Raw genomic sequence first — 144,179 nt, 5'->3', positions numbered from 1 at the left:
CTTGGGAGGACAGTCTCACATAAACCTATTCTCTACCTAATGTGAGAGGGTTTGATCTCTCACATTTCCAGTCGTTGGCTCAGTTATCCCTGTCTCCCCTTCATCTTCCTTTTATCACCTGTAAACTCTTTGTCTTCTCCATCCCTTCTTTTCACTAAAGCTTTCTATCCGTCCCATGCTCTGTTTCTGCTTTGTTTCCTCTGTCAAACACAGTCTCCATGTCAGTGATAGTCATCTTCACCTGTGATCTCACCACCCTTCCATGGAGCAACCCTGTTCCTGCACTTCCCTGCGTGTAACCTTGCTGCTGTGCATCCCATATGACCGCTTTGCTTTACGCCTTGGGGTGAAGAGATGCAGGGGGCGAGGGGAAGGTGTGGTGAGAGGTCTGCGACCCCTCAGCATGCACAACCCTACACCCCCCTCCCGCACACTCACCTCAGCTTTCTAGCCTTTTCTCTTGGTTGTGTTGCTGTAGTAGAGAACACCGCAGGGCGGGGGAGGGGAGCCACTCAAGCCAAATCTCTTCATCTCTCTTTGTTTTGCAATTACGAAGCAAAAGGGTAGGCCAAGGAAAATAAGTCCCCTTGTTATTGCACTTTAATTTTGTTATTGCACTTTAGTGTGCGTCAGTTTTGCTGTGTAGGGGTGGTGGAGGGATGGCAATGCCTTGTACGGTACTGTGAGAAAATTCACAGGGGTTAAGCTCACAAGACTTTCAAGGATTGAGGAAGAGCGCTGACAGTATTAAGTAGTATGGAGTAAAAAAAGAAAACCGCAAATGTGACAGGCTGTTTGGGGGACTGCACCACAGATTTAATTAATAGGTAGACTAGAGTTATTGTTTCAGTCGTCTGAGAAAGAAAATGCCACTTTCAGTGCCAGCTTGAAAGTTATTTTAATTTCCAAACATGGCAGAGTAAAAAGGTCCTTTCCCCCACTGGCACTGTGCCCCTAATTGTGATGCACATTTGTGTTTGTTGATAAGGTCACAAAAGAACTTGACATTGTTTGTGCCTGGTTTTGTGGGCAAACATAAACTTTTTGGGGAATGGAACAATCCTCAGTTGACAGAGAGCTGGCCCGGTGTCAGTGTGAGTGAGTCGTGTGCGAGGCTGCGAGCGTGCAGCCACAGAGATAAAATGGAAATTGAATGGGGTAGAAAAAACACAAGACATGACAGAAAGTTCAAGTTCATAATTAAATTGTTCGGTAATAAAAATAAAATGACACAGATGAGTTGGCACACATGTTGACACAGTAGGGAAAGGAACAGACTTCAGTCCCCAAGATGGATTGCTTAATGCTTAATCAGCTGTCTGAGCAATTTGTATGTAATGTGAGGTACTTCAGGGAGAAAATGTGCCTTCACTTTTCTTTGCTATTCATTCACATTATGCATGATTGCAGATGAGGTTAGGAACAACCTGAGTAAGGTGAAGAGATTTATTTAAGATTAATACTGCTTCATAAGGACAATACTATAATAATGGTGGAGACACCAGGAGAATTACAACCAGTTGTAGTATTTGTGTAGGCCTATTGTTATTGTAAATTGTAGTTAAGTGTTAAAACAAAAGTAGTAATTTTTTTTTCATGTCTTTTTTTTTTATTAGTATTAATTGCAGGACAAAAGACAGAACATTGACAAGACAGTACAGACAAGACAAAAATTGGATACAGGACACGGCAATTGACCATAGAGCAAGAAAGCAAAACGTAATTTCTTGTCTGGTGTTGTGTTTTATATGTATATCGACTTTTGGTCATGGACTTTCCACTTCGACATATGATGTGCAAGATACCCCTGGTGCGCTGGTTGTTGACGTCCTGGGACGTCGTGCCAACTTAAGCCTGTTACAACATTGTCTGATTTTTTAAAAAAAACTTCACTTTTCACAGAAAATGTACAGTTTTCATACAGTGTCTTTCAAAATAAATGCACTACGTTGGTACACCACTGCAAATTTAGTTTTTTTCCTTCAACAACAAATGCACATGGTTCCGTTTAGTTAAACACGCACATGGTTGGGTTTTGGCAACAAAAGCACATGGTTGGGTTCAGAAAAAAAAGAATGGAGTTTGGCTTTACAATCACGTGGGAAGCAAACACCGGCCTCCTGTGTGAAAGTCAGTGGTTGGACCCATAAACCACCCCTCCCACCTGCCCTACTCGAACTTAAGCCCCCTTGAGCTAGTTTTGTTTTCGCAAGCTGCATAGCACAGAAACTGCACTCCATAGAGTTTCAAATGAGTTACTGATGGCTGCAGACTCCTGTGCATGTTCTGTGTTAATGTTGCTTGACCTCAGTGCAGCTTTTAATACTGTTGATCATTCCATTCTTATAGACAGACTGATACAGTGGGCAGGTATTACAGGAACCGCTCTGGACTGGTTTTCTTCATATATAAGCAACAGGAAACTTTTGGCACTGTTGGGGAATATTCCTCAAGAACTGCTCAGTTAAAACATGGAATACCACAAGGACCAGTTTTGAGACCGGTTCTTTTCACCCTTTACATGCTACCCCTTGGCCAGATAAAACGGCATCACAACATCTCTTTCCATAGCTATGCATATAACATACAGCTCTACCTGTCTTTTAAATGCTCTGACACCAGTAAATTAGCATCTCTTCATTCTTCATAGTTTCCTATATAATATAAAAAGCTGGATGTCCCAAAACTTCTTAAAATTCAACTCTGAAAAGAGTTGTTCTCATCATTGACACGAAACATATCTCAAAACAAATTCAACCTCTCATCAGCCCCCTCCCTCTGATCATAATATCAGGTGTAAAAAATCTGGGTGTTATTCTGGACAGTATTTTGACCCTGAAGCAACATGTAAAAAACATGGTCCAGTCTTGTTTTCACCAGCTGAGGAACATCTCCAAATGTAGGTCATTTCTGTCCTTCAATAACACAGAGAAAATCAGCAATCAAAAGCCCCGTTTCCATCAAGCAGTACGGTACAGTATGGTTCAGTTTGGTACGCTTTTTTTCCCATTTCCGCTGCGAAAAGTTGTAGATAGTACCAATGGAACCGTTCCTAACCGTTACCTTTTTTGGTACCCCTTCTGTTGGGGTACCTAGCACACAGATCTGGTACTAAAAGGTGGAGATGTGAACACTGCAGTCCATTGATTGGTCAACAGAGAACTGTCACTTTTGCTCGACAAAGGACTCGGCGATTGATCGTGTGCCTTGCAGCTCGTCTGTTTTTATTATGTCAGCGTGAAGCAACATCTCCTGGACGGCCACAGAGGTGCGGACACTCCTCTCCATCATTGGAGAAAAGGAAATCCAATGGGGACTGGACAGCACTGTGAGAAATTAAAAGGTTTTCCAGGTCGTATGCCAGCAAATGGCAGAGCGCAGTTTCCAACAGACGGCCGAACAGTGTTACAATAAGCTCAAAAAACTCAAAAGCGACTGCAGGAGGATTAAGGACCACAATGGCTGGAGTGGCAGCGACGGTGTTGCTAGAGTTCCTACTGGAGGCCGACAGTGAGTATTGTTGCATTAAGCTAACGTGTAAGCCGTGTACTTTACTTGCAATCTCAGTTCATTTTTAGCCTTTACTGTTACCACTGTTACGGTTTACTGTGCAAACGTGTTTGGAATCTTTACTGTTTTGGCTTGCGTGCTAACCATTTCCACCTGCTAGTGAGCTATTGTTAGCCCTCAGCTAGCCACTAGTGACCCACTGTGTGTGACTGTTTACATCGTACTTTGTGTTTGCTATTTTGTATAGTGTTTAAGTGTTGCATTCTACTTATGTCTACTTGGGTTGTAAAAGTAAAAGTAATTTAGAAATTAATCATTTGTTTGAGCGATAAGCAGGAAAGATTAGAGTAATAGGGAGATAATAGACTGTATCATTACACACTAATATAACGTTAGCATACGTTACGTGTGCTGACATTAGCAAGCTAGCAGCGTGACATTTAATCATTTTGGACAGGCTACGTGACTAAAAACAACAACAACACGTGTTTGTGTTTTGTTTTAGGTATTCAAGAATATTTTATTGATCGCCTGGCCTCCGATGACCAAAAAAAAAATTACAGGTCTCTGATTGAGGGTCAAAATTACCTGAGCTCCGGATGGGTCTGGCAAATTTTACACCGCCTTTTAGACGACCATCACATCATAGTGAAGGCGATCAATATTGATCACCTTCAATATGATGTGATGGTCACGTAGCCTGTCCATAATGATTAAATGTCACGCTGCTAGCTTGCTAACATCAGCACACGTAACGTATGCTAACGTTATATTACACAGTGTTTAATGATACAGTCCGTTATCTCCCTATTACTCTAATCTTTCCTGCTTATCGCTCAAACAAATGATTAATCTCTATATTAATATCGATACTCATTTAAGATACCTTCATCAGTTACCGGAGGCCACTGTCTAACATCATCAATCCAGCTATTCATGATGCTGTCATTGTAGAGAGTCAGTTCACAATGACAGCATAATGAATTGATGACTGACACATGTCACCGCAGCAATGGCGCCGCCACAAGATGGCGGCATACACAAGTGGCTCACCGAATTTGTCTATACCTGATAACCACACTATGAAATTGCTTTACCACGTTTGCCTCTCTGTGCACCACGTTCACATATGCACGCTGTGACTGTGAGACCGTGAGTCATGTGTGTTTGCGTGCTTTCGTTGGTCTCACGCGCAAGTGCACGCACATGAACGCAAGGCACAGAGAGGCAGTTGGAGCTACAGGCTACAATGAGGCTAAAAACAGCGTTCAAATGACATTTTTCCAAACAACTTTTTATGTCAAGGCTTCAGGACACAGGACAGAACAGCCTGTGTTTGCGCAGTTTGCACTGTTAGATGTTAGGCCCTGGCTAAGATACCTTCATGCTGACAGCCGTGTGCAGGCAATCCCAGTCTGGAATCATACTTATGCACTGATTGCCATATAAAACTCTTTTAAGTTATTATTTGTAAGTTCTCTAGAGGTTAGATTGGAATAAAGACGAGTCTCCTCATCATCAAAACTGTTTCTCAGCCAGATATACACAAATGTATTTGTGTATTTGGTGTATTTGTCCTGTTTTCGCAGTCTTATCAAGCATTCAGTCAGGACCTCAGCTGAACCTCTGATCCAGGGAGCTGTTGTAATGACCCCTGCCCTCTTACACATGTACATACACACACACACACACACACACACACACACACACATGCACAGATAACTCCTGCAGTTCACCTCTGTTTGGTTCCTGCTTGCTCCATCAACACAGTCACACTCTTACACCCTTTCCCTTTAGGCATCAGTGACACTGGCAAAGGCAGTGTGTGTATGCAGGAGTGGTGTTTGTGTGTGTGTGTGTGTGTGTGTGTGTGTTATAGGTTAATGTCCCTGAAGGCGAGCAGGGGAGGAAAGGGAGTGGTGGTCAGATGAAAAGTGTTCTCTTTGGCCTAAGGAAACTACAAACACACACACACACACACACACACACACACAACCTGTGAAAGGCAGCACAGCCTCTTGGCTTTTGTTATGCAAAGTGCACCCTGGAAATGCCGACAGTGAGGTCATCTCCATCATACCCAGGGGAGTTTTCACAATTAGAAGGTAAAATACAGCCAAAGATGAAGCATGGCTGTCTTGTAACAGAGTCCACATGTACACCTGATCAAACCAAATGCTTCCTGTCACTTCTTTTCACATGTAACTCCCCTGATGGATCCCATTGGTTGTTAGGTATCTAAATCTAAAAGATATCTACACACACTCTGTCATCTCTGCCTTTGTTCCCTGGCAGCAGCCTGCGCCCGGGCAGGATTGAGGTTGTAAATGACGAGTACCTTCTTCATCTCCGTGGCTTTCCACCGAGTGGTGAAGGCAGAGTGCCGATGCCTCTGCAGCGCAACTCTTGTTGATCCAAACATTTCTCATCTTCATCTGGAGACAGGCAGGATATGAGGAAAAGAGTGCAAGTAGGCTTTACATCTTTGATCAAAAGGCTGCTGGAGAAAAATATTACAGATGAGAGGGAGAGAGACTTTAAGGAGTAGCAGCATGTCGAAACAAGTGAAGAAGTCAGCAGGAGTTGTCAGAAAGATGGAAAGAGAGATGCAGAGGAGAGATTACAAGAAATGGAAGGAAGGGGGAAAGGGGCTAGAAGTATAAGAAGAAACACATGAGAGCTTGATAGTGAAAAGCAGATGAGAGAAAAGAAGTGTGCAGGCAGAGAGGAGCTGACAGCATTCCACAGTTTTATTGGAAAAAGTATTGCAGTATTTCAGCTCCCGGCCCAGCGTCGCCAAATTGTTGATTTTTTTGTAGCTACAGGTCTCCACATTGGCCTTTTGTGTTGTTTAAAGATAGATAACAACGATGGCTACAAGAGCCCAAAGCAACCGTCTAGATATTGACGCCATTGCCGAGTCTATATTGCAGAAGCAGCGTGACTATTTTGAACCGCTCCTCTCCCAGATTCAACAGGTGGGGAAAGACACAGACGAGAAGCTAAGTGCTATCCAGGCTGAGCTAGCCACGCTAACGGCTGGCCTCGGCACCATTAGATCTGACGTAGATGCACTAAAAACCACTGTCGGAAGTAACTCCAGTACATTGAATAGGCACGGCCAGACTCTTCAGGCTACGGAGCTCAAGCTAGCCGACATGGAGGACAGGAACAGAAGGTGCAATATTCGCATCACTGGCCTTGAGGAGGGGCTCGAGGGCTCCAATGCTACTCAGTTTCTCTCACACTCTCTACCCAAATGGTTCCCCACTCTCGGTGACATCCAGATTGAGATTATGAGAGCACATTGAATCTACAACGACAACGCCTGTAACCGAGGAGCTAACCGCACCCTGATTTTCAACGTGCTTCGCTACCCGACCCGCCAGGCCATTCTTCGTGCTGCCAGGAAAGACCCTCTCGCAATCAACGGTCGGAGGATTCGCTTTTCTCCAGATTACAGCAACTTCACTGTCAAACGCCGCCAAGGTTTTCACCAGGCTATAGATACAGCTTGAGCTAGAGGTCTGGACTTTTTTCTACTTTATCCGGCCACCTTGAAAATTGCTCAATACAAGGCCTATACCTCACCTAAAGAAGCTGAGGATTTTCTGGCGTCAGTCCCGGCTCCTTGCCCGGAGACTTTAGCGCGGGATGACGACGCTTCCTCGCCTTGACCACGGTCTCACCTCGGCCATTACTGCTGCAGAACTCAGTCCTAGTTTGACGCCTAGCGGACCGACTCCCTGTCGAATTGAAGACTTTGTACGCGTGGGCTGTTGCTTGTTATTCTCACACTGCTTCTTCACAGGACAGATGTTTATCCTGTTGTCACCGAAAACTGAGGACGGACATAGAGTCACAGGCTTACTAACCACCTGATTCTCTTTAGTTGGTAAGCTGCCAGTGAGCCTGATATGACGATATTTAATATGGGTTATTAGTTTGTTTTAGTATGGCAGTAGGCCTATTTGAGTTGCCACATCTGAAATTGTCTGTTCTTCAGAGAAGGAGGGAGGATGGCAGCCTGGCCGTTCCTAATTTTGAACTTTATTCTTGGTCGTTCGTGCTCAGGCCCCTGCTCTCCTGGTTTGATTCTCATTCCTCTGTCTCTTGGCGCATGTTAGAGAGCAATATAGTTCAGCCATGGACACTTTAAGATGTTCTCTTTAGCAACATTTCTAAAAAACAGTGCCAACTACGCTTTGGCCCCATTATCTCTCATCTTGTGCTGGTATGGAGGTTAGTTGAAACACACTGTCATCTTTCCTGCAAGTGGCACACCTTTTCTCCAGTATTCAATAATAAGGCACTTCTGATTGGTGGAAGACCTATCTCTGCTCCCCAGTGGGAACAGAGGGGTGTTCACTATATAAAAGACATTTATAATGATTTTGGATTACTCTCTTTTGTTGCTATTAAGGATGCATTCGATCTTCCAGGTTCCACTTTTTTCTTTTATTTACAGCTAAGGTCTGCACTTAGAGCACATGGCGTACCCTGGAATTGTTCTTTACCTACCCACCCACTCCGAGATCTTTTTACTAAACAAAACAGAGCTAAGGGTATGGTATCCAAATTGTACCATTTTTTGCAGGTAACAGACCTTGTCTCACTCCCTGTGGAGAGGATCTGGAGGAGAGATTGCCCAGACCTGGCTCAGGATTTTGATTGGGATGCGGTGTGGTCCAGCATTCATGAAGCATCTCGTAATCCAGACCATCAGCAAATTCACTTTAATTTCTTACACAGAACATACCTCACCCCTGTTAAACTCCATCATATGATAATTATTAATGAGCCGTGTTGTAATCTGTGCTCATTGAAAGCTCAGGGCACATTTATTCACATGTTCTGGGACTGTCCTCCTGTTAGACAATTCTGGGGCAATGTTGCATCCAAACTATCTGATTTGATACATGAGTCAGTGCCTGTAACTACATGTGTGTTGATTCTAAATGATCTGTCAATCCTCAATATTTCTAAACTCAAAAAGCGAGTCATCTTTGCTGGACTGACAGCAGCCAAGAAAATGACTGCAACTCGATGGAAGCCACCTCATTCTCTAACTATTCAATCTTGGATTCTCTCCCTTTTGGACATCATATACATGGAGCTTTCAACAGCTCGGATTAATGGTGCTAATGAAAGCACCCTTAACACCTGGTGTTGCACCGCTGACTCTTTGTATATTGTATCCCCTGAAATATTTCTGTTTGAACTTAATGAAAATGAAAATAATAAAAAAAATTTGATCACAAAAAACAATGTTTTTGTTTGTTTTTTAATTTTCACCCAATTAGCCCTTCTTATACTCTCCAGGGGTCCGTTTCACAAAGCAGGTTCAACAAACTCTGAGTCTAATTCTGAACTCTGAGTTGATCTACTCTGAGATAGGAAACTCTGAGTTTCCGGTTCCAGAACAGCTGATTTGAATCAGTTTAATCAACTCGGAGTAGTTTCACCTGGAGTTATGCGCATGCACCACAATTATAAAAAGCCAGCATCAATGGAGCCCTGATTCGACGAGTCACCATGGCAACGGGGAAGAGGAGGGCAGCGTTTTTCACCCCACTGGAATTAGAGATATTAATGCGGTCATACGGCGACTTTGAACATGTTTTCAGGAGGAAGTGCAACACCGCTGTAGCTGCTAGAGAGAGGGAGACGGTGTGGGAGAACATTGCTGCTCGGGTCAGTGCGTAAGTTTAAATGTAGTCCTTTGCAATCACAATAATATTACAGGGGAAAACTGCTTGAATGGTAGCCTATTAATTTATTTCATTTAGGTGCAATCCCGCGGGGGAGAAGCGCACTTGGCAGCAGCTTAGGATGAAGTATAAAAACATTGTTCAAACAGGTAAGACCTCGGCATAATCTCATGGGGGTACCTCATTTAGATCATGTTTTACATTGTAAAGTAAATATTAAGTGGCTGTTTGACTGTGCAGTTGTTTTATCCCCAACATAATGCTGTCTTCACACACATAAATGTCTTCTCATCTATATCATGTTCTGTTAAATAATTAAGCCTATTTAAACTAACACAGACTTCTACTCAGTGAACAGAAAGAAGGCAGATGCCCGCAAAACGGGTGGTGGCCCAGCACCGCCACCTCTAACGGAGGCAGAGGAGCTGGCCCTAAGCCAGAATGTAGGAAGGCCAGTGGCTGAGGGAATCCCTGGAGGGAGCTCATCCTCTGAGCCCACCCCCAAGACACAAGTGCCTTTATAAAATGTAATATGCCTAGGCCTATATATCTTTTTTTGTTGAGCCTATTCATACAAATATTTATTTCCCTTTCATGTCTTTTTTTTTCTTTTGTCCCAACAGATTCTGATGGTGCCATCTGCCTGGTGGAGCCCCCTCACGCCACAACAGACCTTGTAAATGTAAGTAGGCAATACTCCAAAGATGTTGCCAAATGGTAGTTTAAGTATACTGAAACATATCACTCATCTAGGATGAAGAGGATGAGGAAACTATGTCTGCTGCCTTTACAGAGGGGGATCCAGAAAGGCCTATAGAGGTAACATCTTGATATGTTACTGATAGTTCTCTTCCCATTCACATTTCTTACCATTCTGGTGGAATATGGAGTGTGACATTTAGCCTACACTGAAGTATTAACACATTCTCATCCTTTTTAACAGAGCATGGCTGGGCAGCAGCAGGAGGGTCCCTCAATTTCCAATGCACAGATTGACACAGTGAGATAGATGTTCAGTAAACACCAGAGGTTCATTCTGTGGAATTTATGTGCAACTGTATAATTTAATGTCCTCCTTATGTATTCCCAGTTACCAGTAAAATAAGTGTACAAGATTCACCTGCTGAAAAAAATACAAAAAACAGACAAAGAAATGCTATACTTGGACCGCCAGATTAGGAGGGCAGATCTGGAAATTGAAATACTGGAGCACAAGTTAGAGGTAGGTGCATGGTCACAGATGAATTATGTTAATTATGTTAACTATTGGAACGTTAACTAAACTAGCTTTTGTATTTTTAGGCAATAAAGAAGACCAAATGAAATGTGTATTATGTCTTTATTTGACTGCTGTGGTGGTGGTGATGATGGTGACTTAAACTCTAAAGTGATTATGGCATATGGTGTCTCTGACTGCTCTGCCGTCCTGGATAGCTGGCAGGTGGATGGGGTCATCATCAGGGTCTTCAATTTGTAGGGCAGGGTGTTGCTCTCCTCTAATAGTGGCAATATTATGAAGAACAACACATGCCACAATAATATCACAGGCCCTCTCAGGGGTCACCCTGAGGTGACGTAGGCACTGGAAACGGGCTTTCAGTAGGCCTATGGTCATCTCCATCCGGGCTCTCGTCCTGCAGTGAGCCCGGTTGAAGTTCTGTTGGGAGCCTGGTTCAGGGTCAGGGTAAGGGGTCAGCAGCCTAGGTTGGCATGGGTAACCCCTGTCACCCAGCAGAAGGCCATCAAACTCTCCTGTAATGTATAGTGGTTACATTAGAGTGTATTAAAGGAGGGGGACAAGTGAATTATATTGTGCAAATCTTTAGGCTGCTTGCCACGTTGCAGTCTGTTGCTCAGATTAGACTCGCGATATATCCTCGAGTCATGAACAGACCCAGGCCACTTGGCCTCCACATTGGAAATGATGTGGGCTGCATCACATATGATCTTGACAGTGCAGAGAATGCCGGATGTTAGTTGAACTATGATGCAGGCTTTAACATTTTGAAACCGTAGTCAATCTAGCCTACCTGTACCTGCACATTTATGCTGTGAATGGACTTCCTATTCACATAATCGGCTTCATTATGTGAGGGAGCCGTGATGGGAATGTGTGTGCCATCTATGCAGCCAATCACACTGGGAAATCCTAAAAGAAATTAAAATTAATAATCCCAGTCTGAGGTTGCAGCACTGTCATTATGTCATTAACAGAATAAATTTAAAATTAATGTAACTCCTCCTTGATGGCTCTGACAGGTTTATGTCCAGGGAAAACGACAAAGATGGGTAAAAGCCGTTTCAGGGCGAGGCACACTTTTCTGACCGCCCTGCATACAGTTGCCTTACTCAAGTGCTCTGCATCTCCGACATTGTACAAAAAACTTCCATTTGCAAAGAAACGCAGGGCAACACACAATATCTGCTGGGATGTGAGAGCATGACTACGACTGGTAATATTGCAAATGTAAGGACGGATTAGGTTGTGTATGTAGATGATGGACTGTGACGTGAAACGGTACCGCTCAAAACAATAATTGTCTGGAAATGCTAGAACATCTATGCGCGGTCTGATAACCATCTCCCGACGAATATTTAATTCTCTGCGCAGTAATGCTGCACCTTCATCCACTGGATCGTTATCAAAAGGGCATGCCATGGTCGTTTTTTTAATGATTTTTTTAAAGGACAGACGGCAGAACTAGGCTACGCCAAAACTCGCCTGCTGACTGACTGAATGAATGAGGAAATCAAATGGAGTGTGTGGTTCTGAAAGAGGGCGGAGACAGAGAGAAACTCGAGGTTCATTGAGAAAAACCTGGTCCCGACCAGGTTAGGTTCATAGAGTCTGTTACTACGGTAACTGACCGAGAGCTTAAGTTACCTCTCTCTCTGAAACAGGCTAGAGTTACCCCTCTTTCTCTGGTTTGAGTTACCTCCCTTTTTGAAACGGAAAACTCAGAGTTTCCCTCATTTCAGGGTTAACAGACTCTGAGTTTTCACTAAACCTGCTTTGTGAAACGGACCCCAGTACTGAAAGCAAGACTGCCCCTAAACCAGGTCTCACTGCTCTCGTCTGACTGTGTGGAAATCTGATGTCTTCACATCACAGACAACCCTTCCCAGTGTTAGCAAAGGCATTTGAATGTGAGTCAGGAGGTGTGTACAGACAGAAAGTAAAGCAAATTTGAACCTTGTGTCATTTGCTCAACATTGACTGTTGTGATTATTTACCTCAGACAGCCAGGATTACAGACATTAGTTTTAAGATAGCAACAGACACAGATTTTATCTGTGGGAGTGTGCTTGTATGTTTGTGTTCAGTTCAGCCTCCACCTGATCTCAGAACTCAGCAGAAACTCCAGTTCTTTCTGTTATTTCCCTCCAGTCTCTCTCCTTTTTCTCATTTAAAATAAGAATTTTGCACTGCAGTCAAAATATTTTCAGCTCGTGTGAAGCCATCATTGCATGAATTTGCACAGCCCTAATTGTGTTTTTCCTTATGTGCAATCCCAATTTAAAACAAGTTACAGAAATAAAAACAGAATGCAATGATTTGCAAATCCATTTTGACCTGTATTCAATCGAATACAGTCCAAAGACAAGATATTTGATGTTCAAACTGATAAACATTGTTTTTTTGTAAATATACACTCATTCTTAATTTGGTGTCTCTAACACATTTTAAAAAAAAAAGTTGGGACAGGGACAACAAAAGACTGGGAAAGTTTGCTCAAAAAACACCTGTTTGGTAACAGATGAAAGTATAATGACTGGGTATGAAAGGGGCATCCTAAAAAAGCTTAACTGTTCACAAGCAAGGATGGTGTGAGGTCCACCACTTTGTGAAAAACGATGTTGGCAAACAACATTTCTCAAAGCACAATTGAAAAGAATTTCTGCGTTTCACCATCCACAATCCATAATATCATCAAAAAATTCAGAGAATCAAGTGAAATCTCTGCACGAAAGGGGAAAGACTGAAAACCAACATTGAATGTCTATGATCTTTGACCCCTCAGACTGCAATGCATTACAAAAACAACATTACTATATAAAGAATATTGCAACATGGGCTCAGGAACACTGGAAAACCATTGACAGTAAACACAGTTCATCGCTTCATCTACAAATGCAAGTTAAAGGGATAGTTCGACATTTTGGCAAATTTGCCTAATGCCATAATCCCTATAGTCATATGAGTAGGTACATTACCTTTAATTGTCAGTGCCTGCTGTTCTGAGATTGGTGGGGCAGAGCTGCCTGCTGAAATGGAGGTGAACGGTACAGCCCCCTCTCTCCCTCAAAACTAATCAAATACACCATCAAATGACTCCAAAACGCTCTAGTGGAAAACACATGACTTGCGCATTCCCCACGCTATGAAATAATAATGTATAATTAAGTAACATTACAACACATGAAGCAAATACTCAGAACTACTTTCTTGAGTAAACCACTGGGCGGAGTGACACAGTGCGCACCTGAGACAGTGCCGTTGTTATAGTCTCGCCACCAGACAATCAGAGATCTCTGCCTTCTGATAGTCTGGGGACACTCCTTTCTAAAGTGTGTTTAACACACCGGCGAAAACAGCCAGCAACAAAGCAACGCCTCTTGCATTTTTGAAAAGGACACGCCTTCTCGGAAATGTGCGCTCCCCCTTTTCTTGCCCGCAAGGAAACAAACACGCAGAGAGCTTGAAAATGGATGCCGAGAGATTTAACTCCGTTTTATCAAACGTGTGCTCATCCGTGAAAAATATATTTTTTCCAGCGGATGTCTTAGTTACAACATTATTGAGCTAACTGGAGTAGTTTCATGTCATATCCGACAACGGGAGGCTTTTAACAGATGACGTCCTGATGTTAGCTTTGCTGCTGCTTTTAGCTGTCCCTGTCAGCTGCAGCCACTGATGCTTTCTAGACATCGTGATTTCCCAAAACTGAATAAATACTACACATAGCAACACAAAACTGCTTTGCTAGCGCAAACATGTTGTAACTAAGATATCTGTTGGAAAAAATATTTTTTTCACGGACCGTTTAATGAGTTATTACCTATTACAGACACCGCTAACGGCTAACAGGGCTAACAGCTAACGGTTAGCCCAGCTAAACGTGCACACAGAAATAGTAATGTTTGTTCAATCTTTGTGTTTATAGACTTTACAAACATCGGATTAGTCTAAACGGTGATACAGTGATGTGAAAAATGTGATGTATAGGCTATATATATAGCTAAAAGCTCTGCTGGTTTTCTACCCGGAAGTATTTGTAAACAACAAGGCGATTCCCTCTATAGTCCGGCCAGACGGATGAGTCATGGCCTTGTAAAAGATTATGTTTGTTTCTTTTAGTTGGCGAGAATGTGTCGCCGCAAACGCGACAAACATCCACTAACTTTGACGGCGTTTTCTGCAAGCACGGCTGAGCCATTTTGTACCACTACACGTGTTTCTAGTGGGACTATGTTTACAAGCACAAGAGTTCAGTGAGCCACCGAAGGACCGCCCTGCAGATTTACTATTGGTTCTGCAACGTAGGGAGTTTTTTTAAACTCTGAAATTGTATCCGCCCATCTAAACACAAAATCTGGGAGAAAGTCATCAGTCTTTAGTTAAGCAAAGCGTCTAAAGACTGACTTGTGAGTCTACCGTTGTTATTGCTTGCAGACTTGCATTTGCATATCGTCAGCTGGACGCACCAGAAAGTTTGAGAAAAGTTTACAGAGTGTTGTTTCACATAGTACCAACCAAAAATACGGACAGGATGAAACAATGGCTATTTGTGCTGGACATCGATCCCAACACGCCTGTGGAAATGGTTCGGAAAATGTTTGTTTGCTCCAACCATTTTTTACCGAAGGACTACAGTGAAAGAATGGAGCGCAGAAGCTCAGGAATGGTTCAAAAGCTTTTCTTGAAAGATACTGTCATACCATCTGTCGGCATCACAAAACGAGCAGACGTGGTAAGTGATCGTTGTGTATTTTGCTCAGCAATCTTTCTGCTGTAACGTTACCTCCATGTTGAGTAACATTAGCCTACAACCCAAGCATGGTAAATAAGGCTAAAATGCAAATGTTGTTGTGGTTATGTTATGGATAAGTGCTTGCCCAGAGCATATAGTGAAGTGACTGGCATTACTTCTCATTGTTGGGAATAAACAGACTGCTAGGGAACATTTTATGTTGTTGTTCCCTCAGGAATTGTGGTGATTTATGAGTGTGGAGTTAGCATGTTCTCCCCGTGTTCCGGTGATTATTTTGAGGCGTACTCTCGTCCCATCCCACCATCAACATATGTATGAAACATACAGTCACTGGCCACTTTGTTAGGTACACCTCTGTAATCTAATGCAATCCAGAAGAATGGCTATACCATGATTTTTTCCCCGAAGCTTATACATTTTCAGTTATTGTTGACATTGTATAGAAAGTGATGATTCTACTTTGTTTATTATTGAGGTCATAGTGAATGGTGGTGGTGTACTGGGGTGGTCTCCTAATTTTGTCTAATTGAGGGGGACAAAATATTAGGAACACTTTTCAATATACTGCACTCCAGTACACCAACACCACCCACTACGACCTCAGTAATAAAGTAGAATAATCACCTTTCTGGCAATGTCAACATAAACTGAAAATGTAAAAGCTTTGTAAACGTAGAATGTGTGGCAGAGCTGTTGTATTGGATTGTATTAGATTGCACAGGTGTACCTAATAAAGTGGCCAGTAAGCCCCACATTTACACCACCAATCCATGCTGGCTCTGGGTCTCCCCTCAGCCCCTGGTTGCTCAGCAGCCTCAGCCTCTCTTCTTGCTCTCTCTTCTTCCAAAACCTGTAACTCTTCCTCTGTATATTCTGGCTTCTTCTCAACAAACTTGTTTTGATGACGGGAGTAACTGCACTAAACATACGCTGTTTGAAATCACTCCGTCCAGCAAGTACTGTATGTCTGGAATGTAGTTCCGGCTGTGCATTTGGCTTCAAAACAACTCTGTTTCGTAATATTACGTTATTATTTCATAGCGTGATGAATGTGTAAGCTACAAGTTGTCCACAAGAGCGTTTTGGAGTCATTTGATGGTGTATTTGATTAGTTTTGAGGGAGAGAGGGGGCTGTACCGTTCACCTCCATTTTGTGCGCTGAGCAACAGGCAGCTCTGCCCCACGATCTCAGAACAGCAGGCACTGACAATTAAAGGTAATGTACCTACTCATATGACTATAGGGATTACGGCAATTTGCCAAAATGTCTAACTATCCCTTTAAGACTCTACCATCCAAACAACATCCAGAAACACCACTGACTTCTCTGGACCCGAGCATATCTGAGATTAACTCACACAAAGTGGGAAACTGTGCTATGGTCTGACAAGTCCACATTTCTAATTGTTTTTGGAAATCATAGACATTGTGTCTACCAGGCTAAAGAGGACCATCCAGATCGTTACCAGCTCATAGTTCAAAGCCAGCATCTGTGATGGTGTGGGGGTGTGTTAGTCCCCCATTCCCCGCATCTGTGAAGGCACCATGAATGCTAAAAGTACATACAGGTTTTGGAGTAACATATGCTGCCATCTAGATGCCATCCAGGGACATCCCTACCTATTCCAGCAAGACAATGAGACACATTCTGCAAGTGTTCCAACAGCATGGCATCATAGCGAAAGAGTTCAGATACTAGACTTTCCTGCCTGCAGTCCAGACCTGTCTCCCACTGAATGTGTGTGGTGCATTATCAAGCACAAAATACGACAAGGGAGATCCCTGACTGTTAAGTATGGAGCTTTATCCCTATCTTTATTCAAGAGAGTGGTCTATCAGTTTGAGAGCATTATTTATTGATTTCACGTTCAAAAACCTTGCCCTCGCACTCAAATAGCCTCTGCTTGCACTTGGATCTACTCTGTTTCTGCTCAAACTGTGTGCTCGCACTCAGATACCATGTTGCACGCACTCAGATACCATGTTGCACGCACTCAGATACCATTTGCTCGCATAGATTTCCTGCTCGAGCTTCGGCTTTTCTCCTCGCGCTCAAACTGTTTCTGTGCGCTTGTGGAATTTCTGCTCTCAGATTTCTGCCCTGCGCTTGGATTTTTTTGTGTAACAACCCTATCAAAATCCCCCAACCAATAGAATGCCAGATTTACTGTTGACCAATGAAATGATCCCTGCCTCCTTGTGGGCGCGCTCGCCTTAGTTTTACAGCGTCCCGGCCGGGCGGGTACTCCTTAACCGGGTTCATCTACTCCCACCCTCTTCCCCTGTCAGGAGTTATTTTTCAACAGTCACCGGCATATATATATATATATATATATATATATATATACAGTACAGGCCAAAAGTTTGGACACACCTTCTCATTCAATGCGTTTTCTTTATTTTCATGACTATTTACATTGTAGATTCTCACTGAAGGCATCAAAACTATGAATGAACACATGTGGAGTTATGTACTTAACAAAAAAAGGTGAAATAACTGAAAACATGTTTTATATTCTAGTTTCTTCAAAATAGCCACCCTTTGCTGTGATTACTGCTTTGCACACTCTTGGCATTCTCTCAATGAGCTTCAAGAGGTAGTCACCTGAAATGGTTTTCCAACAGTCTTGAAGGAGTTCCCAGAGGTGTTTAGCACTTGTTGGCCCCTTTGCCTTCACTCTGCGGTCCAGCTCACCCCAAACCATCTCGATTGGGTTCAGGTCCGGTGACTGTGGAGGCCAGGTCATCTGCCGCAGCACTCCATCACTCTCCTTCTTGGTCAAATAGCCCTTACACAGCCTGGAGGTGTGTTTGGGGTCATTGTCCTGTTGAAAAATAAATGATCGTCCAACTAAACGCAAACCGGATGGGATGGCATGTCGCTGCAGGATGCTGTGGTAGCCATGCTGGTTCAGTGTGCCTTCAATTTTGAATAAATCCCCAACAGTGTCACCAGCAAAACACCCCCACACCATCACACCTCCTCCTCCATGCTTCACAGTGGGAACCAGGCATGTGGAATCCATCCGTTCACCTTTTCTGCGTCTCACAAAGACACGGCGGTTGGAACCAAAGATCTCAAATTTGGACTCATCAGACCAAAGCACAGATTTCCACTGGTCTAATGTCCATTCCTTGTGTTTCTTGGCCCAAACAAATCTCTTCTGCTTGTTGCCTCTCCTTAGCAGTGGTTTCCTAGCAGCTATTTGACCATGAAGGCCTGATTCGCGCAGTCTACTCTTAACAGTTGTTCTAGAGATGGGTCTGCTGCTAGAACTCTGTGTGGCATTCATCTGGTCTCTGATCTGAGCTGCTGTTAACTTGCGATTTCTGAGGCTGGTGACTCGGATGAACTTATCCTCAGAAGCAGAGGTGACTCTTAGTCTTCCTTTCCTGGGTCGGTCCTCATGTGTGCCAGTTTCGTTGTAGCGCTTGATGGTTTTTGCGACTCCACTTGGGGACACATTTAAAGTTTTTGCAATTTTCCGGACTGACTGACCTTCATTTCTTAAAGTAATGACGGCCACTCGTTTTTCTTTAGTTAGCTGATTGGTTCTTGCCATAATATGAATTTTAACAGTTGTCCAATAGGGCTGTCGGCTGTGTATTAACCTGACTTCTGCACAACACAACTGATGGTCCCAACCCCATTGAGAAAGCAAGAAATTCCACTAATTAACCCTGATAAGGCACACCTGTGAAGTGGAAACCATTTCAGGTGACTACCTCTTGAAGCTCATCAAGAGAATGCCAAGAGTGTGCAAAGCAAAGGGTGGCTATTTTGAAGAAACTAGAATATAAAACATGTTTTCAGTTATTTCACCTTTTTTGTTAAGTACATAACTCCACATGTGTTCATTCATAGTTTTGATGCCTTCAGTGAGAATCTACAATGTAAATAGTCATGAAAATAAAGAAAACGCATTGAATGAGAAGGTGTGTCCAAACTTTTGGCCTGTACTGTATATATATATATATATATTTAGAGTTTTAGACAATTACAGCCGTGTGACGATATACAGTACAACGTCACGACCTCAAATGAGATATTGCTTTTATAGCCTACAACAGTTCAACAACAGCTTAAACAGCAATGCTGAGTAAGGAAATGTTAACAAAAGGTGATGAAATAAATGATTTAAGTATGTTATGTAGCTCCGCGAAAAAAAACAGTTCCCCCAGTCTGTTGCCAGGAAACGCAGCACACATGCCAGGAACTCACAAGCTACTTTGTATTTTCATTGATCTGCAGCTGTGTAACTTCGTCCAGTTCAAACCTGGATGTTGGCACGGCCGGATTCAAACACACCTGGAGGTCTGCACAGAAGAGTCCTGGCTTTCCTTTTTCCTAGTCCTCTCCTGACGACCACTCATAATTTAATTCAAATGTAATTTTGGGGAAAATATCCATCTTCTTGGTGTAACGCTATAGTGTCGGTTTGCGTCAATGTAGCGAGTGTGACAGTTGGTTAATTAACGGTTGTATTTATATTTAAAACACCTGTGAGCGGAGTGATTTTACTGTTACAAGTCCCAGTGATGTTATACTCTATATCAGCACTCACCCCAGATAGCACATCTGGCCGATGTTGGCCCAATGTATCAAGTTTAGATCGTTAACACGTAGCAGGGAGAGCGTTTGCTCATTGCCAAGACGTCGCTGAGACGTCGGCCTTTAATCGAAAATGACCACCACGCGATGTTCAAACGTATTCATATGCTTCATTATCTACGACCATTATTTATTTAGGTCGGACTTTTCAAACTACACATATTTCACCATTCAATGTGAGAAATCAATGCTAACATTCAAAAATAGCTGACTGTTACCCTATTTCATGTGTAAGTGTGCACAATGAAGAGACAAAAGTCAATTTGACAAACTTTATTTTCAAATTTCCACAAACAATATCTGATGGCCAGTCTTCTTCTCCTGGCAGCCTGCAAGACACAGAAAAGACGATGAGCACATAACTTGAAACAAATCCCAACTTCACCACTGTATTTTTTTTTTTTTTTTTTTGTTAGCATTTCAGCTGTATTTTAGCCAGACTGACGGCTTTGGGTCCGTCACTCTCCTTAATTTATTGTTGAAACGGTTAAATAATGAGATCCGGCATTAACTCTGTTAACAGCTCAACAATCAGTCCTTCATCTCGGAAAACAGTGGTTTCAAAACTGCACTATTACCTGTAGCCACCGGGTCAGTTTGCTTTGCAGAGGAGGAGACCTCGACTGATAAATTGCCCATAAAATCACATTAACAACATACTGAATGCATCCTTAAATTTCACTATTTGACCTCCGTGGTCCTCTCCATTCCTCTCAACCACAATTGAGCACCCGTTCTAGGATACACAGTGTTGGCCCGCCCGGCCTGACCTCCGCGCTCCTCTCCGCTCCTCTAGCAGCACTTGAGCATCCGTCCAGGCCGCGGAGGTCAGGCCCGGGCGGGACCATAGGTGAGTGGATCCCAAGTCTCGAGCCCTGCCCAGGACCATGGGTGGCAGCTCCAGGCACTTCCACTTTAACCCAAAACGAGCGCTCACAATAACCAGATGAGCAGATAACTTCAGGTAGGGAAAATAAAATCAAAACACCACAGTTGTAGCCTGTTAGCTAACATGAGCTAAACTAGCTAACAGCTAACGAAAGATAATGTTAGCTGGTGGGGACCTGTGCTATATACACCCAGTCGTGCCTCACCACTCACCAGGAACCTCTTTTAATGGTCACAGAATAAACAACAAAGCTATTTTCTGCCAATTTATTCCAGTTAACTTACCTGAAACCAACTGCAATGAGATGCTGTGTCCCCCGAGCTCAGTTCCAAACAAACACCGAGGAGATGAAATTCTGCCTTCTGTGGCGACTTCCTTATGTGGGCGGGTATATTCTACGGCACTGGGTCGACCCAAAGCCGACGTAACAGAGACGTTTGATGAGCTGGGACAAAAGAGTATTAAATTTAAAGATATCATATATATGGCACACGTGTGTAAATTAACAGTCCCTTTATTCCAAAAGTGGTAAAGAAAGCAAGAGAAGAACATCTAATTTACAGGGCTTTCCCTGGAGGGTGGGAGTGGATGACCCCGGTTAAAGAGTACCCGCCCGGACAGAACGCTGTAAAACTAAGGCGAGCGTGCCCACAAGGAGGCAAGGATCATTTCATTGGTCAACAGTAAATCTGGCATTCTATTGGTTGGGGGATTTTGACAGGGTTGTTACACAAAAAAATCTGACCGCAGGGTAGAAATCTGAGAGCAGAAATTCCACAAGAGCACAGAAACAGTTTGAGCGCAAGGAGAAAAGCCGAAGCTTGAGCAGGAAATCTGTGCGAGCAAATGGTATCTGAGTGTGTGCAACATGGTATCTGAGTGCAAGCACACAGTTTGAGCAGAAACAGAGTAGATCCAAGTGCAAGCGGAGGCTATTTGAGTGCGAGGGCAGGGTTTTTGAACGTGAAATCAATAAATAATGCTCTCAAACTGATAGACCACTCTCTTGAATAAAGATAGGGATAAAGCTCCATAGTTAAGCAACTGAAATCGAGCAAGAATGGAAACAAATTTCACTCTCAAAACTTCAACAGTCAGTGTCCTCGGTTCTCAAACACTTACTGAGTGTTGTTAAAAGATGACATACGTATATTAGTGGTGTAACACATTGGTAAACATGCTCCTGTCCCAACTTTTTTGGAATGTGTTGCAAGCATCAAATTCAGAATGACTGTATATTTGTTAAAAAAAAAAAAAATCAACAAATTTTACAGTTTAAACATTGAATATCTTGTCTTTGTACTGCATTAAATTGAATATAGGTCAGTAAAGATTTGCAAATCATCGCATTCTGTTTATATTTATGTTTCACATAGTGTGTAATATGTAATTGGGGTTGTATGAAATTTTGCATAAAATGTCAGATTTGCATCACGTTATGTCTAAATCAAGTAGCAACCTCCAGAGCTAAAAAAATGAAGCCACATGGAAGTCCCAAAAACTGTAGTCCCACAATTGGCCACTTGTGGCTGGCTCTGGCATTCTATAGCCCTTTTTAAACAGGAATTGTGCAAATTTGCAGCAAAGCCCAATCAGTCTTTTTTCAGCATTGGCAGTATAAAAACAAAATCGGGGAATGCGGCAAAATGCCGCCTCCCTACTTTTGTTTATACAGAATGTGCCTTTTTTGGGGCAATGGGGGGCGTGAGCAAGTAACAAAACGTGTAGCTCAGCGTGTGATGTAACCAGTGACATGGGAGGGAAGCCGCGGCTGGTCAGTCCTTCGGCAGTTCTCTTCTAAGATGGCCCGTTCTTCTTTTGCGAGTTAGGTTTCAAGGAAGTAGATCTCACAGGGGTCAGGTTCAAGTCTCATGTTCACAGCTATGTTTGGTGGGCAATAAATCTCTATTTTGTTCTATCACTTCTTTGCTAAAAAATATTAAACCTCCCCCACCACATGTTTGCCACCACATTAATACATTTGGATGATTTTCACCCGTGTTCTTCACTGTTAAGACTTGTAACTGTCTCTGTCTTTTGCCTTAAGGTATGCAGCTCTTACAGTTTGTGTTTGCCATCATTACACAGACTGACCAATAAACTACCAGCATCCAACAAGATTCCATCATTCCATTCCTCTCATTCCTGCAATTAGCAACATGATGCATGGGGCCTTGAAGAAACGACATGCTCTCCTCCTCTGCTGCTTTGTTCTTTCTCACGCTGGGACAACTGAAGACAATTGCCTCGACAAGGAGGGGGACGTGACACACAACTCCTCCCTGTTTCCCTCCCTCTCTCATCTTTTCATTGAATTCTCCCTCCACCTCCTCCGCATTCCTGAGGTTAGAGCATTCAGGAGTGAGGAGGAGACATTCCTGGGACCTTTGTTGGGCTCAGGATGCTCCTCCGGTGAGAAATAAAGGCAGGAGTGGTAATGATAGGAGTTGTTTTACTCTCTGCTCTTCCCCATATTCACAAAGCTGGAAGTGGTAGGGAGATCAGGGGTAATAATGGCCTTTTTCTTTTCACTAACAGTGGATTAAGTGACAAGAAAGTGAAGTAATTCCAAACTGTGCAGAAGTTTTAGGTCAGTGGTTCTCAAGCTTTTTACACCATGCACCACCTCAGAAAATATTTGTGTCTTTAAGTACCACCACTGTGACTGATGATATAATACAGTGGCGTAGGCCTACCCTGTTCAGCTATGGTCACGCAGGGGGCATGTTTATTCCTTATCAGATTATTTACTGTTGACTGTAGTCAGCCACAGCCATGCGTTACAAATGGTTAACACTAGAACTGACACTTTCACTGTTTCACTTGTGCTTGGGTGATTATCATCATCCACTTATGTTCCCACAGGGCTGCTCGAAACATTCTCCTGACAGCACTTCTCTTCCTGATAGTTCCTGTTTGGAGCCACTGTTTCAGTGTTTTATTACCATTCAGTTTACGTCTACACACTACAGTTTAGCTCGTAACTAATCATTCAGTCAATCAATCATTAGCTACATTGATGCATGTAATGTTGTTTTATATCTAAGCAAAATATTACAGGAAAGGCAAAAGGTTTCATTGGAAATGTTGTGGTACATTTAGAGTATTTTATCCACACACATATATATACATATATCACCAGTGGTAATGTAGGCACTGACGTTTCTTGTCACATCTCTGTCACCTCAGCAAAATTTGTGTTAAATTTAGGCTCTAATGTCTAATTGCAAGTGGTGCTTTTTGTGGTTGGTGTTGGTCAGTGGTGGTGTGCTGCTCAGAGTTAAACTCATCAGTCTGTAATCGCTGTTTCTGTGACTGTGAACTTCTGCTAGCTAGCCAGGTTGAGGTTTTCAAATATAAACATAAGTAAACATGGAGGAAAGATGGAGAAGAATGGTGACCAGCTAAATTAGCATCCTGCTCGCCATTTTACATTTTACATTAGCCATTTTGGAAATAAACTGGATGACTTCCGTGCAGCATCAGGAACTCATATCAGAAGCTCTAATATCCTTTGATTCACCAAAACTTGGCTAAATCCTGGACAGCACCCTTCAACCAGGAGACTCTTATTTCTATATACTGATCTGACAGAGCAAAGGACTCTGGCGTGAGAAGAAGAGGAGGCATGTGCTTTACAGTGAATAAGGACTGGTGCAACAGTGGGATTGTGAGATGCTGTCCTGTTCCTGATATGGATCATTGCCACCCATGTTCAAGAAAAGCATGTGGACAGTTAAATCATTCCATATTCAGAAACCTTTGATCACCAGAGCCATCTGGAAACATTGAAAATTATAAAGTAGCAGTAGGCCAACATTACATGTCTCCTCGATATTATATATACTATGAAATAGCTGTGCCCATTTTTGATGTGTGCTTATGATGCTGTTGTTGTTCTTGTTGGTGGTGTTATAGTTGTTTTTCTTTTTTTTAATTTATCTTTATTGCTGTGAGGTACATAGTGAATTCCTGAAAGGACAAATAAATGTATCTATCTAATGCAATATTTGCTTATAGACACTAAAGCACAATTACATTTTTTATGGTTATGTTTAGACAATCAAAGAATGTGGTCTGCATTTCACAGTTTAGAGGTCACATATTATGCAAAATGCACTTGAAAATGGCTTTTCAACATGAATACATGTCTGTGGTGTGTCTAGAGACCCATAGAATTTGAGAGAAACTAGATTCAAGAATTGCACAATTATAATGCTAAAAGGAGAGTGAATATCAGAATTACATTCATCAGGTGTGTAGACTGTGTTGACAGTTGCCATAGTACCATCCCAGCGTGATGACGTCAGGGCACTAGAAATGATGGGCATGTTCAGTGGAGTGTTGAGCACAGCTAGCCAGCAGGGCTAATAAAGTTAAGTGTTGCACAGTAATCATCCACAGCTGGTCGTCATTTATGCACATCTACAAGGTGGACAAACCAAGCAGCAATCTCCGGAGCTGAAAAATGAAACAAGGAAGTGCCAAAACCTGCAGTTCTTTGAATGGCCACTTGAGGCTCCAGAAGCCAGTCAATCTTCATAGACCTCCATGTTAATGTCCAACTTTACAGCAGAAAACGTGTCTACAGTGTGGCACAAAAAACAGTTTTGGTCTCTATAGCTAATCTCAACATTTATGAGTACTGTACTGGGTGAATTATTATATAACTCACCTGGTAACATTTTATTAAGGATTTAACTTACACATATTTAAGGGCATATCTCTTTGAGTGACAGGCTGTCTGCCGGTAGTGTCCTTGGGTACTCAGTCAGATTCACCCCTTGCTCCTCCACAGCTCCAGCCTCTAATCCAAATATGGTCACTTCTGGCTCCAAAAAAGCAAGATAGTGACAGCCAGAATGCCAAACTCAAAACTTCAAATGGGAGTCCATAAATTAATGGGTGATGTAACGGTAGCTACGTCTATTATTTTTACAGTCCATGGGACAGACATACAACTCAAAATGAAATTAAATTGGTGATAAAATGTCGGTGTGGTGTCTTCAGTTCATTACACTGTGCCCAAGTGGCCAAAGAACGAATCAATGCAGCCTTAAATATTTACACAAAGTTGTCGTGCAGTTAAAAGCCAAAAGGCAAGGCTGTAGAATACTTTACTTTTTGGCCAACATTCAGATGAACAGACCAGACCACAGCCTTTGAAAAGTCTTCCCAAAACTGATGCAAAAATTCAATGCACAATAAGTCCATGTGATTAAGAACAATTAAACTGTCTGTGAGTGTATCAGTCACACAGACTTCACAGGCTCAACATATATGCCGTGCATTGTTCAGCTTCATTAATCTGGCCTGCCATTTCCTTTATCCTCCCACTTCATCCATTTACCATTGTTCAGCTTTCTGTCTTGATTGCTGTCCGCCATGCATTAACATTCCTCAGACATACAGACACACTCACACACACACAAACATAATCTGATGAGTGCCAACCTCGTCAGCAAACCTGCAGATAAACACAGACAACAGCACATACACACAAAAATCTGAAGCATGTTCCCACACACACACTGGTTTCACATTGCCACCGTCGGATGTGTTGTTAGCCATGATAAAGCCATCCAGTCTGGTTCTCAGGCAAGTCAGTCCAACTCTCACACACAACTTCTTTACAGCTAAAATGTTCCGATCTTCCACAGATTCAGAAATAGCTCACGCAGCCTTTGAGTCTCCAAAATGTGGTTGTACTCACACTCAGACACAAGCCCCAGTTGGCGCTTTCTATTTAAAGGACCAAATCGGTGGTTTTGCAGATTTCAGCAGTTATCATAATTAACCATTTAACCAGCTGCTGTCTTCGCTCCAGGTGTCCTCTGACTTCCGTTCATTTCTCTGAGGAACATCTACAAGCAGACTCTTGAAACTTTAGACATGTAATCCATCACATTAGTTGATACAGCCATCTTACGCCATTTGCTGATTTTTGAGCTTTTAATGACATGATATGATCCTGATGAGCAGGATGAGCTTGCTGAGTTGTAATTTTTTATAATTCTGAAATCCATAAAGGTTGAGCTTGCATATTCAATGTTGATCTTGAAAACAGCAGTGAACAGTAATGTGGTATTAATGGTCAGGAGAGTCTGTCTGACATAAATTTTGTTGTCCGCAGAAGGCATCTGTGCAGACAAGCCTGCCAACTGGACATGCACGAGAAAATCAAACTGGACACTTGTTTCATGTAGTGTATGTATGTGCTGTAGGGGTGGGAATCACCATAGGATCCGCGATACAATAACCTATTATCACAATACTTAGGTCCTGATACATTATTATTGCGATTTTAAATATATTGCGATATGCTAAGTATTGCCATAAAATATGTTGTGATATATTCAGATTTATCACCTTTTTTCAACTGCAAATAATGTCCCAAAGGGAAGCCTTGTTAACATCTGTTCATTTTACTTCAGTTATTTTTTTTGCAGCAGCAGCAAAATGTATCTAGAGGACTGAAACACAGTATCATTAATTATATAATTTTAAAAAATATACTTAGCATTGTGTGATGATACAGTATTGCCACACAAAAAAATTGCGATACTATGCTGTATTAATTTTTTCTCCCACCCCTAATGTGCTGTATTCCCCATCTTTATTCCTATATTCGTGAGGAATTCACAGTTCTAGTCATTCAGCCAGATTCAACAAAGGAGCTTTCTTTTTGCTGTCGCAAGGTTGCATTCTTGTTCTCTAGTGTGGAAGTCGGTGTGTGTTTGTGTGTGTGTGAAGTGTGTACATGTGTGAATATGTGTGAGTGTCAATATGTCTGCATGCTCATACCCTTGATTGTAGTATGTTACTATGTACTTCAATATACAGTACAGGCCAAAAGTTTGGACACACCTTCTCATTCAATGCGTTTTCTTTATTTTCATGACTATTTACATTGTAGATTCTCACTGAAGGCATCAAAACTATGAATGAACACATGTGGAGTTATGTACTTAACAAAAAAAGGTGAAATAACTGAAAACATGTTGTATATTCTAGTTTCTTCAAAATAGCCACCCTTTGCTCTGATTACTGCTTTGCACACTCTTGGCATTCTCTCCATGAGCTTCAAGAGGTAGTCACCTGAAATGGTTTTCCAACAGTCTTGAAGGAGTTCCCAGAGGTGTTTAGCACTTGTTGGCCCCTTTGCCTTCACTCTGCAGTCCAGCTCACCCCAAACCATCTCGATTGGGTTCAGGTCCAGTGACTGTGGAGGCCAGGTCATCTGCCGCAGCACTCCATCACTCTCCTTCTTGGTCAAATAGCCCTTACACAGCCTGGAGGTGTGTTTGGGGTCATTGTCCTGCTGAAAAATAAATGATCGTCCAACTAAACGCAAACCGGATGGGATGGCATGTCGCTGCAGGATGCTGTGGTAGCCATGCTGGTTCAATGTGCCTTCAATTTTGAATAAATCCCCAACAGTGTCACCAGCAAAACACCCCCACACCATCACACCTCCTCCTCCATGCTTCACAGTGGGAACCAGGCATGTGGAATCCATCCGTTCACCTTTTCTGCGTCTCACAAAGACACGGCGGTTGGAACCAAAGATCTCAAATTTGGACTCATCAGACCAAAGCACAGATTTCCACTGGTCTAATGTCCATTCCTTGTGTTTCTTGGCCCAAACAAATCTCTTCTGCTTGTTGCCTCTCCTTAGCAGTGGTTTCCTAGCAGCTATTTGACCATGAAGGCCTGATTCGCGCAGTCTCCTCTTAACAGTTGTTCTAGAGATGGGTCTGCTGTTAGAACTCTGTGTGGCATTCATCTGGTCTCTGATCTGAGCTGCTGTTAACTTGTGATTTCTGAGGCTGGTGACTCGGATGAACTTATCCTCAGAAGCAGAGGTGACTCTTGGTCTTCCTTTCCTGGGTCGGTCCTCATGTGTGCCAGTTTCGTTGTAGCGCTTGATGGTTTTTGCGACTCCACTTGGGGACACATTTAAAGTTTTTGCAATTTTCCGGACTGACTGACCTTCATTTCTTAAAGTAATGACGGCCACTCGTTTTTCTTTAGTTAGCTGATTGGTTCTTGCCATAATATGAATTTTAACAGTTGTCCAATAGGGCTGTCGGCTGTGTATTAACCTGACTTCTGCACAACACAACTGATGGTCCCAACCCCATTGATAAAGCAAGAAATTAACCCTGATAAGGCACACCTGTGAAGTGGAAACCATTTCAGGTGACTACCTCTTGAAGCTCATCGAGAGAATGCCAAGAGTGTGCAAAGCAGTAATCAGAGCAGAGGGTGGCTATTTTGAAGAAACTAGAATATAAAACATGTTTTCAGTTATTTCACCTTTTTTTGTTAAGTACATAACTCCACATGTGTTTATTCATAGTTTTGATGCCTTCAGTGAGAATCTACAATGTAAATAGTCATGAAAATAAAGAAAACGCATTGAATGAGAAGGTGTGTCCAAACTTTTGGCCTGTACTGTAGATGCAGACAATGAAGAATGTGATACCGACACATTCTCATACCAATACTGTTGCTTTTTCAGTATCAGTTTTGGACGTTCAAGGACATAGTGTCAAATTAGTTTTGTTACATGCATTGTTTCTTTTCAAAACACACTTCCATTTTCACAGGAAATAAACGTGCAATCTCTGCTCGTGAAATGCATACTGTCTTTTTCAAAATAAACTTAAAATGTTGGCAGAACACTTCATTTTTAGGTTTACTTCTTTAAGTTTAGGCAACAAAAGCATGTGGTTAAGTTTAGAAAAATACACTGTGGTGTGGCTTAAAATAAATATGGTTGTTACCAGTGATGGAAATAATGGCGTTATAAATAAATGGCGTTACTAATGGCGCTACTTTTTTCAGATGAGTAATCCCCCCCCCCCCCCCGTTATAACACCGTTACCGTTACTCACAATAAAATGCACCGTTACTCGGCTTTACTTGAGTTCACTGAAGAGGCTTTCACCCAAGCAGGGCTGTTTCAAGACACTCTGGGGACCCCAGGCAAGAGGCACCTTCCTCTGACACATCACATACCTGTGTGCCGCCATGGCTCGGCTGTTCAGGTATTTCTGGGCAGTCATGAAATCAACAAAGAGGAAATTATTGGACCTGGAGCCGGACTTCTCCGTCGCCGGTAAGCCCTTATCTTGTGCCGTATTTGACAGGAATACAGCATCTGTGACCCTCGTTCAACCCATAACCGGCAGGATTCGCCTTTCGTTTCTGCTGCTGGTTGAAATCTGTACTCGCACAGTGTGCTCTTGAATGATTTGTCGCAAATGTGAGTAAAATGCTTGCACTGTAGAGCTCTGTGGAAAACAAATCACTGTAGTATATATAAACAGATCTAACCTACAAGTAAAAATAAATAAATAATAACTTTCACTGCTTAAAGATACTCAATAGCTCGGCTAATACCTGAAATGTCACTGGATACCAGTCCCACACAATGCGGGACGTCTGGTCTATGGGGTGCCGTTTGTAAAGTGTCTCACGCTGAAAATAACAACAACATTTTGCCACATCTAGCTTCAAACAATGTTTAAAAAAATGTTCTGAATTTTTTAATGTCACCTTTTACCACATTTACAGCAATATTTGTTAACTTAGAAATATATTAAATAGTTAAATCTAAATATTAAATGTGGCACCTAAATGTTAAATGTTAAACCTAAATATTAAATCTAAATATTAATGTTAAATCTAAATATTACATATAAATCTAAATGTTAAATCTAAATCCTAAATATAAATATAAATGTTTAATCTAAATGCTAAATATAAATCTAAATCTAAATGTTAAATCTAAATATTAAATCTAAATCTGAATGTTAAATCTAAATCTAAATGTTAAATGTTAAATCTAAATGTTCTGGGTGAAACTAAATATTTAGCTAATATGCAAATTCACACTTCCGGTCACCGGAAGTACCAAAATAAAAGCTTGAGATGGTCAGACTGTGTTTATAGAATCAAATAACGAATTAAAACCAACTTATCGGGCGAAATGAACACTTGAACATACATTAGCGTGATAATAACTACCTAAAATAACAAGAAACATGTTTGGAGAAATTTTATTTGATGTGTACTTTGAGTTGGAGGGACTAGCAACCTAAGCTAAGCTAACAACCATTAGCTCTTAGCCCCGTTAGCGGTGTCTGTAATGACTCATTAATTCTTAAACAGTCCGTGAAAAAAATATTTTTTTCCAGCGGATGCCACTCATCATTGCAGAGAGATTTCGATTTCAGACGAGAAATCAACATGAGGGTGAGTCAGTATCTGACTATGTGGCTGTACTAAAACAACTGTCGACTCACTGTGAGTTTGGTCCACACCTCGATGAAGCTCTACGTGACAGGTTCGTGAGTGGATTGAGAGTAGAGGCCATACAGAGGAAATTACTGGCAGAGACTAATGTAACATTCAAGAGTGCATGTGACACTACACTAGCCATGGAGATGGCATCACGTAACACTTTGGAATTTTCTGGAAAAACAAAGGAAAGTGGAACTATAAACAAAGTGTATAACCCGAGGAGAAAGAAAGAGGAATGGAAAAAGCAAGGTGACCAAAATCAGAACAGAAATGCACCCCAGCAGACCAGTGTGGATGGAAAGCATCAACAGGCACGACAGCCCAGCTACAGATGTGGAGGTAAGCATGTGGCTAGTGTGTGCAAATTTAAGCAGGAGAAATGTCACCACTGCTCCAAGGTGGGGCATATTGCACGCATGTGTAGAAATAAAAAGATGCAGTATAAGACCCAGTTTGTGGAAAAGGGGGCTGCAACAAATCAAGAGGAAGTTGATGATGATGATGAACTGTTTGGAGTGTACCCAGTATACACAGCTTCATGTGGAGATGATGGCTATAAGGTGAACTTGGGCATTGAAGGCCACGACACTGATGCAGTTAGACACAGGAGCTACTGTGACAGTGGCACCAGAGAAGGTGTTCTGGAAAACACTTTACCACTTACCGCTGCGACCATGTAAAATACCGCTCTCTACCTTTTCTGGAGAACCTATCCCAGTGTTAGGAAAAGTGTTTGTGGACATTAAATATGAGCAACAGAGAGCAAGGGTACCCCTTGTGATTGTCAAAGGGGACCGTCCAACACTACTGGGCAGAAATTGGCTACGAAAAATAAGACTGAACTGGAAAAGAATATTCCAAGTTAAAGCAGCAAGAGGAGCTGTTGATCCAGATGTGGAGAAGATTCTGCAGAGACACAAAGGGGTATTTGACGAAGGCCCTAGCACCATCCATGAGTTCAAGGCTTCTATCAAAATGAGGCCAGATGCCAAGCCTATATTCAAATAAGCCAGCCCTGTGCCGTATGCTCTAAGAGAGGCTGTTGAAAAAGAGCTTGATAGACTAGAAGAAATGGGTGTCATATCAAAAACAGATACAAGCGAGTGGGCTACACTGATAGTGACAGTGCCAAAAGTGGACAAGACAATACGGATCTGTGGAAACTACAGTGAACATAAATCAGTGTGTGGAAGAAGAAACTTATTCACTGCCCAACACTGAGGACCTCTTTGCAACTTTGGCTGAAGGCCAGCTGTTCACTAAGTTGGACTTATCTCATGCTTATCAGCAGTTGAAGTTGGATAAAGACTCAGAAAAATATCTCACAGTTAACACACATCGGGGGCTCTACACTTACCATCGCCTATCTTATGGAGTCTCAAGTGCCCCGTCCATCTTCCAAGCAGTGATGGATCAAATCCTGCAAGGTATTGATCATGTGACTTGTTTCCTGGACGATATCTAGATCACTGCAGGTTCCAGAGAAGATCACCTGCACAAACTGGAGGAAGTATTGAGTCGTCTGGAAAAGTACAATTTAAGGGTCAAACAGTCAAAATGTAAGTTCATGATAGACAGAGTGGAGTATTTGGGACATATTGTGGACAGTGAGGGGCTCCATCCTACAGAGGAGAAGGTGGAAGCCATTGTAAATGCTCCAAGTCCCACCAATGTTTCGGAACTCCATTCATTCCTCGGACTGTTGAACTAATTATGGAAGATTCATGAAAAATCTGTCCACTCAACTGCAACCCTTGCATGTATTGTTAAAGAAAGAAAGCACTTGGAAGTGGACACCTGAACGTGAGGAAGCATTCAAAAATGCAAAGAAACAACTTATGCAGAGAGCAGTCGTTCACTATGACACCAAGAAGCCACTGAGGCTAGCCTGTGATGCATCGCCATATGGTGTCAGCGCTGTCATCTCTCATGTAATGGAGAATGGGGAGGAAAAACCCATAGCATTTGCATCTTGCACGCTGACAGAGGCTGAGAGTAAATATGCCCAAACAGAGAAGGAAGCGCTCTCTATTATTTTCGGATCAAAGAAGTTTCACAAATACCTTTACGGTAGGAAGTTTACTCTCATTACTGACCACAAACCACTCTTGGCAATCCTGGGCCCCAAGTCAGCTATTCCCACTTTGGCTGCTTTCAATCAATCAATCAATCAATCAATTTTATTTATAAAGCCCAATATCACAAATCACAATTTGCCTCACAGGGCTTTACAGCATACGACATCCCTCTGTCCTTATGACCCTCGCAGCGGATAAGGAAAAACTCCCCCAAAAAAACCCCTTTAACAGGGAAAAAAACGGTAGAAACCTCAGGAAGAGCAACTGAGGAGGGATCCCTCTTCCAGGACGGACAGACGTGCAATAGATGTCGTACAGAACAGATCAGCATAATAAATTAACAGTAATCCGCATGACACAATGAGACAGAGAGAGAGACAGAGAGAGAGATAGAGAGAGAGATGCAGGTAATAACAGTAGCTTACAACAACATTATTGAAAGTAATAATATTATAGTTATAGTTCTGGCTACTGTGGTACAATATGTTGAAAGTATGTATTAATATCTGGCAGTATACATGTGTGACAATAGTCATATGTGTATAATAACAGTAGAAGTATGACTAATGACTAATGACGGCAGCAGCAGCAGGAGGCATCTGGCAGGACCACGGCAGCAGCACAACCATGTGATATGAGTTAATCTGAGAGACAGTGGAGCACAAAGGCTCTGGAGAAGAAGCCGAGTTAGTGACATCCAGAATGGCCGAGTTAGCAAGATGCAGTAATAGAATACGAGAGAGAGAGAGAGAGAAGGAGAGAAGGTGCCCGGTGTATTATAGGGGGGTCCTCCGGCAGACTAGGCCTAAGTCAGCCTAACTAGGGGCTGGTACAGGGCAAGCCTGAGCCAGCCCTAACTATAAGCTTTATCAAAGAGGAAAGTCTTAAGTCTAGTCTTAAATGTGGAGACGGTGTCTGCCTCCCGGACCGTAACAGGAAGATGATTCCACAGGAGAGGAACCTGATAGCTGAAGGCTCTAGCTCCTGATCTACTTTTGGAGACTTTAGGGACCACGAGTAACCCTGCGTTCTCAGAGTGCAGTGTTCTGGTGGGATAATATGGCACTATGAGCTCACTAAGATATGATGGAGCTTGACCATTTAGAGCTTTATAAGTTAACAGTAGGATTTTAAATTCAGTTCTGGATTTTACAGGGAGCCAGTGCAGAGAAGCTAAAACAGCAGAAATATGATCTTGTTTCTTAGTTCCTGTTAGTACACGTGCTGCTGCATTCTGAATAAGCTGGAGAGTTTTTAAGGACTTACTAGAGCTATCTGATAATAGAGAGTTACAGTAATCCAGCCTAGAGGTAACAAAAGCGTGGACCAATTTTTCTGCATCTTTTCGGGTCAGGATAGGCCTAATTTTCGCAATATTACGCAGATGAAAAAATGCAGTCCGTGAGGTTTGTTTTAAATGAGAATTAAAAGACAAATCTTGATCAAATATTACTCCGAGGTTTCTTACGATAGTGCTAGAGGCCAGAGCAATGCCATCTAGAGAAACTATGTCATCAGATAAAGAGTCTCTGAGTTGTTTGGGGCCAAGAACAATAACTTCAGTTTTGTCTGAATTTAACATCAGGAAATTGGTGCTCATCCAAGTTTTTATGTTCCTTAAGGCAGTTATGGAGTTTAGTTAATTGATTACTTTCTTCTGGCTTCATCGATAAATACAACTGAGTACCATCCGCATAACAATGGAAATTTATAGAGTGATTTCTAATGATGTTACCTAAAGGAAGCATATATAGAGTAAATAGGATTGGTCCGAGCACAGAACCTTGCGGAACTCCAAAACAAACTTTGGTACGTAAGGATGATTCATTATGAACGTCAACAAACTGAAAACGATCAGATAAATAAGTGCTTTGAGGATGCAGCGGTGGGCACTCATACTGATGGCGTACACCTATGACATAGAGTATCGCAAGTCCTCAGATCATGAAAATGCAGATACGCTATCCAGGCTGCCGAGAAAAAGCAGAGACAGCACTGCAGAGGAAGGAAACATCTTCTATTTCTCACTCATGGAGGATTTACCTGTGAAAGCCTGCAACATAGCACACAGTACACACAAAGATCCTGTACTCGGCCGAGTGAAAGAGTTCATTCTGAACGGATGGCCAAACCACATAAATGATGAGACACTCAAGCCATTCTATACCCATAGAACTGAGCTTTCTGTGGAACAAGGATGTGTTCTCTGGGGAATGAGGGTCATAGTCCCTACAGCTCACAGAGAAAAGCTATTGAATGACCTACACCAGGGACATCCGGGCATTTGTCGCATGAAAGCTTTAGCACGAAGCTATGTGTGGTGGCCACATCTGGATAAGGACATTGAAGTGGCAGTACAGAAGTGCAGTGCATGCCAGGCAGTGAGACAACTTCCAGCAGTAGCCCCACTGCATTGTTGGAAATGGCCAACACGAGTGTGGCAGCGGATCCACATAGATTTCTGCGAGAAGGACAAACAATATTTCCTGGTTTTAGTGGACAGACACTCAAAATGGCTAGAGGTGGTTCACATGACAACAACAACCTCAGCAAAGACTATTGAAGTTTTGCGCAGCATTTTTGCATCCTATGGACTGCCAGAAGAAGTGGTTTCTGACAACGGACCACAATTCACGTCCAGTGAGTTCAGGTTGTTTCTGAGAGCAAATGGCATTAAACAGACCCTGGTCCCAGCGTATCACCCTGCTTCAAATGGTGCTGCAGAAAGGTCAGTGCAGACAGTCAAATCTGCCCTGATGAAGCAGGTTTTGGATGATACGGAGGCTCAACAGACACCTGCATCACTGCAGCATAGACTGGCAAACTTTCTGTTGATGTACAGAAGTACACCGCACACTGTGACAGGCTGTTCGCCGGCAGAACTGTTCCTTAAACGTCAGTTGAGGACCAGGTTTATCCTGCTTAAGCCGAGTCTTGCCAAGACAGTTGAGGAGAAGCAACGAAAACAAAAGCAATACCATGACAAAGGAAACCCCAAACTGAGAAACTTAAGTGAGGGTGACTCAGTACGTGTGAGAAATTTTCGTGGAGGGAAGGAGAAATGGATCATGGGGAAAATAGTGAAGCGCCTCGGTCCTGTTACTTACCTGATCGATGATGGTGTAAGAGAACGCACAGTCCACATTGATCATCTGCTCTTCTCTCATGAAGGATCCCTGGATTCCTTCAATTCCAGTGATCCTACTTACCTGACACCAGACCTGGGAACATCACAGCCAAGTGGAGGCATCTCAGAGGCGCAGAAAGACTGAACCTTTGAACCAGTTAGTTTGAGCCCAAACACAAGAAGAAGAAGAAGAAAAAAAAAAGAAATGTTATATTGTGGTTATTATTGTTACTGGGTTGGACATTTAAAAAAAAGGAACTCAGAGACTGTTAAAATGCTAAAGAAATTTTCAGTTTATTATACAAAAGAACATTTAAGTTCATGGGGTAAATATTTTGTTTACAAAGTTGTTGTTTTTTAAATTACAAGATATTGATTTGGGGGATTAAAACTTAAAGGGGAGGAGTGTAGTGTATTGGGAATAATTTATATGTATTGGGAATGATTTATATGCTTACACTGCCATCTACTGGCCAGTTTTGGTTGTAAGAGTTGTGTTTCCCCTGGGACCAACAATAACGATGCACAGTAAAGTACGGCAGTCTCCATGCACATGTTGGTCTCCGTCTGGTTTGTTATTTCCACCTCACGATATTACAGGGGTCACTCCTATGCAGTGTAAAAATGGTCCAGGGGTCATAAATCCAATCCAAAAAGTGTTTATTTTTCAATGATGAAACATCCATCCATCCATCTTCTAACCGCTTCATCCTCTTGAGGGTCGTGGGGGGGCTGGAGCCTATCCCAGCTGACATTGGGCAAGAGGCAGAGTACACCCTGGACAGGTCACCAGACTATCACAGGGCTGACACATAGAGACAGACAACCATTCACGCTCACATTCCCACCTACAGACAATTTAGAGTTATCAATTAACCTAATCCCCAATCTGCATGTCTTTGGACTGTGGGAGGAAGCTGGAGTGCCCGGAGAGAACCCACGCTGACACAGGGAGAACATGCAAACTCCACACAGAAGGGCTCCCACACCTGGGATCGAACCAGGAACCCTCTTGCTGTGAGGCGACAGTGCTAACCATCACACCACCGTGCCGCCTCTATGGTGAACCATAGAATTCAATTCAGTTTAGGGTTGCACAATATCATTAGAGCATCAGCATCGCAATGTGTTCTTCTGTGCAGTATAAGTTGATCATATCAATAGGTATACTGCGATATGTATTGCAATATACAGTGTATTGCAGTAACTTGAATAGCTTTATTTGGAAAGAAGTCATCATTTGGGGTTTGGAAAGGCTGTATTTGCATGAAATATACATTTTACAATCAAACTGTCATGGAAATTGAGAACTTCACAACCTAAAGTATTAACCAGCAAAATAGCATATTGCCTTTGACTAATATTATAGGCTACAAAACTGTGGCATTGTCAGTTTTGTCTAATATTGTGCAGCCCTCATTCATTTTGACGTACCAACACAACTGTTAGACTGATGATACACAGAGCAACTTTTTGAGCAATGTTGGCATTATTCTCAGGGATGCAAACAGGTGTATGGTCAAACAAGAGAGAGCTTGTCGAAGCAAAATTCTGAATATTAAAATACACTAACACTAATTTGGAAGAATACTGTGTATTCCAAAACAGAACAACTCCACTGAGCAACAGTGTTTCCCCTATATGCAACTAGCAGCGGTGGTGCTCCGCTGCTGAAATTTGACCGCTGCTGCTGATTTATTTTTCTTTTTTTTTTTTGTCTTAGCTCTTTAGAAACTACCATTATATTATTTGGCGCTACCGACGCTTCATATCCAGGTCAATTCACACACTTGTAAGTAAAGCATATAAGAGGAGAGGAGAGGGATCCGTCTGATCCCTTCATAAACTAAAGTTATATTATTTTGAGGGACAGACGCTTCATATAATAACATAACAATATACTATTTATGGTGTTATACGGTGAAACGTTTAACTTTATAACAAGGTGACTTTTATTGTTTACACGACGGCATGTCATTTCTGTCTCTACATGGTCACACCTTGACAATCCTCAGCCCCGATGCGCGCGCGCGCACACACACACACACACACACACACACTCACACTCACACACACACACGCACACAGGTGAGCACACAAGAGCGCGGCTCGGGCCGCATTTTTCAGACCGACAATTATAAACGGCACTGTGCACACGGGGTTTTCTTGTGTTTCTTTCGTTTCTTCGTTCATTTCAACTGCTGCGTCTGCTTGTGCTTCCACCGAAGCACTCCCACCCTCCTCCATCTCTCTCTCCAATAACTCGCCGGCACCAGCCGCTAGTTCTGGGTCAATTCCAAGCGAGATTTCCGAGATTCACCCTTTTGGTTTCCATTTAGCCGAAAACTTCTTTTTTTTTTTTTTTTTAACTCAGTAAGGAATGTGATTTCAAATGTAGCAAAGTACAATACTTAAGTCAAAATTTATTTAATTAAAAGTAAAATTACAGATTTCAAAAACTACTGAAAAAATTACAAATTACACAAAAAAACTACTCAATTACAGTAACGTGAGTAAATGTAATTAGTTACTTCCCTTCTCTGCTCATTACCTACCCATTGGTTTTGTGGATATCAAGTTAGTAATGTTTAAATGTTGTGCCTGGGGCACATGTAATGGTGATACTTGTTACCTCGAGAGGTTGGAAGGAGATTTACCTTTCTTCCTTGTTCTGTGATGATACACAACTGATTGAAAATTGCCAAAGTTTCCCTTCAGTTTCATTTTCTGACCTGTTCTGAACTGCACTAGTTATGAATATTGACACATGTACAAGGACACAAAGCTCCCGTCAGTCACTGTACCACACACTGGGGGGCTAAGGCTTTCTCCTTATCACCTCAGCCACCAACATGGACGTGGCAGGTGAGAAACTATCTTGTTTTCCTTCTCTCTTCGTCAAATTCAAACACGCAAAAGGTCTCTCACAATATCCTGTTTCTGAGTGCAGCCTCTTTACGCGGGTTCCCCCTGTGCTCGGCTGGAATGGAAGAGAGATTAACAGTCAGGCATTTGAGAGACGTCCGCAGAGAGTTCACAGGCATCAGCTGAAGCCAGGCTACTGTGAGTGCAGCCTGGGCATTGTTAAAGCCCTCTGAGGTTTGAGTGGTTTATGGCATGTGAGTTGTAACTACTAAATGATGCACATTCCAAATAAACACACACTTAAATAAAGAGTCTGATTGGTCAGAAAGGTGCTGCTGAAGAGTCACTGTGCAATACATACACTCCCTATCAGGTCCAGAGATGCTCCCAGCTCCCAGCCCTTTGAGATGGGAAGAGGAGAGCGGTAACATAAGGAGCAGGTTTCTGCATATGACTGGAAATACACAACAAGGAAAAAGGATGTTAAGGTTTTGGAAAGGCCCTGAAAATGTATTTTTTTGATTTGTTTCTATTGGTGATGGGGTTCTACATCAACATGCCATTTTCTGTGCTGTTTTTTTTTTTTTTTTTGGAGTAAAGTTAGAAAAGTGCGATGATCAAACCAAACTGTCCTGATGAAGCACATAGCTGAGTTTATGACCGTTATATTTTCAACATCGATTGCTGCTTATTAAGTTCAAATACTTAAGGTTAAAAGCCTCATTCTTTTAGTCTTTTATCCTGAAAAAAAAAGGCAAAAACTATTGTGCCGGGTTATTGCAGATATTGTGCACTGTGTGTCTTCAAATTGATTCATATCACTGTTGATGGCCACAAGATAAAAATGTTCATTCTGTTTAGGACTTTGATTTTGCTACCTAGTCATTTTATTTATTACACATTATTGAAAAGTGATCAATATATACTGATTGCCCCCATTGAGTTAGAGCACAGCAGGCTGAGAGCACATTAGGAGGAGGAGGCCTCATGTGCAGGACTACTGAAACAAAAGCCTGGTGTGGCAGCTGGATTTCTTTCAAACCCCGACAAACTGTACATCAAAATGAAATGGAATGAATTTAAAGGGAAACTCTGCAGATATTCAGCCAGCTGTCTGGTATCAAAATGTGAGCAGATGAACGGTGTTTGTGCCACCAGCAACCAGACCTCTGCCAGTGGATGGACGGGCAGGGAGCTCCAGGTTAAGCCAAACACTGTTCATCTGCACACACTGATGACACACAGCTGGCTGATTATCAGCAAAGTTTCCCTGTTTTCCTTCACTGGTTCCTGTAAAGCAGGGTATGTCTTCATTTAGTGTTATAATCATTAAAAGGCAACAGCAGCATATATATAAATTGAGTGGGTTTCCTTCATTATTTCAACTAACCCTACACTTTTGAGGGTTTGGTTTTGTTTTTGAACAGAGAAGAAATGTAGATCTCCTTCCAACCTCTCCAGGTAATGAGTGTCCCAGGCACAACATTTAGCTCAAAATCCACAAAATCAGCCTGAAAATGAAGGAAATCTGAAACAACTGCATGAGAGTCTACGGAGCACAGCCGTGTTGTTGTCGGACCACTGTCAGAGCTGAACCATGTCAAGCTATGATTGGCTAGTCTTCGTTCCAAGGGCAGGACTTAGACACTGTTGAACTCTGACATTTTTTGACTCTATCTACAAACTAGTTTGATTGAGGCATACCTAAACATTTCTGATCATTTAGGAGTTACACGGGTTTAAAACGATAAATAGAATTTAGAAAGCAAAAAAAAATCTGCAGCTGGTTAAACCAGGAAGCATCCTTACCCATGGACCTTACACATGTTGCGTCTTTAACCGCCTGGAAAACTGGAGGTCAGGCACTGGGTATCAAATCATAGTCTATCTACCTGAAATCCTGAGAACAGAGCTGATCTTCTGCCAGGTGCTGTAGGCCTGTTATCCATGGGACAGATGTAAAGCTCTGGCCACTCTGCACTAAAATGATGAACTTCTCCTAGATATTTATCACAGGATGATATTTACGGATGACGTTTAAGATATCAGTCAGATGTAATTTGTTGGTTCTCATCACATGACAAGTAGTGCAGTCATGTGATGAGAACCATTTAAAAAGCTGAACTCAGTTTATCTCATGGTGCAGGTGTGGCACCCTGAAAAAGAGGCACACAGGAACACATGCTTTGCGATGGCATCGCTGTGGTGTTTGAGCATCCATTTGGCGCATCTACATTGTAAATAATGAATCTAAGGGCGCAAAAAACGCGGCATGTGCACGGCCCCTAAAGGATGCAACTGATGCAAAAATGGGTCCAGTTGGTATTATACGTACAAAAAGTGCCAAAGTAAAATAACAACAGAAGTCCAAACATGCAATTAATTGATTTCATTAATTAATTGATCATTGATCACTTAAACTACTATAAGTAGAGTATGAATGGGTTTTTCCTGATAACATACACCCTTAATATCAGGTGGAATTTCCTCAATTCCATAAATTTCATGGAAAGGACATAGAGTTATTTTGCTTTCGCCCACATCATACATTTTGTAAATTCTATGAATATATTTTGGATTAGATAACATAAATAGTGGTTATAGTTGATGAAAGGCAAACCCTTTTTTTATCCAAATGCACTCTTGACAGAAAAAAATCTGTTTTAAAAGCCCTTGACATTTTCTGAGTGAGTTTTCTAATCTCTCTTCAAAGAAAACTGTAGATATCACACCTCCTTCACTCATTTGCTGAAAAAGCTAAATAAATATTTGACCTGATCAATGCTGCCTTTCACAATGCTGTCACTGTCTTGTAAGTGCATGGGGCTAACAGAGCATTGTGGACAGTCTCTGAGGTTAAACTGCCATTGTGCATCTGCCTCTTTAATATTGGCTGATCAATGACAGGAGCCAGAGTGTAAACAACAACTGATATGGTGTGAGGAAAGATTTTATGTACATTGTGAAGTCAGTGGTTTGTGCTTTACTGGAAAAAAATAGCATAGATTCATAACCTTGTACATACTGCCTCCTACTATCCTTTACAATGTGTTGCGTTCTGAGAGAGACAGAGAAGACTACAACTATTACTGGAGATTTTACTATTGCCAAGCTGGTTCAACTCAGTGACCTGAGGCAGAGAATAAAACCAGCGCATCTGTTTCTCGCTGACTCCTCCTCAGCACTGGAATCTTCCTTTCCGATGGAGATTATTTCTGTGACAAGAATGTGAAACCGGCTCAATAACCAAAAGATAAGAGGGAGAGTGGGAAGGAAAGAGCAGGAGATAGAAACAGAGAAAGCAGAGATTTCATGGTTAGTGGGACAAACACACACACACACACACACACACACACACACACACACACGCATATACAATTTTGTTAACCCTACACAATGCTCATGTCTGGTATTTACTACTTCCTGGGTCCTCAACAAGAGGATGCTAAAAGACAGTTTTATTGATCTATGTGTGTGTGTGTGTGTGTGTGTGTTAATGGTGATGATATCAGCGGGTTGAAGAAAGTGGTCTTTCGCTGGGTGAACAACAGGTGAAGGGGAGAACAGCAACCAGGTGGATCTCACCAGCCAATTAAGACCAGCATAAGGCTGAAGTGAAACTGGAGTTGTATATTATCAGCTGCTAAGTGCCTGTCTGTAGAAAAGTCACTGGGACTACAAAAATTTGTTTACACTCAAAATGAATCACTACAACAGAAGATGATCCATTTCCAACAGAGAAAGGTAACTGCTTTAACAGCCTTAGAAGATGTCCTGCTAACGCGGAGACTTGAATGTCCACACACACACACACACACACACATAGATACTCCCACTCCTGATTGAAAAAACATGCATTATAAAACCACATTTACACACAAGCACACGCTCACAAACATTTATAGCATCCTTTAGAAAGAAACCATTTCTGTTCACACACACATTGACCTCCGACTCATACAGCTGCCCTGCCAGCTCTGACAGGGGCCACTAAAGTGTGGTGTAGTGTTTCTGTTATACATGGACTCAGCAGAGCTGCAAACAGTAACTGAGGCTAAACAGTTTGGATAGATGTACTCCCAGTTTTTCCATTGAACACACAGAGTTTGGGCTACCAGCTGCCCCACTATGACCTTCCAGCCTTGACCCTTTGACCCGCCTGACATTCTGGCTGCCTTTTCAGAGCAACATTGGACTATTGTAACAAATGAACATGCTGTCTTTCTGTTTTTCAGCTCACATTTAGGTATTTGTGTCCTGTTAAGTGTGAGTGTATATAATCAACTAATCAACTGAGGACAGGTTTCATTGTCATGAGTTCTTTCAGCATGTTTTAAAGTCCTTCAGCACTTTAAACCTCAAAAAAGAATTTCCAATTCATAGGTAATTTCATATGGAATCAAACAAAGTGTTGCATGTAGTGTTACATTTTGAGAAATACACTTATTTGCTTTCTTTCAAGAGTTAGGGAAGACTGATACTACTCTAAATGGCTACTGGGCTGAAATGAGTGAAGCTAGATGGTGGAGATATTTAAATTTAACTGTGGAATTAGTCAAAACCTGAGAAACTTTGCTTCTTTAGGATTCCGCAATGATGAAATCTTGGTGGTTTCTTGTCTAGAACATTGATAGCTTGGTTGTAAAGGGATATTAGGGGTTTAATTGCGAAGGCTGATGCCTGAGACCACCACCTTACTTTTTAATGTGTTTGCCAAACCTTAGCTGAGAGTCTAAAACAATTCCAAGATACTTCAAACCCTATACTGTAGTTCATTGATTGATCACTTAATAAAAATATCTTTCATGACTTAACCAATTGGCGACAACCCAGATGTTATTCTTTTATAGAGATGAATATACTTTTAAGGGCATTCACTACTTTAAAGCAATCATAACTTTTTCACTATTGTCAAGCAAGCATCCCACATACTGCTAAATTGCCTCTATTCCCACCTATTATCAGTTTAACATCAGTTTTCTGCCTATTATATCCAGTTTCCTACTGTTTCCAGTATCCTTTTCCTTCTCTGCAGGAATCAGGTGGGAATGATGCCTCTCCCTTTTCCCAGCTCCTTTCCACTGTGACTGATAGATAGGAATGGGCAAGGAATGCTGCTTTCTCATGGTTCCACTATTTTAGTGTTACCTGCTCCCACAGACACATGTTGGTATAGAAGCGGTCACACACACAGATAGAAGGAAAGTCACTGCAACAGGCTGAGAATGTAGAAGAACAATGGAATCATTTTCCTGCTGTCCTCTATGAGTCAGGATCAGTGGCAGGAACGATGAGAAAATGGAGTTTGACTTTAAAATAAACTAAAAAGCACACAGAACAAAGCAAACATGGAGCACTACCCCCACAAAGGCTGTTCACATAAATGTGTTATTCTTTTAAATAAAAACATAGTAAAATGCCTTTTCATGTGCATCTGGATCCAGGTTTGCATCAACTGATGACAACTTAGTTTTAACAATCCATCAAATATTAGTGAGTTTTTGAGGTATTCTGCTAATTCACAAACAAATATGTGAGACAGCCTCTTTGGCAGAGAGGATAAACATTGTTGTAACTTTCACAAAATAGCGAGATGATGATGATGCTTGTTGCATGTAGGCCATGCCAATAAACATTGTGTTAATGTTTCCAAATCAAGTGAAGAGTAAATAGAAAGTGAAAATAAGCAGCAGGTGACTGTGTGTATCAGAGGAGGCACATGACATCCTCACACGGCCAGCAGTTGCAGTTATCAGTGACAGGATCTGTAGACATAGGGTGTGTGACTGCCAAATTAGGAGGTACAAATAAGAAAGTAAAAATGAGAAGTTTTTGTTGTTGCTGTTGTTGGTGGTGGTGTTTTTTTGTTTCAGCAAGTATCATGTTTTAGCTTTTCATAATAATAATAAGGCCTATTGAAAGAAACCCTCAATGCAAAAATACCCTATGGAGACAGAGACTGGTTTGTAAATGACTTCAGCACTCTTGTTAATTTGGCAGTAAATTTTTAATTCAAGTGGTTCTCTTTTCAGTTATGTGACCCTGCATAATGTTGAATTTCACTCAGCCTTGTAACATCCACCAATTAAATTATTTCCAAGTTAAAATAGCTTTTTCCAGCTAGATGCTGAGAGATCTAATCCTTACACTGTGTCGTGGAACTGACAAGTTGTGATTCTCTCATTCTCTCTTCCTGTCAGGGAGCAACAGTCAGGTTTCCACTCTAATGTAGCACAAATTTGAATAGAATTAACAGAATATTGGCAAAAGAAAACACAAATTTATGTGATCTTCCATCCACTACTGTTATGCAAATACTGTGAATTGGTTAATAGAGATAAGCAGTGGTTGGTGCTAATTCTCAGGTCAAGTGCCATTATATCATTGCAGAAGAAGAGGGTGCAATGAGATAACGAAATAAGAAGAGCGCCAGTTAAACCTCATACTAAGGGGAAAAAATGGATGTATAATAAAGACAGGAAAGTGGAAATAGAGAGTTTTGAACAGCTAATATTACACATGTGTGCTGTTGGAAGAGTTCTGCATACAGAAACAGTTACGTAAAAGCGTCCAGAGACCTTTTATTGATACACCAACTTTTCCATTTTGATTAAGTTTCCACTTATGTACAAATTGAAAAGGTGCACCTCAAAAGGATATTTAATTGACAGAGCAGATCTGTATGTTGTAAAATCATTTCAATTGGGCTGTAAAGAAACACTCAAGAACACACAAAACCAGGGCCAGCCCTAGACTTTTGGGGGCCCTAAGAGGATTTAATTTGGGGGGCCCTCCTCAAGCTAACATATTACCACTTTACACAGCACTAAACCAACGTATGTGTTTTGTAAATATCAGTTTAAGCACTCATATTTTACAAATAAGCATGTAAAGACTAAAGTAGGACATATTAGCAGCAACACTATCTTTAAATAGACTCCAGTAAATACAGTATTTGTCTATTACCCACTAACCCCATGAATGGTCCTTCTCAGGGCCTTTTGCTTGGTCTGGTTTAGGTTTGACACATATTTCAGTGTTACAGTCTCATTGGAGAAGACTGAAACGCACCTGTCTGATAAATGATATGAAATGACCAAAAGATATGATGCACAAGGGCAACCATATGGTAAAGAACATACATGTTCTGCAAATATCTAATAATGTTGTGTAAGGTTTGGTACAGTGATCAAATGAAAAAAAAAGACAAAAGGAGCACTATTTAAATAAAATATTAATAGAACTTTGCCGAAGAAAAGAGCAAAACTTTCTGGTATCTACTGCCAGATAAAATGGTAAACATGTAGTATTGATATTATGTGTTGAAGCCAACTGTACTGGATTGGTGATGCTGAGGCTGGATGTGGATCAGCTAAATCTGTGACTGTTCTAGCTGATGATCCAGCATCTCCTCTACTAACAAACTAAAACATAACATCTGTAAATTACAGATAACAATCCATACTTCCACAGATTTCCTTTGATACATTTTCAAATATAAAACTATTTATACTACGGTTCGACTGAATTCTTGGTGATTATTATCAACTGAGAGGTGTGCATCCATATCGCCCAGTATGCCCAGTTAATCAGCTTTATATATTTATATCTATATTATATTTCTAAAATATTTTAACAGTCATCATCAATCTATTGCTTTCCATCCCGAATTAGTCCAGAGTTGTAACTGAACCTTGTCTCAGAGACAAGATAATTATTGTTTTGTTTTAAAATAATGTGCAACTGTGAGTGCCAGTACCCTCATATTTGTCTGGACTGGTCACAGAGGTTGCTACTGAAAAGCACTAGTTTAATTTTCTGCATGCACATATGAAAAACACATGTTCACATGTGATGTGGTTACCTTTGCCAAGCTGCAGTTTATAAACACTGTTACCTACTGGTGTTTATCAAACATATTAAAGAGTTGTATTTCACTCTTCCTTGTTAGTCACAAAGTCACTGAACACAGCCTGGAAGTGACTGGCAAGCAAGAAACAGACAAACCGAGAGATTCACTGCCCAGCTCAGCTAGCAAGACAGAGAGATTGACAGGCTAGAGAGGGATGCACTGCAGGCTAAAGGCAGATTTATACTTGTGCGTCTGTGCAGAGCCTATGCTGTAGGCTACGTGTAGCCTCGTGGACTATGCCGTTGTGAGCATTTATACTTGTGAGATGGTGCGTCTGTGTCGCTCTGCAGTTACACCTCACAAACACTGGTCGGCGGTGGGGTTTCTGTAAAGTGCTGTAAAGTTTAGTTGATTCAAAGCACACATTAAACGTGGCTTAACAGCGATCATTTCAAACACAAGTACACTGATGAGCTTCATTATAACTCAGGATTCCCAGAAAAAGCACTTGTATTTTGCTCGACACATTTTTCACCACAAATACAACATGCTTACATTATTAGCACAACCCTATGGCATTTTACATTATATAAATTAGCCTAGCGACAAGCAGAGTTTTCCTCTATTCATATTAAGCCAGGATAAATCACACACAAGACTTAAAATGCTATTAAAAAAAAGCTTAAGCTTAAGCTATTAAAGCTTAATTTTCACTTTTTACAAAAATAGATAGGAGGTCTGCATCCCTGTGACATGGAGTACATTTCTGGGGAGAAACCTACGGCGTGGGTTCTGTGCAGAAGTATAAATCCTGCTTAACACATCAACTTTATGTGACTGTTATTTGCCAACATCAAACTTGGAGATGAGAGAACATGGTTTACCTTACTGCTGCAATTTACTGTCATGGTGTTTTTTTGTTTGTTAATTTGTTTGTTTGTTTTTTTCTCTTTTTGTGACAAAAAATGATAGCTCTGTCTAATCCTCTCATTGAAGTTGTAAATATTGGTCATGGTTTGATACAAGGGGGAACCAGGGCACTTTTGTTATTTGGAGAAAATGTGCAACTTATGTAGTGAATGTAGGGCCGCTTGGCTCTGTTTGTGGGACATATCAGGTGCTCCTGGGGGCCCTGTGCTGCAACTGCTTAGTGTGCTTATGCATTGGGCCAGCTCTACACAAACCCATCATAAGTCATGAAGTCACTACAGCAACCATCATGTCTCTTACTTTACAACAAACTTCTCTTTCCCTATTCACAGAAGGTTAGTTTCATCTCTGGTGATATTCTGACATGTATAATTCAGGGCTTGACACATAACTCTTAAACTCACCTCTTTGTCTCACTCACCCTCACACTTTTCCTCCCTCCTCTGTCTCTCCTGTCAATCAGCATCCAACATCTGAGGAGAGAGCTGAAGTACTTTTAGTTCTCACAGCTCCGTGTAGGGATGCACACTTCCCTTTCAGGACTACTTTGGCTCTTTTATGATGGGACATCCTGCTCCAAGAGGCCATCCATCTCACTATCTCAACCTCTGTACACAGCGCCACACACAAAACCTCAAGTGGGTTTTGGAACTGGAGGGCAGCTTTGTTTGTACTGCACTGAGACTAAAAACACTCGCTGAAGCTGGAGGTTTTTTTCTTTCTCACTGTGCAAGGCTGGGGTGAAAGTTCATCCACAAAAGAAAGGGGGGGTCAGATGCATCAATTTGGCCTTCTGACACAGGACTGGGTAGAGGGGTCTAGAGAGGGGGAGAAAGGGTCTGTCTTTGGAGGAGAATGACCTCTTACTCACTGTTGCAGTTTCGTACTGGGACTGACTGACTCTAGCGGTGTTTACTCCAGCAGTGGGGGGACACAGGGGTATCAGCTTACCCGAGTGCTCAGCTGGGAGCTAACCAGGCTTCCTATTCAGCCAGCACTGTCAGTCAATATCTTCCCTATTCATAAAAAGGTCACTGGCCAGATCACAGGGCAGGAGGCTGGCTGGTACTGTTGACTGGGATTGTTGCTGGGGTTTGTTTATTTGGTAACCCCCATTGTCCTGGGATATAGTGTATAGAAGTGCTACAGTCCTTTTTAATCATTTAAGAGAGTGAGTAGCTTAAAGGCCCATTTGCTTTATTACAAGCTGGGTCTTATTTTTGTACTTCAGGCCATCATTCCTCATGGTAATAATATTACTGTGCTAACCAAAGTCATTGCTTGGATCTGAGAGGGTGGGGACATGGCAACACAGAGTCAGACAAGGGAGAGATATGAGCAGAAGTGATGTTTAAAACTATGAATGTAAGATCCAAGGTGTACTAAACAAGAAACTGGACATACTACAATCGGAGGAATTTTTTGAACCATAACCTTTCTGGTTTGTTTTCATGTGTAATTGTTTTTACATGCACAAAAAGACACCTAAAGAAAAGACTCTGAAAACAACTATGCAATGAAAAGGCAAAAAGTGGGCTATTCAATGGCAGAACATTCCAGGGAAGCACATAACAACAATAATTGTTAATTGAGGATAAAAGGGCATAAAAATTGAATTTCCCCTCAGGGGGATTAATAAAGTACATAAAATAAAATAAAAAAATAAAAAATAAAAAAAACAGTATGCAGTATTTATAAGGTGTGTGATTACATTTTCTAAGATAGCTGCGCCTTTATTGTTTCATTTGTGTGTACATATGATCTGAGGCAGGTCTAAATTTCTTCGCAGAGTTAAAACAAATTCAGGTAAGAAACAGCACATTCTCACACCAACTTCGTCACATATTGACGTTTGGTCATAGGCTTTCCACGTCAAGATACAACATGCAAGGTACCCTGGGTGCATTGGTTATTGATGTTCTGGGACACTGTGTCAATTTCTGCCTGTTACACGCATTGTCTGTTTTCAAAATTTTCACAGGAAATGTACAGTTTGCATACAGTCTCTTTCAACTGAACACACTTTGTTGGTAAAACACTGTAAATTAGCCTTTTTTTTCCTTCAACAACACACGCACGTGGTTGTGTAAAAAAGAACAGGTTTGGCTTTACAATTTTCCTGGCCTCCCAGGTGAAAGTTGTTGGTTGTTGGTATAGGTGGCGTCCCCAAAACACTGTGTAAGGGCAGGTATTGTGCCATGTGCAAACACTGACACATGACCAAAAATTGGAAAGATGCCACTAAAAAAAGAATTTGAGAAGAAGAAGAACTTTAGTAGTAGTGAAAGTGATGAACTACTAATAAACTTAAACAAAGTAAATGTGATTTTCTAGATTGTCAATCCTGGTGTTACGGGAAAATCAAAAACCCAGCAATGAAAAAACATTTGCCATGTCAGCAGCAGTGTGGAGGAAGTATTCAGTTCCTCTACTGAAGTGAAAGTACTAATACCACACTGTAAAATGGTACTAGTAAAAGCTCTGCACTGAAAATGTTACGTAAGTATGTAAGAACAATCAGGAGAACATATTAAACAATTAAAAGTGAAAGTGCCCTCGTAGAAAAGTTTTTAAAAAAAAAACATATTTCAGGAAAAAAACAGCAAATCCTCATGTTTTTGAAGCTGCAACTTTGACATTTTTTTGTGTGAAAAAAATGACTTGTCACTTGACTTCTCCCAGTGTTTGGGATCAGGGGACTAAATATAGTAGTATTTCTTTGAAACTGAAATTGAAATTTAATAATCCAATCATTCTAATTATTTTAAAAGATAATATAAGTTTGAATATATGAAATCCATGCATTTTTTTTTAAATGTTCTTCAGATTAAAACTTAGTTTTCCTTACACTGGGCAACAATTTGTGGACCATGAAAACCAGATGTTTGTCTCTTCTCTTGGTCAGAGTGCGCTCGACCACTCGTAAAAATGTTCTCTCACCTACAGTAAGTGAGGAGCAAAAATGAGAAAACACTGCTGAGTCCCAAAAATCGGTGGGTTCTAACAAAATAAGAACAAATCATGGATATGAACAAATGTACAAGAAAATTTGCTTGTATATCGTTTCTTGCATGAGGCCCAATTATCTCTCACCTGTTGTTCCACTTGCCCAGTTAGGAAACATGGCTGAAATGAATGCAGGTTATAAAAAGTTCAGGCCTTGTGTCCTTCCATATGAAACCCTAATAATGACAAGCTAAGGCTGAATCTAGTTGTTTTGTTGTTGTTGTTGTTTTTTTAATTGTCATGAAGCAGCTGTGTAATTGTTTTTGTCAAAACTCCACACACTCCTCCATGCATGCCTGAGGTTTAATATCTGGCACATAATAAAGAAATACATGTATGTGTCAGTGAATAAAGCACCAATAAATAAAGTCTGTCTGCATTTGTATGTGTGTATATCCGTGTGTGTGCGTTTTATGTGTGAGTCATTGTTGTTTCTGAGACGGAGACGGACACACAGCTGGCTGCGCTCCGATTTGGAACATATGCGTTTTGCATTTAATCTGATTGCAGAGTGTGTGTTAGTGTGACAAGGAATCAAAGGGAGAGGCTTAGACTGCGACATAAAGAGTGACCCTGGCAGTGTGAAACGCAACTTGACAGGACAACTGTGAGGGTATAGTACCACAAAGTCACCACTGTGTGTGTGTGTGTGTGTGTTGTGAGAAATCCTGGGCTGAGCTGGACTCCTAACACTTAGCTCTTGTTCACCACGGGACACGGTTCTCAGAACAGCAGCCTTATCTGAGCAGCAGTCTCCTACAAACAACGTTCACAGGCATCAACATAACTGATAGTAGAGCAGTTCATAACAGGACTTAAGAGCGGCTTCAAGCAGAGTGGGAAAGTACGAGCACAGGACTTCTCATCAGCCAGAGTCACACTGGCACTGACTCCCCCACACACACACTGGCAGACATAAAGGATGAGAGCAAAGTGGTGAGTGTGTTTGGAATTAGCTAGTAAAGGCTGCCCTCCAGTGGACAAATAGCCATTTGTTCCTTATGGCACCATTGCTTTTTGTTTTACTACCAACCAGACATTATAATTAACTTTTCTTACACTGGACAGTGTAAATCAACTGGCGTCTTGATGATGTAAAATAGGAAGTGAAAAGTTTTTTTGTTTGTTGGGAACTGAATTGAAATGAATTGAAATGAAATGAAATGGAAAACATAACAAAAACTATTTTTTGGTGCTTTTTTTTCATTATCTCTTATTAATTAAACCTCCTGAGGCCCCTCAGATCCATGTTGTGAAGTGCTGTCTTAAACTAGTGGACAGAAGTATTTTATGCTACCATCATAACTCCAGTAGTTCAGGATATTTTATGCATTTGTCATTAGATTTTTTTTTTGCCGTATCTTCAACACAATCAAATGTCTCTGTATAAATGGATAGAGGAGAGTGTCAAGACCACGATAAGGCTATTTATGCTCAACGTTAGATACGTATATGGACATGGAGGGAGCCTTCTGTTACCAGTCTGCATCCATGTCTTCTGTTTTTGTGCAAATTTTCTGAAAGTTTACGACGGACAAAACAGAGCCGTAGCACATAAAATTGTGGGGGCAGTGTGATTCAAGTCAGGCACAACCATATAACATGACCAAGACATTTTAAAATTTAATATACACTCATATAATGTAATATATATACTGAACAAAAAAATAAACAAAACACTTTTTTGCCCGTGTTTTTCACAGGTTTAAGTTCAAGATCTCAGACTTTTTCATGCATTCCTTTTCTGAGATAATCAAGCCACCTGACAGGTGTGGCATATCAAGATGCTGATAAAACAGCATCATTATGAGATAGGTATGTCTTGGGATGGTAAAATGGGCAGTTTGATCACAGAACACAGTAACACAGATGTCCCAAGTTTTGAGGGAGTGTGCCATTGACATGCTGACTGCAGAAATGTTCACCAGAGTTGTTTTCTGTGAGATGAATGTTCATTTCACTACCATAACTAGTCTCCAGTGTCCAGCACTTTGTCATTGTAGGTGACTTGTGAGGCCGGTTGGATGTACTGTCAAATTCAGGGAAAAGACATTAGGTGGCTTCTAGCAGTGAAATGAACATTCAGTTGACAGGTAACAGCTCTGGTGGACATTCCTGCAGTCAGCATGTCAATCACATCTGTAGCATTGTATTGTGTGATCAAACTGCACATTTTAGTCTGTTTATTGTGACCATTCCAAGACACACCTGTGTAGTAATGGTGCTGTTTAATCGGCATTTTGATATGCCACACCTGTCAGGTGGAGGAATTATCTTGGAAAAGGAGAAGTGCAAATTTATTTTGTCAAAATTTGACCGTAATATATCTAGTGAGTGCATAAAAGTCTTAGATCTTTAACTTAAACCTGTAAAAAAAAATGGGAGTAAAAACAAAAATGTTGTTATTACGTTTTTGTTAACCCTTTATTCAGTAACAAACGCTGGCTATTACAACATCAATTGATAATGAAGTACAAAAAGTACCAGTTGTAGACTGAGTATAAAACTCCTATGGAAAATAAACAACAAAAATAATTAATAATACCAAACATAAAATTAAATATAAAATAAAGGCTCAAAGATCTAATCAGAAAACAATATATAGATTTTTTTGGTAAATATGCAAGGCTTGTTTTTTTGTTTTTTTTGTTTTTTTTTTTACATTTCAGTGCTTTCTTGAACATTATTAACTTGTTTATGAAGAAAAGGAAAAGTGGTCTGGTATTGATAAATCTAAATTTGTGGGTAAATTGTTTAGTCATAAAAATAAATCTGTCCATCATTTCCCTTTTTTATACTCCAGTAGCACTCAAAATTTGATGTTATTGCATGCTAAACTGGTGCTTGAAAGTTCTGGTAACAAATGATCTCAAATTACAGTTAAACGGTGCACTAAAATATTCTTTTGAAAACATTTTAGATGAGAAATAGGTAATACGATAACAGAATCTTGGTTTATATTTGATCTACACTACCTAGTTTTACAGTTTGGTAGTAAAATTAGGAAGTACTATCTGAAGTAGAAGTACCCTTTTTTTCTGAGCTGGCAAATGAGCAGGGAGATCTGGGCACTGATATTGACAGAAGCTTACCGCGGTTCATTTACACATACTACCCACATATTTATGAAACAAAGCTGGTTGAAAGTATCCCTTAAAGTAAACTTCATAAGATGGTTAACATGATGAACATTATACCTGCTAAATATCATCATGTTAAAATTGTCATACAAGCATGTTAGCTCTGCTCAAAGCATCACTGTGTCTCTCCGATGATGACCGGGGGCAATAACCAAAAGCACACTGTTTTCAGAGGAATTATTTCTTGCTGATGAAAGGGTGGAGTTCTCGATTACTCTGTGATCTTTATGACTTTGTGATTCCTCAGAAAGTGACTTTAGGGAAGTGTTTCAATGGTTGAGAAGGTTTTCTATCTGCTGTCTACAGACAGAAAAAAAGGAAACTGTACTTTCTACACCACATTCTGATGAATCTGTGCAAGAGGAACCAACCCATACCCTGCTTGCAATAATGGCACTTCCTCCTGCTCTACTTTCTATGACATTTCAGACGTTTTTTGTATTGTCAGTCAGGCTGACCGTATTTACTTTATTTGGCTCCATGTCGGATCGACTGTATTCATGTCAAATGGCAAGATTTTGTCATGCAAATGTGCTCTCCAACTGAATATAGCCATTATAAGGGTTTCTTTGTGTTGAAGGAGGGAGCCTTCTGTGAGTCAAAGGCTTTAGTTTTCTTATCAAACATAACAATCAATGTCATTAAAGGAAACACTAAATCGCCAGGACTACTTCTTAACAGGAAGTTGAAAGTATGGTTTTGTGACTTACATGTAGTAGAAATAGGAAACTGTTTGTGGGGAGAGGGGTTCTGTAACACCTCAACATTTCATGCCACATTACAGTCTGTCTATCAAACAGCATCCTCAGCTTGTGTAGAACAAGTGTAAATATGTTTTGTTCCTCCTGTCTCTTTGGAGGCCTTGACTCAGTTTGTGGGTAAACAGGAACACAACTGTTGGCCCCCTGATCAAAGTAGATTCGGGCCTGAGCACTGCCAGTCCCAGGGTTCAGCAGTGCCATTCTGTTTGGGATTATCACACCTGTGGTTCAGGGATTAATCCCAGCAGAGACATGGGAACCAGGGACAAGGGGGCTCCAAAGGTCCAGTGAAGAAAGGGAGGTGGTGTGTACTGTGCATCCCAGGACTTTGCCCCCATGAGTTTAGGTGCCTTTTAACTATTGTTGGCCAACAAGTTGGAAAGGGGTTAAGCACATGCAGAGTAGGCTTCATCACTTAAACCAGGCATGTCCAAAGTCTAACCAATTGTGATCTGTGGACCGATTTTAAATGGAACCATGCACACCAAACTAATGTATTTCTTTTTTATAAACAGATGGTAAAGAAGCCAACAAACAAAGCAAAGGTAGCAGACATTGCCACGGCAAAGAAGTGAAAAATTGACAGCAAAGTGTAAAGTTGAATACTTTTCCACTGAAAGATGAAACAGTTGAGTTTGTGTCATCTGTATATGATTCTTTTTTTTAATAATCCATATAATGAAGCCACTGGCCACAGGTATTTTCACATGATCTAATCTGGCCCCCATTCAAAAATATTTGGACACCCCTGACCATACTGGCTTTGGATAATACCCATTGGCTGCTGTTTTCACACCAGTGACTGGACTGATACAGAATTTGAATTTGGCCAGGAAAAGTCCTTAATACTTCATTATTTGGTGACAACTGACCCCTGACCCTTCAAGAGTGACCCCTATATCTGTGCTGTATCAGCCTTCTTTCTTTTACTGACCATGCAGAAAATCCTCTCATTTGTTTAGCTAATTCAAATGGCATTTTTTCCAGTCCATACCTCCTGAGCCAGTTTGTCTAACAGCTTAATGTCTCCAGCCCGCTTTACCTTAAGGAAAAAAAAAAAAAAAGATCAAGAGCCATGTCTTCAAAGCTGCTGTCCATGGGGCTCATACCCCCGTTGCTGTGGTGTGAACTGACCAGTCTGAGCTTGATCCGCTGGTCAAGTCAAAATGCCCACAGACAGCATGTTTACTTGCTGCAGCAGTCTCCCTGTCTCCGCCGAGCCCTCTGTTTCCGTCCTCACAGCATGCCAGTGTTGGATGGTGGGTTGCTGCTGCTACTTGCTGTTATGTGCTTATACACTTTACATTGTGATGATGTCACAGGAAACTTAAGGAAAGTTTCACAAATATAAAACCGCCATTACTCAAAAATTCTGAATAGAAAGATTCGTAAATGACTTTGTTTACAGTTTGAAGTCTCCTGTCAACAGTTTATATAGATGTGTCTTTTACTGGTGGCCTATGGAGAGAATGCTTTTTGGGCCACAGGGGATTTTTTTTTTGCTGCAACACCATGAGTGACCACTGGGAAAAATTTGCTGCAAGGCTCAGCGGCTGTCCTGGGGGCCTGGTTAGAATGGCTAATGATTGGCCAGCATCTTCGTCTCATGACTTCAGAGTTAGGGTTACACTGCCACCTGTTGGGTAGGCATGACCTTGACAGCGGTACATTTTTCTTTTTTTTTTTCTTTTTTTTTTATAACTGTGTGTGGATGGTCATTTAGAATATGGGGGAAAACCCTGTTTTTTTAAAAAACAAAAAACAAAAAACAACACATCCATGTGGACTAGGCCTGAATGACAGTGTGGAAAAAATCCTGTGTTAGGCCTTAAAGTATGGGGTGCCATTTTTAAAGTGGCTCACACTGAAAATAACATCAACATTTTGCCATATTTAGCTTCAAACAATGTTTAAAAAAGTGTTGTGAATTTTTTAACGTCACCTTTTACCACATTTACAGCAATATTTGTTAACTTAGAAATATATTAAATAGTTAAATCTAAATATTAAATGTGGCATCTAAATGTTAAATGTTAAATCTAAATCTAAATCTAAATGTTAAATCTAAATCTAAATGTTAAATCTAAATGCTAAATCTAAATCTTAAATCTAAATCTAAATGCTAAATCTAAATGTTAAATTTAAATGCTAAATCTAAATCTAAATGTTAAATCTAAATCTAAATGTTAAATCTAAATGCTAAATCTAAATCTAAATGTTAAATGTTAAATCTAAATGTTCTGGGTGAAACTAAATATTTAGCTAATATGCAAATTCACACTGCTGGGGCTTGTATCACAAAGCGAGATCAACCTTTCCTGGGTTACCCAGACCTATCCTGGGTTGACTAACCCTAACAGTGGCAATCAGGATAATCGGTATCACGACGCTGGATATCAACTCGGTACCTCAACCAAGGATTGCTTTATCAAGAGCCGTGAACGCGCACTCAGCGGACCAATCACAATCATGAGAGAAGTGCAGCGTCACTGAGCGTCACTGAGCGTCCTCACAGAGCGCCGTATGTGAGGGGGAAAAAGTATTTCTCGTGAGTATCAGAGATTAATTCTACTAAAATATGAGGAGGAGAAAAGCAACATTACAGAAAAGGCCAACACCGTGGCAGCTGCAGGAGGAGGAAACATGCGTGGCAACGCATAACAGGATGAATAATGTTTAGTTTTAGTTTAGATTAGTTTATTTGCACATAATGTTAAAAACAGATAGTATAACATTTACAAGATTAAAAAAAGAAAAGTGCCGGAGAGGTTAGAAGCCACTAAAAGCTTATCAAAGAAATTCCCCTGTCAAAACATCAATGAAATCACATAATAGAGAAGAAAAAAAAAACGGGTGAGGAAAGAAGAAATAGAGGAGGAGAGAAGGAAAAATCAAGACAAAACAAGGGAGCAAATAAAATGATGTGTAGGTTAAATTACTCACCACTGGTTGAAGTAGCTGCAGTACCTGTACCTGTACATCTGACACTGATCACACCCTTGAATCCCATGAAATCAATGCTGCGCAGATGAATTGTGTGTATTACAATTATCGTCTAACATCACTGCGTCTGATAAATTGGTTTTCTTTGTCATAACGTTATATATGCTACAATAAAGCTTAAAGCTGACGCCACAATTAAATCATATCAACACCAAATTGATAGTCTGAATAAAATCATCCTGATATTGAGCTGTGTTAGAAATTAACAGCTGCACAAAAATATACCTAGTCTCCCTCTTTAAAAAACAAAAAGGAAAATCCCTCAAACACCATGAAGTCCGCAAATTATCAGTTTCTTTCTTATGAAGGGGTGGGATGAAATTTCGACTTCTTTCCACTCCTTTTTGAACAATCTTTTAATTGTCTGTTGTTGTTGCTTTCTTTTCTTTTTTAATATTCAAAATAAACTTTCAAATCAAAATCAATCAAATTAATTAAACTTCCCGTCATGACTGGGCTGCATTTCTGTCAGCGAAATCATTTTTTTCCGAACAGCTGATTGGCCAGTGGGTGGTGCTTTTTATAGGATCAGATTCAACCCTGAACTTACCCTGCTCCAGAGCAGGATAGCCGTTCAGAGTAAGTTACCATGGTGATCTACCCCGATAAGAACTGAACCGGCTTCGTGAGACCGAAAACCCAGGGTTAACCCTGAAGTTACCTCGCTAAGACATTAATCCTGCTTCGTGATACAGGCCCCTGGTCACTGGAAGTACCAAAATAAAAGCTTGAGATGGTCAGACTGTGTTTATAGAATCAAATAATGAATTAAAACCAACTTATCGGGGGAAGTGAACACTTGAACATACATTAGCGTGATAATAACTACCTAAAATAACAAAAAACATGTTTGGAGAAATTTTATTTGACGTGTACTTTGAGTTGTTAGTGTCCCTTTGGAGGGAATCACCTTGTTGTTTACAAATACTTCCGGGTAGAAAACCAACAGAGTTTAGCTACGTATATATCTCACATTTTTCACGTCACTATATCACCATTTAGACCAATCTAGTGTTTGTAAAGTCTATAAACACAATGATTGAACAAACATTACTATTTCTGTGTGCACGTTTTGTTATTAATAACATGGTTATCGTAGATTAGCGGGGCTAACTGTTAGCTTTTAGCCCCGTTAGCAGTGTCTGTAATGACTCATTAACTCTAAACGGTCCATGAAAAAAAATATTTTTTTCCAGCGGATGTCTTAGTTACAACATGATTTGTTGTATGAATGAATTTGCACATTAGCTAAATATTTAGTTTCACCCAGAACATTTAGATTTAACATTTAACATTTAGATTTAGCATTTAGATTTAGATTTAATATTTAGATTTAACATTTAGATTTAGATTTAGATTTAGCATTTAGATTTAACATTTAGATTTAGATTTAATATTTAGATTTAACATTTAGATTTAGATTTAGATTTAGATTTAACATTTAGATTTAGATTTAGCATTTAGATTTAGATTTAATATTTAGATTTAGATTTAGCATTTAGATTTAATATTTAACATTTAGGTGCCACATTTAATATTTAGATTTAACTATTTAATATATTTCTAAGTTAACAAATATTGCTGTAAATGTGGTAAAAGGTGACGTTAAAAAATTCACAACACTTTTTTAAACATTGTTTGAAGCTAAATGTGGGAAAATGTTGATGTTATTTTCAGCGTGAGCCACTTTACAAACGGCACCCCATATTAAAGACACTCCATGCACATGATTTGTAAACAGAACTTTGTTTTTCTCGCTTCCTCCACAGTGGATGGAGAATCCAAAAATGGTGAACACTGTTGATAACTGAAGTCCTTGGGGACCACATTTAACAACAGCAAAACTATATCAACCTGTTTACAAACTCTTACACACAACACGTGTCGTATGTTCAGTACTACCCAAACACATCCATTTCTGCTAAATAATCTCATCTCATGCAAGTAGCATACCTGGGCGCCTGCTCAGGCATGCTACTCAAAGGCAGAAGCTTTATGTTGTAACATTTTAACCAGGGCTGTCAAAATAATGTGTTCATTTCACAGAAAAAATAACGCATTAAAAAAATTGAACGCTGATTAGTCACGTTCCATGGTGCTCTTTGACCTGGTGAATCATTAAAGGCTAGCGCTAGCAGCCAGTCTTGTCAAGCCACACTTGACCAGGCATTCAGATGTAAACTGAGTTAGTCTACCTGTGACCTAACTAACTCCCTTGCAATGGACTGCAGACCAGTTTCAGTGGTAGAGGACAGGGGGACAATTGTGTCCAAAATCCAGCAGCTTTACTATGACACATCTGCCAGAATTCATTTGAATCAAAATATTTAAATACTTGCAAAACAAAAATTGATGTATGCAATTAATTTAGATTAACTGACCAAAGAGCATGTAATTAATTCCATTTTTTTTTTTAAATTGCTTGACAGCCTGAGTTTCAACTAAAATGCAGGTGTTTGGAAAGTACTGAGCATACAACTGGATAAATGACACTTGGATTATACTTCATGAGTTGTGTCAGAGTTTGTTAAGGGATGTTTTGATATAGTTTTGCTGTTGTTAAGCAACCACCGACCTTCACCCAGGAGGCCGGAGTTCATCTGTTATATTGTAAAGCCAAACCCTGTTCTTTTTATCTTAAACCCAACCACATGTGAGTGTTTTAGCAAAACGTAACCATGTACATATGTTGTAGCAGGAAAAAAACATAAATTTGCAGTGTTGTACCAATGTGGTGCATTTATTTTGAAAGAGACTGTATGCAAAGTGTACATCTCCTGAAAACCGAAGTGTATTTTGAAAACAGCATATAATAGGCTGAAGTTGACACAGTGTCCCAGAATTTCAACGACCAACGTACCCAGGGTACCTTGCACGTCATATCTCAACGTGAAAAGTCCATGTCCAAACGTCGATATGCGACGAGGTCAGAATGAGAATATGTTGCCCTGTTCACCACTTGGTGGTGCTGGCACAGTTATTCACCAGTTTGTTTGTTTTTATTTAGCACTGGTTCCTGCAGTAACACTAATGTTGGCCAATGAGTCAGCCTAAACATTAATAGTATTGACTATTAATAGTATTACAAAACCACTGGCATCAACAACAGCTTCAACTCTCTTGTTTTAGGTTCACAAGGATTTGAAGCCTTGTGACTTAAAAGAGCATTCGTGATGCTGGGTTACAAAAACGATAAGTTGGACCTTGTGTAGAGAATTTTAATTATGATTAATGTTAAATTTTGAAATATATTCCTTTTTTTTATTCCAGATGTAGTGAGGATCATAAATCATCGCAGTCAGGTGAGGAAGAAGACTGTCTGGTTCTCCAGTACCTGGAATTAGAAAAGACAAGCTGTTGAGTCCTTACAGCAGCATGTAGAATGCCAAGTATAGTGTTGACATTAAAATACTAATGCTACCCAGTTACAGTTCTCTTTTCACATAAATGGGTCTTCAATAAGCAAACCTCAAAGTTGAACTTCCTATAAGTCAGATTGCTCAGCCAGCAAGTCTTGAATGTGGTTGTTGGCCCTGTCCAAATTCTTCAATAAACACATATTACTGAAAATGTAGTATGGGGCATTGGTGGCTTAGTGGATGGAGCAGGTGCCCCATGTACAAGGCTGTTGCCGCAGTGGCCCGGGCTCGACTCAAACCTGTGGCCCTTTGCTGCATGTCATTACCCCTCTCTCTCCCCCCTTCACACTCAACTGTCCTATCTATAAAGGCAAAAATGCCCAAAAAATATCTTTAAAAGAAGAAGAAAATTAAGTATATATAATATTAGCAAATTTTGAAAAGTGGCAAAAAGTAGGAGCGTGCTTGTATACTGTGGCTCAGAGGTAGAGCAGGTTGTCCACCAATTGGAAGATTGGCAGTTCGATTCACAGCTTCTCCACTCTGCATGTTTAAGTATCCTTGAGCAAGATACTGAACCCCAAATTGCTTCCACTGGTGTGTGACTGTGTTAAAAACTTAGTAGTAGGTGGCACCTTGTATGGTAGCCTCGGCCATCAGTGTATGAATGTGTGTGTGAATGGGTGAATGTGACTTGAGTGGTCGGATGAATAGAAAGGTGCTATACAAGTGCAGGTCCATTTACCATTTAAAATGGATTGGAGCTGATGATCGCTAAAGATCCTAAATGTTTGTGCCATGTTGTTCCCATTAGAATAACCATGTAAGAGGACATTTTATATACAACATGATGGACAACAGGTCGAGTGTATATAGGCAAATTTACATTCAAATGTGTGTGTTAATTTTTGGGGGGAAAATATATATTTTAGCAGGGCAAAATTGTTCTTAGAATGGACCACTGACCACCGCTGGGATGTGAGTGTGTGTATATACACAGTGCATACTTACTTAAATTTATAATGATATGTAGTATTAAAGTTAAATAACAAAGTGAAATGTGAAACCTGCTGCAGAACTATCTTCACCCAGGCTTGTCCCTCTGTAGATACACATCAAAGTAGCATTTGAGGAACACATTTGAGTATTATTTTAAATTCTATGAATCCTCTGTCCAGTGACGTGTTTCTCACCAGTTGGATATCTGAAAAATTAAATGCCCTTAAATTGTCGATAAATGAAAACAACTCACAAGTGATGTGCTACGCAACTGCAGCATAAGCTGAGAACTACAGCAACAGTCACTATCAGAGCTGTGGCCCAGTCAGGGAGGTTCTTCTTTGCTTCACCTGTAGGCAGATAGACATGCTGCTTTAGCTTTTAGACAAAAAGTTAAACTTTTTAGTTCTCTGCTTGTTTTGTGACTCAGGGTGCTTTCACACCTGTACTAACCACGCAAACAGAGTTTATTTTCACTGAACCAAACAGGTTAGGTGTGAAAGCACCCTCAGTATGAATCCTTTCATTATTCATTCATTATCTGTAACTGCTTATCCTGTTAGGGGTTGTGGGGGTCTGAAGCCTCTATATTATTAATAATAGTATATTATTATTATTCTGCCAGGCAGGAGGGTCAAAAAAAGAAAAGAAGAGAGCATTATTGCCCCGTTTCCACCAAACACTTTCAGTATGGTACCTTTGGAACCAAAAGTACCCTTCAGACTTGGGACCAAGACCCTATTGTTTCCACTGCAAACCGTACCCTTAAATGTGTGCGGGGTTGTTGTTGTCAGTCACTGACTCCGTCCAGCACTCACTGTATTTCCTCATTACCAGTGACACAGAAGGAAGTCTGCACCTCGTTTATCATCCAAAGAATGAGGTTGCATACAAACATTTTCTGAACAAAATTAAACAGGCTGCAGTGGGAGTCTCTCTCCATGGGATATTTAAAAATAGTGGGTTTGTGCATTTAGTCCTTCTCAGGCAAGCTCAGGGGTTTAATGTTGCTGTAGCCTGACACTTTTTTTTCTCCAGGTGAGGATCAGAATATAAGCAGTTAACATAACCCGTCAGAAATTAATACATATATATATATGTATAAAGGGGCTACATACGATATGTTACCAACCCCCCAGAACCTAAAACTGTGGGTAAATGAGGACCCATCATGCCCATTGTGTTCACGTACCGCAACCTTAAAGCATATTTTGTCAGGCTGTAAGGTTAGCTTGTCACAAGGCCGATATACATGGCGACATAACCAGGTGTTGAAATGTTTAGCTGCAGGCATCAAAGGGAAACAAAGACAGGTGAATTCAGAAGGTGTTAAGGATAGGAGTTTAGTAATTCAGTTTGTCCGTGAGGGAGAGAAACACAGACAAGATAAGTTAGTGAAGAGGCAAGGGTGTGGCCGCCTAGAAGGTGCTTGTGATTGGGAAATGCAAGTAGATTTAGGGGGAAAGCTTGTTGTTCCCCAGGAAATAGTTTGTACCAGGCAGAGGCCTGACTTAGTGTTGTGGTCAGTGAGTCAACGGATAGTTTATTTCATTGAGCTGACAGTTCCTTGGGAAGACTCAGTGGAAGAAGCCTATGAAAGAAAAAAGCTTACATATGCAGACTTAGGAGCAGAAGCTGAGCAGCGAGGATGGAAGACTAGGATTTGTCCAGTGGAAGTGGGGTGTAGGGGATTCATAGCAAGATCAGCTGTCTCGCTCCTGGGGGAACTCAGAGTGCGGGGACAGAGTTTGAGGAAGACAGTGAGGGAAATGTCAGATGAAGCAATTAAATGTAGCCAGTTTATCTATAAGAGAAGAAGTAATGTCAGTTGGGGGCCAGCAGGGGGAACTACTAAACAGGGCACATAACTCCTTGAGATGAGGTGGAGATATCCACTACCTCTCAGGAGGAAATCCAGGAAGAGGAAGTATTTAAGTGTGGGAGTGGCCTATTTGAATCCATTTTGTTTGAGGCCATGCGGCAAGGTGAGTGTGCTTGCTGATCCTGTAAGTTCATTTAGCTCCTTTAACTTTAGCTTATATTGTAGATATGCTATGTAGTGTATGAAATAGAGTATGGTGAAAGTGCTAGGAAAGGTAGTATCAGCCCTGTTTCTACCTGGAGCTCGCATGTACGGAGCCTGGGTTTGGTTGAAGATGGCAGCGCTGTTTGGGCTGAGAAAGCCATGTGTAAGTAAGGAGGAAGTCCAGGAAGAGGAAGGTTATTTAAGTGTGGGAGTGGCCTATTTGAATCCATTTTGTTTGAGGCCATGCGCAAGGTGAGTGTGTTTGTTGATCCTGTAAGTTTATTTAGCTCCTTTAACTTTAGCTTATATTGTAGTTATGCTATGTAGCGTGTGAAATAGAGTGTGGTGAATGTGCTAGGAAAGGTAGTATCAGCCCTGCTTCTACCTAGAGCTTGCATGTACGGAGCCTGGGTTTGGTTGAAGGTGGCAGTGCTGTTTGGGCTGAGAAAGCCATGCGTAAGTAAGGTAAAGGAGGTTATTGGGTTGGTGCAGGGAGGGGAGCAGTGAGACCTGGCATTAGGGGAGTGTCTCTGGGACGCTGGAGATCACTGTCTAGCCTCCTGGAGGTGTCGTGGGACCAACTAAACGAAACACTGGTGAAAGGAGGTTCCCACCCGATGACCCCACAGACATGCTAGTTATCACTGCTCATTGGTTTGTATAGTTAAGCCTTGCCATATTAGCTTATCATAGGGCTTAGGTTTTTCACTGAGTGTTGATCCTTTCTCTAGAGCACAAACTTCTTGTGTTTATTTGAACTAAACGCTTGAAGATCCACTCATTACTAAGGTTTAGGTTTTACAAATTAAAACTCCTGATTCTGCTGCTGAAGACACAGACTTTTTCACTCAGAGAGAAACAAATACAATTTCCGAAAAAGTTTATTTTGAAATTAAATCACAAATGTGAGAGTTTTGAAAGTCTGCAGGTCTGATTGTTGTCATTTTGCTCTTTGGGGCAATAAAATTATTTTCACGCACTCACAATGTAAACTACCTGCTCCTTCAGTTACCTGCCAAAGAACAGTACTGTATGGAATACATACACATAGATTCTGAAGTAGTAAGCAGTAAGTAGATCAGAGAGCAACTGTGTGCTTGTGCTGAAAGGACTTTGTAGACATTACTACTTTTTTGCATCAGTCTGAAAATTGTTATTTTGCTCACAATCCAAATATCACATGACTTGTTGCCTTGCTGATCTCTGCTCCCTGGTTCATTGCCTATTTTCTACTTTTTCAACACCAGATAAAGTAAAATTGTGTTTAGTTCCTCAATTTCAGCCAGCTTTTGTTACTTTTATGTATTACCCAGTGACATTGATTAAACAAAAGTGATGGTGCACAGCTGCATAAATGGTACCTATATATGCCAAAGTTTTAACACAGGAAATGATTAAGTCAATTATTCACTTAACATAAAGTTACAGAGGTTAAGTTTAGGCAAGTAAAGTTCCATTGGTTAAGTTAAGGAGAGGAAACATGGTCACATCATGGCTTAAAATGACTCGCATGGTTTCACACGTTCTCCTGGAGGACATCCCCTTGTTTGTTTGACACATCCACCACCCCAACCTATGTTCTTAGAAGGACTACTTCCTTCTTTATTCCCTTCAGAACAATGGTCATGTCATTGCAACCTTTACAAATAGGCGTGTTATACGCAAATTACTGGCTCATGATTATGTGTGATATATGCAAATTGCTTAAGTGGCGTCATAGGCCATTCACAACAATCATTGATACTTCCTTTGAGAATCCTCCGATTTATGACAGACATCCCATGAGCCCCTATGAATACTTCAAACAGTATATACCAGATGAGGTCTTTGATCTAATGACCAACAACACCAACATTTATGCCATGCAAAGTGGCACACTAGGTTTCAAAATGACTAGTTCAGGAGAAATCAGAACCCTAGCTGGTCTCCACCTTGCTATGGGAGTGATGCAAATGCCAAGAGTCTCCATGTACTGGGAAGCTGGGATGGACATTGGTATTTTTCGAAACACAGATTCTTCCAGCTCCGGTCACATTTGCATTTGGTCAACAATTTGGAGAAGCCAGCAGTGAACAATGATGTGTTTTTCAAGGTACATCCTCTCTACAATGCCATACACAGAAGATGCTTGGAGCTTCCCCTGGAAGAAAACTTTTGTGTTGACGAACAAATGGTGCCATTTCGTGGATCTCTGTCTGTCAAGCAATACATCAAAGGCAGGCCGCACCCTTGGGGGTCGAAAATATACTTCCTGTGTGGGAAAAGTGGCATGGCCTATGATTTCCTGCTGCACCAAGGAATCACAGAGGCCAACCACAAGTTGTTTTCTGACAATTATTTCACAATTTACAATCTTCTGGAGCTGCTGGCTGAGAGGAAAATTCATGCTGCTGGGACAACAAGGGTCTGTCGCTTTGCCAGGCCTCCTCTACAGTCCGACAAAGAGATGGCATAGTAACTGACTGGCATGCCATTCTGTTTGTTGTGCTAAACCCAAGATTTGTTTATTATGTTTCATAGGCCCACATATATTTATCCATATCACATAATTACTACTCTTTGATCCACTGCCTGACCCTCTGTGTGTCCAAAGCTATTTGTTTATTTTAAACAGTATAGGCCATTAAATTGCTCTATATCATCACACCATTATCAATAAAAACAGTGGGATTTTGTGGTACACTGTATGTGAATGCATGAATGGGTCAGACCTGTGCAGCACTGGATTTGAAATGAACTGTAATAAATTGGAGCTTCTGTACTTTGATTCCTTGCTGTGAAACAACATGACCCTCATCCATTTAAAATGACCATTTGTTCTTTTGAGTTCATTTTGGTCAAAGTAACGCATGACCCCAAAGACGTGTTAGTTATCACTGCTCACTGATCTGTATAGTTAAAGGGGAAGTTCCGTTTTTTACAACCTGGACCTTATTTCTGGCATTAAATACGGTTGTTTACTCACCCAGATAAGTTTGGTGTCAATTGGAGTCCTTCGGAAGATATTTAGATCCGCAAGAGCCGCGTACATCCATATAGTGGGAATGATCGGGGCACTGACAATGAGGCTCTAAATAACACATTATTTGCCGCGAAACTCGTTCATTTCACCAATATGTTTTTATGAATTGCTAGAGTTGGTTGTCATCATCATCCGGGTCATTTATACTGACCTACTAACCTCTGCAAAAAAAAAAATCAGAGGCAATTCGTAAAGACAATCCTCTTTACCACCAAAACGTTCACCTTTCTGTTTCTCACTTTTTGTCACTGAGCACTATGTAATAATAAATTCATGTTTTGTATAAGAAGTGCCTCTGCTTTTTGTGCAGTGTGCGGGCTGTTCTACACAAGCGATGAGAAGAAACTAAAGAAATGTAAATTCTCATAGTTATTTACTTATCAAGCAAACAAATTCAAGGAAAATAAACAATTTATGCATGTGTGTGTAGGCTACTTACTCAATCAAAAGTTGCCCGTTCGGTCCTGCAGGCTTTGGCTGGGTCTTCCAGTTTATTTTCGGGACACGAAAAAAACAGCCCGGTTGATCATAGAAGTGAAATCCTCTGTAGTTGTGAGACAGTAATTTCTGGAGACATCCAGACGTGTATCTCCTGGCCTCAAATCCCACTCGGAGCAACAAAGGCATTCCTCCTCTGTTGGCATAGTGGAACACTGTCCACAAGAACACCACCAGTTAGCATCTATTCTCGGACGTGCAGCGGTTTGTTGTTCTCTGGCCAGCTGTTCCTCTCTCTGCCTCCGCATCCTCCTTTCAAAGAGCTCCTCATCCGTATACTCTGGCTCAAAACGGTAAGGATGTCCATCATATTCAAAGTCGTCATCCACAACCTCAAAATCTGACAAATATTCAGCCATTTTTTAAAAAACTAACAGTAGCAAATTCCAGTTGTAAAGTGCTGCGGGTGTGCGGTGGCGCGCGCACCTGGATGACATCATCCATGTCAGAGGTTAGTAGGTCAGTATAAATGACCCGGATGATGATGACAAGCAACTCTAGCGATTCATAAAAACATATTGGTGAAATGAACGAGTTTCGCGGCAGATAATGTGTTATTTAGAGCCTGATTGTCGGTGCCCCGATCATTCCCACTATATGGATGCAGATCTAAATACCTTCCGAAGGACTCCAAATGACACCAAACTTATCTGGGTGAGTAAACAACCGTATTTAATGCCAGAAATAAGGTCCAGGTTGTAAAAAAATGGAACTTTCCCTTTAAGCCTTGCCATAATAGCTTATCATAGGGCTTAGGAGGTTATTCATTGAGTGCTGATCCTTTATTTAGAGCACAAATTTCTTGTGTTTATTTGAAATAAGTAACTTATCACTCTGCACAGAGATATTTGATCACTGCTGCCTAGTTTGTCAGTTTGACTGCAGTTCACAGAGTGATTGAAACGACTGAACTGTGTTAGAGACTTATCAGCTCTGATTGCTTCTTGCTGACTGCGTCCTGATAGGAGGGGAGGAGGAGCATGATTTGTTTTCACAGACTATCTGTCTCATGTAGTTCTTTCACAATATAGCACCAGTTTTAGCAAATATGACACAAAGTTATTTTCCTAAAAATTACCAATGGCATCTTTAAGGGATACTGCACAACAATCTATTCTTCCATTAACTTACCTTTGTTTAAATCGTGGGTGGTGATCAAAGTCTCATTTTGGGTAGGGTTGTAGATGAGGCAAGTCATAGATTGATATTGATCCCCAGGGATATGTATAGTGCTTCTGAGACTGTAGAGATGATCCCGAGGGTCCTGCACCGCTGTAGTGTTTACATCCCTCTGGTCAACTAAGTGTTGGCTTTTGTCAGATAGGTAATGAAGTCTCCACTCTACCCAAGGCTTAGGGAATCCTTTTTGTGTAGTGCAGACTGCAGTCATTTTTTCTTCATTTACAGTCAGCCTGGCACTCTTGTAAGGAACTATGAGTAAGAGAACAACATTATTTCAGTCAGTACTTTTTTAACACCAGACATTTTGGAGGATAGGCTCATTCACTTTCTTGCTTACAGTTAAATGTGAAGATTAATACCACTCTCATATAACAGTATATATATATATACTATTCCTGTAAAGGAAAGTGAAATCTCCATCCTTACCTGCAACATGTAAAGTTATTTGGCAGATGGGTGTAACAATGGGTTTCCTTCTGCTATCAGAAACTGGTGCAAAAGCCTGGAAAACCTTTTGGTTATCTTCAAGTGTTATGTTTCTAAGTTTAACTGAAATATTTCCTGTTATCATGTCCTGTGGGAAGGCTGTGACCCTTGCTTGATAAAGTTCCTTTACATGTGCAGGCTTCTCCACTCCCTTATTAAAAGAGTACAGTACGTATTTTCCTTCATCTTGCCAGTAAAAACGTAAATTGTTTAAGCCAATGGGAGTGGGGGTGATCAGTATACATGGAAGTACCACTGATTTGCTGACAGTAGTGTTGACATTAAGAACCACTGTTGCATCAGACCCTGAAAATCAAAGAAAATAGAACAGTTCTCATACATTTATGTATGTACATTTATGCTCATTTAAGATTAAAAAGTTTTACCTCCCAAATTAAACACATCACAAATGCTGTAGATAATAATATTCCACTGTATTCTTGCCATGTACACACACACACACACACACACACACACACACACACACACACACACTCTCCAAATGAAAGTGAAAACAGTTGCACTAAAATGTCACAGTAAAATGCAATCAACTTACCTAACAGGAGAAAGTATGCCATTGATACAATAAGCATTCTTGAGATGACAAGCTTGCTTGCTACACACCAGAGAGGAACACAATTTGACTGGGCTTGAAGCACATGTGCCAGCAAACACCCACCAATATTTTTAAAGCTGGCTAATCACTATCAGACCTCTACTTCCTCTTCTGACCGACAGCTTAGCATCTCTGTGCTTTCCAATGTTGCATGCATGCTGACTCATCATTCATAAGAACTCCAGCAATGAAGCATAGCTATAAAGATATTTCACCACTGACGCAGTAACACTACAAATGTTTAGATTTCAAGGTCACAATGACGATAATGATGATGATGATGATGATGATAAAGTGATGTATATCCGTTTGAGAAGGATATGGCGCGTGGAAATTAACAGCAAGGCACAAGTATTCACAATACTGTGTGACTTCAAGTGGCCATTTCATGTTTAAGTAGCTTCACTGACCATGTATGCTTATAGGGGAAGGGACATATCCAACCACGACATCTGGAAGTCATCTGAGGATACACTTCACTACAATGCAGTTTCCCTATAATGCACATGTCACAGCTGTACAAAATTGTATTTTTATTTACTTTCTATTTACATGTGGCCTATAAGTGGTGAATAGGCACAAAGTACAGATAAAACTCATCACAACATTTCTGACCTCCTATAAAGACAGCATCTTATTAACAGGATCGATTCACAGAAGAGTTAACAGTGTGAGCTGAATTCACCATCAGTCCTGCCATGTTTTAGTGTGTTAGCATTAGTTTTAACCCCCATCTAGTGGTGATGTATCATATTTTCTTTGTTTAAAACTGTTCTCATGACCTTGTGGATACTGGATCATGAATAACTTCCAAGCAAGTTGAAATGTCATAAAATCATGCCTCAACTTAAGAGCGCTGAGAAACTTCCAGGAGAACATAGGCGGAGTCTTTAATAATTATAGTTAGGGCTGCCTCAGGCTTGTTTTGGACCAGCTCCTAGTTAGGCTGACATAGGCTTAGTCTGCCGGGGGACCTCCTATAATACACCGAGCACCTTCTCTTCTTTGCTAACACTCATGTCCTGTTACTGCATCTTGCTAACTTGGCTTCTTCTCCGGAGCCTTTGTGCTCCTCTGTCTGGCCGGTTACCTCATATCGCAGCTGTGCCTGGATCATGTGACGTGGTTGTGCTGCTGCCGTGGTCCTGCCTGATGCCTCCTACTGCTGCTGTTATTATTAGTCATACTTTTACTGTTAATATACACATATGATTATCATTGTCACATATATATACTATCATATATTACCATATACTTACAACATATTATACCACAATAGCCGTAATTATTATTATTATGATATTACTACTTAAATTAATGTTGTTGTAAGCTACTGTCATTACTGTCTGCCCTGTCTCTCTTTATGTATCATTTTGTCATATGGATTACTGTAAATTTATTATGTTGATCTGTTCTGTATAACATCTATTGCACGTCTGTCCGTCCTGGAAGAGGGATCCCTCCTCAGTTGCTCTTCCTGAGGTTTCTACTTTTTATTTTCCCGTTAAAGGTTTTTTTGGGGGGGAGTTTTCCCAAATCCGCTGTGAGGGTCCTAAGGACAGAGGGATGTCGTATGCTGTAAAGCCCTCTGAGGCAAACTGTGATTTGTGATATTAGGCTTTATAAATAAAATTCATTGATTTAATTAGACCCCACTCTGACATCATTATTTTAAGGCCATAGTGACACTAACATAGCAGAGAAAGAAAGTTGTATAGCAACGAAATGATTGGCTCACAGAGGTCATGCAAAATCTGATTGGTGAACACCCTCAGCTCAAGAAGCGAGACATCCTGTGTTCTTCCTGTGTGAACTTCCACCAGGCTCCATTTAAATCAGGAGAGACTTCAGTGAAAGAGAGGCTTTAAAGTAATTAAATACATTTATTTTATAGTGTACAATAGAACACCAAGAGGAGGGTTTGGACATCAGAACCCATTGTGACATCAGCATTTTTATTGGGTAGTAATGGCATGAACTCTACAGGACTATCCTCTGAAAAAAAAAAACATTGGGCCTCATTCACCAGTATCTTTTTAAGTTTCCGCACCGGCTGGGGAATGTGCAAACATTTTTGCTGAAATCACAGCAGATTGGAATTTGGTTGAAATGATGCTTTTGTCAGCTGCAATGGTCAGTGGCAGGCTGGAGAAGAAGTTTTCCCCACTGTTATCTTTTTGTATCACTTGGGAGATGGTAGGATGAAGCTCACCAGAGTTATGTCTCGACCTTGGCAGATAAATTTGCTGTGTGAGGGATGTCTGTGTACCTAGTGGAGGGGCTTGGACAGCAGAAGCCAGAGAATGTTGAGTAGTTTGAGTTTGAATGGTTGTGAAACGCTGGTTGAACAAGGAGGCCTGAGTCACTGAGGCTCACTGTTGATGAGGCAGATGATGAAGCATTTTTCAGGAGCTGAGAGCACATGTTGATACCTTGGATAAAATTAGCCTGAGACTGCATGGTGTTGATGAGGTCATCTACAGCACAGAGGCCTGGAGAAGCAGATGAGGCTGGGCGAGCAGGAGTGACAAAGGACATGTTTCTCCTCTCAAGCTAAGCAGCCTGAGAAAGACCTGATTGCTTGTCCCTTTTTTGGCCAAAAGCAGGCATGGGGGGAAGGCTGAAGCAGATGTTTCTTAAACAGGAAGTAACAAAAACTCAGTGGGATCACAGTGGGTTGATTGATTTTCCAGCGTCTGGAGCTGGACTGATGCTAATCTTTGAAGGAAATCTGGCTTGTCTTAAGGGGAGCCACCATGCAGAGTTAAGTGAGCACCCCTGTGCTAACTGGAACAAGGAGGTGGATGTGGTCTTCAGCAAAATTATGATGTTTAGATCCTCCTGGAGAGGATCATACTTGGAGTCTGACACCAGCTTTGCTGTCCACGACAAGGTACAGAAAAAAAGGTGAATTGTTGCCTTATGAATCAATTTGACACTGAAATGATGGCTGAGAGCAGCAGAGAAAGGAGCAATTTTTAAAGTTTGACAGCAACAAGATGATTGGCTTACAGAGGTTAGACTTTTGTACATTCTCACTTTGCACATTTTCTTCTGGCTGGCTAATTCTTTACTTGGAATTGAAGGCAACTATTTCAGCCATGACAACCTATGATGTTATGTCTTCAGCATACAATTGCATAATTAACGTAAAGTCACTGTGGTTAGAATGAGGAAAAGAAACAAGGTGAGGACGAATGACTCAAAGTTCACACAGTTCTGAACACGTTTCTCCTGGGGAAGCCCCATGTTTTGTGACCCATCCACTACCCCAACCTGCCTCTTCACAAGAATGATTGGGACTGTTTCCTTGTTTACTGCCGTCAATGCATTGGTCACATGATTGCAGCCTTTCAAAGTATGTGGGATATGTATGAATTTGGGTGCATTACTTTTTGTAAGAAAACGTATGAAAAGTTTATGAGAACAGCCTGAAATGTGGTAACTAAATAATGGTGCTCCTGCTGGTCCTCGCCTGTAAATTAGAGGAAATAATTAAGAGCAACAAAGTATCTGACATGTTGCTTTATCAACATTCCAAACACACTGCAAAATGTCATCAGACTGGTCCTCCTGCTAGTGAAGTCATCTGAGTCTCAAAAGATAAGCTGATAGGAAAAGTGAGTAAGGCCAAGCCTCCAACAGGACTCACGAGGAGGTATCTGACCCATTATGGGAGCTAGAAGAAGAAAACTTTGAGCCATATGTCAGCAAGAGAAAAGGTGTTACCTCAAATGGGCAAGGCAGTGAATAAAACTTCAACGTGGCTGTGACCACAATGTGTAAACACCTGGAAAAATGGTTCACCAGTGTTACAAGTCACACCAACACTGTTCCACGCCTGTGGTCAGACGCTACATTTGATCAGAAACAAAACACCCTGTTTCTCTTCCAAGATGTTGCACAGCAATTACTGTTAATTGTTATCAAAGCAAAGCTCTTTGCAAATCTTTTTCCATCTTCAGAGGAAGTTGGGAACCTCAATTCTGAGAGAAAGCACTGAACAATAAACTGACATGAGGCAAGAGAATGTAATAATTCTTTTTATATTTGGCAATACCCTGTTAGGCCAGTACAGAACAATACAATGTCACGACCTCGAGTGTCTCAGCTTAAAAAGCAATGCTGAGTAAGAAATGTTAACAAAAGGTGATGAAATAAATTATTTAAGTATGTTATGTAGCTCCACGAAAAAAAAAAAAAAGTTCCTCCAGTCTGTTGCCAGGAAACGCAGCACACACGCCAGGAACTCACAAGCTACTTTGCATTTACATTGATCTGCAACTGTGTAACTTCGTCCAGTTCGGCTGATGAAACGTTGGCAAACCTGGATGTTGGCAAGGCCGGATTCAGCTTCCACTGTCCCTCATCCTCATTAGGGGTGAGTCCGTGTACACGTTTACACGTGTTTGAGATCATAAACGGTTATGAAAAATTAGTACACGAAAAACGGGGGTTTTTTTTAGGGGGGAGGGGGGCGATACTAATTGTTGACCAACTGTGATAGACTGTGAATATGACAAGAAATGGTGTGAGGCCGGGTTTAGCAACAGGTCAGTAGCCTACGTGCTCCGTTCTATTAAAACGGCACGGTCGTTAAGGGGGTCGTTCGCCAGTGGACTACAATGAGTAGCCTACCGGTGTTCTGACATATAGAGCTACCACTCAGAATGACCTACTAACACAAACTGCTCATTCATAGTGCGTTTAAGTGACGAAAAAACCCACCAAAACCATACCAGGCGACATACTTTTAACCACATTTATAGAGGTAGTAGCATATTCTGATGGATATTTCCTACCCTATATAATGGCCTACTCTACTTTTAACCACATTGTGATTGATATTTCTACCTGACAGAATGAGCTGCTCTACTTTTACCTATATTTACAGAGAATGTGAAGGTACGTCTGCCGCTTTGCACTGTGGGGCATCAGCGCCATCTTTGGAGGAACGCGGGTGTAAACAAAAGCGGGAAGCCAGCTATTCAAGGCAGCTCAACATTTTAAGTAGGCTAATCATGTTTTTTTTCTATTTTTATATTATTTTGTTATATTTCTCCCTCTCCCCTCGCTGGAAGCGCCGGACCTCCCGCTGCTCGCTCCCGCTGCTCGCTCCCGCCGCGATTAAACACTAAAAATAAAATAAAAGAGGGAGACAGTTCTTCCTATTTTATCTTATTTTGATATATTTCTCCCTCTCCCCTCTCTGGAAGCGTCCGCCCTCCCGCCGCCCTCCGCCTCTCCCACCTTAATTAAACACTGACAACTAATATAAAAGACAGAGACATTTTTCTATTTTCATCTTATTTAGCTATACTTCTCACTCTCCCCTCTCTGGGAGCGTCCGACCTCCCGCCGCCCGCTCCCATCTCAAACACGGAGGCCCCGCTCATACTCCCACTGGGTAGCCCCTGCTCGGGTCTCCCTCTCAACGGAGCCCGCCCTCCCAGCCCTGCACATACTCTCGCTCGGGTCTCCCTTTCCGCGGAGCCCACCCTCCCGGCCCCGCACACAGGCTACTCCCGGCCCCGCACACAGGCTACTCCCACCGGCACCCCCAGGCAGCCCCCACTCGGGTCTCCCTCTTTTTTACATTTCATGTCATTTCATTACATGTCTGTCTTTTTTGTTTGTATATAATGGTTGTATATATTGTATATTGTACTCTTGCTTATCGAAATAAATTCATTCATTCAGTCATTCATTCATCCCCGACAAAAACAGTGCAACCTTACCTTTGCCAGTTCGACTGTGTTTGCTGAGTTTTCTGGCTTGTGAATAAGTAAATCTTGCACCCATCCACTGCAGAACTGCTCACGGGCTTCTAAAGATTTATAACTTTTAAATTCTTGTAACGTATATGCACTCAGTCCAAAAACCAGATAGTTTACAATGTCGGGATATGTCAGTGGCGGGAGTACAGCGGGGTCTTGACTCCAGTCCGTGGCTGTTAAATCGTAGGGATCAACATTGTTAAGCATTTGCAGCTTCTCTATGTGCCTTAGCCTCGCGTTTAATTTGAGTTTGTCGTGGTAGGGTCCTCTGTCATTTTCTTTGTCCTTCTCCATCTCTTTTTCTTCATGTTCGTATTCCCCTTCACTGCTTTGTTTACATCGCGTTCCTCCAAACATGGCGCTGACGCCCCACAAAGCAACGCAAGTGACGTCACCTTCACATTCTCTATAGAACTTGTAGTCCATTCTGATAGATTTTTTCCCCTACTGGTAGGTCATTCTGAGCGGGTAGCTCCATTTGTCAGAACACCGGGCCATCAAATCACAGCATCCGCGGTGAGAGGACACAGAATTGTTTGTGCTTTTATGCACGGGTTGGTGGTCAAGTGGCACACATGACTCGTGCTATGGACAGATAGACGGATGGACAAACGAGCCACGTATCTAAAACAAGTAATACATCTGGCTATATCTTTCACACATGCGTAAAAGCGCACACAATTCCGCGTCCTCTCACCGCGGATGCTGTGATTTGATGGCCCAGTACTCATTGCAGCCTACTCTTAAAAGACCCAATAATAATAATAATAATAATAAGTTACTGTGGACCTATACATGCCATGCCTTTTAATAAAATTACCAGAGGAGTTCGCTGAAAAACAGGAAAGGCAGCCTGAATTACTCGCGTGCGTCCCTGGTGAAAATCGCTGACATGCATGGGAAATACAGCTTCTACAGGCTCGCCATAGCTTACTGTCAGGACTCAGGGACCAGAATTCGAGATGATGGACCGTGGGAATGGCGATATATCGGAGTGGCGGCCTGTAACCGTTGGTTAAATGGCCTGTTCAGTTGGTATTCAGATAACTGGGGCTTTACTGGTATAATGCAATAGCACCACCCAGTGGTGAAACCCGTGTACACGTTTACACGAAAAAAATGACCCACTCTAAACGTTTAGAGATTTTTGTACATAAAAGGCCCGTTTCCACTGAAGAAGTTCCTGGTAGTATTTGGGGGGCAGGAACGTCCTCTCGCTCGGCCCTCTCAACCGTCGTGTCTCCACTGTGCGGCGGAGTAGGAGGAAGGTTCCTGTAAAGTTACCGGGCTATGGATGTGACGTAATTGTTGCGCGACCATTTTGACCAGGGTGACGCGGCAAAGAAACAAACAAACAAAGAAGAACAACAACAAAGAAGAAGAAGCAGAAGTACGAAGAAGAAAGCAGACATAAGAAAGACGATTATCAACACGGAAGGAGCTGAGGTTGCTGGGTTTCTGGCGTGTCTCTTCGTTTACATGGCGGTGGAAGCTATGAACGAGAGCTGCTGAGTTTTAAAAATGCCGGCTATTTTGTCGCTTTCTGTTGACGTCAGCAAACCAGAATACGCCACCTGAGGCGGAAGTGATTCTGCTCACCCGCAGCAGCCCGCAGCGATTAAACCACAGAGGAAGGAGCCGTGTTTACAGTGTTCTTCGAGTAAGCAGTACGCAACGGACATTGCTGAACACATAACACCTAACAGTTTTACCAGAGATGTATCTATGAGGACTTGGTTGTCATGGCGGATAACGAAGGAGCATCTAAAATTATCTGTGACTGTGACCATGAACATGAATATACAGCAGGCAGCTGTCCTCAGTTTATAAGAAATTCAGAGCTACACCAGAACATTTATGAACAGGTCTTACTAATTTGTGTGTAACGTTAGCATGTTAGCATGTTTCCAATAATTACTTGGACTGACCTAATGTTAGTAGCGTTAGCTTTGCAAGCGAAGGCTGCAGGTAACAGCTTTGCTGTGTTAGGATTATGTAATGTCTTCACTGTGTATCTTCATCTGAGCTTTGCCTCTTGTCCAATCAAATTACTCGGTCGGAACTAACTGTTGTATAAACTAATATAATCTAAAGAACTTAACAGAATCATTGATGGAGTGGAGTGTGGTGGAAATAGACAAGGTAGAAGATTTTAGTCAGCTTATTGGGTGAACAGGACTGATGAGAAAAATCTGACATACTTGACACTGTAGGAGTTAACTGACTCCAAAAGATGGCAGTAACACTAAACATGCAAGCAGCCATTAACCCTCAAATTAGAATTACCACCTTGCAGTTGTATGCCTCCGCACACCACTTAAGTTTCTCTCACAGTTTACATCCATGTCTATGAAAACTTGGATCCTTCACACACATCTTCCCTGACAGCACAGAGGATCTACACAACCAGCACAGTTTCAAGGTGATTTTATTGTGATGACAGCAGCATTTCAGCAGCATTTCAGCCTGTGGGATTGGAATCTATAAATATACATCAAAATCAACTAATATTTATACATACATGTTGCAAAAGTAAAAACTGAATAGATTCTGTTTATGTTGTTAAAATTATGACATTGCAGTCAACAGCACCATCACCAAACATTCCATAAAGGTTTTACACTTTGAATGGTAACCCAATGTCCCTGAGGCTGTGTTCAGCTGCCCTGCAGTTTCTTCATAACAAGGCTGCTGGGTGGTGCGTTGGTAAATATTGTCCCCACAAAAACATGTGTCCCCCATAGAGAGTGCCGGATCACTCTACAGCAGCCTAGGTCCTCAATCTGAAAGCCCAGGTGACGGTACCTGTCATCAGTCTCAAATAGTGTGTTGTTGGTGTACGAGCCAAAGAACTGGGGAGGAACACAGACATTTATCAATTAGTTATCAGATCACATCCATCTCAAGAAGAACTAAAGTTAAGCACTTATCTTTAACACATTTTCAAGAGTCTGAATCTAACTTATAAGCAGCTTTGAATTTTGTCAGTGTGACACAATTATAAACTAGAATTGCCGTCTCATGGTTGTATGCCTCCGTGCACCAGTCAAGTTTCTCTTACAATTTACATCCATGTCTGTAAAAACATGGATGCTTCACACACATCTTGCTCCAGACAGCACAGAGGATCAATACAATCAGCACAGTTTCTGGGTGGAAACCCAATATGAGAGTCACCCATTTAGTAGCCCCTTTTACACTGCCAGATTTTCCGCGAATGTTTGGCTGTTTGCCGGCAAGCTGCGAGCGTTTAGACACACAAAGCTGATTGGCGAGTTGATCCGAAGTGTCCAATTTTCCACCTCGTAGGGTAGTCATATTGGCAGAACCCTTTTAGTTTAAACAGACCTCTGTGTTGCCTTCCGCAACGGGAGGGGCTGTTGATGACTTGTAGGAGGAGCTGTTGATGACGCTGCACCGGCATGTGCGACCCACTGGCGGTGGATAAACAGGAAACAGCTGATAGCAGGAATTAGCGAGCAGCTAGTAGCAAGAGGGAAACACAAACCTGACAGACACTGTAAAGATGAGCAACTGGGGAGACAAGGAATTGTGTGCCCTCCTTGTCCTCGCAAACGAAGAGGCCATTAACCGTCAGATAACGGGAATCGTGAAGACTGGCCGACTTACGAGAGAGTCGCTGAAGGACTGACAAGCCACGACTTCCCTCCCATGTCATAGTTTACGTCACACGCTAAGCTACACATTTTGTTACTTGCTCACGCCCCCCACTGCCCCAAAAAAGGCGCATTCTGTATAAACAAAAGTAGGTAGGCGGCAATTTGCCAATCTGCCCAACTGTCTCCTCTTCTGTTCCTACGATATGACGTCAAATAATGGCCAGAAAAATCAGAACATCATGATGTCACAGTGAAGCTGACTTTTTGGATGTAAAATGTCATCACTTCATCATTTTATCCTATTAGACAGTTGTGTTACGTTTTGTCATAATTAGCATATGGCCCCCTCCTCCCCCACCACTACTCTCACTATCCAGGAGAGGGATGTCAACAGGCTCCTTAAGAGGACCCCTACAAAGCAGCCAGATCAGACTCTGTCTTTCCCTCCACCTTGAAGCATTGCGCCGACCCGCTGTCTCCGGTGTTCACCCACATCTTCAACACCTCACTGGAGACATGCCATGTGCCAGCCTGCTTCAAGACCTCCACCATCATTCCCGTCCCCAAAAAGCCAAGGACCACAGGACTTATTGACTACAGACCCATCGCCCTGACCTCTGTGGCAATGAAGTCCTTTGAGCATCTTGTGCTGTCACACCTCAAGGCCATCATCGACCCTCTCCTGGACACCCTGCAGTTCGCCTACAGAGCCAACAGGTCTGTAGACGACGCTGTCAACATGGCCCTCCAATTCACCCTCCAGCATCTGGACTCCCCAGGAACCTACGCCAGGATCCTGTTTGTGGACTTCAGCTCTGCCTTCAATACAATTATCCCGGCTCTGCTACAGGACAAGCTCTCCCAGCTGAGTGTGCCTGGCTCCACCTGCAGGTGGATCAATTACTTCCTGTCTGACAGGAGGCAGCACGTGAAGCTGGGGAGACATGTCTCTGACACCCGGACTATCAACACTGGATCCCCCCAAGGCTGTGTTCTTTCTTCTTGTTCTTCTCCCTATACACCAACAGCTGCACCTCCAGTCATCAGTCCGTCAAGCTCCTGAAGTTCACAGACGACACCACCCTCATTGGACTCATCTCTGACGGCGATGAGTCCGTCTACAGGAGGGAGACTGACCAGCTGGTGACCTGGTGCAGGCTGAACAACCTGGAGCTCAACGCTCTTAAGACAGTGGAGATGGTTGTAGACTTCAGGAAGAACCCAGCCCCGCCCACCCCCATCACCCTGTATGACTACCCAGTCGACTAGAGATGCAAATCTTGCAGATTTATCAGTGACATCCGCGGATGTCCGCAATCCGCGAGTGGGTGGGCCAATAAAAATTAACATTGTAATTAATTTCGGGTGGATTGCGGGTGGATTTGTTAGTTATGTTCGTATTTAATAACCTTTATTTATAGTACTTTTCCAAAAAAATAAATAAATAAAATAAAATTTATATTTATTTTCCGTCTGGCGCAAAATGACCAACTACTGTAGATGTCAGACCGTTGGCAATGCCCTGTGTATCCATGGCAACGCCCCACGTGAGGGTTCCTGAATCAAACCAGCGTCAAACCTCCTTGCCATGGATGCCAAAACAGTGAGAGAGAAATTAAAATCAGGAGAACGTAAAACTAAAACAAAGGAAGGGAAAAGTTCCGTTTGGGAGCGCTTCCATGTCATCGTTAGCAACACTGACTAAGAAACTGAGGCCGGGTTTGCCATTTGCAACAGCTGCAGTACCGTGTATGTCTACGAAAGGCACAAAACTGGCACCTCAAACTTGATGCACCACAACTGCGAGAAAGCGCAAGACATGCCAGCAGCTCAATCAAATACCCTCAACCACTTCGTCAACCGAGATGCTGCGAAAAAGAAAGTTAAATCCAAGCTTTAACTGTATGTATCCTGTCCCTCAGCAGAGACTTGGAAAATTTAAAAAAGAGAGATGTTAGACTCCTCTGGCACTCAGTCACTCTCTCTGAATATTGGAGGAATAAGCGAATCCCTCGCGGGCTTTGCTTGAAGAAAACTCCCTCATTTGGCCTGGATGATATGGAGTTTATGCACAAATGGGAGCAGATATTAAATAAATGTTCTCTCGACAGAAAAGACAGCTGCTCTTATCAACGAGCTGGAATCAAAGATCACAGCACAAGTGGACACAGAAACGTTCAAAACCATCACTGAGAAAATCTCAACCTCCCTCATATCCTTCCAAAAAGATTTACAAAGTTACAAACTGAAGAAATATGAGAGGGACACGAAGGATTATACTGCTGGGAAAGTTTATGAATGGAAAGACGAGAGGAAACACCTTCGAAAACCCCGCCCAGCCCGACATCCACCAACCTAGGCAAGGCTCTTTAATTACAGCCTGTAATAAGAAAAACAAAAAGACAAACTATAAGAAAAATCTATCAGAGGCTGAAATCAAATGTCTCAATGAAATTGAAAAAAGAAATGACATTATCATTCGTTCTGCTGATAAAGGAGGCTCCATCGTAGTCATGAGTCTGGAACAATATGATCAAAGCATTAGATCACAACTCACAGAGGATAAGTGTTATACTTTGCTTGATCGTAATCCAATGAATGAATATAAAGCTGAAATTGATCAGATTCTGCATTCAGGACTTTCCAGAGGCTGGATTACAGAACAAGAAAAATAATTTTTGTCTGTGCAACACCCTATATGCCCAGTCTTTTACGGCCTTCCAAAAATCCACAAAGCATTTAATAATCCGCCTCTCAGACCCATAGTATCCAGCATTGGCTGTCTCACAGAACCTTTATCACAGTATCTGGACTTTTTCCTAAAAAAGATGGTTGTCAAACTCCCCTCCTATCTTGGTGATACGACAGACGTTTTGAACCTTGTCAATGGTTTTGTGACTGAAAAAGACTTTATTTTAGTCACCTGCGACGTCCAAAGCCTCTACACATGCATCCCACATCGCGCAGGTATTGAGGCGTTAAACCACTATCTGAACACACGCCCTCCTGACATGCTTCCACCAAACGTTTTTTTAAAAACCCTTACTGGAATAATCCTGTCAAAAACTATTTCCAATACGCAGGATCTTACTTTCTACAAAAACAAGGGGTGAGCATGGGGAGTTCGTTTGCACCATCATATGCATGTCTCGTTATGGGGTTCTGGGAAGAAAAATTCATTCATAACTCCATGACAAACCCTTTTGTGTCCAAGATCGCATTGTGGAAAAGATACATTGATGATATCTTTTTTATATGGACTGGTACTACTGATGAACTAATTGATTTTGTGTGCTACATTAATTCCACCACACAGTACCTGAGATTCACAGTTGAGCAGTCTAATGAGAGAGTGAACTTTTTGGACCTCACAATCTATAAAAATATGAGAGGGGGTTTGGACAGCACTATTTACCGGAAACCATTAAGCAGGAACACACTTCTCAGAGCCGACAGTCACCATCCAAAACAACTCATCAAAAACATCCCAACAGGACAATTTCTTCGTCTAAAAAGAAAGTGCAGTACAGACGAGGAATTTGAACTGAAAGCAGATGAGATGACTGAGAGCTTCCACAGCAGAGGCTATAAGGAGCACGACATACGGGCAGCGTATCAGCAGGCGAGACGCACGGACAGAGCCCGCCTCCTCCAAAAGACTCAGCGCCCCTCCACAACACCCCGCCTCTATTTCTCCACAGAATTCTCCCCCATCGCAGGGGACATAAAAAACATTATTAAGAAACACTGGCACATTTTACAAAGTGACCCAGCCCTAACACGAATATGTGCTCAACCCCCTCTGATCTCTTTCCATAAAGCCAGATCCCTTAAAGACAGACTGGTACACTCTGCAATGAGCGCACCTCAAAGATCTACCTGGTTGCCTGCTCCACCTACTGGCTTCTACAGGTGTGGCCACTGCTCTCACTGCTCTAACTCATCTGACAGCAAACAATTCTGTCATCCACACTCTGGCAAAAAATACAACATCAATTCATTTATAAACTGTAGTACCACACATGTAATTTACATATTGAAATGTCCATGCGGATTGGTTTATGTTAGTCAGAAAAAAACGCCCCCTCAAAGCTCGTATTGCCGAACATAAAGCTGCCATCCTAAATCAGAATATGGACTATGCCATTGCAAGACACTATGTAAAGGCAAACCATGGTTCTGCGGCAACACTGCCTTTTTTGGGGCATTGAGAAAATCTCCCCATCCCAGAGAGGGGGAGACATGGTTAAAAAACTGCTTAAAAGAGAGGCTTGGTGGATATACACCCTCAAAACAGTTGAACCACATGGACTGAATGAGGAACTTAACCTCTCCTGCTTCCTGTAATGCAATGTTAAGATTGTATATATTGTATATATTTGGATGTGATTGTTTTTACTGCACTGGTGGTGTATTCTGGTATTGACTAGCTGTGTGAGTGCTGTCACAGTACTATTGGCTAATTGTTTGGTTACTCCCACTCTCTGTAAACCAATGAGAAGAGTCTCTATGTGACTTGGAGGATATTTAAACCTTCTTACCTGGTACTTGTACTGTTTGACTCTGATGAAGACGCAGTTGGCGTCAAAACGTTAGTCACAAATAAATTTATCACAAGTGATCTGAGTGCTCCAGTGCTTTTCTTGTGGATTCTTCCACGGGGTGATTTCGATTTATATCCAAGCTTGTTGATGACTGTGTGAGCCTGTGTTGCCTGGATATTAGGCCATTTGATATTGTCTCCAGGAAAGGAGAGGATAACATCGGAGCTAAATACGGGTCTTGAAATTTGAAATTTTTTTATTCCTTTTGACCCCTCCCCGGGGTATAAGGGGCAGACAACAAAAAATAACATTAACAAATCAGGACAGGCGGCAGCCAATGCACAGCAAAATAAATAAAACAGAATTTGTGTACATACAATACAAGTCAAAGCAAATCAAGAGAAAATATTCAAGATTTTCTTTAAAAGTTTCAACAAATTTGACAAGACCTTTACTTGTCGAGATGACATTAACTTTTGAAACTTATAAATATTTGGATTTGCTCTATAGAACTGTCCGACCAACTCTCTGTCTGTGAAGGCTGAAGCCATCTTACCTCACCGGCAAACAGTGTGCAACAGGGCAAAGCAGCAGGCTGCTGAAGAAAAGGGGAAGCTAGCCAAAGTGATCCAGAAAGCCAACGAAGAGCCGGGAATCTCCGTTACCACCAACATGTGGGCCGATGAGTTTAACCAGAGGCAGTGGCAGCTGGAGAGTCGCATCCTGGCTACTGTGGAATTCGACTGTAATCTCAAAAAAAACCAAAAAAAAACCAGAGAAAATATCCACGAGCAAATCACGGTAGAGTTGGGGAAATATGGATTACAAGCTGCAAAGATCGTCTTCGTCAGTGATAGTGGCTCTAATATCAAGGCAGCACTCGCTGCGCACACATACTGAACACCGTGTTAAGATACACGTTCAGTGAGAGAAATGCACCAGAAAAAAATCAGCAATGTGTTGGTAATGTTAACCACCTGCAAAAGCCTTGTAACCTATCTGAAGAGAACGGGGGCGGTTGAGAGTTTGGAGCACACAGTGATGCAGGAGTGTGAAGTGCGCTGGAATAGCAAAGTCAACATGCTGGAATCTGTCCTGCAACAGTACACACTGATCCGACAGCTGCTGGAACACAAAGATCAACTGCACTCGATGGAGAGCATCCACCAAGACCAGCTGAAGCACTTGATCGGGTTCCTTACTCTCTTCAAACTAGCCATTACCGAGCTGGAAGGAGAGAAATACCCAACCATCCACCTGGTGATGCTCTGGTTCTTCAAACTCAAGAAACACTGTGAGCCCAAGTTTGGAGACCCACCATACATCCGTGCCCTGCGTATCCGTGCATCCAGCCTACTTGATGAGAAGCTAATCCTCACTCCGACTCACAAGATCACCACCTTTCTCTGTCCCAGATTTAAGTCGCTGAAAATGTTGACCCCAGGAGACAGACAGGAGGTGATGAGGAATGTCTGCTTACTTGTCACTGACAGCCATGATGACAGAGAGGGACCAGAAGAAGGCACCACAATCACAGAGGAGCCAGGTAAATTTAGCATTTATTTTGTGGAACACTGACTGAACATTAATTACCATTATTCTGACCAAATTCCGTGGGCTACTAGCAGTGGCGTAAGGTTGTTATGATGGGCCCCAGTGCATACTATTATGACGGGCCCCATAGTGTACGCTGTAGTGCACATATCGTCTCGTCACATGATCAGAGACTTGACGCTGGCTAACATTAACATACAAATTAGCCAGCAGTCATCATTGCATGACTGTATATCGCAAAAAATACCAAAGAAAATGACAAAATATTGATTTCATTTAACAATTTTAATAGTTTATTATTGTTTATTTGTAAATACGCCTATAATTTTGTCACAGATGCTATTGACTATTTTACAAAAAAATTTCCAATGGCCCATTCTCTACCCAGTTTGTCTGTATGGGTTAATGAATTTGCACTTATTTGCCTTGTGCGTAAACCGTAAATAAGCTGTGTAATAATTAGGCTACTTTAGGCTAATATACTAAATATAGCTATTCTAATAGCCTATACTAATATAGCCTATTCTCTCCATCTCTTAGATGGACACGGCGATGGCAGCGGACAAATAAAGAAGCAGAAGACTGATTACTTCGCCGAATGGCAAGACAAGCCCACCACGGCGAATGAAGTGGATGAATACTGTTCTGTGAGCATTCCATTTGAGGGGGAAGATCTGCTGTCCTTCTGGGAGAAACAGGGACACTCATTCCGTCGACTGCGGTCCATTGCCAGAAGAATGTTGTGCATTCCAGCAACAAGCAGGGCGAGTGAGCGCTGTTTCAGTGCAGCAGGGCGCATCATTGAGGTCAGGCGAAATCGCCTGAATCCCAGCACCGTAGATGCTATCGTATTCCTGCGCAATGCAAAGAAAGTCGGCCTAAAAACAGGCCATTACCTTTGGTCTGTTGGTTACACTTTGGATAAACTGGCACTCGTTTTAGTTTGATGCTTTAGAAGCTAGGCCTACAAACGTTTTTTTTATTAAGCCAGTTATTAGGCTATTGTTGTTTACTTTAACCACTGAGCACTTGAACACAATATGCAGTAGGTTAACATATTAACATTTATTTTTGTTGGACACTGGACACCAACCGTGATTGATTGTTCGGGAAGTTGCAATGACATTTCTTTGAGAGGCCGACATTTGATTTAGCTTACCCCATGCCAGCCTGTGTTTTGTAGGCCTAGGGCTTACTGCCTATGTTTTATTAGGCTACTATAGCATTTACGTTTTATTATTACCTCCGCCAAGGAGGTTATGTTTTCGCCAATGTTGGTCTGTTTGTCTGCAAAATAACTCTAAAAGTTCTGAACGGATTTTGATGAAATTTTCCGGAAAGGCTGATAATGGGACATGGAACAGATGATAAAATTTTGGTGGTGATCGGTTGAAGCGAGGTGGATAAAATAATAAAATGGCGGGAAATCCGAGCTGCTTGGCGGAGGTCTGCACTCTCCGAGTGCTCTAGTTGTTATTTTTAACTGCTGAACACCTGTAGTTGAAGATAATATTTAGGCTATTATTATTTATTTTTTGTTCTGGCTCGGCAGTATTTGGGAAGTTGCAATGCCATTTCTTTTAAGAGGCCTATATTTGACTGACCTCATGCCAGCCTGTGTTTTGTTGGCCTACTGCTGTAGGGTATGTTTTATTAGGCTAGGTATTTAATATTTTGAAGTGCCGATATAGGGATGTTAAATCACAGGTTGATAAAACACTGCGCAAGCCTGTGTTGCCTTGTTTTCAATTTGCCTTATTGTGCCGATCTTACAAAAAAATGTTTTGTGGCGCAATTCTGCTTATTTTTTCAACTGAGAAAATAAAAGAAACGTTTGTTTGAACCAGTCTTTTCAGTAGCCTATAATATAGTCTAGCCTGGCTATACCACAGCAATATCATCAGAGGAGGCCCTATAGGCCTACAATCGGGCGCGCCACACATCGGAGGAAAAAAAAATTGATATTTTTTTGAGTTGATAACAATACTGTGTGTCTGTCCTGATCCTATAAGTCTAGCACAGCAGAAACGGTAAGTGAATCCCTGTTAGAGAGATGATATAGTGTAGAATATTGGAATAAACAGAGCAAACAATTCAGCAAAAAGGGATAAGGCCTACCCGTATGAAAACAGGAGGGGATCGCACACTCCATAAAACAGGGCACAAGAGAACTTGACTTACTTCAAAGACTTTTATTATTTCAACAGAGCAAACAATATAAGGCTAGAGTAATTTTTACATTAGAAATGTGACCACATTCAAAAGTAGCCTATAATCTTTTAATTGTTTAAGTCAAGAAAATGCGCCTATATGAAAAGCAAATGAGCACAAAAGGCTGGACATAATTTAATGTAAATACAATAACTTAATGTTTGGCGTGGGTTGGGTGAGGGTGCGGGTCTCTAAATTTTAGAAGATAATTATGTTGGGTGGGTGGCGAGTGGATGATGGATGAGTGCACGAGGATTCAGGTGTGCTCAAACGCCATACGTGCATCTCTACAGTCGACAACTGTGGAGTCATTCCGCTTCCTGGGGACCACCATCACCCAGGAACTCTAGTGGGCTTATAAAGAAAGTATAACAGAGAATGTACTTCCTGCGGCAGCTGAAGAAGTTCAACCTGCCAAAGACAATGATGGCGCACTTCTACTCTGCCATCATTGAGTCCATCCTCACCTCCTCCATCACCATCTGGTACACTGCTGCCACTGCCAAGGACAAAAGCAGACTGCAGCGTATCATTCGCTCCACCGAGGAGGTGATTGGCTGCAATCTGCCCTCCCTCCAGGACCTGTACGCCTCCAGGACTCTGAGGCGTGCAGGAAAGATTGTGGCTGATACCTTCCACCCTGGACACAAACTCTTTGAGACCCTCCCCTCTGGCAGGAGGCTGCGGTGCATCAGGACCAAAACCTCACGCCACAAAAACAGTTTCTTTCTATCTGCAGCTGGCCTCATCAACAAGACCAGAGACCCTCACCTACTCTGCCCCCCATCCCCCCTGTAACACACAGTCGGACATCTCTTCATCATCTTGGTCATTCACCTGTCACTCACTGCATTCTGTTGATTTTGCACATCCGTACTTTGCACACAACCCTATTCATGTTTACAGTGTACATATTTTTGATATTTTTTATATTACTATTATTATTGTTACAGGGTATATGCAGGAATCCTGAGGTTAATTTCATTACCTTTTTAAGACTTTTTTAAGACCTTCCAAAAATACCTTAAGACCTCATCGCCACTTCAAGCTGTTGTTAGCAGCAACGCATCTTTAACTTACTAAACAGTTGTAGTTTGCAATTAAATCTATGGAGCACAAACATACAACAGAACTCAGATAAGATGAAAAGGAATAAAGCTTGAAAGAATAAATTAAACCAAAGGCAGGTTTATTAAACGCCATTTAGCCAATGGCTACAATCCTACATATTTACATGCAAGTGTCTATTAATATGTACTGTCCCTGTTATTTAAAAAAAATAAAAAATAAAAAAAATAAATAAAATAAAATTAAAATACACCTTAGGTTATAACAAGTAACACAGCTCTACAGCTCAACATCAGCTATTCAAGGCCAACTTGCTGAAAACAACCTTATGGCTTCATGTGGGATTTAGGGCTGACCCAAAAAATTCGAAGCTTCGAAGCTTCGAAGCTTCGGTCGATGGTACGGGATTCGATTGTGAAAAAAAAAAAAATAATAATTGAATATTCTGCCGTTTTTTCTCCCGTTTTTTGGGCGGGACCTTGAACGCAACACTAATCATGCCGTCCGTTTACGGATGTTTTTTTCCCCTTTAGCCATATGTAAACTCAAAGAACGAGAAGCAATGTCTGTTAGGCATATAAGATTTCATGTTCCAGTTCCAGTTTGTGTTTTTAATTGATTGATTGTTTCTGGTTGGTTGACAAATAAAGGCCGGCCCCATTAGGCCAAGTAAAGAAGTCATCTGGTCTGATTGTTGCATGAATTGCCTAAAAAAGTTTCACAGTAATTCAGAAAACAGAGATATTATTATTGCCACGGGTTATTTGAAATGGACAAAGGTATTCTTTACTGGTGAGTTAAGGGAGAATAGCTATCATGTAATTAAAAAGAAAACATCTCCGACAAGAAAATAGAAATCCCGACGTGCAATGAATGGTAACCTATTATCCTACAGACGACTAAATTCTTTCAACAATGTGACTCAAAATAATGATAAAATAGATTTTATTGATGTAAAATAATATGCTGATGGTGACATTTTCCACCGGTCCACTGCGCTCTGAGTCTGGTGTCAGTGACACATGCTGCTCTGAGTCGCTCATCTGTCTGCTCGCGCTGCAGTGCGCCGAGGGTTTTAATTTTTAGTGTTAAATCAAAAGTTAAACACTACTTATCAGCAAGCAGAAGTGTTTTTTCGTTTGTGAATATTTTTATCTTAATTCTAGAGTTGCAAGAAACTACTTTTTCACCATAAATTGTAACACACACACACACACACACCCGATGGCAGTCCGAGTGTGCCTACCTACACATCGTTGTTTGTAATAGTCACGAGGAGGAAAATAAATTATACATTCATGGATACTTTTTGTCAAAGCTAGAAAATGCAATACTTCATAAAATCGCGATTAAGACTTTAATACTTTTTAATGCCCTTAATTTTCCGACATTTGATTTATCAACTTTTAATACTTTTTAATACCCCGTGGACACCCTGTGTTATTTGCATTCAGATTTTATATTTATTTGTTTATAGTATTTCCTTTTTATATGCATGCTTCTAATTACTCTATATTTTTTATATATTTTATATTCAGTGTTACATGCACCAAGCCAAATTCCTCGTATGTGAAAATCCTACTTGGCAATAAAACCGAGTCTGATTCTCATATGAATTCTTGAATAATGGCCAAAAACATATTTTGTGAGGTCATACTGACCTTTGACAACAAAATTTTAATCAGTTTATTCTTAAGTCCAAGTGGATGTGTCAAATTTTAAGAAATTTCATTAAGAGGTTCTGAGATATGGCATTCACGAGGATGAGACAGAAAAGGTCACAGTGACCTTGACATCTAACCACAGAAATCTAATCAGTTCATTGTTGAGTCCAAGTGGACTTTTGTGCCAAATTTTAAGAAATTCCCTCAAAGTATTCTTGAGATATCGCGTTCATGAAAATGAGACAGACAAAGTCACAGTGATCTTGACCCTTGACCACCATAATCTAATCAGTTTATTGTTGAGTCCAAGTGGACATTTTTGCCGAATTTGAAGAAATTCCCTTGGGGCGTTCTTGAGATATGGGATGGATAGACAACCCGAAAACATAGAAACAAATAGAAATAACAAAACACCAGAATCAAATAAAAACTGAGTCAAGTGTCTAATGGAGGTTAGTAAATGTCAGAGCAGAGACTAAATATGTGGTGAAAGTCCTACAACCTTTCAGCACAGCAGAATCTCTGTTTCATGTTTGGTACTGATTAGGGCTGTCAAAAAAAATTCGAAGTTCAATATACACTGAACAAAAATATAAACGCAACACTTTTGTTTTTGCTCCCATTTTTCATGAGCTGATCAAAGATCTAAAACATTTTCTATACACACAAAAGACCATTTCCCTCAAAAATTGTTCACAAATCTGTCTAAATCTGTGTTAGTGAGCACTTCTCCTTTGGCGAGATAATCCATCCCACCTCACAGGTGTGGCATATCAAGATGCTGATTAGACAGCATGATTATTGCACAGGTGTGCCTTGGGCTGGCCACAATAAAAGGCCACTCTAAAATGTTCAGTTTCATCACACAGCACAATGCCACAGATGTCGCAAGTTTTGAGGGAGTGTGCAATTGGCATGCTGACTGCAGGAATGTCCATCAGAGCTGTTGCCCGTGAATTGAATGTTCATTTCTCTACCATAAGCCGTCTCCAAAGGCGTTTCAGACAATTTGGCAGTACATCCAACCAGCCTCACAACTGCAGACCACGTGTAACCACACCAGCCCAGGACCTCCACATCCAGCATTTTCACCTCCAAGATCGTCTGAGACCAGCCACCCGGACAGCTGCTGCAACAATTGGTTTGCATAACCAAAGAATTTCTCCTCATCGGGGTCTCGACCTGACTGCAGTTCGTCGTCGTAACCGACTTGAGTGGGCAAATGCTCACATTCGATGGCGTCTGGCACGTTGGAGAGGTGTTCTCTTCACGGATGAATCCTGGTTTTCACTGTTCAGGGCAGATGGCAGACAGCGTGTGTGGCGTCATGTGGGTGAGCGGTTTGCTGATGTCAACGTTGTGGATCGAGTGGCCCATGGTGGCGGTGGGGTTATGGTATGGGCAGGCGTATGTTATGGACAACGTACACAGGTGCATTTTATTGATGGCATTTTGAATGCACAGAGATACGGTGACGAGATCCTGAGGCCCATTGTTGTGCCATTCATCCAGGACCATCACCTCATGTTGCAGCATGATAATGCACGGCCCCATGTTGCAAGGATCTGTACACAATTCCTGGAAGCTGAAAACATCCCAATTCTTGCATGGCCAGCATACTCACCGGACATGTCACCCATTGAGCATGTTTGGGATGCTCTTGATCGCTGTATACGACAGCGTGTTCCAGTTCCTGCCAATATCCAGCAACTTCACACAGCCATTGAAGAGGAGTGGACCAACATTTCACAGGCCACAATCAACAACCTGATCAGCTCTATGCGAAGGAGATGTGTTGCACTGCGTGAGGCAAATAGTGGTCACACCAGATACTGACTGGTTTTCTGACCCCCCCAATAAAGCAAAACTGCACATTTCAGAGTGGCCTTTTATTGTGGCCAGCCTAAGGCACACCTGTGCAATATTCATGCTGTCTAATCAGCATCTTGATATGCCACACCTGTGAGGTGGGATGGATTATCTCGGCAAAGGAGAAGTGCTCACTAACACAGATTTAGACAGATTTGTGAACAATATTTGTGAGAAATGGTCTTTTGTGTATATAGAAAATGTTTTAGATCTTTGAGTTCAGCTCATGAAAAATGGGAGCAAAAACAAAAGTGTTGCGTTTATATTTTTGTTCAGTGTATATTCGAATATATATATTTTTCATAAGTTCGAACCTAAATTTGATCATTCGAATATCATTAATAATTCATTAATACTATTAATAACGTCGTATATCACAGCGAACCCCGTATGGGCAGAAATGGCTCGCCCACAAGCCGGGCCAGAGATGGACGCCGACCCCCAAATTCCATCAGATGCGTGTTGGTTGCGTCTGTGCACGCAGCAGATAACTAGCGCAACAGACTCGCATCCAGTGGAATTCCGGCGAGAGACGGAGGGAGAGGCACGGACGGAGGAGCCCGCTGCGCCAACAGCACCCACTGCGCTGTCCACGATGTGTGACCTGTTCAGGGAGACATACAGGGAGAGTGGTGCACCTGCTGCCTCCCTGCCTACCCTTTATGAAGAAGAGATGAAACGTTCATCCACTCTTGTGGTGGAAAACTACAGGTGCACTGAAGTATCCAAACATTGCGGTCAGAACGGGTGTTTTCATCCGAGTGTCACGTTCATATTGCACCAGCAATAAGCATCTTATTTATATTTGTGTTTTGTTTTTTTTGTTCTTTTTTTAAATAACAATAATAATAATAATAATAAATAATAATAATAATAATAAATTAATTTAAAAAATTAATAATAAATTTGAATATTAGTCAAACTCTACTAAATTAATTCGAAAATATTCAAACTCAATTTCATGGTGCTTTTGACAGCGCTAGTACTGATTGTAAAATCAGTTCAGTGTCTTCAGTTCAACAAACAAGCTCCAAAGATTTGAAGTAGGGTTCAAAAGGATCCAGAGTCAATAAGCAGATTCAAAACTAGATTTAGATTCAATGAAATACTATCAAACCCTAACCCTTAGTGTTCGGGGTGGGGTTTGTGACAGTGCTATCTTACCGCCAGGCCTGAGGATGGGTCGATAAAGTCAGCCCAGAATCCTTCCCCCTGCAGAGCGTAGCAGATCTCCTTTGCTCCATCAATAAACTGCAAAGCACAGAAACAACTCAAGGCCCAGATACACCAAACAAACGTCAAATAACTAGCAGTGATGAAAGCCCCCTGCTGCGTTGCCTGACGTCACCATGTCTCAGTCAAAGAGTTGCACATGAACTTACTGCAAAGACTACAGCTGAGAGTCAGCCAGCACGTACGTTCTGCACCTGCGTCATAGGAAATACTGTAACTCTCCACACCACAAGCCGGGGGGATTCATCATTAAAAAAGAGAAACCGGACGAACATCTTGCAGCTAGTTAGCCAGTTAGCGCATTAGCAAAACAATCCAATGCTGATATTGGATTTTACTGTGCGCTGGTGAACAATAGCACAAACCATCAGGAAACGTTTCTGCTTAAGAGCTCAGTGGCTAAAGAAAAATAATCTGCCTTTACAGATTAAGTTTGTTTTGGTCTCACTCTCTCTTGACTTTAGCTCTTTGTTTACTTCCCTTTCCTTGAGTTGAGTTTTCATCAGCTTAGTGTGTCAGGGCCTTTAGTCTCACTTAGTGGTTCACTATTCATTCATCATTCATTCATCATTCATCAAATTGTGAATTCAAACAATTAGTCATTTTCTGCTGGCATCTTAAATCTCATTATAAGCGCCTGATGCTAGGTTTGCACTGGACCCAGAAGAAGCTACAAGCTTTGCAGCTACAGTTTCAGCATCTGTTATACAGATTTAAGATTGGCGCAAATGCATCAATCGGTGAAGCTCTCACACATATTCAGTGTTTTAGAATAACTGATGGTGCTTTCATATTTTTTCCTCAATGATACCAATTTCCATGTGCACATACAGTATGTCATCTAGACTAAAATTACATAAAGAAATCTGATGATGTTAAACACTTTATTACAAATTTATTTTACATGAAGCAATAATGTTGCTGCTGTAGTGGCCAAAGGCTCTCATCCTGCCATATGGTTATCCGATGTCACCATCTGCTGGTCAAAACAACTGTTCCACAGCAGCTTCATCACTGCTACATATGACCTAACTGCACAGCAGCTTACCTTATCAAGCATCTGCTCTCTCTCCTGTTCCACCTCAGCACACCATGAGGTCATATCATTCTGGGTCTTTTGGGTCACTGTGACCACCATCATACCAGAGGATGGAGCCTCAGGAAACATGGAGTGGAAATCTGTTCATCACATCAACAAGAATCACACATCAGACAGTAACACTGCTTTTCATCAGCAGGAAAAGAAACACTTACACCTGAATCACACTGCCTGCGTGAGCAGCACCCCTGTGTTGCGCAACCTCTAGAGGTTTAGCAGCTACACTGCCCGTGTGAGCAGCGGTACTGAGGCACAGCCTGGCTGCTGCTCAGCTGAGGAACATCAAGAGAATAGGAGGCGCGCCTATTTTTTCTGCATGATGTACATAGTTTTCCTAAAAAATAGACAGTGAAAATGGTCTTTTGATAATCATATTGATATTATACCAACTTGACTACAGTTTCAATGTCTAGATCTGTCACAGACATGAAAAAAATATTTCTTTTTAACTCAACACTTCCTATCTCCATTTCTGAATAAAAGCCCTCTGGCAGCATTTCTGTGGAAAGACTTTCTTCATTTTTAGCACAAGGCTTTGTATTGTGAAATATTTGGAGTGCCAGCTTTTAACTATGGAAATACAGTAATTACAGCAGCATGCAGCTCTGCGGCTGTGCTGCAGCAACAACACTGTCAGTGTTAACACTGCACACGTGCCAGCCATAGCACTTCAGCAAGGTTGCCGTCACACGCTGCTCACACAGGCAGTGCGGCCCAGGTAGTAATTATTTTGCTCTCCTTCCGGTGGACAGAAAGAGAATCACAAACACTTGTATTATGAAGCCCTTTACCAGCAGAGACACATTCACAAAACTGTTCATTAAGCACCACATCAAAAATAGATACAAATTCAAAAAGAAAACACAGAAAATTAACACAATGGATAATTGTGTGAACTCTGTATCTGTACTGTACCTTTCTTCAGTAGCTCGGGGCAGGACTGTATGGCACACTCCAGAGTGGAGTTATCAAAATACTGTGTAGCTCTATTGACATTCTGAGACGAGGCTGGGTCATCTTTCTCCTGACACACAAACACATATGCACACACAAAAACAGACATAAAAAAAATCAACTCCAGTTTGCAAAAAGGTTTCACTACTTAGGAGTCTACTGACGTGACTGACTGTTTTCCGATTATTAGTCAGACTCCATGTATTTCCATAGAATAACATATAAATAACAATAAAGTGTTTTTTTTAATTTGAGAGCTAACTGATCCACAATATGAATAAATTTGGATTGTATCTTTATTGTTGGTAACTGTTGTATAATCACAATGTTACACCTGAGGGCTTGCTTTATCGTCATCAGTGGCACCATATGTAATATTACTTAAATCAGAGATGACAGCAGTGATGTTCAGTTTTTTCTGACTCACTCATTAATCCTTCCATGTGGATGCAATAGCAGAGCTTGGCCAGCAGATGTCACCACTGTGATGATATCAATGCTTTGACACAAGTGGTTCAGTGCTCCATTACTACTAGCAGTACCTGAACTAACCTACAATTTACTGAAGTTAAGACTGAAGGCTTTTGAATTATATTGTATTAGCCCATTAACCAGAGACGGCTGGTATAAATGGGCTAGGTGGGCTAAGCCCTGCCTATCTTTTACAATAAAGACGAGAAAATTATTAAATTAAATATTAAAATAATAGGTATTGAACCTTAGAACTGACTGTTTTTGGTGGAACCTATAGCAGCAACAGCACTAAAAAAGTCACAGAGCTGATTTTTTACAGCCCATACTCCTAGAATCAGCTTTCAATCGTTGTTGTCACATCGTGAGTGACAGGTGTCGTGACAAGCCCGTTGATTTACTGTCCAGTTGGGCTAAATTAATTCAGCCCAGGCCACTGACTTTTGGCCAATGACAGTGCGTGGAAGTACAGTGAGGGCCTACCCGCTGTTACTGTAGTGGGACAGTGAGCATTGAGTGTTGCGAATTGCGTTAGCATCATGCTGAACAAGGTGGATTATTTTAAATGCTGTCTATCAAGCGGGACCTCATCCAAAAATCGGACTTAAATGACTTGGCCCAGAAAGGCCGTCGATGTGAGCTTCTCTTCAAATAAGGTAGGCCCAAGTAGGGCTGGGCGGTATTCGCGGTGACGGTAACTTACCGCAGTAAACTTGAGCCGCGGTACTTCTTTTGTGGTTACTTTCATACCGCAGTACTCCGACTACGGCGGCAGCACGGGGCCCGGTGGCCGGCCTGCCTGCCTCATGCACCTCCCTTGCTACGTGATGGAGGTGGCCTGGCCGACCGCCCCCGCCCCAGGCCCGCGGGAGAAGGGGGCCCGGGAGCGGCCTTTTTAAATTGTTTTATTTAAGGTGTAAAAAATGAGAGAAGACGATACCACGATATCATACCGTTACCGCATCCCCCCAAAAATAATAACGTGATATTGATGTTAGGCCATACCACCCAGCCCTAGGCCCAAGCCCTAACCTCTTATTAAAGGAGCATTACTCCTTTCCTTTCTTTACCTTTCCTGTCTGTGTGTACAGCGGAAAATAGTCAGTGTGTGTGTGCTCGTGCGAGCGAGCCAGCGAGAGAGAGCTTTTGGCATCAGAACATTTTTGTAGTTAGCCTAATTCTCGAGTTTTGTTGTAGTGCATTGTTGCTGAGCTATTGATCAGTATAGGCCACAGGCCTATTGCGTTAGCCCTCCCACTGAATTTCACCACGAGCCACTACTGCCATTAACTATATGTTTTCATTTGTAGTAACGTAGGTGCAGATGCTTTCAGTCACCTCTCTGTCAGCTCCACTAAATGTGTGCTGAATTTGTGCTAAACTGTGCTAAATTTAGGCTCTTGAATCTATTTTCCAAGTGTTGGTGGTGCTTTTTGTGGTTGGCTTGGATGGTGTTGGCATGTGGCTGCGAGTCACTCATGCTGCTCATACCCAAAGGAACCAGATGTGGGGGTGTGTATAGATTGTTTTTCAGTTAATTTCTCATTCAATACAATTAGTTATAGTTAAATGAGCATTATCAGGGCATTACAGGTTAAGTGGTGACACAATATGAATTACAGTTGCTTGAGTGGGTTTCCCTTTTAATCTAAAGCAATTTCTTGTTCTCAGAAAAAGTGCTAATGTTAACATTATTACACTTACAAACAACTCTCCAATCATCTGGGCCAGAACAAACTCATGTCTCTCACTGCTGGATGGGGAAGAAAGCACATCAGGGACCATCTTGCGTGCTAGGCTCTTCTTCTGATCTGCTACTCCTTCTAGGTGACAGTCAAAGCCCATGTTACCGGGCAGCTGGAAGCGATGGTCTTGGGGTCCAAAAGGCCCCATGCTCTCATCAGGCCACACTGTCCGAGGTCCTGAACCAGGGGGAAACCAATGGGAAAAGTACATGATGCATTAAAATTGAGGTTTCACATAATACAAATTCTTAAAGGCTCACCAAAATCAGAGAGTGAAAAGCTATATAACCCTACTAATGCTTTTGATACACGTTTCCAACCTTTGTGTTCCTGCTAAAAAGGACTGCCCTTGTAAAGCATAATAAGACACACATAATGATCTAGACCCAGCTTCAACTTTTATATTTAATAATCAGCTCTAGCTTAGAAATATTACAATATACAACAAAAACCCATACCCATGTCAGAGGGAATGATGGCTACGTGAGGCTCATCAGAGCCTGAGGATCCAGCAGTAGAGAAGGCTCTGGCTCCAGCCACACGATGCACCAATACATGAAGCCCTGGGAGGTAAGCAACCAGCCTGGCTCTGCTGCACAGCACCTGAACACAAACACATGTTGCTGATTCAACTGTATGATCATTTTGGATGATGTATAGTGGTGTCTTTGTGTCATGTTTGTGTGTGGAGGTGGCTGTAGCTCAGGAGGCAGAGCGGGTCATCCACAGAATGGCACTTTGATCTCCACCTCCTACTGTCTGCATGTAAAAGTATTCTTGGGCAAGATGCTGAACCCCAAATTCCTCCTGGGTGTCAAAGTGTGTGTTTTTTAATCCGCTCATTGACAGCAAGCCAGTGTCAGTAGGAGGGTCACTGCTGTGGATGTGTTTCCCTGTCTGAGTTTCTCCAGGAGTTGCAGACTTTAAAGAGTTAAGTCTGGCACTACAAACCCGACTGACTGACTGGTTAGTGATACTGTGAGTACCAGGTTGTAAATACATTTCTGTCATTGAACAAGAATATAGATGCTATTTTGTATTTTGATTTCCTGAGGATCTTCCTGTGAGGATCCGTAAATTTCCTCAAGGGGAAATTCAATTTTTTTTTTTTTACTCTGTTGACATATACACTTGCACAAATGGGACCAATTAAATGGAGAGATGTCAGAGCGAGGGGGCTGCCATGGACAGGTGCCCAAAGCAGTTGGGGGTTTAGTGCCTTGCTCCAGGGCACCTCTGCAGTGCCCAGGAGGCGATCTGGCACCTCTCCAGCTACCAGTTCACACTACATATTTGGTGCGGATGGGGATTTGAACCGGACGACCCTCCAGTTCCCAAGCAAAGTCCCTTTGTACTGAGCAACTGCCACCCCAGCTTCATTAGATTGAACAGGTGTACCCAATTAAGTGGCCACTGAGTGCACATACACTTAGCTGCGAACTATGCTGAACCATCTCATGCACTCTTTTCATGCACTCAATTCTTTTCAATGTATAGAACTTTCATTCCCTGTGCAAATTAAGAAAAAGCATGTTGGGCGATTTTGGCCGATACTGGTAAGGTAAGGCCGATACTATCCGCATGTTAGCCAATTCCGATATTTCATTTTAAAGCCAATATCTGCCAATACCGATGACAGTATTATTCATGCATCCCTAAGATGTGTATGTGAGTTAAGAATATGTAAATGTTTCACATTGAAAACCAGCTACAACCCTAACACACTCACATTTATGTCTATGTCATACCATCTCGCTGCCTCTACACAACTACACACACTTGACTCACACTGGCCATCCTGGTGTGGCTGTTTTCTTGCAGTATCCAGTTCACCTATGTTTCTGAAAGAGTTGGAGATGAAACAGTTAGGAAGTGTTTCCCAATACATGTATTCTGACTACAAAATGTCACAACGTTGCCCAAGCAACTGTCACTCTTTCCAATAAATGTGAACGTTTTAGCTATAGTAATCTATCATAACGTCCAGTAGTTAATGTACGGAGTCACTAAGTTAAATGAATTGTGATTCACGTATATCATTCTGTCACAGGCCGTATAAATAAAGATACAATAACTGCTCTACCTCTCCAGGCCTCCCCTAAGTGTCCTCTAACGTCACTGAATCTGACGGGTCACAGGTTTGGGTCTAATACCGTTAAAGTTTTATCGAGTAACGTGACGTAAACGCTAGCTATTACTGTACCTTAGGCTAACAACGCAGCAGGAAAACGAACTTACCGAAGTTAACTCAAAACAGATGGTAGCGTTAGTTAGCGTCCATTTGAAGTGTCAGACACAACACGGGAAAACAAAGACACCAGGCCTCTCTCTGATAACGTCAAGTGATAGTTTTATTAGTCGGGCAGATGTTTCTGAAGACTGGACTCATCCAAATCTAGCATCAGCACAACCGCGGTGGCATAACTCCTCCATGACAGATTCACCTTGGATTCGCGCATGCGTTATTATGATGGAGGCTCATCTTCTTTCTGGATGGCGTTTGCCAAATAACTTAAGTTCGCATTACCGCCACCTACTGAGCGGAGTGTGGATGTTAATGGCTCTCTGGGTTTTACAGCAGCTTGCATCCTTAGTGTTGCACTACTTCCATTATCTGGAGTTAGTTAACTTCTACAATGTCCAGTTAAATTCTTTTCATCAGTCCTGTTGTCAGCAGGAAGCTGACCAGGCTCTCCTGCCTCGTTCACTCTCCCCACAGTTCAATAGGCTTATATCATCCATTCTTTCCATTCCTTCCTTCATATCCTTCCTCATTTTTGCATATGACATGTAAAGTACATGCTCTATGTTTTTTTTCTTTTTATTTGACAGGACAGGCTTAAGCGTTAAGTCTGTCTCTTCTGTCTGGCATTGTGTACACAAGAATTGTGGAGTTTGGTCCCCCTCCACAACTTGTTGTATATTGGAGGACAAGATTTAAAGGAGGAGAGAAAAAAACTTTATTTAAAAGGACAGACAGAAAAGGAATTTGGTTTAAACAGCTCACTTTTCTTAAAGATCCAGTGTCACATTTCCGCATTTTCACGTCGGCCACATTAGTATAGCCCAACTACACTGAGCAGTGGTTAGTTTGTTTTGGAGAGGAAGAGACCTCTGTGGATAATTCAGCCTCTGCTGAAAACCCTCTGAACAGCTGGATCTTATGGTATCAGAGGAAAAAGGTGACCACACATTAGCATGTTTTGAACTAGCTGTTTGTAGCGACATGCGAAACTGCATTGGAAATACATGGATTTTTTAGTGTGAAGCTAAGTTATTTAAGCAATTAGCCCCAAGAGGCCATGGTTTGCCGGCGATTTTTGTTGTGCCTAACAACGCCCCTTAGCCGTGGTAAAATCAAGGCAAACCACGGCCTCACGGGGCTAATTGCTTTTATAAAACGGTTACTACATATACCTGGCTGGGTTTCATAAAATAAACACACATTAATAAGAGCTGCAATAATTTATTAATGAGAAATAATCATTCTTTCACTCTTCCGCCAAAGAAATACTTCCTCAACAAGCAACAGACGGACACAAATATACACAGGAGCTACAGAAACACAGTGGAAAGCATGCTTAAAGCTTATTAACATTTATCTGGGTTGACTATTTAGCTACATTTATCTGGATATCTCCATGTATTGTGCAATTGCTGAAGTAGTGTTCAATTATGTTAGCACTCCTCTTTGCTAGTACGGGGGTGTCTGACTCTGGACAGGTGCGTTTTAATTGCGCTGTGCCAGAAGCAAGGATGTTGCTCCAGGATTTTCTCTCATCGTAGTTTGGGCGCCAGTATGACTGCAGGGAGGATTCACATTTATACCCCGTTACTGACATAATTTCTCTTGCCTCTAGGCCAGCGTCAGAGAGTTTTGGTACAGTGGTGCTTCGCAGGCAGTGGTTGGTGTAGATGGTCTCGGTGCCGGTGTTGTATCGAGCTCTGTTTCCTCGTTGAGATTTGTTTCCCCTGGTCCCGCCCCCATCCGAAATGGCCCGAACGGAGTAGGAAGTAGGGCGAAGGAAGCGCGCGTTCACAAAAAGCTCGCCCCCGAGCTGTTGTGCTCGTACCACAGAGGCACTGTGGAGAGAGCTAAGGTTCAAAACTGACTTTTTTTTAGCGAGTTTTATCTGAAAATATTGTATTGTAGAAGTGAAATCCAAATTTCATGACTGTCTAGTTATATTTTTAAACTGGGACAACAGCACATATGTAACCCAGGTTAAAAATCAGCATTAAAAGATAGTTGTGTATTAAAAAAAACAAAAAAAAACAAAGATGTTTGGGTTAAAAACAGTAAATTCATGGTGAAAAAATCAGTTCATTAAATACAGTGTTTTGGTTAATGATTAAAAACAGATGTTTTCCTGAAAGAAGAAATGGAATTGTAATAAAATGATTTATACAGAGCTTTCAGTCCCAGTTTGTCCATAGATATATATACACTGCCTGGCCAAAAAAAAAAGTCACCACCTGGATTTAACTAAGCAAATAGGTACGAGCCTCCTATTGGATAATTACTGCATGGGCGATTATCTTTCAGCTGGCAACAAGTTATTTAACCCCAACTGGTGCAATGAGTTGCTTCTCATTTCCTAAACAACCATGTCGAAAGACACATCCCGTGGTCGTGGAAAAGATGTTAGTCTGTTTGAGAAGGGTCAAATCATTGGCATGCATCAAGCAGAGAAAACATCTAAGGAGATTGCAGAAACTACTAAAATTGGGTTAAGAACTGTCCAACGCATTATTAAAAACTGGAAGGATAGTGGGGACCCATCGTCTTCAAGGAAGAAATGTGGCCGGAAAAAAATCCTCAATGATCGTGATCGGCGATCACTTAAACGTTTGGTGAGATCAAATCGAAGAAAAACAACAGTAGAACTCAGGGCTATGTTTAATAGTGAAAGTAAGAGCATTTCCACACACACAATGCGAAGGGAACTCAAGGGATTGGGACTGAACAGCTGTGTAGCCTTAAGAAAACCACTGATCAGTGAGGCTAACCGGAAAAAAAGGCTTCAATTTGCTAGGGAGCATAAAGATTGGACTCTGGAGCAATGGAAGAAGGTCATGTGGTCTGATGAGTCCAGATTTACCCTGTTCCAGAGTGATGGGCGCATCAGGGTAAGAAGAGAGGCAGATGAAGTGATGCACCCATCATGCCTAGTGCCTACTGTACAAGCCTGTGGGGGCAGTGTTATGATCTGGGGTTGCTGCAGTTGGTCAGGTCTAGGTTCAGCAACAGTATGTGCTCAAAGGATGAGGTCAGCTGACTACCTGAATATACTGAATGACCAGGTTATTCCATCAATGGATTTTTTCTTCCCTGATGGCACGGGCATATTCCAAGATGACAATGCCAGGATTTATCGGGCTCAAATTGTGAAAGACTGGTTCAGGGAGCATGAGACATCATTTTCACACATGGATTGGCCACCACAGAGTCCAGACCTTAACCCCATTGAGAATCTTTGGGATGTGCTGGAGAAGGCTTTGCGCAGCGGTCAGACTCTACCATCATCAATGCAAGATCTGTGTATGACCTTTTTTTCTGGTGGTGACTTTTTTTTTGGCCAGGCAGTGTACGTAGATGCTGCATTCAACGGTTCTCCTCATTGAAGCGATACGTCAACGCGGCCGCCATCTTGCCCAGGTGGAGCCGCGCTGCCTAGTGCATGTATGTCTATTGAGGCAGGAGATTATTTATGATTAAAATCATCATTACTCGCTGAATTCTCAACCGATTTTCATGCGGTTTGGTTTGTTACAATTGTCAGACATGTAGTTATGATACAGGATACTTGGTTAAATAAAAAATGCAGCTTTTCATACCAAAATATTTGATCTTATGTAGATAAAGTAACAGTAATAGTTCTACAACACATTTAAACTAAACTTTACCCATGTAATAAATATTCTTTTTTCTTACTAGATGTACAATGCCCACCATGATGTCATTTAATTATTAATTTTGACTACAAATGTTTATTCACATTTCACACAATGTGCAAAAAATAGTGTATCAGCAGGGTTGTGCCGAGCTGCAGTGTAGATTCTGATTAACAAATGTTGGTTTTGTACAAGTGAAAATAAATGACTTAGAGCTGCATGTTTACACAAAATTTTGCTTTAATCTCATATGTATAACACCACAGTGCTCATGGGAGCCTGGACACAGAACTGTTTACATTATTAGGTCATATTTACAAAAAATACAGTGTACAGTAGCTAGTATTATTTTTAGGAGTCTGCCCAGTCCTGTCGAAGTCCTCAGATCTGAAGTGACAGCTGCAGATGACTGAGGAGTCACTCGGGACAAAGTCCTTTCTCCTCACTGCTGCTACCCATGCCCGTTGTTGGACTAAGAGTCTCATCCTACTCTCTAATGTGCTATGTGTGAGCTCAGTCCTGCGTGTTCTTTAATGAAGCAATAGGAGAAGATATTCGGTCTCAGTTAATGTAGTTTATTAAGCAGTAAAGGAATAAAATTACAGAGCTCTGGGTCTCAACTTCACGTCCCTGACGAACAACAAAGGTGTGTCAGTTCACGAAGTCTGACCTCCTGTCCTTCCCCTGACCCAGTATATTTGAGCGTAACAGAGTCTCATTGTGCACGCAAGGCATTGTCCTCTTCTCATTGGCAGTTCCACTTCCTCCTTCACCACACCACGCCCCTGCCTCCTGTTAATCTGACTCCTTCTGCTGGCGGTGGGGGCGTGGTTCCTGTTTTGAAAGACAAGAGAGCAACACAACTCCCTACACGTGCTGTACCTTACTATCTGTTCATCACTTTCTATTCTTTTTACCATATATGAAACTAATTATCTAAGCATTGCGGTATGTGCTCCTCAGACTTCATGTCTCTTCCTCTCCTGTACTTCTCCACTTCTGCAAAGCAAACACATTCAGATCAGCTGAAATCATCTCAGTATTCTCATTGTTCACACATCTAAAACTTATATAGTGAAACACAACTTATAGTAAAACACATAAAATCATTCTATTCCCAACAGTCCCCCTTTTGGCCTCATAGGACTGAGGCCACTTTTTTTTCAGTCCCAATGTATCCAGGTCCTCCTTTTTAGGTCTTATGATTACTGCACTTTTTGTTTCTTTTGAAACAAAAAGTTGTTTCTTTTGAAACAAAAAGTTATAACTCCCCCTTTTGGTCTCATACACATGAGACCACTCATACTTTGTCTTCTTCTGAGTCTGAATCTGAATCTGTCGGCGGTTCCCCCAATAGGGTGGCCGTCTCCATTTGAGTCATCTGATACGGTGGGGGTTGTGGATGTTTTCTCTCCACTGCTGACACTATGATCCTTTCACAGAGAGACCTGATGCATGGGATGCAACAACAGCCACACAATACTAACACCCCGAGCATTCCCACCAGAGACAAAAATACCGATACCACTAGATTCTTCCACTTACCAAACCATTGTTTAAACACTCCACCTATGGGGTTATCAATACCTGAATGCTCATGCATCTCTTCGGACAGTGTACGTATCCCTTCCAGTGCTTTAGTGACTGACCCATCTGGAGCTGTGTTGACCCTGGAACATAGAGCAGACACCCCCTTTCTTCGCCAAAAGCATATCTAAGGCAATTCGGTTCTGGATTGTCATTAGGGAGGTGGCCGCCAACTGCTCCGAGAGTCCCCCAACTGCATCTCTGGTGCTGTTAGCCAATCTGAGAACATTGTAATGAACATAATTAATTCTGTCAACATTCTTGTTAGGGGTGATGGGAAACAGTGCAGCTAGTATGGGTATGTTTTCAAAACCCGCAGTTTATATTGATCTGGAACCCCACGAGGAACGCCTATGGCGTCTATATACGTGGTGGAGTCAAAGCCAATGTCAAACGTGTCTCTTTTCTTTCTGCTAGAACTGGTCTGGGAGTCCCTCAGCCCTAAGAGGACCAGAGGCACTGCCAGTAGGACCAGTGCGCACGTGCCGGTCCAGGTAGATGGCAGGGATAAATGGAGGGTTTTATCTCCACAGTTTATCACAGAACACAGGTCAAATTTAAATCCCATGGCTGTTCCCCTCGTATAGTTCAATGTGATGCCACCATACTTATCTATGCAGCTGTCAGAAGGTCTGCCTGTTCCCGCGCTTCTTTTGGTTCGGTTTCGTGGTTGCTCTGTGGCTTTGTCTCTGGGGGAAGACTCAAAATATAAAAAAAGGTAAAACAATAACACAGGTCAATACAAAGCCTCCCAGCCAACACCACTTATGGTGGCGTTGCTCTACTCCCAACAATCTCATCATTTCCTCTATAATGCATAAATGAATGTAAATGTAAAAAGTAAAGGTAAATATGGAGTGTAAATATAAAAATGGGGCAAGCAAACTTTCAGTATATCCTGGCCTGCTATATTCAATCGTACTCTGGGCAAAGTGTTGCTTCAGAGGAGCTTCTAACCTTCACATTGATCACAGGATATCTTTACCACACTTATGCTGAACTAAGAGTAAATGTAGGTGTGAGTGAGTTTTTTTTTTTTTTTATTGTCTCTTATGTCTTCCAGTGTTCGGGCAGGTGTCTCTGCCACTGCACACTGACTCCAGTGATACCATGTGTCACCTTTTCCCTAGAGTTTGACGGCGTGGGACGTCCGTTCCACGACTTTGTAGGGGCCAGTCCACCTATGCTCCGACCACTTTCTTTTAATCACCTTGAGCAGGACCCACTCTGATGTTGGGTGCCCCTTTCCTTCTGCTCCCTCCCGAGCTGCTGTCACCTGTTTGGAGAAAGCTGACACCAATGCTGTTAGTTGGTCATAATACGGTTTATATTTTAGAGGACTTTCTTCCTCTTCTGTAGTTTGAATCCCAGCTCCCGGTCCCGGGAACTGTTGCCCTGTTTTCAGCTCATATGGAGTAAAACCTGTCAGTGAGTTAACAGAGCTCCTGATGGATAATAGAGCTAGGGGTAGCGCATCCACCCAAGTCATTTTAGTCTGGGCACAAATCTTGCCTATTTTTCCCTTAATAGACTGATTCATTCTTTCCACTCTGCCCTGTGACTGAGGATGATGGACTGTGCCAAATGTATGTTTTGGCCGCAATGCCTTCTCTACCTGCTGTAGGTCTTTGTTTTTAAAGTGAGTCCCGTTATCAGATCTGATTCGTTTGGGGAACCCGTGCCTGGGGATATATTGATTTATCAGAAATTTGATTACTGTCTTTGCATCCTCTGATTTGGCAGGTATGGCTTCTGGCCAACCAGTGTATGCATCCACTGCCACCAGAAGACACCTGTATCCTCCCACTCTCTCTAGCATGTCTGTATAGTCAATAATGACCTCTTGACCTGGGAGTTTAGGGAGGGGAAATCTCCCCCTGATGTGGTTTCACCGTGGGTCTAACATTGTATTCTGTACATATCTTACATTCTTGGACGTGATTCTCAATCATTGCTGGCAAAAACGGGTGCCACAAATGAGTGAGATATCGCGCCATTTGCGTTTTCCCACAGTGAGTCACACCATGAGCTTCTTGAAGGACTGATCTCCTCAGCCCTGGGGGCAGTGCAGGTCTCCCATCTGGAGACCCCCACATACCCTCTGTCTTTACTGCTCCTCTTTCTCTCCAGACTGTAAGCTCCTCTGGAGAGGCTTTCTGCTGTTCTGCTATTAACATATTTACATCACAGGGCAGCAGTAGGTCATTCACTGTTCTCTCTGTTTGTAGCATTACATACTGCTGACTGTATCCTGCCTTTCTTTTGGCTGCCACATCTGCTGCGTCATTCCCTCTGGAGACAACTGTACCTGTTTTGTCATGACCCTTGCACTTAATCACTGCTACCTGTGCCAGCTTCATCAGAGCCTCCCGTAGTCTCCTCATGTCCTTCTCATGCTTAATGGGGGTCTTTGCTGCTGTTAAAAAGCCAGATCTGATCCACTGTGTCATTTCCACATGGATCGCTCCTACGACATAGGTACACATACATAGTCTACACATAGTCTGTGTAGATGTTCACTCTTTTCCCTTCTGACCATTCTAATGCTGCAATCATTGCTTGTCTCTGTCTGTCTTACCACTGCATATGCTGCTTTGAGTCCCTCCGTTGGATGTCTAAAACAACATCCATCTGTGAACAGTGTTTTTTACACATAGGGCCTAAGTCTTTGGCTTGATGTTTTGCATGTACTGCCAAGGATATGTGAGGGGAGGCTTCCTCCGCCGCCTCATACCACTGCAATTGCTCTGAGGTCAGTTCAACAGCTGCAGCCACTCCCTCATTTCCCACCAGTATGCAGGTGGATGTTATCTCCTACATTTTCCCTTCTATCTCATTATAAAATGCCTGTTGATACAGCTCGTCGCCATTCCTGTCATAATAAAGAGTTACATGGAGGGGATCGAGAGGAGGCATGTAGGGATTTAATGACTGAACCCAGGGACGCCAAGACTGATAGAGAGTGCCAATGCCAGGCGTCTCCATGGTTTCTGGCTCGAGAAGGCCCCAGTAGATATCAGCTCAATGTCCTTCAGCCATGGGGGAGGTATCCGCTGATAACAACATTTGCGAGGAGGAATGCACAGTTGTTAACGAGCAGTTCACAGTGTAGCCATTTGGGAAGGTCACTATCAGCCCATCTGGGTGCAGGGTATGGAAGCTCCACACTTCAGCAGCACATCTCTCCCCAATAGATTCACAGGGCATGACAAAGAAGAAACATATCTGCGTGAAAATGTCTGTTCAGCCTGGAGTATGGTGGTAGTGAGTGGTTTGGTGAGCGGCAGATTTTGTGGTTGTCCCGAGAACCCAGTTAGTTCAACTGCTGAGGATGATATTTGGTGTTTAGACACAGGGAGATTCAAGGTGGCTCCACAAATAAAACACCCTCTACCGCCCTGACCCCCTCTTGGGTCGCCACGACCCCCACCCCTGCCTCTGAATCCTCCTGTACCTCTTCTCGAGCCACTCCAATGGGGAGGGCGAGGATCAACCCACTCTGGGGTCGGAAATAGATCTGGAGTGTGTATGGGGAAGGGTGGAAGCTGCCGAACCATCTGATTGGTTGATTTTTTCTCTGCTTTTTTTTTTTTTTTTTTTTTTTTGCATCGTTGGTTTTACGTCGTGCATCTTCCAATTGGAGTTTTAACAGCTGAACCCGTGCTGACTCTGTACTGTCCTTCTCTGCCTTTTTCTGATGGAATTGTATATGACTTCATTAATCCTGTAAGCTTCACTGCTCTCTCCTCATATTCTTCCCCTGAGTCTGTGTCTGACCATATCTGATCTCCCTCGTCGTCTGCTTCCTCTTCTGCATCATACTGACCTGGTTCTTGCGTCTTATTCTCACTCTCCCTTCATTTCCCTCTTCCATCTATTTCAGGTGTTCTGTGAGTTATGTATAACCTCACCTCTTAACCTGTCACTGGTGAAATGTATGTGTTTGCCTTATTACTCTCCCTATTTGTGTTACCTCTGGTCCACAATGTTGTACCAGTGAAGTCAGCCTAATTTGATCTCCCAATGTTGCAGCAGCAAGGCCTTATCAGACAGCCTAATGTGATCTCACAATGTTGCAGCAGCGAGCCTGTGTACTTGATTTATTTAACAGCTTAGTTTGATTCTCTCTATCTGCTCACCCCCTTCGCTGTCTATGTAGCTTCTTTCCAACCCAAAATGTGTTTTTTATGCCTCTAGTGTCCACTGAACCATCAGTCATGCAATATTCTTCAGCCCAAATTTCATTACTACTGCTGTCACCCTCTTCCATCCAACTCTTAACAGCTTGATCTCAACTTCTTTTTTCTTTATTTTATTACTTATTGTATTTATTATAAAACTATACATATAAACTAAACCTACTTATCATTTATAATTTATTTATAATTTTATTGCTTATTCTATTCATTTATGAGACTATACTTATCACTTATTTTATTTATCTATAAAATTAAATTAAAATAACAGATATTTCTTTTTTATTCTCCCCTTAACAGCCAACCAGTTTGTATGGCGTTCACCCGAGCAACTGGTTCAATCAGTGAAACGTGGACTTTTTGTTGGCACCGTTAGGTTTCCAGTCCCCAATTTGTTGACACCGTTAGGTTACCCTTGTCTGGTTTTGTTTCACTGAGACACTGTTAATAACTACCTCATGTAACAAAACTTTGAAACAAATCACATAAAACAAACACACAGATACCAGATTATGATAAAACATTCAGGCCCCAAAATGTCTTTTTTTCTTTGTAATGACCTTTAACCCAATAGAGGTCAGAACCAAACTATCAAATTTTAACAAAGCTTTGTTTTTTGTATAAGCCCACTTCTATTGGCTGTGTTCCTCACTCTGTGCTGGCTGCATGCCTCACCCCCTCCTTTTGTGCTCTCTGTTTAGTCAGTCTCCCAATGATTTGTCAGTCTTTTTACAGTTACATTTTATTTAACACTTTACTGTATTTACAACACTTTATACAACGCTTCGTGCATTACTCTAAATAGATTATACTGTGTTTACTACAACTTACTTCTAAATATACTACAATGTATGTACAGCAACTTTATAGCTTACAGTTAGGTTTTTACAATTTTACACTTTTGATCGATCTGTTAACTGTTTTGACTTGTTTTTTGTCTTTTTTACTTTTCCTTTATCTCTTTGGTTGCAACATTTTAAGCGTTCTGCCCGTTCAGTCCCGTTCTGTCTACGGTGACTTCCCCTCCTTCTTGGCTGGGAGGTCACTTTCCTCAAAACGGCGGTATCCACAGAAGCTTTTTACTTTAGGCCTTTTCTTAATCTCTATTCCCTAAGCTCTCCGTCTAAGCTGTCCCAACGGTTGACTCACACACACCTGCCCCTACAGGCTTAAAGGTGTGCGTGGCAAGTCGCTAGCGGTATCCACGGATTCGCTTTTGAGTACCTCTGACTCTCTTATTTTTGCATTCCGCCCGAGCAGCCTATTGGTTGGCTCAACGCCCCTGCCTTCACAGATTTAAAGGATGCGTTTGTCAAGTCAATAGCGGTAACCACGGATATGCTTTTGAGTATCTCTGACTCTTTTCTTCTCTTATTGTGCACTTTTGTCTCTTTAAATACTTTAAATACTCTTAATACTTTAAATACTTTACTCTTACTACCTTCCTCACTACATTTGTTACCGTACATTCAGCACACACACATTCACTCTTTCTTTTGCCTGCTTGGTTACTCTAGCTCACTCCCCACATTCCACACACACATACACACACTCACTCACTCCCTCCCACATTCACTCTCCATGTTTATCTCTCTAACTTACACACACACACACTGTGTTGCACTAGATTCAGTTGTCTCCAGCAATATATCAGCTATGTTCCAATGTTGTGTTATTAGTTAGTTATTTTTACATCACATTTTAGGTTCTTTAGGAGAGGAATTTGTCAAATACCTCCGACCTTGGCGGCTCCCAACTGCACCTCAGACGCACCCGGTTTAGGCAGAAAAAAGGCTCTGCTTACCTTATCTGGTGGCCACCTGTACGTCTGATGTGCAGCCAAGCGCCCCCCGATCTCAGGATCCAACCTCCTCGTCCTCCTACGCTGACTCGCCAAATAATGTAGAATCAAAAAAGTCAAGGTCCCGAGCCGGGCCAGTTAGCTCGCGACCTCGCTCTTCTCCTCTCAAACGGACTTTCTTTATCTTCCATTAGATATCAAAAACTCAAATACTCAGAGGTCAAAAAAAAAATCACTGGAGACACGTAGAATCAGATGCAACTGAGTTTAATGTGCTCGCAGGCAACAAACACATCACAACCCAAATGAGCCAAGCTCCGGAGCAAGGCTGAAATTTCTTTGTTTGCGCACTTGTTTTTATCGTAAAGATTTTCTGCTGAGTCATCTCTTTCTTAATCCTTCCCACTTGGCTCTGATCATAACGATATCCCACCTCTGCTGAGTCACTTTTTCTCCACCATAATGGTGTCATATTTCTGCTGAGTAATGTTTTTCCTAGATCTAAGACCGCCTCCTCTTACTAGGGTCATTCTCAGGACAAGCTGTAATTCCCCTAATTTTCCACTAGTGGTTTCTGAACCCATCCTCATGCTATTTTTAGAAATGATTCACAGTGAGTCCTAGGTACTTCTCCACCACAATGCTTAAGTGCTCAATGAGTGTGTGTGTGTGTCATAAGAATACATGAAATATTAAACCAGTGTGTAATTTGTCAGTTGCACAGATTATATTGCTTCAACACATATCTTTAAAGGTCAGCTAAAAGGTACAGTATATGTCTTCAGTAAATCAGTACATTACACTACAGCCCCCATTGAAAGACCTCAGGGGGTCCTGATGCACACTCTGTGCATTAGACAAAACGTTTGCTACTTCCTGTGTCAGTCTCTCTACATGTGCTAACCCCTGTCTTATTTCCCTAGTTACTTCCTGTTTAGCTTTCTCATACTCCTCCTCATCCACCACATCTGCATTGATCACTCCCTCCTTAATCACCAGCAAAGGCATTTGCCTGTTGCTTCCCAAGTATGGTGGTGGAGATGGGACTGGGGGTGTCTGAGGTAGCTCGGGATACAATCTATTATGGGTGGGCTCTGGTGGTGTCGGTGCAGGAACTGGCGCAGGAGTTGGCGGAGTTTATTTGTCTCTGTTTTGTTTTTTTGTGAGTCTTATCAGTGTGTTTCCAATAAGCCATGGCAGTAACTGCCATCTGATGGAGCAAGGCGCGTTTACGTTCCTTCTCCTCCTGGTTTTTTCCATTGTCTTTTTATGAGTTTTGGTTTATTCTCCTTTTTTGTATGTTCTTCCAAATCATCTCTCGCCTTTACCTCTGCAGCCAGCAATTTCTTTGTAACATTTACTGCCTGCTCATCACCAGGAAGCTCATTTTGGGCCTGTAATGCCTTCCATAAATCATCAAACTCCTTTCCTACAGCCTGTCTCTGCTTATCTATTACTCTTGACAATAACTGTTTCCTAATCTCCCCGCACTGTGTTTTTACTAGGATGGGAGGACACCCACCCTGCTTACGATAGTCCCTGTCAAATTCACCGTCCATGATGTCTCTCTGTCCCTCCTCTGTCCTTACTTATTTTACTCAGAGGGTACTACTCGTCACGATGTTACAAAGCTTCACACAATTACAACAATACACACAATACTCAGCACCACGTGACCGCTCTGCAGCGCAGTCCGCGCGGACTTATTTTCCCCTTTCTACCGTTGTGATTTCACTGCTTAAGTTCCACCAAATGCAGGCCGACACACCCAAGCTTCTACACCGCTCTCCTGGGAGGGTGTGGGGTGCCTATGGCTCGGCGGCAAATGGCTTCTATCCTAAGGAGAAATTACACAACTTCCTCTTTTTCTTCCCCACAGAACGCGACCACCGCACAGGTATGAAAAGAGTTGGAATTCGAGTCACCTCTAATAGACTCTGCACAACTCTTCCGCCCCGTAAAAATAGCTGGTTGTCGGTAAGCCACCCACAAAACAATAACCCCTTAAAAGACTTATTTATTTACACTCCCAATATCAGGGTGGTTCTGCGGACCACTGAATAGATGTCTCAACATGAGCGATAGTATTCAGTGTTAGGGATCACATGGAAAACGCTCCCCTGCCCGCAGAACTCTGTAACCTCTTTTTTTGTGTTGTAACAATCTACACAAAGGACTTTCAACCTCAGACAACCCGTGTCTTCAGACTATATTCTCAGCTGTCCAAGGAGCAACCTTATGGGTTCCCCCCCGAGCTTATCAACCTCAGGACACTCGTCTTTTTCTTTTTTAGAGACTAGATGGAAAACCTAGTCTAAGGGCTTTTCACCCGACTATGTTTCATATTTAGGAGTCAAATTTATGATTTGCTCCAGGGCCTTACACCCGACTATGTTTCATATTTAGGAGTCAAATTTATGATTTGCTCCAGGGCCTTTCACCCTGTCCTGTCGAGGTGTTGACTATGTTTCGTATTTAGGAGTCAAATTTATGATTTGCTCCAGGGCCTTTCACCCTGCCCCGGGGCATTTCACTTTTGTGTTTTGTTTTAATTTTATTCCTTTACATTTTAGACTAGGAAACTGTAGTAAAATGACAACACAATCTTTTAGCATTTCCAATTGCAGAACTTCGATAAAACAGGCATCTGCTTACCTTTTTCTCAGGCCGGCCAAGTGTTGTCACGATACTGTCGTCCTCCGCTGAATAGTTGTCTTTATTCCGTCACTTCTCCATCTTCATCACATCGGGGTCACCAAATTGTTGGACTAAGAGTCTCATCCTACTCTCTAATGTGCTATGTGTGAGCTCAGTCCTGCGTGTTCTTTAATGAAGCAATAGGAGAAGATATTCGGTCTCAGTTAATGTAGTTTATTAAGCAGTAAAGGAATAAAATTACAGAGCTCTGGGTCTCAACTTCACGTTCCTGACGAACAACAAAGGTGTGTCAGTTCACGAAGTCTGACCTCCTGTCCTTCCCCTGACCCAGTATATTTGAGCGTAACAGAGTCTCATTGTGCACGCAAGGCGTTGTCCTCTTCTCATTGGCAGTTCCACTTCCTCCTTCACCACACCAAGCCCCTGCCTCCTGTTAATCTGACTCCTTCCTGCTGGCGGTGGGGGCGTGGTTCCTGTTTTGAAAGACAAGAGAACAACACAACTCCCTACACGTGCTGTACCTTACTATCTGTTCATCACTTTCTATTCTTTTTACCATATATGAAACTAATTATCTAAGCATTGCGGTATGTGCTCCTCAGACTTCATGTCTCTTCCTCTCCTGTACTTCTCCTCTTCTGCAAAGCAAACACATTCAGATCAGCTGAAATCATCTCAGTATTCTCATTGTTCACACATCTAAAACTTATATAGTGAAACACAACTTATAGTAAAACACATAAAATCATTCTATTCCCAACACCGTCTTCTGTGTTTTTTGGGAAACGACACACAAAATAAGTGTGTCAGAAAAACGCAGTTCCACATAATTTGTAGTTACAATTCAGGCCACAAGGTAACTACTAACGTTATGCTGCGTTATGTCACGTTGGTGCCATGAAACAGATAGTTGACAATTTTGAATAACACATATACTGACACAGCTGTTTGACAAAGCATCATAATTTTATAAGTAACGTTATTATATAAAGGTTAACCTTTTTTCTTTAAGTTGTGTGACATAGCATTAGCTTAATTTGGCATTAGGACCAGATCAGGACAGTTACTTTACTTGATTAGCTTAAAAGAAGGATCACATCTTGAGATATATATCTCATTAAACATGTTCGTAACAGTAAAATATTGTAAAACAACTTCTTACCTGTGGAATGTTATTCCCTTCTGCTTGGTTTTAACATTTTTTTCGTTCGTACACCCAAATGCAGAGCAAAAATGTGGCATTTTTGCTGAGTCTGACATGGGTCTGAACCGGTCAGAGCACCTAGGCAAGATGGCGGCGGTATTGACGCATCCCACAAGCCAGGGTGCGGCATCTATGTATATATATCTATGCGGTTTGTCAGCAACCGGAAAGCAAGCCCCGCCCATTGATCCGATCGGCACAGGTTCACTTCCTCTGAAGCTGCCGGATGAGAGAGAGCAACCACACATTGGACGCGGAGATGGGCTGGAGTGGTTGGCGACGTTGGAGAGAGTTGCGGGAGGTTTGAATTTTGTTACGGTGAATTTGCGGACTGGTTTTTTTTTTGAATATATGTATGACTGAATAACGACTTTTGACTTCGGATTTGCGGACATTGGGACTTGGTAGAAACAGAATTAGTTGTGGGGGGGATTTTGTAGGAATATCGACCAACGGCCTGTATAGGTCCGGAACGGTATTCTTGCACTGTTCCTCTTTGCAAAATCTGACAGGATGTCAGACAGGGAGACAGAGAGGGACAACATGGAAATCAATGAGGGAGAGGAATGGGCAGAGGAGGGTTGGGAGGGTTGGGAGTTTGCAAAAGAGAGAGGGGAAAAAGGAAGAGTCGCCATAAGAGAAGGAAAGAAAATCAAAGCTCAAGTGGAACAGAGTGAGAGGAGTGAGAGTGAGGAGGAGGGATCGAAAGCAGGAGTAGGACTATTCGTAGTAGTGAGATTTGAGGGAGAGGGAGGAGTAAAGAAAATTGATCCATTGAAACTAACAAAAATCATCAAAGGACAAGTCGGAGACGTGAAGTATGCGAGAGTTTTGAGTGATGGAAACTTGCTGATACGATGCAGTAATCAAGTGCAGATGGAAAAGGCAAAGAAAATGAATAATGTTGGAAAAGTTAAAGTATCCAGAGTAATAAGAGTGGGAGAGAAGAGGGCTGAGGGTGGATGTAAGGGGGTGATTTCTGGAATACCTCTTTCAGTCAGCATGAAGGATTTGGTGGAGAACTTGGGGGAGCATAATAGTCTAATCAAAAGTGCTAAAAGAATGACTAGGGGAGCAGAGAAGAAAGAGACTGAGACCATCTTGATAGAATTTAAAACAAAGGTTATTCCAAGTGAGCTACATTGTGGATTCATGAAATACAGAGTTAGGGAGTTTATTCCAAAGCCAATGAGATGTTTTAATTGCCAGGAATTTGGGCATGTGGCTATGGTGTGTAAAGGTAAGAAAAGATGTGCTAGATGTGGAGGGGAACATGAGTATGGGAAGTGTGAAGAAGGAATGAAACCCAAGTGCTGTAACTGTGGAGGAAATCACAGTGTGGCCTATTGGGGATGTGAAGTGTTGAGAAGAGAGGTGGAAGTGCAACAGATAAGAGTGAAGGAAAAAGTCTCTTATGCAGAGGCAGTTAAGAGGGCTGGACCAGGAAAACAGAGCAGAGCATATGGGCAAAATGAAGGGAAAATTACAGTGAATACAGAGCAGGAGGATAGAAGGAAGAAGTGGGAAGAAAAGAAGAGAATGGTGACATTTATAGCAGGAGTGATAAATGCCACAGCGGAGATCAAATCCAAAACTGACAGGATTCAAATAATTGTGAAAGCAGCTGTGCATCATCTTGAAATGAAGGGTTTGAAATGGGAGGAAGTGAGAGACAGTCTCAGTGAAAAAGCAAGTAGTGAGGCATCATGTGTGGGTTAATACTAATCATCATTTTAATACTACAGTGGAACGCAAGGAGTCTGATAGCTAATGGACAGGACTTTAAGCAATTTATAGGCAGTAGGAGGGAGAAACCAGATGTATTATGTGTTCAGGAGTCATGGCTGAAACCCAATTTAGATTTCGTCATGCATGGATATGTGGCAGTTAGGAGGGATAGGAAAGATGGGGTAGGAGGAGGCTGTGTAACATTTATAAAACAAAGTATTCCTTATAGAGTGTTGGGTATTGGGAAAGAACTGGAGTATATAGTAGTGGAAGTATGGGCGGGAAGAAAGGAAATAGTGGTGGTAAATTATTATAATCCATGTAAGAAACTAGAACTAAATAAGCTATAAGAAATAGAAGGGCAAAATAGAGCAAGCATTGTGTGGTGTGGGGACTTCAATGCACATAACACATTATGGGGGAGTGAAAAAACTGATGTTAATGGCCAGGTGATGGAGGAAATGTTAGATGAGAGGAGTCTAATCTGCTTAAATGATGGTAGCAAAACAAGAATAGATGTAAACACAGGAAAGGAATCGAGTCTGGACCTTACAATGGTATCGAATAATATTGCTCCCAGATGTGATTGGAAAGTGTATAATGAGGGAACCATTGGTAGTGATCATTATCCGGTTTTATGTAAGGTAAACATTAATGCAGAAATGAATGAAGGGGCCAGGGGTGGAAAATGGGTGTTTGGGAAAGCTGAGTGGGAGAAGTTTAAAGAAGTAAGTGATCAGTATCTGAGCCAGATTAATGCTGATATGAACATAGAAACTTTGGAAAAGGAAATAGCTAGTGGTATTAGAGTAGCTGCAATGAGATCTATTCCTAAGAGTAAAGGTGAAGTAAAGAAGAGGGCTGTTCCATGGTGGGATGAGAAATGTAAAGAAGCTGTTAAAAATAGAAACAAGGCATTTAAGATACTGAAAAGAACTCATAACTTTCAACATATGATAGAATATAAAAAAGCTCAGGCTGTAGTAAGAAGGACGATAAGACAGGCAAAAAGAATGTACTGGAGGAAGTTTTGTGACTCCATTGGGAACACAACCCCAGTGGGAGAGGTGTGGGGGATGATAAGAAAGATGAGAGGAGATAGAAGGGACTGGAGTTATCCTGTGTTAACAGAGGACAATGAAATAGCAGTAACGAATAAAGAAAAAGCTGAGATGTTGGCCAACACGTTTGTGAAGGTACATAGTTCAAGCAATTTGTCTAAAGAGGGAAAAAGGGGTAGGGAGAAAACAAAGTCTGAAAACATGGAGGCCTTAAGGAGAAAGGAAATAGATGATACCAGAGATGAGCAGAGTGTACCGTTTAATATGGGAGAGTTAAAAAGGGCACTGGATAAAGCTCGTATGACTGCGCCAGGGAAGGACGAGATATGTTACGTGATGATAAAGCACTTAAGTGAAGAATGTTTGGAAAAGTTGTTATTGTTGTATAACAAGGTGTGGGAGGAAGGTAAAATACCAGAGAGTTGGAAGGAGGCAGTCATTGTTCCCATAAGGAAACCAGGGAAAGATGCTAGTAAACCAACAAGTTACAGACCAATAGCATTAACATCTAATATCTGCAAACTCATGGAGAGAATGGTAAATGAAAGACTGATGTATTTTTTAGAGAAACACGGTTTAATTGCAGGATGTCAAAGTGGATTTAGGAAAGGGAGGAGTACTTTGGATCTAATTGTGAGTTTAGAGGATGAAGTAAGGAAAGCACAAATCAATAAAGAAATAGTAGCAGCAGTGTTCTTTGATGTTGAAAAAGCATATGATATGTTATGGAAGGAGGGGCTTTTGATAAAGTTACATAAAATGGGAATTGGGAGCAGAGTTTTTAATTGGGTAATGGACTTTTTGAATAAGAGAACCATACAGGTGAAAATAGGGTCAGAAATCTCTAATAAGTATGAGATAGAAAATGGAACACCACAGGGGAGTGTGATTAGTCCTATATTATTCTCTATTATGATAAATGACATATTTGAAAATGTAACAGTAGATATGGGAAGATCATTATTTGCAGATGATGGGGCTATGTGGAAGAGAGGGAGAAATATAAACCATATTGTAAGGAAGATGCAGGAAGGAATAAATCAAGTTGAGAACTGGGGAAATAAATGGGCTTTTAAGTTTTCAGTTGAGAAAACAAAGGTTATGTTTTTCACCAGAAAGAGGATTCAAGAAAATACTATTTTGAAATTGTATGGTAATTCACTAGCAAGGACCACACCACAACGATATGCAGTTTAGAGATTTAATAAGGATGTGATTGTCAGAAAATGGTTATGAATGGGGTGGTGATGAATGGGGGAGTGCAGATTGCAGGTGAATGAACGGGATGGAGATGACGTCATCGGAGGGTCGGACTGGGTGAGGTGTAGATGTGGGTGGAGAGACTCAGTGTGGGGGTTCCGTCTCGAGTTCTGATGAGCCCATGCTGTTTAGGAAGCCCCCAAAAGAGTCTGATTAAGTGAGGCTTAGTCTGTCGTGCGCTAGACGGAGATCATTGAGGTTATTGTGGATGTAGGTTTGATATGCTTGTGAGGACCAGCGCCCGAGGACTTGAATGTCTTGGTCTGAAATACCTGATCTGGCGGCTGAGGAGGCGGCGCCGATGCGGAAGGAATGGCAAGAGTAATGATCAGATGAAATTCCGGAGAGACGGAGGATGTTATGGAAGTGTTTCTGGAACCAGAAACGGGTGGCCATCCTCCTTGTTTCAGTGATGAAGAGGGGATCTTGTGGTGAAGCGCGGGCGGAATACCGGGCGTGGATGTATCTGGTCAGTGGCTCGTGAGGGCTGAGAAAGGAGCTGAGGCGGAAGATGTAGATGGGAAAGGTTACTCCTAACTGATCAGTTTTACTCCTGCAGAGCGTGAATATGAGCGAGTCTGAAGTGTGGGTGGTGATGTCGGATAGACTGGGATGACGGGAAGGATCGTAGACAGATGATGTTGGAGCGAATTCAGAGCACCTCAGGAATCCGAAGAAAGCGAGTAGAAACATTGATTCCAGTGTTAAGTCGACTGTGGGAGAGATGTAACCGGAGCGCAGAGTGCGTATGCAGCGGCTGAGCAGATCGGAGGTGAGAGGGAGGCGTCTGGCTGTCAGTGCTGGTTCGTGCTTTCGTAAGCCTTTGATTAGCATGGTGACGTGAGCGTGCGAGATTGATTGACAAGGGAGGCCGGTGGATAATTTATGAAATAAGTTGATACCAGCTAGATATGTTTGTATGCTGGAGGCCCGGATCTTTGTTACGGTATGACAGTGTGAGATGAAGTTGCATATGGACATGGCGTCCAGAGAGGGAAACGGTAGATGATAAGTGGCGTGGTAATTCTTGAAAGAATTCCAGCCGGTGAGGTAGGCAGATAGCGTGCTTGGTGCTAAACTGTTAAGGATGGTTTCTTGGGAGACGTGAGTGAGATTTGCCAGATGAGGATTTAGCTGAATATGGTTGCTGAAAACGGTGGGATTGGTGTGGGATGGACATCCGAGTCTGGAGCCAAGCATCTGAATTTCTGGAAAGAGAAGCGGGAGAGTGAGTCAGCGATGGCATTGTGGTGACCGGGAATGTGAGATGCGCGGAGGATGAATTGATACTGAGCGGAGATGAGAGTGAGTCTGCGGGTGAATGGCATGATGGCTGGGGAACGGGAACGGCCTTTATTGATTATATCTACTACTGCTGTGTTGTCAGAGTGAATATTAATGCATTTTTTTGACCATTCGTGCCCCCAGATTAGAGTGGCGATGATCACGGGGTACAGCTCGTACAGAGCAGACGAGGGAGAGCGTGACTCTGTGTCGAGGGACTCGAACTCGGAGGGCCAAGCGGCAGCAAACCACCTCCCCCCGTAATACCCGCCGAAACCCACGGAGGGAGCCGCGTCTGTGTAGAGTTGAATGTCCTCGGGATGGGTGATGAAGTCGTCATAGAAGAATGAGATGCCGTTCCAGGATGACAGAAATTGCTGCCACATGCGCATTTCTGTTTTACAAGTGTCGTCCAGAACCACGTGGTTGTGGAGAGAGGGAATGGATGCAGCTTTGGTCAGCAGTTGAGAAAGAAAAGATGCCTGGGAATTATGCGGATGGCATAATTGAGGTGCCCGAGGAGAGCGAGCAGCTGGCGTTTGGTGCACCTGTCTGTCAGAAGATAATTAGACAAGAGCAGCGAGATGCGCTGCACTTTCTCCAAGGGCAGTGAAGCCTGGAATGACATTGAGTCCAGAGTGATGCCCAGAAACTCGATGGATGTGCCGGGTCCTGAAGTTTTTTCTTCGGACAGAGGGACACCGAGGTCGGAAAATGCAGACGTAAGTGTAGTGAGACCGTGGCGAGGAGGTGAGGACGGGGGAGTCACGACAAGAAAATCGTCAAGGAGATGAAGGACGTAGGGGAGCCTGTAATTGTTGGAGAGGATCCAGCATAGAGCCTCGGATAGAGAATCAAAGATTTTGGGACTGCTCTTGCAGCCGAAAGTGAGACGCACGGAGAAGTAGTAAGCCCCCTTCCAGCAGACACCGAAATAACACCAGAAGTCGGGGTGAATGGGCAAGACCTTGAATGCGCTAGTGATATCAGCCTTAGACAGCCATGCTCCGTGTCCCGCCAGACGAATCAGTGCCATGGCGTGGTCAATGGTGGCGTACTGCATGGAGAAATCCGGGCTAGGAATAAGACTGTTGATGCTCGGGATGTCGGAGCCGTGTGGGGACGACAGATCAATGATCAGCCTCTTTTTCCCCGAGTATTTGCGTGTGGCGACACCGATGGGACTGATACGGAATACGGGGAAAGGAGGATGATCGAAAGGGCCTATCATAAATCCTTCCATGACTTCTTTTGCCAGTAATGTGTCAACAGTGTCGGGCTCCGTGAGAGCGGATTGAAGATTGTGACATGTGTGGGAAGAATCAGGAAGCACCTCCGTGCCGGGGTGAAAACCGTGAGTGAAGCCAGAGATGAGAAAATCGACAAACTGCTTATCAGGGTGGTCACTGAGAGCAGCAGCGAGTGCACGTACCTTTATGGGCGTGCCGAGGTGACGTTCTAGTCATGCTGCTGTGTTGGTGGGATTGTGGGGGCAGGTGGTCCTGGCGTGAGCGCCCCCGCAGAAGGAGCAGACGTGCAGGAGACGGCAGCCGGACGAGTTGCAACCCCACTGATTGAAATTATTGCACACCATCCTGCCGCCCTGATAGAGGATCGGCCGTCCTCGCTTGTCGACGCCCTTTGGCACCGGCACGTTGACAGTGGGACGTGCGTCCTTGGCTCTGGGGATGACAGGAGGGGGGGGTGCAGCGGAAGACAGACGGTCGAAGATCGGGGCATTGCGTGGAGTGGTGGGGCGGGAGTGCGGTGGAGGAGCCATGATAGTGCATGCAGAGGCCGGATGAGAAGGGGCGCCACATAAGTCGCAAGAGAGGGAGGAACGAGCTGCGAAAATGCGGCAGTATATTTCTGAATCGAGGGCCCCCCAGTATGTCCCCTGGGTAAGGAGAGACACGTCGGAAAGAGAGTGGAAGGCAGTGAAACACCCGCCGAAGGAGCCTGTTGTGCTGCAGGACGGGGCTCCTGGGCTGCGATGCCAGCCGGAACGGAATAGTTGGAAGGAAGGGTAGAGGAAAGGGATGTGGGGATGGAGGATGTGTGTGCATGGGGTGAGAGTGGAGGCCTGCGAGACAGGGAGGAGAAGAAGGCAGATATTGCGCGTGACATATCTGCGTCTGAGGGAGCAGGCACAGGGGGTGATACGACCTGACCCCCGGCTGGGGGAATGAATGAGAGAGGCTGCTCCGGCTGGAGTGGTGGAGGCGCCGTGACGTCACCGACGGTGACGCTGGCGGGAGTAGGCCTCGGAGGGCGACCCGGAAGTGCAGCCGGCTTGGGAGAAGGAGCTGTGGCCTCGGGAGCCCGGACGGCGGCTGAATAGAGCTGGAACAGCCTGGACTTGTTGTCGCTGCGGTGGAAGGGGATGTTTTTTGCCCTCAGCAACCGCTGGAGCCGGGCGATGGTCCAATCTCTGATGTCGGGCTCTTGCTGTGGACGTGGACATGGTGGAGATGGCCGAGTGGAGCGTGACGGAGCGCCGCGGGAGCGGCGAGGTCGACTAGGCGCTGCACCGCTTCGGGAAGGAGGAGGAGAAGACCACCGCTGACAAATATTGCTGACAAATGTAAAAAAGTTATAAATGTAATGAGATGCCTTGTGGGTTTGGACTGGGGAGCAGATGTAGCATCCTTGAAATATATTTACGTTGCATTAATTAGATCAAGGATGGATTATGGAAGTGTAGTGTATGGTTCTGCTGCAAGAACTGCATTGGCAGTATTAGATGTGATCCAGGCTCGGGCTCTTAGGCTGTGTGTTGGGGCAACAAGAACATCACCTGTGTGTGCCTTGCAAGTTGAAGCAGGAGAAATGCCACTGTCTTTACGTAGGAAGCAGCTAAGAGCTAATTATTGGATGAATTTAAGAGGACATGAACAAAATCACCCAACCAGAAAAGTGTTAGAACAATGTTGGGAAAGGGAGAGAGTAATGAATTTAAGTTTTGGATGGACAGGAGATGAAACAGCAAGAGAACTGGGGGTGTATGAAATGGAGTTCTGCCCGACAGTATTGTGGCCTACAACGCCTGTGTGGATGTTAGAGGGACTGACGGTGGATTTAGAGCTGCTTCAGGTTAAAGTAAGAAATAAAAATGTAGATTGTGTACATGAATTTTATAGATATACAGAAAGTAGTTATATGGGTCATGTTCAAGTATTTACAGATGGTTCCAAAAATCCATCAACAGGCAGCACTGGGGCTGCTGTTGCAGTGCCTAGTAGAAGAGTGGAAGTTGGTAAAAGAATGTCAAATGATTTAAGTGTGTATACAGTTGAACTGTTTGCTATTGTGATGGCGCTAGAGTGGATAGAGCAAGCCAGACCAAACCATGCGCTTATATGTAGTGACTCAGCATCTGCTTTGTGGAGTTTAAAGCGAGGTACTTCCACAAATCGACAAGATATATTGTATGAAATTTTGAAAATGCATTCAAGAATAATAGGACAAGGTATAGTAGTTAAATTTATTTGGGTTCCAGCACATATGGGCATTGTGGGTAATGAGAAAGTTGATCTTATAGCCAAGCAAGCAGTTAAAAAAGAAAATATAGATATCATGATCAAGTTATCAAAACTGGAAGGAAAGAACATTGTACGGAAGAAAACAAGTGAAAAATGGCAGCAGCACTGGGAACAGGAGGTGAGAGGGAGACACATATGCACTACAGAAGAGAGTGGGCGCTGGGAGACGCAGGGGAGGAAACAGGAGAGAGGAGACAGTGATGACAAGACTGAGAATTGGACATAGTAATCTGAATGGGACACTTCACATTGTCGGGAAACATGTAAATGGATTATGTGACTGTTGCCAGATATCAGAAACAGTGGAACATGTGAATACCAACTGCAACAAATACAGAGAGGAACGGAAGGAAATGCTGGAGGAGATGAGGAGAGAAGGACTCACAGGATCAAGCTTAAAGGACATACTGGCGTGTGGTGAGACTGGGAAAGGCAGAAAGTGTTTGATGTGTTTTTTTAAAAAGAACTGGACTGATATGGAAGATATGAGACACTGGATAATATAGGAGTCAAATAACTCCAGAAGAGGGCGGTAATGCAACGTTAAGGATGCAAGCTGCCGTTAAACCCCAGAGAAGAAGAAGAAGAACCACACATTGGACGCGACACTCACGTTAGGGTGGTAAAACAATAAAAGTGGCTAAGACTCTGAGAAAGCTCGGAAAAAGAACCATCGGCGAAATCTCCCGGGATGACCTGGACCTGTGTGAGCGCAGTTGGAGGAACCGCTCGGGAAGAGAAACGCATTGGTGAGTGACCGTTCTCAAGTGCTAAATGCTACATCGCTAATGTTAATGCCACGAGCTAACCGTTAGCATAGGAGCTAACGTCGGAGCACTAGCTTCCGGTGCCAATAGGCGTGAGGGCAGACACACCATACATCAGTGCTGAAGCACCGATCCAACATTTTAAAGGTCTTTATGAGAAGTTAATTTGCACTTTTGTTTCACTTGTTGCACTGACTTGTAATGTGTTATGTGTATGTTTAGCACTTTATCTGTGCATTTTAAGCACATATAGCCATATTTTACCAACTGTGCACATTACATATTTTTTGCTTCTTGATGATTTGTTGTTTTATGTGCTAATTACTATGTCAATAGTACAAAATGTTTTGAAACTGGTCATTTTAAGAAATTATTTTAATAACATAATCTGATATTTTGAGTTACTTAGCCTATTATTGAACATTGTAATATTATATTGCAACAGTGATTCGGTTAAAGCGATTATTCTCTATTGATATGGAGTTCATGTGAATTTAACCTGATATACAGTACAGGCCAAAAGTTTGGACACACCTTCTCATTCAATGCGTTTTCTTTATTTTCATGACTATTTACATTGTAGATTCTCACTGAAGGCATCAAAACTATGAATGAACACATGTGGAGTTATGTACTTAACAAAAAAAGGTGAAATAACTGAAAACATGTTTTATATTCTAGTTTCTTCAAAACAGCCACCCTTTGCTGTGATTACTGCTTTGCACATTCTTGGCATTCTCTCGATGAGCTTCAAGAGGTAGTTACCTGAAATGGTTTTCCAACAGTCTTGAAGGAGTTCCCAGAGGTGTTTAGCACTTGTTGGCCCCTTTGCCTTCACTCTGCGGTCCAGCTCACCCCAAACCATCTCGACTGGGTTCAGGTCCGGTGACTGTGGAGGCCAGGTCATCTGCCGCAGCACTCCATCACTCTCCTTCTTGGTCAAATAGCCCTTACACAGCCTGGAGGTGTGTTTGGGGTCATTGTCCTGTTGAAAAATAAATGATCGTCCAACTAAACGCAAACCGGATGGGATGGCATGTCGCTGCAGGATGCTGTGGTAGCCATGCTGGTTCAGTGTGCCTTCAATTTTGAATAAATCCCCAACAGTGTCACCAGCAAAACACCCCCACACCATCACACCTCCTCCTCCATGCTTCACAGTGGGAACCAGGCATGTGGAATCCATCCGTTCACCTTTTCTGCGTCTCACAAAGACACGGCGGTTGGAACCAAAGATCTCAAATTTGGACTCATCAGACCAAAGCACAGATTTCCACTGGTCTAATGTCCATTCCTTGTGTTTCTTGGCCCAAACAAATCTCTTCTGCTTGTTGCCTCTCCTTAGCAGTGGTTTCCTAGCAGCTATTTGACCATGAAGGCCTGATTCACGCAGTCTCCTCTTAACAGTTGTTCTAGAGATGGGTCTGCTGCTAGAACTCTGTGTGGCATTCATCTGGTCTCTGATCTGAGCTGCTGTTAACTTGCGATTTCTGAGGCTGGTGACTCGGATGAACTTATCCTCAGAAGCAGAGGTGACTCTTGGTCTTCCTTTCCTGGGTCGGTCCTCATGTGTGCCAGTTTCGTTGTAGCGCTTGATGGTTTTTGCGACTCCACTTGGGGACACATTTAAAGTTTTTGCAATTTTCTGGACTGACTGACCTTCATTTCTTAAAGTAATGATGGCCACTCATTTTTCTTTAGTTAGCTGATTGGTTCTTGCCATAATATGAATTTTAACAGTTGTCCAATAGGGCTGTCGGCTGTGTATTAACCTGACTTCTGCACAACACAACTTATGGTCCCAACCCCATTGATAACGCAAGAAATTCCACTAATTAACCCTGATAAGGCACACCTGTGAAGTGGAAACCATTTCAGGTGACTACCTCTTGAAGCTCATCGAGAGAATGCCAAGAGTGTGCAAAGCAGTAATCAGAGCAAAGGGTGGCTATTTTGAAGAAACTAGAATATAAAACATGTTTTCAGTTATTTCACCTTTTTTTGTTAAGTACATAACTCCACATGTGTTCATTCATAGATTTGATGCCTTCAGTGAGAATCTACAATGTAAATAGTCATGAAAATAAAGAAAACGCATTGAATGAGAAGGTGTGTCCAAACTTTTGGCCTGTACTGTATGTACTATAATTCATTTTTGAGATCTGAAAAAATTAAAATGAATGTTCTGATCTTACTTATCGTAGGTCAGGTTTTCTGATAGACCCATTGAAAGTTGGACCTACCTGGATATTGGAGCCAGTCGAAGTTTGATGGCGAGCCAGACCCCAGAGGATACGTAGAGATACGACGCCGCGGAACCTGAATCCTTTTACACTTTTATACATACACACACACCACCCACACAACAGTGTGGTGGGAGTGATTTTCCACCTTTATGGTGTTGACTGAAAAAAGGTGAACTGAACTTTAGAAAAAACAAGCAGGTGCAAAACTTTATTTTATTTTTTTATTTTCTGTACTTACCCGGGTAAGAGTTGTGATATTCTGTGCAATTACTGTGTTTTATCAGTCCTTCCCATCCTGTAATAAATAGGGAAGCGTCATTGTTTCTTAAAGATAGTCCTGTGTTTGACTTGTTCCTGTGTCATCGTTTGACCAATCCTGGGCTCCATAGTCGATCTTAGAACTTCTGCTTCACTTGCCATTGAATCTAGACACTACCCCATTTTCCATTCCCTTTCCTTCTAAAAGGGTTACACATATGTTTTTGTTTTTATGTCTTTATTAACACAACCAACTACTGTTATTTCTATTGATAAAAAAATAATATATTTGTGAGAGACTTTTTGAATATTATGGACTTTTTTTTTTTTTTTTAGTTTTTTACAAAAAATACAATTGCCGGGGATCAGACTCAAAAGAAATCATCTTGTCCTCACAAATGTTGCCCTCTTTCAAATACTTTTCCATTTTTCTGACAGACAATCTGACAAACCTTTGCCTCAACTGTGGGGAGGAAAATGCAGATGACAGTGAAGAGGCAGAGCTGACATGGGTATTATATTTTATGTATAGAATGTGGTCCTGTGTTTGTATCTATTTTCCAAGTTTTCTTTAAATATTTCATGCAGTGTTCAAATGCTTTTGCACTACAGATATCCTGTGATGCCTGTGGACGGTGGTTCCACCATGCATGTGTTGGAAGGCCAAAGATCGAGGACAAATTTGTGTGTGCAGCATGCTGAGGCAAAGGAACTTACTTCTTAGGAAGTTCATGTATCAATAAGAAATGTTCTATTTACAGTTTATTTTTCCTTGATTTTGAATGTTTCATTTTTTAAATTATTTTAATGTTTTTGTTGATGTGTTAAATATTGCACATTTTGTCATTTAATTTTGTATTTATTGAATTGAATAATAATTCTACATTATAAAAAGTAAGTTTATTTTTTGTTTAATGTTATTAAAGTCTTTAATGCTTGTCTGAGCCTCCTTTCATATTGAACAGAGGGGGAACAGTATGTGATAGTAATATTCCAAGCTGTCAGGATGCGTTCCCCCTGTTTTAAATGGTCAAATTGAATGATATCAGCCTGAAAATCACAGGACTTATCTGTTGTGGGGAAAGAAGTCAGGAGTATGAATTTGAAAGATGTGTGAGCCTCCTTTCATTTTGAACAGAGGGGCAACTGTATCTGACAGTAATATTCCAAGCTGTCAGGATGTGCTTTACCTGCTGTAATGGAGCTGGATTTTTTTTCCTTATCCGCTGCGAGGGTCATAAGGACAGAGGGATGTCGTATGCTGTAAAGCCCTGTGAGGCAAATTGTGATTTGTGATATTGGGCTTTATAAATAAAATTGATTGATTGATTGAAGACAAATATGATAAAATAGCGATTTATATTTAGCCTATAAATGAATGAGCATACTTTCTTCCAAAAGTCCATCATAATCGAAATGAAAAGTCTCTCACAAATATAATATTTTTTATTGATAGAAATAACAGTAGTTGGTTGTGTTAATAAAGACATAAAAACAAAAACGTGCTGTTGTCCCAGTTTAAAAATATAACTAGACAGTCATGAAATTTGGATTTCACTTCTACAATACAACATCTTCAGATAAAACTCGCTCGTACCACAGTGCCTCTGTGGTATGAGCACAACAGCTCGAGCTTTTTGTGAACGCGCGCTTCCTTCGCCCTTCGGGCCATTTCGGATGGGGGCGGGACCAGGGGAAACAAATCTCGACGAGGAAACAGAGCTCGATACAACACCGGCTGCTTTACAGATCCGTGGCAACATGGAGCCGAGAAAGTTCACCCCCATGGGCTCTCTAGTATACCTAACCGTTAAGAGAGAAAAAAATAAGTCCCCTAAACGTTTCAAAGTAACTAAGCTACACTGCAACAAAACAAACAGACATTACATGTTAACTTACCATACATCGTCGGTGTAGTTTCTCCACTTTGGATGGAGATAAAAGGCCGGTGGATTGGGTGGCAGCAGTGACAGATATTTCTCCAGTAGCCATGTTTCCATCAGCCTGTTTCGATGCGCATCTAGAAGTATCGCATCGGAAAATTATGATGGAAACGCCAAATTCGAATTAAAATCCCCTGATTCGCACAAACTAAAATAAGCTCACTTTAGCGGGTTTTGGTTGATTTGAATAAATGCTGATTCGCAAAACGGGGGATGGAAACTGTTATGTTCGAATTAAGTCTGACGTAGCGCACCTCTCTCCATGGTGGTATCCACACTCCGGGTCGGGAAGGCGGTAATGCATTTACAAGCTGGTTACCAACCGCCCGAAAACGTAGAAGAAGAAGAATGCGAGATTTGTTTTGTGTCCGGTTCTGCGGAAAACTCGCACGAGTTTGTAGTTTTTACCAAAGTCCGTACATTTAATGGAAACACACAGGATTTGTATTTCTTTTAATGCGCATTTCCCAATGATTCGAATCACTTTTGGATGGAAACATAGCTAGTGAAGCGACAGGACACAGTGGGTTCCCTGGCTGCTCGAACATAAATCCCTGCAGACTCTTTGTTTCATTCGCCGGCATCCTGGTGGTTTTTGGTGCATTCATTAAATGACAGCGTTGCATATTTCTGACCGTTTTGGTCCTGTCGGATGATAAATGAGTCAGGCTTCATTTGGCGGTTGCCCTCCTTAGCTCTGTGTCCCATATGCAACTGCACATCAAACCAAACTTTGTTGACAAGACCCCCAGGTATGTTTGGATTCAGTGCCCGAGAGAGCTTGATTTTCTGAAAGTCGGCCTGTGTTAACACTTGGTGGTGGGATGTTTTGTCGTGACCTTCTCGGTGAAGTTTCTTCACTGCTCCAATGAAGACGTTGTTCCTGGTGGTGAACTCGGGCTGCGGTCGGAAAGTCCCTCCTATTGTCTATTCCTAATCACTATTCCTTGACCTCGGTGGGAAACGTCACGAGGTCAAGGAAAGATGAGTAGGAGAATTCATAAGGACTTAGGAAAAGAGAACCGCGGAGCTGAGAAAATCCGACCGCGCTTACGCTGGGCTACGTCATCATGCGACGGCGGATATTATTGACGTGGGTCTGCTGTGGTTAAACTACAGTGTTCTGAAGATGGACTACAAAATGCACACGATGAGAACATATGGGGCGTACGTTCTTATCGTGTTGTTTCATGCAGGATATATAAACGTGGACAACACGGTGAAAGATATTGTTTAATTACTAAGGTTGGAATTGAATTAAAAAAATGAATATAGGCTACCAGCCATAAACTGAAACGAAATTGTCGCATTGAGAATGTTTGCTCACACTCACCCATCTGAATCCCAAGCAGTAAAATAAATTAATGATATTACTAAAGGCTGGCAATACAACAACGCTCAAATGAATAAATGACTGATGCAAACTGAGCATATGTTACGGTGCGTGTCCCCTCCGTCCACAGCTGTGTTCAGCTTGTTTGTTTTATAACAGGATAAACAAATATTAAATGCATTATTTTGTTTTTCCGTGTGAATAAAAAAAATAATGGAAATCCACGTACTTTTTCCATTTTCTTCTTCAAATGGGCAATTGGAGGCGACATAAGACCACAACCAGTAATTAACTTGTGTTTGGCCTTTATTGTTAAATCAATATTATGTGCCCCTACTGCATAGATAGACAGATAAATAATAAATAATAATAATATTAATAATAAAAGGGACGCTGCTGTGCCTCGTGCGTAAATGCGCACAGCGTCTCTCTTTATGGGGCAACGCGCTTATTGTTTTTGCTGCGGGGTAGGGGGTGGGGTGGGGTGCTCGCTGCAGGTATTTAATAACCTCAGGCAGATATCTTTTAACGTTACAGTCTTTTGTATTTTTTGTTATGATCCTTCCACCGTAGCTCTGCAGGGAAACACTGTACAGGGGAATAAAAAGTGGGAAGCAGTAACTTCATTGATTATTTAAATCTCCAGATACGCCGAGTATATGCGCATTTACGCACGAGGCACAGCAACGTTACTTAATTGATTATCTATCTATTTTTTTTAGATTCAATTTTATTTATATAGGGCCAAATCACAACAAAAGTCATCTCAGGGCACTTTACACATAGTGCAGGTCTAGATAATACTCTTGAATCTATCTATCTATCTATCTATCTATCTAGGCCATAAGCATAGCCGATGCCAATGTTTTGAGATGCAGTAGGGCAGGTAATATAGATATAACAATAAAGACGAAAAACAAGTAGGTTTCTGGTTTTGGTTTAATTTCTATAGGCTATCAATTAGCCATTTGAAGACGAAAATGGGAAAAGCACGTGGATTTCCTTTTTTCCTCATTCACACGAAAATCGGAAAATTAAAATGATGCATTGTATATTTGTTTATCCTGTTACAAAACAAGCTAAACAAAGCTGTGGACGGAGGGTACACCAATAGTAGCGAAACGTTCATAGTTCGCATCTAAGTTTAACATAATGTTGAAAGTTGAAAAAATGAACAAGTTATGGCATGAGATGTATAATGCTTCATAAACAGCAGTAACTTAGATGGTGATCTCCTTCCTTTCTCGGTCATGTTGATCTTTTTCTTTACTAATCATTTGAGTTTGTGAATGGTGCGTAAATATTGCCGCTGCAGTGACTTGTGGGATGGAATTATCTCCTTTCCTATCGCTTAGGAAGGTCCGATGTATCCTATGCTAAAGGAGATCTGAAAGGAAGCATTGAACCTCCTTTCCTTAGTGTTTAGAGAATTCGAACAGCTCTTATCATGACGGCCGCTAAAATACTTCCAGGTCATTTCACTCAGCTAGGAACCTTCCTAAGCAAAAAAGACTTTCCGAACGCAGCCTCGGTATCGTTCATCAGATACCAGGATCGACTGATGGGCGGATCATTAATGTGACGGTTAAGCCCCGCTCGAAGGCCAACATAACTGCTGAAACCGTAAGCTTCACCTTTCCCGTTTTTCACAGTGGCATAAAACTGGCGGAGAACCTGGTTTAGCTCAATCTTGGTGACCGTTTTAAAATCAATAGCCACCTCCTTCTCGGCACACCAGGTCTGAAAACAGCGAACTGACCACAGAGTCTGTTTAACGGTCCCAGCTCCACTTCTTGCCTTTTCCAGCTCTTCAATCTCTCTTTCATTAATTTCAGCGTGTCTCCTTTCTTTTTTCTCTTCCCTCTCGATCCCGTCCATCTCCTCCAGCCACTCATCCATGCTTAATCCACCCAGTAAATCAAAATTCACAACAAAGTCCGACACTGTGATAGGTAACAAAACAGGTAACAGCTGCAAATGGTTTAACAATTAAGTAGGCGGAGTAATACGGTGATGCGGTCACAGGTGTATGGTTATAGTGGTTTTACAACGGCTTCCAGCCAATCACAATCAAGGCTTGGATCAACCCATTTTATAATCAGTGTTGTTACACTGATTTGGAATGTTAAACTGCTTCATCCAGTGTTTGTAGTGGTTTTAATGGGCCCGGTTTTTCAAAAGTAATCCGCTCGGATTTTGGATAACGGATTGGATCAAATCTTGAAAATGGGTTTTTCAAAAGAAAAAACGGATTACGTAATCGGATTAGGTCACGTAATCCAATCTTGGTTTTGATCCGGGTCAAACCTTTAGTTTGGGTTTTTCAGAACTTTTTAGTAGGATTGGGATCACTTTGATCCAAAAAATCTGGATTAAACTGATCCCATCAGAAGGGTGGATTCAGCGTGGATTTCAGGCCCAACATGTAATGAAACTTTAAAATTGTATCAAATAATACTATATTTGGATCATGCAGTATAGCCTACAAGATATCCTATTTATTCATAAGGTTTTAATTTGATTTGTTCATCCGTCAGGCTACAGTGATTAGGTAGGCTATAACGTATTCAGCCTTTCAGTATAGGCCTACAGCAAAGTAGAAAGAGTTTGGCCTCATAAAATAATCCCCCAAACAGCTGTCAATATTGACCACAAATAATATATTTAATTCTGTCACTAATTAATGTATATTCATCACAATCAAAAATATTTTTGTTTCGTTTTTAGATTATTTTTTAGTGATGCATGCAATGATAAAACAGAATAACAAAGCAATGGCAATGGCATCACTGGTTTTTGAAATCCAAAACAAATCCAAATCAGAAATAGTGTCTAACTATTGCGTCCCTTGTTGCTCGTTCTGGCAGAATGCAGGAGGTTGGTCATGGTCTCCAAGGGGCTCAGGTGCATCATTGTCAGCATAGAGAGGGACATTGCGCTCGGTAGCGATGTTGTGCAGGACAATACAGGCAAGGGTTATGTTGCATGCTTTCTGTGGTTCCGCTCTCAGGTAGTTAAGGCATGCAAAGCACCTCTTAAGAACTCCATTTAAACGCCCAATTGCACATCTTGCTCTGCAATGAGCGGTGTTGAAGCGTGCCTGCGCCGGTGTATTTGCTGTCAGAAAAGGGGTCATCAGCCATGGTAGGAGTGGGTAGGCACTGTCTCCTAATATTATGCCATCCGGTCAGTTGGTTTGGAGGTCTCTATATAGAGCGCTCTCCCTCAGGATGCGTGCATCATGGACAGACCCAGGCCACTTGACAACGCAGTTGGTGATGATGAGGTCAGCATCACACACAAGTTGGACATTGATGCTGTGCCTCCCCTTTCTGTTTATGAACTCCCATTCATTCTCACGAGGTGCTTGTATATGCACATGCGTGCAGTCGATTGCTCCAATAGTATTGGGCATATTCCCCAAAAGAAAAAAGCTGCGCTTGGCCTGGGCAATCTGGTTGTCCTTTGGAAAAGAAACAAATTCACTGACCAGGCTGGCCAGTGCGATTGACACATCTTTCACCACATCACAGACAGCTGATTTCGCCACTCCCATATAGTCACCAACAACTTGGTAGAAAGTCCCACATGCATAAAATCGGAGAGCGATGAGGACCTGGTCTTCCACAGACAGACCGTGACTCCTTTGGGTTCTGTGTTGTAGTTTTGGCCGGAGAAGGTTCATAAGGTACTCGATATCAGCCTTCCCAAAGCGAAACCGGGCATACAGCTCCTCAGTGGTGTATTGCTCCAGTGGTTTGGTACGCTCAACATACACCCTTTGATGGTATCCTCTCCTGGCAAAGTGGTGGTGGCGGTGGACAACACCTGCCATTTCACTGTCTCTCTGTGACCCTCTCTGTGAATCCTCTGAGAAAGGCTGATTTACATGGCTGTGTAATTGGTCTTTTCAAACACACCCGTTGTGGACTGATTAGTTCTGGCTTGTGTTCAATTGAGGCAATCGGACCCAAGGCCTATAAATGATGAACAGTGTTCACTATAGTAAAGCAATGGAACCATGGACTCAAGAAGCTGTAATTTCACTGCTGCCGAAACCAACGCACTGCTAGAGGGTGTTAGGTGCCATTATGACACAATAGTGGGAAGTTTTAATTCTGCTAAGGGTGGAGATACCAACAAAAAGAAAAATGATATTTGGATTTTAATCACCAAAAATGTGAATGCCAGAGGGTCTGGCCAGAGGAGGACCACAGACCAAATAAAATTTTGATGGAAGAATCTTAAGGCCAGGGCAACAAAGGACCATGCTGAAGCCAAAAACCCACAAACAGGCAACAAGCCCTTTAAGAGGGGAGATTACACAGATGTGGTCCTCGACATCATTCGAGGTGAGAAGTCGCAAGCTCTGCATGGTATTCAAGGTGTTGGGGATGGCGAGCCTGGGATTGAGGAGGAGAGTCAGCCAGTTCCTCCTGAGGCTGATCCAGAGAGCACATTTATTTTGAATCTCAGCTCTGTTACTGAGGAAGAAGCTGGATCCTCACTGGTAGAGCCAGCAGTAGTTGCCACAGGATCTCAGAGGAAAGGCTTGAAGCGTCCTTCATCTCACAAAGATAATGATTACAAGGTACTTCTGCAAAAAGAGACTGAAAGGGCAGAAGTACAGATTCGTCTGGCAGAGGAACAACTGACTCTCACCAAACTACAGCAAACCAAGGCCAGACCTGAGATCCGCCTCCTAAAGGCCAAGCTCAGACAAGCTGGTCTCTCCACATCAGATGAAGAACTCTGAAATTACAGTATTGTTGAGTATTTGACATTAAGCCTTTTTACTGAATTCAATACATCTACAGTACAGGCCAAAAGTTTGGACACACCTTCTCATTCAATGCGTTTTCTTTATTTTCATGACTATTGTTGGGAATAGAATGATTTTATGTGTTTTACTATAAGTTGTGTTTCACTATATAAGTTTTAGATGTGTGAACAATGAGAATACTGAGATGATTTCAGCTGATCTGAATGTGTTTGCTTTGCAGAAGTGGAGAAGTACAGGAGAGGAAGAGACATGAAGTCTGAGGAGCACATACCGCAATGCTTAGATAATTAGTTTCATATATGGTAAAAAGAATAGAAAGTGATATACAGATAGTAAGGTACAGCACGTGTAGGGAGTTGTGTTGTTCTCTTGTCTTTCAAAACAGGAACCACGCCCCCACCGCCAGCGGGAAGGAGTCAGATTAACACGAGGCAGGGGTGTGGTGTGGTGAAGGAGGAAGTGGAACTGCAAATGAGAAGAGGACAACGCCTTGCGTGCACAATGACACTCTGTTACGCTCAAATATACTGGGTCAGGGAAAGCACAGGAGGTCAGACTTCGTGAACTGACACACCTTTGTTGTTCGTCAGGGACGTGAAGTTGAGACCCAGAGCTCTGTAATTTTATTCCTTTACTGCTTAATAAACTACATTAACTGAGACCGAATATCTTCTCCTATTGCTTCATTAAAGAACACGCAGGACTGAGCTCACACATAGCACATTGGAGAGTAGGATGAGACTCTTAGTCCAACAATTTGGTGACCCCGACGTGATGAAGACGGAGAAGTGACGGAATAAAGACAACTATTCAGCGGAGGACGACAGTATCGTGACAACACTTGGCCGGCCTGAGAAAAAGGTAAGCAGACGCCTGTTTTATCAAAGTTCTGCAATTGGAAATGCTAAAAGATTGTGTTGTCATTTTACTACAGTCTCCTAGTCTAAAACGTAAAGGAATAAAATTAAAACAAAACACAAAAGTGAAATGCCCCGGGGCAGGGTGAAAGGCCCTGGAGCAAATCATAAATTTGACTCCTAAATACGAAACATAGTCAACACCTCGACAGGACAGGGTGAAAGGCCCTGGAGCAAATCATAAATTTGACTCCTAAATATGAAACATAGTCGGGTGTAAGGCCCTGGAGCAAATCATAAATTTGACTTCTAAATATGAAACATAGTCGGGTGAAAAGCCCTGAGACTAGGTTTTCCATCTAGTCTCTAAAAAAGAAAAAGACGAGTGTCCTGAGGTTGATAAGCTCGGGGGGGAACCCATAAGGTTGCTCCTTGGACAGCTGAGAATATAGTCTGAAGACACGGGTTGTCTGAGGTTGAAAGACCTTTGTGTAGATTGTTACAACACAAAAAAGAGGTTACAGAGTTCTGCGGGCAGGGGAGCGTTTTCCATGTGATCCCTAACACTGAATACTATCGCTCATGTTGAGACATCTATTCAGTGGTCCGCAGAACCACCCTGATATTGGGAGTGTAAATAAATAAGTCTTTTAAGGGGTTATTGTTTTGTGGGTGGCTTACCGACAACCAGCTATTTTTACGGGGCGGAAGAGTTGTGTAGAGTCTATTAGAGGTGACTCGAATTCCAACTCTTTTCGTGCCTGTGAGGTGGTCGCGTTCTGTGGGGAAGAAAAAGAGGAAGTTGTGTAATTTCTCCTTAGGATAGAAGCCATTTGCTGCCGAGCCATAGGCACCCCACACCCTCCCAGGAGAGCGGTGTAGAAGCTTGGGTGTGTCGGCCTGCATTTGGTGGAACTTAAGCAGTGAAATCACAACGGTAGAAAGGGGAAAATAAGTCCGCGCGGACTGCGCTGCAGAGCGGTCACGTGGCGCTGAGTATTGTGTGTATTGTTGTAATTGTGTGAAGCTTTGTAACATCGTGACGAGTAGTACCCTCTGAGTAAAATAAGTAAGGACAGAGGAGGGACAGAGAGACATCATGGACGGTGAATTTGACAGGGACTATCGTAAGCAGGGTGGGTGTCCTCCCATCCTAGTAAAAACACAGTGCGGGGAGATTAGGAAACAGTTATTGTCAGGAGTAATAGATAAGCAGAGACAGGCTGTAGGAAAGGAGTTTGATGATTTATGGAAGGCATTACAGGCCCAAAATGAGCTTCCTGGCGATGAGCAGGCAGTAAATGTTACAAAGAAATTGCTGGCTGCAGAGGTAAAGGCGAGAGATGATTTGGAAGAACATACAAAAAAGAAGAATAAACCAAAACTCATAAAAAGACAATGGAAAAAACCAGGAGGAGAAGGAACGTAAACGCGCCTTGCTCCATCAGATGGCAGTTACTGCCATGGCTTATTGGAAACACACTGATAAGACTCACACAAAAACAAAACAGAGACAAACAAACTCCGCCAACTCCTGTGCCAGTTCCTGCGCTGGCACCACCAGAGCCCACCCATAATAGATTGTATCCCGAGCTACCTCAGACACCCCCAGCCCCATCTCCACCACCATACTTGGGGAGCAACAAGCAAATGCCTTTGCTGGTGATTAAGGAGGGAGTGATCAATGCAGATGTGGTGGATGAGGAGGAGTATGAGAAAGCTAAACAGGAAGTAACTAGGGAAATAAGACAGGGGTTAGCACATGTAGAGAGACTGACACAGGAAGTAGCAAACATTTTGTCTAATGCACAGAGTGTGCATCAGGACCCCCTGAGGTCTTTCAATGGGGGCAAGGAACAGGAAGAGGAGGTGTGCAGCATAGATAGCAGAGGCAGCGGCAGGAGCATAAAACAGGGCCCTCTCTCCACCAGTACACCTAAAGTGGAGGCTGGAGGGGAAGAGTCAAGAGCACTAGCAGAAACAGTGTTCCAAATAAGGGGGAATAGAGAAGATTCAGGGAAGAATAGCAGCAGAAGGGAGAGTGAGAATAAGACACAAGAACCAGGTCAGTATGATGCAGAAGAGGAAGCAGACAACGAGGGAGATCAGATATGGTCAGACACAGACTCAGGGGAAGAATACGAGGAGAGAGCAGTGAAGCTTACAGGATTAATAAAGTCATATACAATGCCATCAGAGAAAGGCAGAGAAGGACAGTACAGAGTCAGCACAGGTTCAGCTGTTGAAACTCCAATTGGAAGATACATGTCGTAAAACCAACGATGCAAAAAAGCAGAGAAAAAATCAACCAATCAGATGGTTCAGCAGCCTCCGCCCTCCCCCATACACGCTCCAGATCTATTTCCAACCCCAGAGTGGGTTGATCCTCGCCCTCCCCATTGGAGTGGCTCGAGAGGAGGTACAGGAGGATTCAGAGGCAGGGGTGGGGGTCGTGGCGGCCCAAGAGGGGGTCAGGGCGGTAGAGGGTGTTTTATTTGTGGAGCCACCTTGAATCTCCCTGTGTCTAAACACCAAATATCATCCTCAGCAGTTGAACTAACTGGGTTCTCGGTACAACCACAAAATCTGCCGCTCACCAAACCACTCACTACCACCATACTCCAGGCTGAACAGACATTTTCACACAGATATGTTTCTTCTTTGTCATGCCCTGTGAATCTACTGGGGAGAGATGTGCTGCTGAAGTGTGGAGCTTCCATACTCTGCACCCAGATGGGCTGATAGTGACCTTCCCAAATGGCTACACTGTGAACTGCTCGTTAACAACTGTGCATTCCTCCTCGCAAATGTTGTTATCAGCGGATACCTCCCCCACGGCTGAAGGACATTGGGCTGATATCTACTGGGGCCTTCTCAAGCCAGAAACCATGGAGACGCCTGGCATTAGCACTCTCTATCAGTCTTGGCGTCCCTGGGTTCAGTCATTAAATCCCTACACGCCTCCTCCCGACCCCCTCCATGTAACTCTTTATTATGACAGGAATGGCGACGAGCTGTATCAACAGGCATTTTATAATGAGATAAAAGGGAAAATGTAGGAGATAACATCCACCTGCATACTGGTGGGAAATGAGGGAGTGGCTGCAGCTGTTGAACTGACCTCAGAGCAATTGCAGTGGTATGAGGCGGCGGAGGAAGCCTCCCCTCACATATCCTTGGCAGTACATGCAAAACATCAAGCCAAAGACTTAGGCCCTATGTGTAAAAAACACTGTTCACAGATGGATGTTGTTTTAGACATCCAACGGAGGGACTCAAAGCAGCATATGCAGTGGTAAGACAGACAGAGACAGGGTTTGAGGAAGTGATTACAGAAAGTGTGACAGGAAAAGACTCATCTCAATTGGCTGAACTCCAAGCAATGATTGCAGCATTAGAATGGTCAGAAGGGAAAAGAGTGAACATCTACACAGACTCTGCCTATGTCGTAGGAGCGATCCATGTGGAAATGACACAGTGGATCAGATCTGGCTTTTTAACAGCAGCAAAGACCCCCATTAAGCATGAGAAGGACATGAGGAGACTACGGGAGGCTCTGATGAAGCCGGCACAGGTGGCAGTGATTAAGTGCAAGGGTCATGACAAAACAGGGACAGTTGTCTCCAGAGGGAATGATGCAGCAGATGTGGCAGCCAAAAGAAAGGCAGGATACAGTCAGCAGTATGTAATGCTACAAACAGAGAGAACAGTGCATGACCTCCTGCCGCCCTGTGATGTAAATATGTTAATAGCAGAACAGCAGAAAGCCTCTCCAGAGGAGCTTACAGTCTGGAGAGAAAGAGGAGCAGTAAAGACAGAGGGTATGTGGGGGTCTCCAGATGGGAGACCTGCACTGCCCCCAGGGCTGAGGAGATCAGTCCTTCAAGAAGCTCATGGTGTGACTCACTGTGGGAAAACACAAATGGCGCGATATCTCACTCATTTGTGGCACCCGTTTTTGCCAGCAATGATTGAGAATCACGTCCAAGAATGTAAGATATGTACAGAATACAATGTTAGACCCACGGTGAAACCACATCAGGGGGAGATTTCCCCTCCCTAAACTCCCAGGTCAAGAGGTCATTATTGACTATACAGACATGCTAGAGAGAGTGGGAGGATACAGGTGTCTTCTGGTGGCAGTGGATGCATACACTGGTTGGCCAGAAGCCATACCTGCCAAATCAGAGGATGCAAAGACAGTAATCAAATTTCTGATAAATCAGTATATCCCCAGGCACGGGTTCCCCAAACGAATCAGATCTGATAACGGGACTCACTTTAAAAACAAAGACCTACAGCAGGTAGAGAAGGCATTGCGGCCAAAACATACATTTGGCACAGTCTATCATCCTCAGTCACAGGGCAGAGTGGAAAGAATGAATCAGTCTATTAAGGGAAAAATAGGCAAGATTTGTGCCCAGACTAAAATGACTTCGGTGGATGCGCTACCCCTAGCTCTATTATCCATCAGGAGCTCTGTTAACTCACTGACAGGTTTTACTCCATATGAGCTGAAAACAGGGCAACAGTTCCCGGGACCGGGAGCTGGGATTCAAACTACAGAAGAGGAAGAAAGTCCTCTAAAATATAAACCGTATTATGACCAACTAACAGCATTGGTGTCAGCTTTCTCCAAACAGGTGACAGCAGCTCGGGAGGGAGCAGAAGGAAAGGGGCACCCAACATCAGAGTGGGTCCTGCTCAAGGTGATTAAAAGAAAGTGGTCGGAGCATAGGTGGACTGGCCCCTACAAAGTCGTGGAACGGACGTCCCACGCCGTCAAACTCTAGGGAAAAGGTGACACATGGTATCACTGGAGTCAGTGTGCAGTGGCAGAGACACCTGCCCGAACACTGGAAGACATAAGAGACAATAAAAAAAAAAAAAAAACTCACTCACACCTACATTTACTCTTAGTTCAGCATAAGTGTGGTAAAGATATCCTGTGATCAATGTGAAGGTTAGAAGCTCCTCTGAAGCAACACTTTGCCCAGAGTACGATTGAATATAGCAGGCCAGGATATACTGAAAGTTTGCTTGCCCCATTTTTATATTTACACTCCATATTTACCTTTACTTTTTACATTTACATTCATTTATGCATTATAGAGGAAATGATGAGATTGTTGGGAGTAGAGCAACGCCACCATAAGTGGTGTTGGCTGGGAGGCTTTGTATTGACCTGTGTTATTGTTTTACCTTTTTTTATATTTTGAGTCTTCCCCCAGAGACAAAGCCACAGAGCAACCACGAAACCGAACCAAAAGAAGCGCGGGAACAGGCAGACCTTCTGACAGCTGCATAGATAAGTATGGTGGCATCACATTGAACTATACGAGGGGAACAGCCATGGGATTTAAATTTGACCTGTGTTCTGTGATAAACTGTGGAGATAAAACCCTCCATTTATCCCTGCCATCTACCTGGACCGGCACGTGCGCACTGGTCCTACTGGCAGTGCCTCTGGTCCTCTTAGGGCTGAGGGACTCCCAGACCAGTTCTAGCAGAAAGAAAAGAGACACGTTTGACATTGGCTTTGACTCCACCACGTATATAGACGCCATAGGCGTTCCTCGTGGGGTTCCAGATCAATATAAACTGCGGGTTTTGAAAACATACCCATACTAGCTGCACTGTTTCCCATCACCCCTAACAAGAATGTTGACAGAATTAATTATGTTCATTACAATGTTCTCAGATTGGCTAACAGCACCAGAGATGCAGTTGGGGGACTCTCGGAGCAGTTGGCGGCCACCTCCCTAATGACAATCCAGAACCAAATTGCCTTAGATATGCTTTTGGCGGAGAAAGGGGGTGTCTGCTCTATGTTCCAGGGTCTCTGCTGCACTGTCATCCCAAATAACACAGCTCCAGATGGGTCAGTCACTAAAGCACTGGAAGGGCTACGTACACTGTCCGAAGAGATGCATGAGCATTCAGGTATTGATAACCCCATAGGCGGAGTGTTTAAACAATGGTTTGGTAAGTGGAAGAATCTAGTGGTATCGGTATTTTTGTCTCTGGTGGGAATGCTCGGGGTGTTAGCATTGTGTGGCTGTTGTTGCATCCCATGCATCAGGTCTCTCTGTGAAAGGATCATAGTGTCAGCAGTGGAGAGAAAACATCCACAACCCCCACCGTATCAGATGACTCAAATGGAGACGGCCACCCTATTGGGGGGAACCGCCGACAGATTCAGATTCAGATTCAGATTCAGAAGAAGACAAAGTATGAGTGGTCTCATGTGTATGAGACCAAAAGGGGGAGTTATAACTTTTTGTTTCAAAAGAAACAAAAAGTGCAGTAATCACAAGACCTAAAAAGGGGGACCTGGATACATTGGGACTGAAAAAAAAAGTGGCCTCAGTCCTATGAGGCCAAAAGGGGGACTGTTGGGAATAGAATGATTTTATGTGTTTTACTATAAGTTGTGTTTCACTATATAAGTTTTAGATGTGTGAACAATGAGAATACTGAGATGATTTCAGCTGATCTGAATGTGTTTGCTTTGCAGAAGTGGAGAAGTACAGGAGAGGAAGAGACATGAAGTCTGAGGAGCACATACCGCAATGCTTAGATAATTAGTTTCATATATGGTAAAAAGAATAGAAAGTGATATACAGATAGTAAGGTACAGCACGTGTAGGGAGTTGTGTTGTTCTCTTGTCTTTCAAAACAGGAACCACGCCCCCACCGCCAGCGGGAAGGAGTCAGATTAACAGGAGGCAGGGGCGTGGTGTGGTGAAGGAGGAAGTGGAACTGCCAATGAGAAGAGGACAACGCCTTGCATGCACAATGACACTCTGTTACACTCAAATATACTGGGTCAGGGAAAGGACAGGAGGTCAGACTTCGTGAACTGACACACCTTTGTTGTTCGTCAGGGACGTGAAGTTGAGACCCAGAGCTCTGTAATTTTATTCCTTTACTGCTTAATAAACTACATTAACTGAGACCGAATATCTTCTCCTATTGCTTCATTAAAGAACACGCAGGACTGAGCTCACACATAGCACATTGGAGAGTAGGATGAGACTCTTAGTCCAACACTATTTACATTGTAGATCGAGAGAATGCCAAGAGTGTGCAAAGCAGTAATCAGAGCAAAGGGTGGCTATTTTGAAGAAACTAGAATATAAAACATGTTTTCAGTTATTTCACCTTTTTTTGTTAAGTACATACCTCCACATGTGTTCATTCATAGTTTTGATGCCTTCAGTGAGAATCTACAATGTAAATAGTCATGAAAATAAAGAAAACGCATTGAATGAGAAGGTGTGTCCAAACTTTTGGCCTGTACTGTATATTTGAAACTTGTTCTAAATATCCTCAATGTACAGTGTTTGTGAGTAATGTTTTTATTTATTTGTTGTAGGTGTGATTGTAAATTTAAGGTCTCCATCTTGTGTATTGTGTCTGGACCTCTTGCTCTCACAATGACATGTAAAATCCTGCAGGATGCCCCAAGTGTGAAACAACACCCTGGGGGGGGGATGCTGGTCCCTACAGCAGACCAAAAGGTAACAAAGAGCAACTTATTCAAAGACCTTTGTGAAGACCCCTGAAGGATGTTCCCAGGCCACTGAGGGGCGGTCTTCAGGTATAAATGTTTAGCTCTCCCCCTGCTCAGGGTCTTTCTTCATTCTGACCGCTTGTGTGATGACTGACCTTTTCTTTGCAAAGAAAATAAAAACCTTGTCGGCCGGCAGAAGTCTCTATTTCATTATTCACCAGCAGCAGAGAATTTCCACAACAATTTGGTGTCAGAAGTGGGATCCCTCGAGCGATCGTCTGGGACGGGACGCGGACAGTGACAGGCCATCCTGGAAAGAAAAAGATTTCCAGCCTCCAACCTCAAATCCTCTTCTGAGAAGGGAGGACTGATCGCAAACACCCCAGATCGTCGCCGCTGGGATTTCCACGAACTCAATTTAGCGAAAATTCATCTGGTGAGCACTGAAACATTGACTTTTAAATTCTTTCTTTCC

At 42.2% G+C, this 144,179-nt stretch overlaps 1 protein-coding gene, 5 long non-coding RNA genes and 1 pseudogene across 8 annotated transcripts; 3 read left to right on the top strand and 4 right to left on the bottom strand.

Moving 5' to 3' along the window:
* The first annotated feature begins 9,839 nt into the window (after nucleotides 1-9,839).
* On the top strand, nucleotides 9,840-10,759 carry LOC144466750 (uncharacterized). 2 transcript variants are annotated; one of them, XR_013493225.1, is made up of 4 exons: nucleotides 9,840-9,903; nucleotides 9,975-10,040; nucleotides 10,165-10,221; nucleotides 10,312-10,759. It is a non-coding gene; the product is annotated as an uncharacterized LOC144466750 (long non-coding RNA). The 2 variants fall into 2 exon arrangements; XR_013493224.1 differs by having other exon boundaries at nucleotides 10,165-10,758.
* A 49,741-nt stretch (nucleotides 10,760-60,500) lies between these two features.
* Nucleotides 60,501-71,502, bottom strand: LOC117251668 (uncharacterized). The gene is made up of 5 exons (XR_013493256.1): nucleotides 69,917-71,502; nucleotides 69,301-69,666; nucleotides 68,824-69,123; nucleotides 62,400-62,496; nucleotides 60,501-61,122 (listed from the first exon to the last, which is right to left on the bottom strand). It is a non-coding gene; the product is annotated as an uncharacterized LOC117251668 (long non-coding RNA).
* A 6,661-nt stretch (nucleotides 71,503-78,163) lies between these two features.
* mmadhcb (metabolism of cobalamin associated Db) lies at nucleotides 78,164-100,249 on the bottom strand. Of its 2 annotated transcripts, XM_033617764.2 has the most exons (8): nucleotides 100,024-100,249; nucleotides 99,574-99,626; nucleotides 98,244-98,388; nucleotides 97,745-97,962; nucleotides 95,531-95,639; nucleotides 94,565-94,695; nucleotides 93,448-93,534; nucleotides 78,164-78,605 (listed from the first exon to the last, which is right to left on the bottom strand). In XM_033617764.2, exons 2-8 carry the CDS (start codon nucleotides 99,580-99,582, stop codon nucleotides 78,411-78,413), a joined length of 894 nt encoding a protein of 297 aa, XP_033473655.2. In that variant the 5' UTR covers nucleotides 99,583-99,626; nucleotides 100,024-100,249; the 3' UTR covers nucleotides 78,164-78,410. The 2 variants fall into 2 exon arrangements, with proteins under 2 accessions (XP_033473655.2, XP_033473656.2); XM_033617765.2 differs by lacking the exon at nucleotides 99,574-99,626.
* A 3,653-nt stretch (nucleotides 100,250-103,902) lies between these two features.
* Nucleotides 103,903-114,944, bottom strand: LOC144466848 (uncharacterized). Its single transcript, XR_013493254.1, has 2 exons — nucleotides 113,920-114,944; nucleotides 103,903-106,557 (listed from the first exon to the last, which is right to left on the bottom strand). It is a non-coding gene; the product is annotated as an uncharacterized LOC144466848 (long non-coding RNA).
* LOC144466849 (uncharacterized) lies at nucleotides 108,460-110,062 on the top strand. The gene is made up of 2 exons (XR_013493255.1): nucleotides 108,460-109,839; nucleotides 109,872-110,062. It is a non-coding gene; the product is annotated as an uncharacterized LOC144466849 (long non-coding RNA).
* A 4,796-nt stretch (nucleotides 114,945-119,740) lies between the features above and the next one.
* On the bottom strand, nucleotides 119,741-122,225 carry LOC144466749 (uncharacterized; annotated as a pseudogene).
* Nucleotides 122,226-124,174: 1,949 nt separating this feature from the next.
* On the top strand, nucleotides 124,175-143,234 carry LOC117250592 (uncharacterized). Its single transcript, XR_013493253.1, has 4 exons — nucleotides 124,175-124,750; nucleotides 126,973-127,784; nucleotides 127,885-136,192; nucleotides 140,818-143,234. It is a non-coding gene; the product is annotated as an uncharacterized LOC117250592 (long non-coding RNA).
* The last annotated feature ends 945 nt before the right edge of the window (nucleotides 143,235-144,179 follow it).

Source organism: Epinephelus lanceolatus, chromosome 14, assembly GCF_041903045.1.
Source record: "Epinephelus lanceolatus isolate andai-2023 chromosome 14, ASM4190304v1, whole genome shotgun sequence".
Taxonomy (NCBI): Eukaryota; Metazoa; Chordata; class Actinopteri; order Perciformes; family Serranidae; genus Epinephelus; species Epinephelus lanceolatus.
Note: the sequence above shows the minus strand (reverse complement) of the source record. Positions and strands in the feature narration are given on the sequence as shown.

Bases quoted from the DNA above. Each gene is read 5' to 3' on its own strand.
- mmadhcb (XM_033617764.2), bottom strand. The intron at 94,696-95,530 runs GTACAGTACAGA...TGTGATGAACAG, and splicing joins CCCCGAGCTACTGAAGAAAG to ATTTCCACTCCATGTTTCCT. The intron at 93,535-94,564 runs GTAAGCTGCTGT...TGTGCTTTGCAG, and splicing joins GAGAGCAGATGCTTGATAAG to TTTATTGATGGAGCAAAGGA.